Source organism: Geotrypetes seraphini, chromosome 14 (genome assembly GCF_902459505.1).
Source record: "Geotrypetes seraphini chromosome 14, aGeoSer1.1, whole genome shotgun sequence".
In the NCBI taxonomy this organism is placed as follows: domain Eukaryota; kingdom Metazoa; phylum Chordata; class Amphibia; order Gymnophiona; family Dermophiidae; genus Geotrypetes; species Geotrypetes seraphini.
In genome coordinates this window covers 56,015,098-56,140,021 of record NC_047097.1, presented here as the reverse complement: position 1 = coordinate 56,140,021, position 124,924 = coordinate 56,015,098, and the positions used below count along the sequence as shown (strand labels likewise).

The 124,924-nt window shown below is 41.9% G+C and overlaps 1 protein-coding gene across 2 annotated transcripts; it reads left to right on the top strand.

The window, feature by feature from the left end:
- The first annotated feature begins 8,131 nt into the window (after positions 1-8,131).
- CD276 (CD276 molecule) lies at positions 8,132-121,495 on the top strand. Of its 2 annotated transcripts, none has more exons than XM_033920310.1 (8): positions 8,132-8,328; positions 34,511-34,620; positions 45,150-45,497; positions 46,173-46,469; positions 67,106-67,243; positions 88,944-88,982; positions 101,995-102,030; positions 116,702-121,495. In XM_033920310.1, the coding sequence occupies exons 2-8, from the start codon at positions 34,575-34,577 to the stop codon at positions 116,722-116,724; spliced, it is 927 nt and encodes a 308-aa protein (XP_033776201.1). In that variant the 5' UTR covers positions 8,132-8,328; positions 34,511-34,574; the 3' UTR covers positions 116,725-121,495. The 2 variants fall into 2 exon arrangements, with proteins under 2 accessions (XP_033776201.1, XP_033776200.1); XM_033920309.1 differs by having other exon boundaries at positions 101,992-102,030.
- Positions 121,496-124,924: the final 3,429 nt, after the last annotated feature.

Below are 124,924 nucleotides of genomic sequence, written 5' to 3'. Positions count from 1 at the left end.
CTTTATCTGCTACCACAGAGTTAAATGATCAGATTATTGACTTTCTTCAAAACAGGTGACAAAATCTTGACAAGTTAATTAACAGTTGTTATTGTCTGCTATTCTAACAGATAAAGCTCTCTAGAATAATTAGTTGGTATACAACATGTATTACAGAATTGGAAATCTGCCTCTTTACTGGATTACACCTCCTGGTGGAACTCAATTTGTTTATACAAATGATATGAACAATGTGCTATTGAAAAACTATAGCCACTTTCAACCTATACGCAGCATCATATTTGGTTCCCCATTGACCGCTACTTAAAAGACACTCGTATAATTTTCTAATTATCTGCTGTGTTTAATGATAATAATATTAACCTGATTGATAAGATCTATATTTTCTCTTTGATGCCTTCCTGAATGTTTCATATTGATTGTTCATCTTTTTTGTTAATCTTTTGAAATCCAATTAAAAAAAAAGAAAAAGAAATAGTTATAAGAGTTAGTTGCTTTGCAGTGAACTTTCTTTGCCTCTCTTAGTGCTCCAATTTATTTTATATTCAAGTTGGGGCATTTGCTGTGTTAGTAAATGTAGATTGTTATTATACAAAGAGGTCCTCCTTAACCTTCTCCAAAACACAGTTTTAATGGTGCTCTTTTTAATTCAGAATTGATAATGACTTGAGCCTCTGTTGATTCGTTTAGTAAACGATGCACGAGGTCAGAGCGGAACTCTTTCCAGGTCTGAACCCACTGGCCTGTGGTCACACTCCAGTCAGACTGAACTAGTAATTTTGTACCTACTTGTGCTGACTGTAAGGATAATTTTATACCCTCACTTGGACTTTGGAATCACATATAACGTTTTCCTTATATTTTATTTATTTCATTAACATTTCCATAGACGTCATTCAAGTTTTAAGGAAACTCAGAATCCTGCAGCATGCCACCTGATTGCAAAGCCCTCTAACTTATGCTCCTGTTTGGTTCAGAGAGAGACTTCTTGCATGAAGACAACTCAGCTGCAGAACACAGTTGTTTCATCGCTAGTGAAGTATATGCAAACTCCAGAGAACATGTCAGGTCTCCTGTGTGTCCTAAAATCTTAATTTGCATTTGGAAAAAAAAAAATTGTATTAAAACATTTACATAAGAGCTAATGAACAGTGATTGCTGTAAACAAATGGTGTGGCTGCAGCAATACTGAACTTCCTTGAAGTTTAAGCTATAGAAACATAGAAACTGACGGCAGAAAAGGGCCAAGGCCCATCTAGTCTGCCCATACCAATGTCCCACCCCCTAACTCCCTCCCCAAAGAGATCCCACGTGCCAATCCCATTTTTTCTTAAAATCTGACACGCTGCTGGCCTCAATTACCTCCAGTGGAAGACTATTCCAGCGATCAACCACTCTTTCGGTGAAGAAATATTTTCTGGTGTCACCATGAAATTTCCCACCCCTGAGTTTCAACGGATGCCCTCTTGTTGCCATGGGACCTTTTAGAAAAAAGATATTTTCCTCCACCTGGATACGGCCCGTGACATATTTGAAAGTCTCGATCATGTCCCCCCCTCTCTCTGCGTTCCTCGAGTGAATATAGATGCAACTTATCCAGCCGTTCCCCATACGGGAGATCCTTGAGTCCCGAGACCATCCGGGTGGCCATTCTCTGAACCGACTCAACTCTTCACACATCTTTGTGGTAATGTGGCCTCCAGAATTGTACACAGTATTCCAGATGTGGAAACATTACTAAAAATCTATACAGGAAAAGAAAAAAATGCAAGGAAAGAATGTGCAGTTCCTAGGCTGAATGAGATTGGGGTTTTTTTTCTCTTGGTTGGTTTTGTTGTCGATGTTGGTTTTGGGTTGGTTTTTTTTGTAATCTTACAATGGGCCACCTAACTTGAATGAAGTTTTTCAGACAGAGGATGTGTCTTCCTGCCTCAATAATTGCTCATTGAGGAAGGTTTGTCTATGTGGGAGCGGAACTTTGATTGTACCCCTATTAGACACTGAGGTCTTTTTTCCAATTTTGGGGCATAATTTTTGCTTCATTATATTGATGTGTACAGTGCTGGGTGCTTTAACCACTGCTCCATACACTCCCCTGAAACATGTACCTTACGTTGATGCCTCTTGCAGGTAAGACTAAGCCATGGTTTCCCTGGAGTCCACAGTAGAGGTCTGCACAGGAACGGGGATCACGGGAATCCCCCCTAACTCACGGGACTCCCACGGGGACCTCCCTCTGGCCCACGGGACTCCCACGGGGACCCCCCTCTAGCCCACGGGACTCCCACGGGGATGAAAGGCTTTGGAAGCAGGGTTCGTCCATATAATATAATGGACACGTCAGCCTTAGTAAAAGAGGGGGTTTATAAGTTAATTACCTGAACAGAAAACAAAAAAAGGGTTCCACCAAAGAGATTCCACAAGGAAAACAGCAGCGCAAACACAAATGAAACTGTGGAATTGATGATCCTGTCAGAAGTAATTGCTACTTTTTATGGGGACGAGCGGGGATGGGGGTAATTCCTTGCGGGGATGGGTGGGGACGCAGAGGATCCTGGCGGGGACGGGCGGGGATGGGGGGGATTTCTGACCCCGCGCAACTCTCTAGTCCACAGCCAGTCATGAGATAAATTTCTGTACAGTGGGCAGAGTGCTTGTCCTGCTCTCCTGTGGTTGCACTGCGGGAATCTCTAACTCCAGGAAGTTGCTTAAAACTCCAGGATTCATAGCTTAAAGTGTGTCTCTGATGCCCTCATTTTCCAACGGTTTACTGGAAGCAGTATCATAAGAGGAAAACTGTGGGTGTAAAGGCAGCTCTTATTTCATAGCTTCCAGCATTAAAAAGAGTACTTCAGTTTCATCATTTGTGATGACATCACTCTTTGTCTCAGGATAATTATCATGTTTAACCAGAGCTGCCTCAACAGGAGAATGAATGCAGGCTAGTATACACTGCCTGCAAAGTCTTCATTCAGTAAGAGTCCTTCTCCTGTCTTCTTTACTCTTCCTACTTTGGACCATCCTACGAAGACTGAGACACCCAAAACAAAGGCCTGGTGCCTATACCCACCTGAACAGATTTCCTTTCCTCTGAGTAACCTGGGAGCATGAGCTGCAGACTAACTAGAACTGTTTAATTACTTCAGAGGGTCAAGATGCTTCACAAATCCATGTTATTACTCTAATCATCATCTTTATCCTCTGTAATGCTGGCGCTTGCAGCAACTCCAACCTGCTGTTTGCGCCGTCAGCTTTCTGCGCCTAGGAAATGACGTCATAGGGAAAGCTGATGCTGACAGCAAGTTGGTGATGCTGCTCACACTGGGAAAGTTAAAGAGGTATGGGGGAAGGGAAGGGGGCACACACACATGGCATGGGGGGCAGGGAAGGAGAAGGGGGGCAGAGATGAGGGGAGGAGTCCTCCACCCTGGTAGCCTGTCAGCCTCACCACACCACTGTTTGTAACCCATCTCATGCTTAGATCTGGAAAAGGCAGGTAATAAAATAAAAATAAACTCATATGGGTCAACATTTATATGGTGAAAAAAAGGGACCCTCACTGTTTTTCCCCAAAAAACTTCCTATTTTAGTAGAAATTTCTGTCTGAAATCCGAGACATATCAGAGTGCTTTATTTTTTGGACAGCACAGTTTTCAGTGGTATTACGAGGGTGAATCAAAAAATTTAAAGCAATTGTTAGGTTCCATGATAACAGGAACAGAGCTAGCTAGAATGTCATAATGCTCCTGTATCGCTCCATGGTGCGACCTCATCTGCAGTATTGCGTTCAATTCTGGTCTCCTTATCTCAAGAAAGATATAGTGGCGCTAGAAAAGGTTCAGAGAAGAGCAACCAAGATGGTAAAATGGTTAGGGCTCTTCAGCTTGGAAAAGAGACAGCTGAGGGGAGATATAACTGAAGTCTACAAAATCCTGAGTGGAGTAGAATGGGTACAAGTGGATCGATTTTTTCACTCTATTAAAAATTACAAAGACTAGGGAACACTCGATGAAGTTACGGGTAAATACTTTTAAAACCAATTGGAGGAATTTTTTTTTTTCACTTAGAGAATAGTTAAGCTCTGGAACGCATTGCCAGAGGATGTGGTAAGAGCAGATAGCGTAGCTGGTTTTAAGAAAGGTTTGGACAATTTCTTGGAGGAAAAGTCCATAGTCTGTTATTGAGAAAGACATGGGGGAAGCCACTGCTTGCCCTGGATCAGAAGCATGGAATATTGCTACTTCTTGGGTTTTGGCCAGGTACTAGTGACCTGGATTGGCCACCGCTTGATGGACCATTGTTCTGACCCAGTAAGGCTATTCTTATGTTCTAATGCAACATATGTACTCATACATTGCCAGTTGGATAGTTCATCCACACACAGTGCGGCACTCGACCTTTAGTTGTCTGGCAGCCACGAAGTCTGAAACATGGACACTCCATTGCAAGATTGCTTCATCGAAGAACAATGTGCAGTAGTGTGCTTTCTTCTGGCAGAGGGAGTGAAACCTGTGGATATTGACTCAGTATGGTCATAGCACCATGAATCAATGAAATGTTTATGAGTGGGTGAAAAGGTTTAATGCAGGAAGAACAGGTGTAATTGATGAAGGTCGTTCTGGTCACCCATCAACATTGCGCACACAAGAGCGGATGCCTTGATTAGAGAAGGTCGACGGATAATGGTCTCTCAAATTCTGTTAGATTTTCACCTATCTGCAGTGACACACTTTTCTCTCCATCCTCTGCCTAGTCTTTTTCTGCCATGCACAGGCTTCTAAAAGAGAGGGAGAAGGCAAGATTAACATATTACCTGTGGCTCACAAAACAAAAAAGTGGTACAAGTCAACAAAGGGCGTTTTTCACCTTTGTGTCACCTGTGAGAATGTCTTTATTTTCATATAACAAAGGACTCCAAAGGCCTTTAGGGAGCTTAATGCAGCACATCACTAAATCTAAAAGTGCTATAGCCTGCTCAATAGTCATGGAACTGAGAAACTATTGATGTGTGTGTATGTTGGGGGTGGGGTGGGGGAAGGAGAGAGAGCCAGAGAATGCATAGAAAAGAAGTGTGTAGGGAGAGAGGAATGTCATAGAAATGAAAAGAATCTGTGAACGAAAGAAGGAAACAGTTGAAAAAGACAAAATGCTAGCTAAGGCAAGAAAGAAGGAAAGAAAATAAAGAGATCATAATGAGAGAAACAGAAAATGAGAGGAATATATTGGATAAAAAGGCGAAAAGGACAAGAGACAGACTGAGGAGGAGAAAAAGAAATGAGAAACAAATTGAAGAAGTGCATCCTTAAATTGAAAGTCCTCTGGGGACAGGATAATACCTACTATTCCTCAATATAACTTGCCTTGAGCTATAACTAGAAAAGGCGTCAGCTACTTGTAAATCCAAAAATCCATTACCCTTTCTCCTTCCAATGATATAAGGAAGGCACATTTCCTAGTGTAGAGCCCCAAGTGGCTCTACCATTTATTGTATAACATGTTTTATGCAACCCAGTACTTTCCAGAATAAGGAGGTTCTCCTTACCAGTGACTTAATGGTAGGAGGAGACTAGGAAATGGAGGAAATAGTAAACTGGCGTTTACAAACCCCTTGCATGCATACATTTACAGAGTACTAGCACATACAATCGAGGCTAAATGTTTGCAGCCTCAACCATTTTCATTATTTATGACTGATATTTTAACAAATATTTGTACAAGCCCTGCTGAAGTCTTGCCCCTTCCATTAATTTTTGTGGTAACAGGAAACCCACGTGTGGGGCAGGATGTCTCAGGTCTGTGGCCACACATCAATGCTGAGGCTCAGATTTAGTAAATGCAGTGAAGCCCATAGGAATTGAATGGGTTTTGGGGTATTACAGGCAGGCAGGGGTAGAGAGAAAGAAAGGCAGAAATAAAGAGGGGGGGGGGAGCAGCAGGGGGAGAAAAACAGAAAGGCAGAAATAAATAAATATTGGCTTTACAGAAGAAGGAAGTGCAACCAGAGACTCATGAAATCAACAGACAAAAAGGTAGGAAAAATGATTTTATTTTCAATTTAGTGATCAAAATGTGTCCGTTTTGAGAATTTATATCTGCTGTCTATATTTTGCACTATGGCCCCCTTTTACTAAACCACAATAGTGTTTTTTAGCACAGGGAGCATATGAGCATCGAGAGCAGCGCAGGGCATTCAGCACAGCTTCCTGCACTAAAAACCGCTATCGCGGTTTAGTAAAAGGGGAGGGGTATATTTGTCTATTTTTGTATAGTTGTTACTGAGGTGACATTGCATATTTTAAAGTCATCTGCCTTGACTTCTGAAAAACCCCCCGAATACAAATGACAATTAACATTTTCTCTGCGTACAGTGTGTTTTGTGTTTTTAAAAATTTTATTGTTGGTAGATCATTTTGACTTGGTCATTTTAAAAGTAGCTCACAAGCCAAAAAAGTGTGGACACCCCTGCTTTACTGGATAGTACATAAATAATAGCTGTTGCTATATATATTGCTGCTATAGGGTGATTGAGTGAATGTAGTATGGTTGTGGGTTGTGAATAAGTATGTTAGCAGTGAGGTTCACAAGTTGAAAATATCTATAAAATCTGTAATATTTATGATATAATGATGATTTGAATTATTAGGATTGAAGTAGATTGATGATTTATTGAAAGAATTAAAAGTAATTATTTCCAGTAACAATAAATAGCTTATTGTTTAATTGACAAAACTGGTAGCTATTTAATTAAGTTGTAAATCCTGAAGCTTTGGATTTATGAATATTTGTTAAAGATATCCCGAAAACCTAACCTGTTTGTGGCAATCAGTCCCATGGGAGCCAACTTTTCAAAATTATTTGGAGCGCTAAATCCAATAGAAATAACCTCTCAAGGGAATTTTAAGAAGGTCGCACCTATCGCTAAGGCCTAGGTGCGACCTTCTTAAAATTCCCTTGTAAATGCCTTATTTCATTTGCAAGTGACAAATCTGTGTTTCTGGACCCAGCCCAGTTAGAAGATTTTCTTAGAGATAAACCTTTGCCAATAGTTTCTTAAAAATTATTATTCGTTTGCTGGAGAGGATAATTGATGATTTAAAGCAGTGGCTCCCAACTCTGTCCTGGAGGACCACCAGGCCAGTCGAGTTTTCAGGATAGCCCTATTGAATATGGATGGAGTAGATTTGCATGCCTGGAACCTCCATTATATGCAGATTTAAGAAGAACATAAGAAGTTGCCTCCGCTGGGTCAGACCAGGGGTTCATCACGCCCAGCAGTCCGCTCATGTGGCGGCCCATCAGGTCCATGACCTGTAAGTGATCCTTTGTCTAAAACCTTTCAATACTCTTTCATCATCCTATCTCTATCTATATCCCTCAATCTGCGTATCCTTCAGGAACTTGTCCAATTCCTCTTTGAATCCTCTTAATATATTCTGTCCTATTACATCCTCCGGAAGCGCATTCCAGGTGTCCACCACCCTCTGAGTGAAGAAACATTTCCTAGCATTGGTTCTAAATCTGTCCCCTATCAATTTTTCCGAGTGCCCCCTTGTTCTGGTAGTTCCCAATAGGTTGAAGAATCTGTCCCTTTCCACCTTCTCTATGCCCTTCATGATCTTGTAAGTCTCTATCATGTCTCCTCTGAGTCTCCGCTTTTCCAGGGTGAGGAACCCCAGCCTTTCTCTCATGCATATTCATTAAGGCTATCCTGAAAACCCGACTGGTCTGGTGGTCCTCCAAGACAGGGTTGGGAACCACTGATTTAAAGAATGTGTCACATCTCTTTGCCTGCCAGATGTTTGTTTGTTTTTTTTCTTTCTTTTAAAGTGCTGGCACTTTTGGCCACTTATAATGTGGACTAGATCATTGATAAATTACTGCCTTGGACCCTGATGAGCAGTTGTTTGCTATGTTTGAAGTTGATATTCTTGTATTTTTTTTTGTTTGTTATGTAATTGTAACAAATGAATAAAAAAGAAACGAGCTCTCACTGGAGAAAAACCAAGAAATGGGTTCCATTTGTGCCACCATCCCCCTCCTCCCTCCACGCCCGCCCGGGTTATCCGGAGCGGAACCGGAAGCGGTCCTCAGCAGCTTTCCCGGCACGCTCCCGCAGGCACGCAGCCGCCCAGCCGGCGCGCTTGCGCAGACCAGGTCTGCGCCCGCGCGCCCTCCTCCCTCTTCGCCCGGCGGCCGCGAGCGCTGGATGCGGAGCGCGAGAGGAGGCGCGGAGATTTATGCTGGGGACGGCGGCGCGATGCTGCTGACATCCCGCCCGTAACTTCCTCGAAGCCGTCCGGTCTGGGGGTTCGTTTGCAGCGGACTCGGGTGAGTGGAACCCGAATAGCCCTCTTCGGACACAACGGGCGTCTCCGTGGGGAGGAGAATACGCCGGGTAGCGGAGGAGCAGCGCAGCTTAGCAGGGACGTTTTTGCAACTTGGGACTCTGAGCGAGTGCGGTTGCTGGGACGGTTGAGAACTTTAGAGCTGCAGTAAAACTTTGCTACAATGAACTATTAGTTCGGGAAGCATTAAGAGATACTGTAGCTAGTAGCGCAAAATGTTTCTGGATGGTGGGGCCGCCCACACTTAACACAGAAAGCGGTTTCCTGGCCGGAGGGTCAATATTTGGAATATCACATGGCCTGACAGCAAAGGTGTCAGCCAGCTCTGTGGGTGCTGGAGTCCTCCATTACTCTGATGAGGGAGCTTTCGTTTATGGTGTGTGTAGCACCCCCCCCCCCCCCAGTCATTTTGAAAAGTTGACTCTTATGAGGGACAAAGAGACATTTGGTACATAATTTGAGGTTGAGGAGTGGTAGATTCAAGAGCAATGTTAGGAAATTCTACTTTAAGGAGAGGGTGGTGGATGCCTGGAATGAGCTCCCAAGAGAGGTGGTGGAGAGGAAAACGGTGATTGAGTTCAAAGAAGCGTGGGATGAACACAGAGGATCTAGAATCAGAAAATAATAGTAAATATTGAACTAAGGGCAGTACTGGGCAGGCTTGCACGGTCTGTCTCTGTATATGGCCGTTTGGGGGAGGATGGGCTGGAGAGGGCTTCAATGGCTGGGAGGGTTTAGATGGGCTGGAGTAGGGTTTAACGGAGATTTCGGCAGTTGGCACCCAAGCACTGTACCGGGTAGAGCTAGGAAGAAAAAATTAAAAAAATGTAAATTGAATCAGGTTGGGCAGACTGGATGGACCATTCGGGCTTTTATCTGCCGTCATCTACTATGTTACTACATTTGAGCAGATTGGTACCCATAGAAGAACAGCTTTAGAGTTCACAGGTTCGAAAACACTCCACTGCTGATTCCCAAGCAGAAAAGTCTTCATAAGAGGCCCTGTTAATTATGGCTGTTGATTCTTGTGCTATATCATCAAGGGCACTGGTTATCATTTTCTCTTAAATGCATAAACAGCTGGTGAATCGCGAGTGGGACATTTGTTAGCTGGTTGTTGATGTATTTAAAAGAAGTTCCAAGTTTATTAAAATTTTACTACCCTGTACCTTGGGAAAACGACCAGGGTGGCTTACAATGTAAAATACACTAATGTGCACACGTGAGATACAATAAAAGATGATGGCCAGTGCCCTGGATACAGCATAAAATGCGAAACAGGGCTATTTATACAAACTTGTTGTGGAAATGAATTAGTTTTTATTGAGATAGATAAAGGTAGTATATTAAGAAAAATAAGCCAAGTACAGCAAGGTGGTGTACAATAAAAACGGATCACGTTGAAGTCATACGCACGGATCCAAACATTGCATGGTGTTAGTGCACACCCATGCTAACAGTTATTCAAGACGCGCTAGCGACTTTTAGTCAAGCGCTAACCCCCGCGCTGGCCAAAAAACTACTGCCTGCTCAAGGCAGGAGTTAGCGGCTAGCGTGGCCGGCGGTTTAACGTGCGCTATTATGCGCGTTAAAACACTAGCGCGGCTTGATAAAAGGAGCCCTTGGGGTTGGATTCAATAAATGGTGCCCAAATTTAAAAACCAGGGATATGCAAGCTAAACTGTTATTCCATAAAGGGCAATCCGTGTCAAGTGTCCTTTATGGAATAATGCTTAGCGCCAATTCCCACACTTATATTTGGCCATTAGTTCTTATATCTGCTGAAACCTAGTATAAATCTTAGCGCGCAAGTTGGGCGTGCAACTCGGGAATTCTATAACACTGCGCTTTGGAATGCTCTGATCTGCTCATGTCCATCCCTTGCCAATGCCTCCTTTGGGTTGTGCTGAGACATTTTAGGCGTGCAATATTATAGTACATAGGTGCACGCCTAGTAAGTCCTCATTCCCAATTAATGCCAATAATTGATTGACTCGTTAACATCAGTTTGGGCATGATCCCAAGATCTGTATGCAAATGCAAGCAGTGTCTCACTTCTGGCTCACCACACCATTGTTTCCCACATACTCACCTTTATAGGACCCCCAGGGACCCCTGAAGAAGACTTTTTGTCGAAACGCAGACCGTGTTGGGTCCTGTATCTCTAGCGGACTAGGTCCTTTAAGGCTTTTATGTGGATGATTTATTTTTATGTGGATGGAATTATTTTATGTGGATGATTTATTTTTATGTGGATGGAATTATTTTATGTGGATGATTTATTTTTATGTGGATGGAATTATTTTATGTGGATGATTTCAATGTACCTTTGGAACTTTGACACTTTCAAATAAAGTCCATTTAGGAACATCATCACTCCACAGAGTTTTTTTGGTTTTAACTGTTACCTCAGTAGGTAGTGTTAGGTGCCTGCGCACTCTGTTTTGCGGTTAACGTGCGGTAAGTGTATTATCTCTGCACGAACTCTATTGGAAGACGCTGGGTTATTCCCCCAACAGTTAACATAAAGGCTTTGCAGTTACTGCATGTTAATTTTGGCTGTTAAAAATTTGCAGGTATTGCACACTAACACACACTTAAGTAAAAGGGGCCTTTTCGGTTTCTTTTCTTTATAATTTTGTTGGTTTGTAAAATAACTGTTTTTGGTTTTCACATTTTAATATATAAATTATAATCATCCTCTGATTTATTTATTTTTTTTGTAAATTTTTTTATTAACCATATATTTATGCACCTATTAACTTGTTTTGGTATATTTTTCCATGACTCTATTCAGCATTTTATGGTTTCAAGTTTCAAGTTTCAAGTTTATTTACATTTGATGTATCGCTTATTACAAATTTCTAAGCGATGTACAATTAAAAACCAGCAGATTGTGGTAATACATAAAATTTTACTAAGTTAGACAATTAACAAGACAAATTGGACAAACATGATTAAAAAGGAAGGAAGGGGAAAGTTACAATGGCATTATTTGTTAAAATTTACATGGAGGGGAGAATACAATAGGTATAATTCGAAAAAAACAGGAAAAGAGAATCTTAAAAACATATGAGATTATAATAAAAGATCATTTCATAAGTCAAATGCATCTTGAAACAAGTAAGTTTTTAACAATTTTTTAAAAGAGATAAGATCTTTTTCATTTTTAATAAAGTTTGGGAGAGAATTCCACAATGAGGGGGCCACCACTGAAAACATATCTTTACGTCTAGTACCAATTATTCTTAATGAAGGGACTGAAAGCTGGTTAGATAAAGATGATCTTAAGGATCGCGGAGAATTATATGGGACTATCATTTTTGATATGAAGAGGGGTTCGTTTGAAATTAAAGTTTTATAAACTAGGAATAAAGTTTTAAAAGTGATTCGGTGAGAGATTGTTTAATTTGAAGATGAATGATTAATGTTCCTGTGTTTTGTAGACTGGATGTTTGTGTTGTGAATTCCCTCTTACTTTACAGTAGCAGCTCTGTATGAGCCTGACCACAGAGCTGGTTTCCATTTATGTACTGAAAAATGTTTAAGGCAGTAATAACTATTTGTGAAGGAGAACCTAACTTCCTAGCATCAGTAAGTTAGAGCAAGAGTGTCAAATTATGGCCTGCGGGCACATTTAATTCTGCCCATTTTGTCTGCTCCAGTGCTGCCTTTGTTCTGGTCTTACTGTTGATGCGCTCTACATTCCTTTGAAGATGTCATCGGTGAAGGTCCAAAATATCCATATTATGTATTGAAATTCATTCATCATCAAATGTGGGTATTTGGGAGCTTAGAAGATGGATGTAGCTAGGGGTAGCTGAGGTAAAGAGCTGCCGCTGTGGCCAAAAGAGGACTCCAGCATCATGTTAGTAAAGCCAGGAAGCCGCCTATCTCAGCCCTCCCTGCTGCCATTGAGTATTAAGGAAGAAGGGAAAGTAATCTGTTGCTAACTGAGCAGGTAGTTTGGCTTTGCTAGACTGGGGCTGGGGACAGGAAGAGAGGATGCTGGAATCTGGGTAACAACCACTCACGACTCTCATTACAGGCTGGACCTGATTTAAGTAGAGGAATGACTTCTGAGGACCTCTAACAACCCCAAATAACTTTTTCCATCAATTTACTTATTATTAATTAGATTTTTACCGGTGCTTTGTGATAACCTACCTGATTAGCTCTTGATTTCCCTGTGGCACCAAATGATTTATAAGAAGTTTTGTTTCTTTTGTATTTATCCTTATTATTCTTCTTTCATGGGTTCTATTGGATAAAGGAATCTAGCTAGGAACAGTGGGGTTAGGGAAAGTGGGTTGCCCCATTGCTCCTCAGACCTTTGCTGGGGTGCTCGAACTACCTACCACCAGCCCTCTACCCTAGTCATAACCTCTATTGCAGGGGTCTCAAAGTCCCTCCTTGAGGGCCGCAATCCAGTCGGGTTTTCAGGATTTCCCCAATGAATATGCATGAGATCTATGTGCATGCACTGCTTTCAATGCATATTCATTGGGGAAATCCTGAAAACCCGACTGGATTGCGGCCCTCAAGGAGGGACTTTGAGATCCCTGCTCTAGTGTGATTCTTGGGCTAAAATGAGTTAGAGGAATTGATGAATCGTGATGCATTAGAACATGCTCATAACATATTCTGGGACAAGAGTGTACACTAACCAATCAGCCGAGTCTCCATTTATTAGAATGTGATTGAGAATTTGTTTTTCGGCTTCATTTGAAATACTGTTTTTTAAAAAATAGATTCTTTTGCTATCAGACATCTTGTTGGCCTTTCATATAATATTTATGAGCTGCTTTGGAAGCAATTTGTTGCCCTAAGGATTAAGTATGTAATGCTGTTTGTTTTGATTTTTTTTGAGGGGGGGAAGGTGTAAAAGGTGGTGGTAGATCCCTGGGAATTGAAGTGGGGTGTTCCCCAAAGGTTCATTTTATTACCTGCATTGTTTAATATCTGTGAGAGAGCTAGGAAGTATTAGTAGGGAAACAGGTTTCACCTGTTATCTTTATGTGAACAATATCCAGATTCTATGCCCCATTCGTTATAGGGGTCAAGAAGATGTGAGATTGTTGATCGTCTGCTTGCAAAAAGTGTCAAAGTGGTTGTGTGGCTTAATGTGGTTAAATAAGATATGCTGTGACAAGACAGATGAGCACTCCACCTGTAGGGGAAAAGGCGGTTCCTCATCTGATGGTGTCATCGAGTAGAGAATTTGGGAATCTTGTTTTGACAATGCTGTTTGGAAGGGAAAATAGCAGCCTTGATGAAGACCTCTTACTGGAAGATGGTATTGATGTGACATTTGCAGTCTGTAGGAAATCTGAGGATTATTACTCAAGCACTGTTGGGTTTCTCGACTAGACTACTGCAATGTGACATATCTGGACTTGCCCCAGAGGAAATTGGTTGCAGTTATCGTCTACAACATGGCAGTCAAATTTGTTTTTCATTCCTTTCCTTAAATTCAATGTCGTTATCTTGGTTGTTGCAGTTGTCCGGGTCTTGCCACGTCTGGGTAGGCAGAATCAACATTTCAGCCATCACTCAGCATGAAAAAAGCCGCAGCACGATGGTTGAAACGTTGGCTCTACCTACCCAGATGCGACACGACCCAGACAAATGCAACAATCACGACACCAGCCACGGAAGCCCGAGTGAACAAATGTTATCGTGTCTTTTCAAATATTGCATTAGGTGCCCTTACATTTAGTGTGTGGTACCAAATGCTGCTAATAACATTTTAAGGAGGATTGCATCTGGTTTATTTACAAAAAAAAGATGCATTAGTGTCTCTCAGGTAGGACTTTCCAGAAATAAAATCAGAGATTATTAGCGGTATCGGGAGTTTGGGAAGCCTGTTTAGAAATGACATAACAGTGTCGCAATAGCTGCACCGTGAACTGAAGATCTTTGTGCTTTTACAGATTTATTGGATTTTTGCTGTCGATTGAAGACCTGGCGGTTTTTTTTGTTGTTTTTTTAACGAGCATTTTCTGAGCTTTAGAGGAGGGATGGGTGATGCCCTGTTGGGCTTATTTTGGAGTATTAGGCTTATTGTGGTATCTGCATGTATTTTTTATTTTGTATGTGCTTCATGTTGCATCTAATAAGTCACAATAAATAAATACATTTTCAGATAGCTTCTAAAATAGCAAAAGTTACCTCCTTGCATAACCTCATGACTCCCAACGATAAACTAATCTCTCTAATGGTCTCTAGAGAGATCTTGGGATGAATTCAGAAATTTGGTGCTTGGTTTTGGTTACTCGTATAAAATAAGTTTATATGTAAGCAATGAAACAGTACAAATGGAGAGTAAATTAGACTGAGAATGCTGTCTTGATTCTTTCAAGCCTGTGTATATCACATAGATCAACTAACCAATTTTGTGTTTGTACAAAATTGAAATAGTTAGCTAGCAAAGTTGGACTATGCTCCATAAGGTAATACTATGCATATCACTCTCCTATTGAATTACATGGTTACAGGGACTTTTGATTTACACCAAATACTTGTCTTGAATGCTTTCATCAGGAACACGTAATGTTCACTGTTCTCAATCTTAATGACTTTTTTGGAAAGCTAGTTTGACTTTTGTTTGTCTTTCTCCTGTTGATTTTGTAAAACAGTGGAATCCCACTGTTGAATAGTACATCTGTGGTCTTAATTCCCTGAATTTACCATGTAAATTTCCAGCTAATCTGTGGGCTCCCGCAGGAACCTCTACAGCAGTGGTCTCAAACTCAAATCCTTTGCGGGGGCCACATTTTGGATTTGTAGGTACTTGGAGGGCCGCAGAAAAAATAGTTAAGCCTTATTACAGAAATGACAATTTTGCATGAGGTAAAACTCTTTATAGTTTATAAAACTTTCCTTTAACAGTTAAAAGGAAAGATATATAAACTATAAAGAGTTTTACCTTATGCAAAATTGTCATTTCTTTAATAAGACATTAACTATTTTTTCTGCGGCCCTTCAAGTACTCTATTTTTTCTGCAGCCCTCACATTTAAAGTTTAATATCTTTTCTTTCTCAAAACTGACACATTTCAATCACTATATTGAAAATAAAATAATTTTCCCTACATTTGTTGTCTGGTGACTTTATTTTTCTGTGCTTTCAACTATGTTTCCAGGGCCTTCTTGTCCTTTGACTGTTTTTCTCTCCATCTTCACTTTCTGCCTTGCATCCATCTTTGGCATTAACTTAATGTTCAATTTTTCTGCTTTCTTTTCAAAATCTACGTTTCCATGTCTTCCCTTCCCTTCCTAGCTCTCTCTTCTTCAGTCCTATTTCCATGGTCTGGCATCTTTTTCCTTCCTTTTTCTCCCTCCCTCCTTCCTTCCTTTCCCCTTGTCTGGCATCTGTCTCCTTCCCTTCCCCCAAGCCCTGGCATCTCCCCCTCCCCCTCCATGGTCTGATATCTCCTTTCCTTCCCTCCCTCCCATGAACTTGGCTTCTCTTGTTCCTCTCCTCTCCCTTGTCTTCCTTCTCCTTTCTTCCCTCTCTTTCCCCAGTTGGGTCCAGCAGCAACAGAAGCAGCATTTCTCTTCCCCTTTCCCTCCCTCTCCCTTTACCTGTACAGCAGCAGCAGCATTTCCCTAAGGTCCCCCTTTCCTATGCAGCAGAAGCATTTCTCTTCCCCCTTTCCTTCCTTTTGGAGCAGCAGCGTGTCTAGCCGGCTCAGTTGATCGTTCCGTTCAAAGCCGCGAGTGGCGGCTCCTTGCGAGATCCACGCCTGTGTCTGAAGCCTCTCTGGTGTGACGTCAGAGAGGCTTCCAATGCAGGAGTGGATAGCGCGAGGAGCCGCCAACCCGCAGCTTTGAACGGAACGATCGACTGAGCCGGCCAGACACGCTGCTGCTCCAAAAGGAAGGGAAGGGGGAAGAGAAATGCTGTTTTGATCGCGTCCAGACTGCGGGTCGCAAAATAGCACCTGGAGAGCCGCATGTGGCCCGTGGGCCGCATGTATGAGACCGCTGCTCTATAGTCTTAATGGAATTAATAGCAGATTGCCTCCAACTACCCATGATAGGGCTGTGGATTCCTATGACATGCAATTATGGTTCAGTACATAAGAACATAAGAATAGCTTTACTGGGTCAGACCAATGGTTCACCATGCTCAGTAGCCCATTCTCACGGTGGCCAATCCAGGTCACTAGTACCTGGCCAAAACCCAAGGTGTAGCAATATTCCATGCTACTGATACAGGGCAAGCAGTAGCATCCCCCATGTCTTTCTCAATAACAAACTGTGGACTTTTCCTCCAGGAACTTGTCCAAACCTTTCTTAAAACCAGCTACGCTATCCGCTCTTACTATTTCCTCTGGCAACGCGATCCAGAGCTTAACTATTCTCTGAGTAAAAAGTTTCCTCCTTTTGGTTTTAAAAGTATTTCCGTGTAACTTCGAGTGTCCCCTAGTCTTTGTAATTTTTCACGGAGCAAAAAATCAATCCACTTGTACCCGTTCCACTCCACTCAGGATTTTGTAGACTTCAATCATATCTCCCCTCAGCTGTCTCTTTTAGTAAAAAATGCTATGGACGTGTCTTATTGCATTCAGTATGTGTAATCTGGTGAGTACTGTAGACTGTGTGTACTAGTGTATAATTTGGCATAAGGGATGAAATAATTCCATGCACTCCAAATATATATAATTTTATTCTTGCATGCTTCTTAAATTGAAAGACACCTCATTTGTGGGATTTATCTGCCGGGAAGCCTGAGCATCTAAAACAAAAAAGAGAATTTTGCAATTACAGTATATTAAATACTTCAAATTGTTGAGTGCACTTGGATATTTACTTATATGAACATGTAATTGGGTAAAGCTAGTTTATAGTACCTTTTGAGCAGGTATATAATTTGCCATATTTAAAGACCGATTTTGCATAGGTCATCTTAGTAGGAAAATGGATTTATAGGTCTGAATGTTCCATTTTCAGAGGCTTTTATAAAATATATACTGTATAGGAACTCAGGAGAAACACATTTTTGGTAGTGGCTGTTTTTCTAAAGAAACATATAAAATAATAATTATTAAAGCGTGGCATTACTCAAGGCTCTGCACATATGAGTGCTGATGCTGAAATATTTAAAATGAGGATTGTACTAAATTGTATGTTATGGGAAGCCAATTGAAGAGCCAAGCTCCAAAACCCCCAATTTTTTTTTTTTTTTTTTTGTGGAGCTTAAATGCCAGCGAGGTAATTACACTTGCCACCTTGATTGCGTCTCCAAATATAAGGTCCATATGCATGCTTAGGAATAGGTATAAATGTCAATATACGAGGTCTGACAATTTAAGTTTGCAAACTTGTTTCCGTGCACTTATATTGGCACCACCGTACAAAGAACTCGGAAAGGTTTCGTAACCTTGGTATATTGGTGTCTTGCAGCTCTTTATCAATATGTGAGCTGTTCATTATTGGTGTGTGTTTGTGGGCTGTCGCAAGAATGCCGGAACTTAAATTAATACAAATCTATTATAACCAGCTCCTATATTTAGAAACCTCTCCAAATAGTTTATCAAAAATATCTTCTCATATAGAGAGGTTTATAGTAGTTCAACCCACAGACCTCAGAAATGCCAAGGAGTATGTTCAATTATCTTTAGAGAACATACGACCCTAAACGGCACCCATAGTCGTCATAGGTCTTTATTTTAATGTTTTTGCATTTATTTAGTAACTTATATATTTTTTAGATAGTTATATCAAAAGGTACTCATCTTAGCTTTCATCTATGCGGGTGGGGGTAGGCACTCCGACATAGGCTATGTTTCGCCCCAACGGGCTGTATCAAGGAATCCCCCTTATATCCAGCGACTCATGCTTCCCGCTATAGAATTTTAAATCGGAACTTAAATTAAAGCAGTGAACAAACATTAAATTTCTTGTTAAACTTGGCAAAGGGTAGAAGTGAAATCAGGGACATGTCAGTTCAAGTTTATGGGAATAATGCCATGAAGAAAATGGCAGTGTATGAATAGATTAAATGTTTTCCTGAGGGGACAGAAAGCGTCACTGATGAAGAGAGGTCAGGGCGGCCAGTAATGAGCAGAACTGATGAAAACATTGCAATAATTCATTGAATTGTCCGTCAAAATCGTCGACTGACTGTGAGAAGCATAGCAGATCAAGTAAACATCGATAGAGAAACGGGAAAATCTTAATTGAAAATCTTGGCATGGGAAAGGTGTGTGCAAAATGGTCCCGAAGGAACTCGCCAATGAACAAAAGCAAAGGAGAATCAAAGTCTGCCAAGAGACAAGACAATGTTTTGGGCTGTGTTATCACTGGTGATGAAACCAATACAACGATGAAAACAAAAACTGTGGATACAGATGTTCTGGAGATAATTTATTAAACACTGACTTGGACTGAAGGGCCACTACTCGGAGTAGGGTCACGAGTGGTGCTCCGCAGAGGTCGGTGCTTGGACCGCTGCTATTAAATGTATTTATAAATGATTTAGAAACAGGGACGAAGTGCGAAGTAATAAAATTCGCAGACGACACCAAACTATTTAATGGGGCTAGGACTATAGAAGACTGCGAAGATTTACAAAGGGACCTGAACAAACTAGGGGAGTGGGCAACGAGATGGCAGATGAAGCTTAATGTTGAGAAATGTAAAGTCTTGCACGTAGGAAACAGAAACCCGAAGTACAGCTACACAATGGGAGGGCTGTCATTGAGTGAGTACCCAAGAAAGGGACTTGGGGGTAATAGTGGACAAGACAATGAAGCCGTCGACACAGTGCGCAGCGGCCGCTAAGAAAGCGAATAGAATGCTAGGTATAATCAAGGAGGGTATTACAACCAGAACGAAATAAGTTATCCTGCCGTTGTATCGGGCAATGATGCGCCCGCATCTGGAATACTGCATCCAATATTGGTCACTGTACCTAAAGAAGGATATGGCGATACTTGAGAGAGTTCAGAAGAGAGCGACACGCTTGATAAAGGGTATGGAAAACCTTTCATACGCTGAAAGATTTGAGAAACTGGGGCTCTTTACCCTGGAGAAGCGGAGACTTAGAGGGGACATGATAGAGACTTACAAGATCATGAAGGGCATAGAGAAAGTGGAGAGGGACAGATTCGTCAAACTTTCGAAGACTACAAGAATGAGAGGGCATTTGGAAAAATTAAAAGGGGACAGATTCAAAACCAATGCTAGGAAGTTCTTCACCCAGAGGGTGGTGGACACCTGGAATGCGCTTCCAGAGGGTGTGATAGGACAGAGTACGGTTTTGGGGTTCAAAAAGGGATTGGATGATTTCCTGAAGGAAAAGGGGATAGAAGGGTATAGATAGAGGATTACTATACAGGTCCTGGACCTGATGGGCCGCCGTGTGAGCGGACTGCTGGGCATGGCCACTAGGATGGTTGCTGGACTCAAGGGTCTCTCATACGAAGAAAGACTGGGCAAACTGCAGCTCTATGCCCTAGAGGAGCGCAGGGAAAGGGGTGACATGATTGAGACATTCAAGTACGTCACAGGTCATGTAGAGGTGGAAAACGATATATTCTTTCCCAAGGGACCCTCGGTCACAAGGGGGCACCCGCTCAAACTCAGAGGAGGGAAATTTAGTGGTGACATCAGGAAGTATTTCTTCACAGAAAGGGTGATAGATCACTGGAACAAACTTCCGGTGCAGGTGATCAGGGCCACCAGTGTGCTAGACTTTAAGAATAAATGGGACATCCACGTGGGATCCCTACGACGGTCGAGTTAAGGAACTAAGTCATTAGCACTCAGACTTAATAGGGTGGGTAAATGGAGTGGGCAGACTTGATGGGCTGTAGCCCTTTTCTGCCGTCATCTTTCTATGTTTCTATGATGGACCTCTGGTCTAACCCAGCAGAGGCATTACTTATGTTCTTATATAAAGCCATGAAAATTCAATTAAAAAAGTACAATGATAAAAAATACTGTGATAAAAATCCAACCGGACCCTACACAGTCCGTGTTTCGGTGAACACACCTTCCTTAGGGGTCTAATGGTTTGCAAACTCACATATAAAGAATTGGACTGAAAACAGTCTATTGTCTTTAAACATGTGAGCAAAGAACACCGCAGACAAGCTGAAGTAGCAAAAAAAAAAAAATGCTACTTGTCTGCAGGCAGGAGGGAATCAATATCCCTCAATTTAAAGTTAGGAGGGGTTGGGGGGCTGTGGCAGAAGGGAGTGGGCAGAAACTTTGATCTGCTGAATGAAGAAAGACAACGAGGGGGAACTTCTGTAAATGGTTTCTAAAAAGATAGGCACCTATGATATAGGTGCCTGTCTCTTTTCAATCGCACTTAGAATTGCACCTAACTTAAAACTGTAATGTAGGCCAGAGTTTTAAAGGCCTACATTATAAGTGCCTAAGGGTTAGATTCACTAAGCAAACCGATCGTGTACTGATCGGTTTGTGACCCCTTTGCGACCCGATTTCTCTCCGACCCGATTCACTAACCTCTGTCCCGATCATCCTCCGATGTCCGCATGCAAATGAGGGGGAACGGCATTAAAAGTAGGCGATTCACTAACCAAAAATTGCAACATCGACTGGGCTGGCCGATCAGCAAACGAACGACTGCTGGGGACCAGTCATTCACTGCTTTCTGACTGCATCTCCTGTTTTCTAGCCCGACTTTCCAGCTCTCTCTGCCCTGAGCACTGCCCCGTTTCTGCCCGGACCTTCCCCCGCAGTGCGAGCCCGTTGTTTTAACCTGCGGGTTTAAAGCGGGCTCGCTGGGCTTGCTAAAAAGTTAAAAAAGTTAAGAGTAAAAAACCTTGCAATAGGCGCCTTTCTCTCGCTCTCTTATAGAATTGCGCCTGCCAAGATAGGTGCTTTATCACCCAATTAAATTTTTTCAATTATGAGCTTGCTAACTCATAATTGATGCTAATTTGTTAAATAAGATAGGCACCTATTTATTAGGTGCCTATCTTTGGGTGTCTTTTTATAGAATTTTCCTCATAATGACAGAGCTAAGCCTCTAGGGAGGGAAGAAGAAACTGCATTGGGAAGGATGTGGGGTGAGGAGAAAGGAAAAAAAAAAAGATGGCAAAGCAGGGTAGAAGGAAACACCAATGCTTTTTTCAAGCTCATTACCTTGGTGACTAATATCCTGCCAGCTCTATTATGTGGCTTTTCTTTTCTATGTTTAGATATTTTTGTTCACTTCTGGTGAAACTGGAATTTAGTTCCTCACATCCTGTCTCCAGTGCAAAATTGTGCACTGGCTCCTGGACCTCTCTCCACCCAAGTCATGGCTAGGCCTGCTAGTGTCGTGTCAAATGACACCTAAGCCAGTCAATTCCTATTTCTGTCCTCATGTCTCAATTACAGAATGATACTTGGTGTTACAGGGCATTGTGTCCCACAGAGCATTAAGTAAAATTTACAATGTAAAAGCACAACATTAAATCTTTCACATAGAATTGTGAAGACACAAGGATACCTAGGTAGATTTACACAAGGGATATCCGTCATATTCTGTGTATGTATGCACATATGGCTTGTCTAGTCTGCCCATCCATATCAGCTTTACTATGCTATGCTTCGGTCTTACAATATAACACACCAAATTCTCCTAAAGTAGAGTTGTAGGCTTGTTACAAATGACTTTGCGTATAGATACAATAGCCATCAGATATATTTTCTCGTAAAGCAGTATGTTTCCCTGGCTGTGTTCAGTTTTATCGGCCGCATCTCTCATTGAGGTATATAGTCAATTAATTCCCTTAGACGTCATCTTGTACAATACAGGGCTGAATTTAAAACTCTGCCTGATTTTCAAGACCCATAATGGAAATGGGCCAGAGTACCTGAACAGGATCTCCCTCTACACATCTCCAAGGTCGCTAAGGTCCTCCTAAGATGTCTTCTTAAGCACCCCCTCTTCAAAGGACCTCACTGGATATGACATCCACCAACAAGCCACCTCTGTACTCCGGAGCACACTCTCAGAAATATTTCACCTAACTCAAGACTCAAGACCAGAAGAACCAGGTGAAATCCTGGTGGCCCTTTTAAGCCTTTAATGGGTGAGACAACTAACAAGTTAGTCACAAAGATAAGGATTAACATATACATTATTGAATCTGCTTACCATTCTAGGAGAAATAGTTACATACATGTTTTTTGATTCCATATACAAGCTTTCCTCACCCTTATCTTCTGTCTAAGCTCCTATCTTCTCTTTATCTGCTTTGCAATCTATTAAGGTGTTTTATTGTGTGTTTTGTAGATATTGTAAATAGGAAACTATGCTATTAGTATACTGTTAATTGAACATTTTATTGTTGTAATTTTTTATCACCTGTGTTATGTTAGCTGCACACTGCTTTGGGTGAATTTCCTAAAAAAAAAGGTGGTTAATAAAAAAAAAAAATTAAAAGAAATCTTACTGAGGTGCGGTAGCCGATTTAGCGCGTGCTAAACGCTAACGCGCCCATAGAATATAATAGGCACGTTAGCGTTTAAATCAGCTAGAACGCCTTAGTAAAAGGACCCCTTAGTGATCATCTGCATGATTCAACAGTTGCCTCTGGTATGGAAACATTGCTCTCTCTCAGCTGGCTGTCAAGGAGGCCCCAACTCAAATTGAAGAAAATAGAAATTTGTTCAAACAAATAACAGTTGTACAAGCCAGAGAACAAATTACTATCAAGTCAAATTAGATTTACCAGACCTCAAATACCCAAGGCACTACTAAACTAATTTTCGTGCCCTTACTGGGGTAGTAAATTCATCACTGGTCTTGGTAAAGTGACATGTGCTTTAAATGTCTATTATGAACTTAAATTTAATAGATTTCGATAATTATAAAGTGCTTTGAGGGCATAAGGTGCATAAGGATGCTTGTTGCATAAGGTGCCTTCCTTTCGTATGCACCTTATGCCCTCAAAGCACTTTATAATTATTGAAATCAAAGAGTTCCGTCAAAGGCGCCAGATAGGTGTTAAACAATGTTGCTGGTAATGATGATCCTTGAGGCCACCCCCCTTTTAACCAAAAATTCAGGTGAAATAATAATAATAATAATAATAATAATATTTTATTTTGTATACCGCCATACCCAGGGAGTTCAAGGCGGTTCACAACAGATAGATGAATTACATACAGTGCGATTAGAAAAAGAGGAAACATAACAAAGCAATCGTAGGGTCAAACTCGTTTACAATAACAATTTAGGTGAGGGAAGGGCCAAATACGGGTACATACAGAGTGTGCTGTAGTAGGATACAATTAAGTTTAAGAGAGGGGGGAACCAAGCATATTAGCTGGGAAAAAAAGGGGGGGGGGCGGAAAAAAGAGGAAGAGGAGAGGGGGGGGGGGTGAGATGGGGGAAGGGGGCGTTAAGGGATAGGTCTGTTGCAAAGAGGGGATTGATCTGTTTTCTAAGGTGGAGACCGCCAAAGCCAAAGTAGTTCGAGGCGGTTTACAATAAAGAAGAGCTGGACATTCAGCGAAAAAACAATGAAGTCTTTGAGTACATGAATATTTGTACAGAGTAAGGTTACAATAAGAAGGGCTGGTCATACAGTGTGGGATAAGCAGTGAAGACTTTAGGGATTCTTGGTCACAAATCGGTTGAACAGGTTGGTTTCAACTAGTTTTCTGAAGTTGAGGTAGGATGAGGAGTGCTTGATGATGCTGCTTAGCCAGTCGTTCTGTAGACTTGCTTGGAAGGCAAGCGTTCTGTCAAGGAATCTTTTGTATCGGCAGGTTTTTATTGTAGGGTGGCTAAACATACGTATTCTGCGTGTAGGCCTGGTGGAGCAGTCTAGTTTAAAGTAGGAGACCAGGTATAGAGGGGCCAAACCGAGAATGGATTTGAAACAGAGGTAGACTTTCACAGAACTAAATAGGAGTCGGATGACAGCGGCAGCCCCGGGAGACCCTTGAGACAGTACGTTTTTAGTGCGAAACATGTCGGGTCTGACTCCCAGGTTTGGCTGAGATAAGTAAATATTTATATTTTTATAAAATCGAAGATATATATTATAAAAGTTTTGAAGAAATATTTTGAGCACTTTTGAAGCACGTTATAAAATCAAATAAAATATACAGCCAATGATGAGGCACCACATAATTCTTCCCGCAGTAGCAAATCATTACAGCGGTGGAGTGGTGGGGCTGAGGTGTCCTTAAAAAAACATATATTGAATTGAAACTATCATTTAATCCAGGTGATATATATTGGGAAGTGTTATAATTTTTTAAAGCAGCTGATCTGATTCTTCTTGCATATCCTAGGAAATTAAGAAGTTTTCATTTAAAACAGATAAAACTAGGAAATGTGAGTCATGCTACTCTTGTACTGCCAGGGCGCCAGAGAGAAAAAGGAACACAGAAAACCCTCAATGAGCCCAGCAAGTGGAATCATTTTTACCCTGTCTGAGCCTAACATGTGCATGACATTGACTCGGAGGTAGTGAGAAATGCTGCCTGGGAAATGCTAAGGAAGGACCTGGAGAAACCCAATGTAAGATTCTGAAAGCAATGTTCATTTGCACAAAAGCACAAAGTAACAGATACAAGAAGATATGCATGATATAAGACTTATATTTATACTTCTAATTCAGTGTGTCTAGTGGTCCTGAACCGTAGGGTTTTGCATCTGAACCCTGCAAGTAGCTTGCAGAAAACTGTCAATCATGTTTTCAACTCCATCTCCTGCTCCCTCAAGTTGTTTTCTGCAAGCCAGTTGCTCAGAAGTGTTTCTAATCTCTGCAGTTTTACCCATCTGTTCGATATTTAATCTCCTGCATCCTCTCCTCTTTTCCTCCCCTTCCCCTCCCACCTCCATTCACCAGATAAAGGGTCAGGCTGTCAGCCTTCTGGTTGGTCTGTGCTCAGATTGGCACAAATTGTTCAGTCTTGGAAGTTTGGTTACAAAATTGAATTTGGTGCCCCCCTTCCAGACCACTCTGGATTCTCTGGCTGGCTGACCAGCGAGAGCCCTCGAAATCAGGGCAATGGTGCAAAGGCTACTAGACTTTGATGCTGTAGAGCTGGTCCCGGATGCTGAGTCAGGGTTGGACAGACACGCCATATACCTTATTGTGCCAAAGAAAAACTCGAAGACTGGAGACCAGCTCCTAGACATCAAGTCTAGCAATGTGACTCTGAAGGTGCCACACCTCTGCATGGAGACTGTTCAGTTGATCATAGTGGCAGTGGACACCAGGGGAATTCTTCGCTTCCCTCGACTTTATGGAAGCTTATCTCCACATTCTCATTTTTCCAGCCTACAGGAGATACTAGCGATTCCTTGTTCTGGACCATCATTTCTAGTTCTTGGCCCCTCCCCTTTGGCTTAGCAACTGCACCTCATACCTTTATCAGGGTGATTGTGGTGGTGGCAGCGCACCTCCACAAGGCTAGGATCCAAGTGCATCCAAACTTGGACAATTGGCTCATCAGCACTTTGTCCAAGGAGGAAAGTAAATGAGCAGTTTTGAATAGTACAACTTCTCCAAGACTTGGGATTGATTGTCACCTTCAAGAAGAGCCAACTGGAGCTGACTCAGCATCTGGAGTTCCTGGGAGTCTTGTTTGACACAGCTTTGGGCAAGGTCTTTCTTCCAGAGCCTCACAGACTGAAGCTCCAGAAGCATATTTCAGATCTGCTTCAGAGACCATCTCCCACTGTGTGGCACTAGTTGCAGGTCTTGAGGTCGATGGTGGCAGCCGTAGAGGTGGTCCCTTGGGCGAGAGCACACATGAGACCCCCTTGAGGACTCACTGGTCACATTATCTGAGAAGACTCTTGACTGCTTTGCCTTCCAGAGACTGCTCTAGTGCCTGAAGTGCTAGTTGAGTTCCAGGTGATTTATGGACCATTTATGTTGAGCCAGTGTCCAATAACCCCACACTAGGTGATAGTTGCAATAATCCTCCAGCCATAAAGGCTGGCATTGATCGTTAATGTCTGCCAGGAGAAAATACGAAGAGGCATGCCCCTGGAAATGGCAGCTGTCTGCAGCCACCACTGCATGCTACTTTTCGTTACTGGCAACCATGGAAGCCATTGCTGAAGCAAATCTAATCTTCTATTTGTGAGTCACACAAACCTATACAAGCTCTAGGCAACTGAAGAGTAAACAGGGAGGGAGGGGGGAGAAGAAGGGGGAAGGGGACATATAGGAGGAAAGGAGAAAAGGCAGATATTAATTAGTTGGCAAAGAGGTAAGTCTTCAGTTTTTTCGGAAGGAGTAGTTGGCTTCCTTTCTGATAGTTTCTGGGAGATCGTTCCAGGTTTTTACTCCCAGATAGGTTGGCACGGAGTTAAAAATTCACTTGTATTGAAGGTTCCTTATGGGTGGTAGGTTCACTTGAATTCTGTTAAGTATTCTTCTGGATGTAGACCAGGTCGCTGAGAATATCTGTATAAGGGGAGCAGCCAAGTTTCCATGCAATATGTTGTGTAGGATACATGATATTTTGAAGTTTATCTGGGATGATATCGGAAGCCAGTGTAGTTGTTTGAGGAAGATCGAGATCGAATCATATTTCTTTAGCTTGAAAATCAGTCTTACTGCTGTGTTCTGGATGAGTTGGTGAATTAGTGTGGTGTTGATGCCCGAGTAGACGGAATTGGCAATAGTCCAGTTGAGGCAGGACCATCATCTGGAGTGACGATCAGTGCAATGTGCGATCAGTGCAATGTGCGATCAGTGCAATGTGCAATCAGTGTGGATGAAAGTATGGCCTAGTGCAGGGGTGTCAAACTCAATCACATAAGGGGCCGAAATCTAAAACACAGGCTAAGTCGAGGGCTGAATTTTCTATTAAGATACTTAGTCTTAGTAGAAGTATAGATCCTTCCTCGCCCTGAGACACCTGTGGCGCAGTCAGGCACTTCTATGGAACGCCCTGCTCCAACCTAGCTTTTACACTGGGACTGGGTCTTTCTGCCTACAAATGGGTACTGAGGCAGCATGGTGAGGAGCTTGGTGCACCTCTGGGACCGGGGCTGCACAGTCAGGCACTTAGATGTGACACAGTCACTGAGGGCCACATAAAAAGGCCAGGTGGGCCAGATTTATCCCCCGGGCCTTGTGTTTGACATGTGTGGCCTAGTGAGTCGTCATCTCCTCATTGTGTACCGTATTTTCGCGGATATAACGCGCACCATTGTAAAACGCGCACAGGGGTATAGCGCGCAGAAATCACGATGATATGTACAAAAACTTTTCTATACCGCGCTCAGGCATATAACGCGCATGCTGCCCGACTCTCCTTTCGCCCGCCCTGACTTTCCGTGCGCTGTCCCGACTCTCCGTTCACCCCCCCTGACTTCCGTGCACTGTCCTCCCTTGAAGTCCTGTCCCCCCTTGAAGGTCTGTCCCCATCCTGAAAGCCTGATGCCCCCCCCGACGTCCGATACATCCCCCCCCCCCGGCAGGACCACTCGCACCCTCACCCCGAAGGACCGCCGACTCCCCAACAATATCGGGCCAGGAGGGAGCCCAAACCCTCCTGGCCACGGCGACCCCCTAACCCCACCCCGCACTACATTACGGGCAGGAGGGATCCCAGGCCCTCCTGCCCTCGACACAAACCCCCTCCCCCCAACGACCGCCCCCCCCCCCAAGAACCTCCGCCCGTCCCCCAGCCGACCCGCGACCCCCCTGGCCGACCCCCACGACACCCCCACCCGCCTTCCCCGTACCTTTGTGTAGTTGGGCCAGAAGGGAGCCCAAACCCTCCTGGCCACGGCGACCCCCTAACCCCACCCCGCACTACATTACGGGCAGGAGGGATCCCAGGCCCTCCTGCCCTCGACGCAAACCCCCCTCCCCCCCAGCCGACCCGCGACCCCCCTGGCCGACCCCCATGACCCCCCCACCCCCCTTCCCCGTACCTTTGGAAGTTGGCCGGACAGACGGGAGCCAAACCCGCCTGTCCGGCAGGCAGCCAACGAAGGAATGAGGCCGGATTGGCCCATCCGTCCTAAAGCTCCGCCTACTGGTGGGGCCTAAGGCGCGTGGGCCAATCAGAATAGGCCCTGGAGCCTTAGGTCCCACCTGGGGGCGCGGCCTGAGACACATGGTCGGGTTTGGCCCATGTGCCTCAGGCCGCGCCCCCAGGTGGGACCTAAGGCTCCAGGGCCTATTCTGATTGGCCCACGCGCCTTAGGCCCCACCAGTAGGCGGAGCTTTAGGACGGATGGGCCAATCCGGCCTCATTCCTTCGTTGGCTGCCTGCCGGACAGGCGGGTTTGGCTCCCGTCTGTCCGGCCAACTTCCAAAGGTACGGGGAAGGGGGGTGGGGGGGTCGTGGGGGTCGGCCAGGGGGGTCGCGGGTCGGCTGGGGGGAAGAGGGGTTTGCGTCGAGGGCAGGAGGGCCTGGGATCCCTCCTGCCCGTAATGTAGTGCGGGGTGGGGTTAGGGGGTCGCTGTGGCCAGGAGGGTTTGGGCTCCCTTCTGGCCCAACTACACAAAGGTACGGGGAAGGCGGGTGGGGGTGTCGTGGGGGTCGGCCAGGGGGGTCGCGGGTCGGCTGGGGGACGGGCGGAGGTTCTTGGGGGGGGGCGGTCGTTGGAGGGAGGGGGGTTTGCGTCGAGGGCAGGAGGGCCTGGGATCCCTCCTGCCCGTAATGTAGTGCGGGGTGGGGTTAGGGGGTCGCCGTGGCCAGGAGGGTTTGGGCTCCCTCCTGGCCCGATATTGTTGGGGAGTCGGCGGTCCTTCGGGGTGAGGGTGCGAGTGGTCCTGCCGGGGGGGGGGGGGGGGATGTATCGGACGTCGGGGAGTCGGCCGGGCAAGAGGGCTTGGGCTCCCTCTTGCTCCGATCGTGGATGCGGGTGCGGGTGGAAGCGCGTGCGAGCGGTCGTTCGGGGTGGGGGTGCGAGCGGTCCTGCTGGGGGGGTGAATCGGGCGTCGGGCGGGGTGGGAACTATGTTTAAAAACTTTTGTATACCGCGCTCAGGCATATAACGCGAGGGGTATGCGCGGTACGTAAAATCACGTATAACGCGTGCGTTATATCCGCGAAAATACGGTAGATGGTCTTTTTCCAAATCCATCTGTGGAGACCAGTGAGAGAAGAGAGAGTCCTCGAGGAAGGAGGGATTACCTTTGAAAGCTAATCATAAACCACATTGTTAGTCCAGTGAAAAAGGTATTATTATTTTTGTTTGTTTTATTTCTACATATTACCTTGAAGTGTGGACTGACACGGCCACAGCACTACTTTTCAAGGTAAAAATATTGTTTTACAACTATATGTTGCACTATGCAATCAATAGATTTTGCTCTGGTTAAAAATGAATTTGTTACAAAACAAAATTGAGAATCTAAAGTGTATTTCTAGAAAAAAAAAATTCTTCATTTAGCTTATTTCTCTAGTTGAGATGTTCATGAAATATACAAAGGTTAACATTTTCTCCTGAGGCAATACTGTCCACCTCCAGAGTATATTACTTTCTCTCTTTCAAGTTGAGGAATGAGGTGGCAGGAACCCCAGAATGGCCTTTCAATAGATCGTTTATTTATCGCTGCTGTCTTGGATGCAAGATAGTTAAGAGTTTGCTTCTGGTGATCTTTGTTCTAGAATCTAACAGGTATTGGGGGAAGTCATTTTTCTGCTATCTGCTTTTTCTTTTCCAAAATGGAGCTTTTTGTTCTGATCACGGTTTAAAGCAAACAACACCCCCCCTCCCTCAGAATAAACACAAGTCTCTTCTTGTGGGCAGATCTTTTTTTCTAAAATGTTCTGTAAGTGTATAGTCAAATATGTACCCTTCAGAAACTGCACTCTCTTGCTTTGACCTCTTAATTTTTGCTTGTGGAATCATTATAGCAGATTGCTCGGTTTCTTTAAGAGTCAGACGACTAAGGGGACTGTGTGTGTGTGTGTGTCTGGATTTTTTTTTTAATGTTTTGTATCTAATGCCAAGCCACGGGGATGGATTCTGCTGAGATTGGCACTTCTCCAGCTGCTCTGGTTTCTTCCCTTTATAGTTGAACATCACCTTCCAGGCACTGTTCTCTTGTGTTTTAATGTCTGTGAGCCTGCTATTTTGGGGGGAAGTTCCTGTAAATAAATGTCTGGACAGGCTGTGTCAGCTTTCTGTGTAACAATAGAATTAAAACAAGTAGTAAATTACAATTAGAAATTCAATCAGTTTCCTTATCGAAAATTTGCTTAAAAATATTTCTCGTTACAATTTTTGATACAGGAATTTGAGTTCTTAATTATAATTTGGTTGTTACACTGTAAAATGAAGGCAGGTAAAAAAGGGCCTCTACAGTTCATCCAGTCTTCCCAACAAGGTGGCTAGAGCTGCCCCTGCCACTCTGCAAGCCCCAGTCTCCATGCTTAAATTCCGGGTCAAGTCCTCACAACCAACAAGAAAGGGACACCCAATGGGTTGCAACACACAACATACACCAAAAACAGCACAGTTGGCCTTAAGAATGGAAATATGAGGTGCTTTATTTAAGTTGACCCAACATGGTCCGAATTGCAATGTATCTCTTACTACTAACCCACCTCTCAAAGACAACAAAATCTCTTAAGAAAAACTGCTTATTCACTATGCACTCACATGGAACAGTGTTAAAATGCAAGTGCACAATGTCTTCTACTGAATCATATTCTCGTTCTTAAGGCTAGTTGTGTTGTAGGTCATCAAGCCTCAACCATGCCAACTATAATGAGGAACCCTTGATAAAATTTGGACTATATTATAGTCCTGCCTGCCTGCTGCTTCCTTGTGACAGATAAATGGGTATTCTTAGAAAATGTCCTTATACCATAATGTTCAGGCTTAAGTAGAGGAACTTCTTATATATGGTTATGAAACCCATTTTATTGGGCTTATATTCTGCTTTCTACTCTGCTTTGCTGCTGCGTCTCCATTTTTTTATTTTAATTCTAAGCATCTGTTTTTGTTGTTGTATTTGAAAATGGAGAGATTTTGTGGCAGTGTCTGCTGTTGTGTTTTGTTGCACTGTGCAAAAGTCCAAAAAGGGTAATTTAAAGTGTCCGTGGAACCAGCACCGGCTCTCCTTAACCCTTTCAGGACCAAGGGACATATTTGTCCCATAACTTTAAAATCCTATCAATTTTGATTGGGATAGTCTACAGTTCTAAATTTGATATGTACGGATTCCATATGATACTGCCTTTATGTAAACAAACTGGTTCCGACATTCATTCATTAGCGTCGTTGCCAGATTGACGAGAAGATTCACTTGCCACACTGTCCATAAGCCAGAAGTTTGATTTTTAAAAAAAAAAAAAAATGATATTTCACAAAAAAAAATCAATTTTTTGGCATCTGCAAGCCCTTTTTACCATAAAAATGTCGTCAAAACCACAAAAATTGGCCTACGATCCTTATGGTCCTGAAAGGGTTAAAGTGATAAAGTGCAGTTTAGGTTTCTCAAAGTATCAAGATTCATTCTGTTCACGTGTTACTTTCTCTTTGGATCTTTATTGCTAGTATTTTTCTTATAGTTCTCCATCTCCTTTCCCTCCGCCTGTTCTTCAGTTGTTCTGAATTCAAATTTTACATGTTTTATCAGTCTGCTTGCCTGAGGTTTCTTCTTGGAATCAATGAAGCCGCTCTGCAACACGTATAATAGATTCATAGTGAGGTGAATGGAGAAGCTGGAGGACGTTTCCCGAACTTTAAAAAAACTTAAAAAATAGACAAAAATCATTAAGATCCACCTTTCTATGGTTTGATTTACATATTTTTAAAAAAGATGCCAATGCTTAAAATGCTGCTTCTGATGAACTGTTGAGCTGAGCCACACAGTGTGAAGCTAGTTTAATTTAGGTGACTTTTTACTAAAGCTTAGTACGTGCCAAATGCTGCATATCCTTTTTTTTATACCTGTGAGCCAAGTGGCACACTAATGTTCATTCTGCTAAGATATCAAAGACCATTAGACCTAAAATTCCATCTTACTCAAATACAGAAAAATGTATGTGTGGGTAACACGATGTTTATATGAAAACTTTATGTATAAGAATTTTGCAAATTCCTTGAAAGTGCTAAAAAAAAAAAAAAATATTTGCTACTACCTTAGTTCCATTTCATATCAATTTGAACAGAATTTATTAAACAAACATCAGTGATCAATTAAATAAAGTTTCCATCTGAATTTATTATGCAAATCTTACTTATAAACGGAGGTGAACATATAGCTTGTTTGGATGGTCAGATCATAGGACCTCCTATGATCTGTATATCCAGGTCCACATCCTGAATTTGATGTTGTAATCATTTATGCTCCAACCCTCCTCCCTACCATTTCAATCGATTATCCACAAGTGCTAAAAAAAAATGTGTCAATTAATCATACAAAAACCCTTCTTCCTATATTTCATATGCAAAAAAAACCTTTTTATTATATAGAAAAGCGACACTTATCTTAGGTGGAACCAGCCACCACCAGCGCTGATGTGTCAATGCAAACTCCCGACGCCTATTGGTGAGAGGCGTTTCGATCCAACACGGATCTTCCTCGGGGGATTTGAAAAGAGTGACTGCCTTTTCATCAAAATTAATCAAAAGCAAATTCAGGACGTGGATCTATATATAGTCCCAAGTTTGGCCCTTTTTTTTCCTCCAAGGTCAAAGAGACTTGTCGTAATTCCAAAGATGCAGAATTTCAAAGACTTGGGCGCTAATGTTCAGATCGATTTTTAAGCAGGTCATAGAGGCTCTAGCCTGCTTAAATTGCTTGTTTGTGGCCAACTGCCAATATTCAGTGGCACTAAGCAAGGCAGTGTCACTGAATATTAGCTCTGACCGGCCCCCCCAAAAAGGGTCGGTCAGGGGTGGTGCTTGAGAGGAGCCAGGGTTTATGCAGGAGCCGGCGATATTTAACCAGGGCCCGCATAGGATAAGCTGTCCTTTAATTCACCCACTTAACCTGATGTGTGCTCTGGCTGAATATTAGGCCAGGATACGCATAAGTAGGCTTTTAAAAAGAAACAATCTGGGGCTGGGGAGGGAGAAAATATCTTCAAAAGCTGCCGGGTTTGCTGCTTCTGCCTCTGCCTCCCTTTTCCTATGCAGAATTCTAAGAGGAAGGCATCCCTCCTGCTGTTTCCGCTACTGCGGGGGTGGGGGGTTGGGTGCTGGTTCGTCTTAAGGGGGCTATGTCGGGGAGGGCCATCATTGGTGGGGGTGCTTTTTTTCTTTCTTTTTTTTTAGTGGGGCAGATATTGTGCATGTGTAACATGTGCCCATTAAAAAAAAAAAAAAGAAGGGCTAAAGTATGGTTAGACGGGTCTTGACCAGTTGCTTTTTTTTGGATCGCTAAGAATGATCGCTTTATTAGTGCATTGGGAAGCCATGTTAGAGCATCAATCGCTCTACTAGTTTACATGACATTTCAATATTAATGATCTTATTTGCATGGTCGGATCGGAGAATGAGCGATTGTGCAGAAAACCACGCGATGAGCCATTTCTTTTTGCATCGGGTCGGTAAAGCTGATAAAATAGGTTTAGCGACAATTGCTGGCTATATTGCATCTGGGCCTGAGTGTTGAATATGTAATGGTTTGGCGGTATATAAGAATAAATTATTATTATTAACCTGGATGCCAGCATTCTACACCAGGTTTCAGCAAAACTAGGCATAGGAGCCAGCACTAAGGCCCGGATTCTCTATGCGGCGCCGATATCGGTGGCCGCCGATCACGTGTCAATCATGCGACTGTGCTGTATAGAGAATTGCGCCTCTGGGAAAGACAGGTGCCGGAAATGTAGGCCAGGGTTTTCCATATTTACATTTCCGTCGCCTATCTTTGTCATGAATGACGCCTACATAGGTGCTGTAGGACGCCTAATGCCTCTCCCAGCATTAGCCACGCCCACAGTGGCACTAAGTGGCCTAAAGTGCCTATGGAGGTGCAATTCTAGCACTGTTTTTTGGGGGGGTTTTAGACGCCAGTAGGCACTTTGAAACTCAGTTAAAAATGTTGTTTGAACGGTGATTTTACTGAGCGTGGGTGCCTAAAAAAATCGGTGCCAGTTAGAGAATCCAAGGCCTAATTGTGATTCTGTAAAGAGTGCACAGTAGACAGATGAGGGGACATTTGTGGCTTGAGCATCTTCCAGGGGTATGTAATGTATGAAGGTGAGATCCTTGAACCATATATTTCTGCTTCTGTCCAGATCATCAAGGCAGACTGCCTGGGATCCCTCCAGTCCGTATCCTGCTGCATGACTGGTGCTAAAAATGTTTTTTCGATCTGTAATCTTCAGTCTCCTGCTCTTTTTAATAGGTAAGGTCAATTTGCTTTTATTTTGAACAGTGCTATACCTTCTACGTGCTGTGCAGTATTTCAACAACACGTGACAAGCAGTAATCTCAGCCCTGTATAAATTACGAATTTCACTTAGTCAGTTTCTCCTGGATTCTGTGAAGGGCACCTATAATTGGGTATCTAAATTCACATTCATTTGGGAACTGTGCATGCAACTACACTTCCCCCTCCATATTTGTGGGGGTTAGGGGCAGAGCCGGCCCGCAAATATTGAAAAAAACACGAATAACTTTTAGGATCGACTCTGACCCACCCCTGCCTCCCGGACCTCGCCACACCTTTACCTGGTGGTCTAGCGGTGAAGCAGGGCAGGAGCGATCGTCCTACGCTCCAGCCCCGTGAAGAGCCGTCAAAAATGGCTGCCGTGAATTCTCACTGTAGTCTCAGACCACGGGAACTCACAGCAGTCATTTTTGTGGATGGGTCTGCAAGGGGCAGGAGCATAGGACGATCGCTCTTGCTCCGCTTCACCGCTAGACCACCAGGTAAAGGTGTGGAGAGGTCCGCAGGCAGGAGGGAGGCGGGGGTGGTTCCCGGTTTAAAAATTCACAAATAACTGAAGTCGTGAGTCCTAAACCCGCAAATCGGGAGGGAGAAGTGTAAATTAGTTAATGAGCCATTAACAACCATATAATTGATGACGCTGGAGGACCTTATCGGTCTAGCACAAAACCGATTTCTTTTTAGATCTGTAACTCATCAAGTCACTAGGATTCGAGCACGAGTTGATGTCGCCTAAAGAAGAAAGAAGCATTTGTTGGCATGCATTGGCACTAATCTGTAGTTGTGCGCACAGCCATCTATGCGCTATTTTATAAAGAACCTTGCCTACATCTTCTCGCTAGCAACTTAAAAAGGGGTGTGGCTATGAGAGAGAAATGGGCAAGGTCAGAGGCATTCCCTATACAGTGGTACCTCGGTTTACGAGTGCACCGGTTTGCGAGTGTTTTGCAAGACGAGCAAAACATTCGCAAACTTGGTGTCTCGTAAACCGAGCTTGCCTCGCTGTACGAGCGCCCCCCCGCGAACCGGCACCTTCCCCCCCGTGATCCAGCACCCCCCCCCCCCCCCGCCGCCATCGGGCACCCCCCCGCCGCAACCTGAGATCCCCCAACCCACCTGAACCCTCTTCTTACTTCCAGTGTAGCCTCCGCATCAGCATCGGCACCGGCACCAGCATGTCCTGTGCCCGAAAATCTGCTTCCTGTGCCGGGCCTTGAGCATGTGCGCATGCTCAAGGCCCGGCACAGGAAGCAGATTTTCGGGCACAGGACATGCTGGTGCTGGTGCCGATGCGGAGGCTACACTGGAAGTAAGAAGAGGGTTCGGGTGGGTTGGGGGATCTCAGGTCATGGCGGGGGGGGGGTGCCCGATGGCGGCGGGGGGGGGGGGGGGTGCCGGTTCGCGAGGGGGGCCTTCGGGGGGAGCAATGCCGGTTCTCGTGGGGGGGGGGAGAGCAGCGCTGCTGGCCTCGGGGAGGGGGAGAAGGTGGGGGCTGGGAGCATATCAAAGCAAGTTTCCCTTACTTCCTATGGGGAAACTTGCTTTGATATACGAGCATTTTGGATTACGAGCATGCTCCTGGAACGGATTATGCTCGTAATCCAAGGTACCACTGTAGTTGGGCGCACTGTTATAGAATCATGCCAATCCATGCCTAAGTTTGGTGCCAGAATTACACCAGGTTTTATTTGGCACCCAGAGTTAGGGCATGGAAGTTGGTGTAGAGAACTATTCACTGAATTTATTGAATACTGTTTAGCACTGATTTTTTTTTTCCAGTGTTTAACTTTGGGTCTGATTTACTGATTCTGGTCCTTTGTGTTTATTTTTTAAACCATTCTCTGGCAGTTCCTGTGTGTTCCTGCTGTGTTTGCAAAAGCATTATGAATGATGATAGATTTAGTGGTGACTGGTTCATTGTTAGTGTGTATCAGTGATGGTCTTTTGTCTATGGTAATCAGTGTTTTAAGGACTAACTGAATGATTTTCCAAATTAAAGCCGTGGCATTCAGCCTGGGATAATTTCTGCTGTACCCCAGAAATCTTAACAGTGATAAAGATTTCACCCAGCCTCTTCTTGGAAGTCTCTTAAACTGTTAAAAACCATCCCCCCCAAAAAAAAAAACCATTGAAATTGGTGACTTGAAAAAAATTGTTCATTTTATATTGAGAAATCAGGTACTCTTATACCTTTGAGTTTTAAATATGACAGTGTTTCGTGATTTGACTGCATAGAGATTTTTTATCCCCTTTTTCTTTTTCTATTAACTGTAAAATGTTTACATATACAGTGGAACCTTGGTTTACGAGCATAATTCGTTCCAGAAGCATGCTCGTAAACCAAATTGCTCGTATATCAAAGCAAGTTTCCCCATAGGAAGTAAGGGAAACTGCTTTGATTGGTTCCTCCTCCTCCCCCCCCCCCCCCCGAGGCTACCGGCACTGCTCCATTCTCCCCCCCCTTGAGGAATCCGATGCTGTTCCAAACCCCCCCCCCGCGATCCGACATCCCCCCCAGCGATCCGGCATCCCCCCCCCGCTCGCGTTGCCCCCCCTCCACCGCAATCCTACTCCCCCCCCCCCCCCCCCCGATCAGTCAATGACACCCTTTACCCGACTTGGCACCAGTGCCGGTGCCCGAAGATCCTCCTTCTTCTGGTCTGGGCTGGGCTGGACTGGCTTTGAGCATTTGCGCATGCTCAAAGCCTTCTGGTCTCGCTCTCAATCTTGGAGAGAGCGAGACCAGAAGACTTTGAGCATGCACAAATGCTCAAAGCCAGTCCAGCCCAGCCCAGACCAGAAGAAGGAGGATCTCCAATGCACCGCCCAGCCCAGGCCGCGCCAGAAGAGGGAGGATATTCGGGCACTGGCACTGGTGCCAAGTTGGGTAAAGGGTGTCATTGACTGCTCGGGGGGGGAGGGAAGTAGGATCGCGGTGGAGGGGGGCAACGCGAGCGGAGGGGGATGCCGGATCGCGGGGTGGGGGCGCTCGTACAGCGAGGCAAGCTCGGTTTACGAGGCACCAAGTTTGCGAATGTTTTGCTCATCTTGCAAAACACTCGCAAACTGGTGCACTCGTAAACCGAGGTACCACTGTAACTGAAGGGTGGTTGGGGGATGATCAGGATATCAGTGTGCTTATTTGTGATAAGGAGGAAGGGTTTAAGAAGGTTGGGTGTGGTGGAGTGCCTTCCCACAGGGTTTAATGTTTACATGTGTTCTAATATATAACATCTCTTTGGAACAGGTACCGGTGGTATTGATCATCATTTGTATAGTGCTACGAGGCTTGACTGGCACATATGATAGACTCTGTGTCCTTAAAATGTAGGTCCCTCCACAAATAGGACAGTATGCACTATTATCTGTGCACCGACTTAGATGTACTATAATTTGCTTCTGTCATTTCTCTGTTTACATATCTGTATAACACATAGCAGCTAACATCCTCAGATATTTGTTCACTGTGCACACAATGGCTGTAGTGCATGGCACACTTATTTACCTTAACGCTAAGTATCAGTATGTAGGTGCCACAGCAATTGACACTTTTAGCTAAGCACTTGTGCTGATCATTTCACCTTCATGGCTATAGCTCTTAGTAAAACAGAAAATGCAAATGTTCTCTCTTCCCAGCATTTAGATTTGTTTATTTGTATTTGATACACTGCTTAAATTGCTGCACAGACCAAAGCAGCATGCAATCCAAATAAAAAGGGGAGTGGGAGGGAAGAAAAGAACACCAAATGATGACGGGAAAGGTTTCCATACTCAGCAAAACATTGGAGAACTGTTCTCTTTAGTATTCCCATTCTAGTATTTGTAGAAATTGAGTGTGAACCCCTGCATTAGAGCTATTACTGTAAATCAAATGGGAAGGAATGGGAAAAGAAATACTTGAGTTCATTTGAATACCCTGATCGAGAAGTATTTTCTGTTCTCTCTCTCATTTCTGTTTAAGGCATTTAAGTGTAGCCCAAGTATAATGTTATGATTGTAAGAGTACTATAATGGCTGGATTTTCTTATATTTCTGTTAAAATCCAAAGTGTCACTGTAGCAGCTACAAATCTTAACGATTCAAAAAAGACAAGCCATTCTCAACCGTGCATGCGGAGGTTCGCAGAAGGTCGCCAAATTCACATGAGATCAGTCGCCGGTGATAGCAATCAGCACATGCGCAGAAAGAGGCGTGGGTGGATAGGAAGGGCGGAGAACTATCGGCAAACGTTAACATCATTATGTCAATCATAGGTGTGCCAACATTATTGGATGGAGGGGAGGTGCAATATAGTGATGTGGAAAAAAAATTCTCACAAGCATGCATCTCAAGCATTTGCACTAAAGGTGTATATTAAAGGCGTGTCTTATGCACACTTGTTGAAAGCTGCCTTTATACATGTGCTCAAGATGCGTGCTTCTGAGATTTTCTTCTCATCCCTATATTACTATAATTTATGTGAATGGTGTGTTTTCTGTAATTTTTATCATGAGCCACAGCCAGAAGCACGTGCCCGAGATGCGTTTTTCACAGTATCGGCACTTCTTGACCAGCCGGTAATTTTTGGCTGTTTAAAAGCTGGATGCTTCATTAGGAGAATCACCCGGCGATGATAGAGAATCGCCCAGAGTGCTCGTTTAATGAGCATATTTTACTACCATTTTAATAGTAATGACCTCGTCGTACTACATTTGCATGGCAGAGTTGGAGTCTGCTAGGAAGCTCGGAAAAGACCACGGTGAGCCGTTCTGATAATCAGCCGGTAAAATGCCGGCATGCTAAAATTGCTGGAACTGTAAGTTTTGAGAATTCGGCCCTAAGTGTATATAAAAGCCTGAGATGTTGATACATCAGAACTCTCTTGACTGGAGCCAGATTTCCAAGAAAAATCATTTCTTATTGCAGATACCAACCCCCCCACCCAAAACAAAAGCATTTCACGGGTTCCTTTCAATCAGTGGTTTTCAAGGGAAGGCATCTCCAGCTGCGCACTGTGCCGTCGGCTTCATTGTCACGGGGGTAATGGTGGACATGACAATGAAGCCGACGGCACAGTGCGCAGCGGCCGCTAAGAAGGCAAACAGAATGCAAGGCATAATCAAGAAGGGCATTGCAACCAGAACGAAAGACGTTATCCTGCCATTGTATCGGGCGATGGTGCGTCCGCATCTGGAGTACTGCGTCCAGTATTGGTCGCTGTACCTTAAGAAGGACATGGCGTTACTCGAGAGGGTTCAGAGGAGAGCGACGCGTCTGATAAAGGGGATGGAAAACCTTTCATACGCTGAGAGATTGGAGAAACTGGGACTCTTTTCCCTGGAGAAGAGGAGACTTAGAGGGGATATGATAGAGACTTATAAGATCATGAAGGGCATAGAGAGAGTAGAGAGGGAGAGAAAGGGAGACAGAGAGAAATAGAGAGAGAGAGATAGAAAGAAAGAGAGAGAGAAAGGGAGAGAGACAGAAATAGAGATAGATAGATAGAGAAAGATTGGAGAAACTGGGACTCTTTTCCCTGGAGAAGAGGAGACTTAGAGGGGATATGATAGAGACTTACAAGATCATGAAGGGCATAGAGAGAGTAGAGAGGGAGAGAAAGGGAGACAGAGAGAAATAGAGAGAGAGAGAGAGAGATAGAAAGAAAGAGAGAGAGAAAGGGAGAGAGACAGAAATAGAGATAGATAGATAGAGAAAGATTGGAGAAACTGGGACTCTTTTCCCTGGAGAAGAGAAGACTTAGAGGGGATATGATAGAGACTTAAAAAATCATGAAGGACATAGAGAGAGTAGAGAGGGACAGAAAGAGAGAGAGAAAGGGTGACAGAGAGAAATAAAGGGAGAGAGACAGAAATAGAGAGAGAGAGAGAAAAAGGGAGAGATAGAGAAAGATTGGAGAAACTGGGTCTCTCTTCCCTGGAGAAGAGAAGACTTAGAGGGGATATGATAGAGACTTACAAGATCATGAAGGGCACAGAGAGAGTAGAGAGGGACAGATTCTTCAAACTTTTGAAAAATAAGAGAACAAGAGGGCATTCGGAAAAGTTGAAAGGGGACAGATTCAAAACGAATGCTAGGAAGTTCTTCTTTACCCAACGTGTGGTGGACACCTGGAATGCGCTTCCAGAGAGCGTAATAGGGAAGAGTACAGTACTGGGGTTCAAGAAAGGATTGGACAATTTCCTGCTGGAAAAGGGGATAGAGAGGTATAGATAGAGGATTACTGCACAGGTCCTGGACCTGTTGGGCCGTTGCGTGAGCGGACTGCTGGGCACGATGGACCTCAGCAGAGGCATTGCTTATGTCCTTATGTTCATCTTTCTAAACCTGCTACCTTCAGCATGAGTGTTTCCATGTATTCTAGGAAGGTTCTGGCCTTTAATTTGCTTGAGGTTTGATGCCATCTAGAGTCTAATGCTGGAAAGGCAAAAGGCTGCCACTGCTGTTTCTAACTGCTGAGAATAGCTTGTTAAAATTAGCAGCAGTGCCTCTACACCTAGATTGTGAAATCAGTTCAAAACCCTTAGTGAGGCTTCCCTCTCTTTTTTTTTTTGCGGTGAGGGGCAGTATTCCTTTCTGAAATGGTTTCTTCACTGTATGTACATAAATTTACATGTTTAAAGTTTGATATACAGTATACACTTCTCCCTCCGTATTCGCTGTGATAGGGAATTAACAGAACCGCAAATACAGAAAAACCGCAAATAACTTTTTCATATGTTATTCGCTGTTTTTTATTAAAAACCATCGTGAATATAGTGAAACCGCAAATAACATGGTGGGAGACCTGTTCCTGAAGGAGAGGCAAAACACGGTGAACAAAGTGCTGGGAATCAGTGATTTTTCTCTATGCAAGCTGATATAATTTGGGGGGAGGATCCAGCAAGCTAAAAACTGTGAATAATTGAAACCGTGAATGCTGAAAAACCACGAATATGGAGGGAGAAGTGTAAATCTCGTTACAATGGACGTCAAGGGACCTGGAGAAACGGTCCGTTATATCCAGAGTCCATTATATCCAGAGTTGCATTTTTAAAAAAAACTTTATTTAGGTCAACTTGCAACGACATTCAATCAAAGAACAACAGTCACTGCACAACCATATCAGCAACATCAAGAATAAAACTCAGCAAAACATTGTTATGGCACGAAATGATTGCAAAACCAGATCACTAAAAGATGTTCTAATCTAAAGCATTATGTCGCACTGTACTGGAAAGAAAAATACTCTTGTTATTTTCTTCTGGGCTGCATTTTGATACTATATCACCGGCATGTCACGCGCCTTGTAGGCGGAGCCTGCATGTCCATTATAGCCAAGGAAAATTACAGCTAAAAGTGGCTCTCGGGACCAAAATAGTTGTCCGTTATATGCGAGTCCGCTAAATACGATGATTTTCTGTATGTTTATAATGGCGCTCGGCCGGGACCAGCGTACCTCGTCCGCTATAGGTGAGGTTCCGTTATAAGCGAGTCCGTTATAAAGAGATTATACTGTACCATATCTTGTTTGGCCACAACAAAGTGTTTTACAAATAAGGCAGGGGTGTCAAGTCCTTCCTCGAGGGCTGCAATCCAGTCGGGTTTTCAGGATTTCCCCAATGAATATGCATGAGAGCTCTATTAGCATACAGTGAAAGCAGTGCATGCAAATAGATCTCATGCATATTCATTGGGGAAATCCTGAAAACCCGACTGGATTGCGTCCCTCAAGGAGGGACTTTGACACCCCTGAAATAAGGACACAGACAGTCATAAATGTAAGATAAAAGGGAGCAAGAACAACCACCACTGTTGCCAGCAACTTGAGCTAGTTTGTAGTCTTCCCAAATGTCCAGTTTGATAACCTGGATATGCCAGTGACAGAAATAAGACTATTTTAAGAACATAAGAATAGGCTTACTGGGTCAGACCAATAGTCCATCAAGCCCAGTAGCTCGTTCTCACGGTGGTTAATCCAGATCACTAGTACCTGGTCAGAACAGTGGCTTCCCCAGTGTCTTTCTCAATAACAGATTATGGACTTTTCCTCCAAGAACTTGTCCAAACCTTTCTTAAAAGCAGCTATGTATTTTACAAAGGCTCTGCATTTTACAAGCTTTTGTTAGAAATTGGGATGCTTGCCAAAAATTAATCTAGATGCCCTATTTAAAAGTGAGTTTTTGTGTATGTTGCTTTGCATGGGTTACTGTTCATTTTTCCTGAAAACGCTTTGGAATTTGGTGGAAGATGCAGCAAAGTTATAAGCTGCGCTCCACGTAAATGCTCAAAACAGCTTATTAATATCCGAGGTCCCTTTTACTAAACTGTTAAAATGCTGATGCATGTTTAACTCAGGCAATATGCATTATGCATTAGTTTTGCTATTTGTGTGCACTTACTGCGTGGTATATATATTTTTGAAGGGGAGATGTTGGAGCAGAAGATGGGCATGAAAGCGCTGTTTAGCTAGCATGCTGACAGTAGCATGCTAATTGCATAACACGTACTTGGGAATTCTTAAAACATAAGAATAACCTTACTGGGTCAAACCAATAGTCCAGTAGCCCATTCTCATGGTGGCCAATCCAGGTCCCTAGTACCTGGCCAAAACCCAAGGAGTAGCAATATTCCATGCTACTGATCCAGGGCAAGCAGTGGCTTCCCCCATGTTTTTCTCATTAACAGACTATGGACTTTTCCTCCCGGAAATTGTCCAAACCTTTCTTAAAACCAACAGTCTCTCCTGATATAGGAGGTGATAAAGGGCTCCCACATTAATATTTTTTTCCAGGGGGCTGTGTGCACTGTTGCCAACATTAGCGCACTGCCAAGAAATGAAATAACTGAAAAAGGGCAAATTTCTGGCTGCGCTAGAAATGGGTTTAGAGAGCAGGGAAAGCCCTGTGAAAAGAACTTTGCTGTACCGCCCTTCCAGAAAAATATCAAAGTTGTATACAAAGCATGCTAGAATAAATAAATCATATTATAGCAAATAAAGAAAGGAAGACACAAAATCAAGTAAAGAGGAGGTCTACAGCAACCTTCAATTAAGCAACCACTTTCCCTGGTGGCCCCCACCTCTGCTACTCACTAAAAGTTAATTGAAAAAAGTACCACTCCTTTATAAAACCGCACTAGCGTTTTTTTGTGCCGTCTGTGGCAGTAACGGCTCCAATGCTCAATAAAAAAATGCTAGTGTGGTTTTGTAAAAGTGTAAGTAAAGCAGTAAGATTTTAATCTTGTTTTAAATTTTCTAAAAGCAGCCTACTACTATTAATTTTTTCTATAGCGCTACCAGACGCACGCAGCACTACACAGAGTCACAAAGAATAAGAAGACAGTCCCTGCTCGAAAGAGCTTACAATCTAAACAGCCATGACAGACAAACAGGATATCATGGATACAGTTAAGGGGAACGGTTACTCTGATGGCTGGGTTGGGGGGCAGAGGGGAGTACAGGACAATCAAGCCATTGTGACATCACTGATGAGGTTGGCTCTTATTGGTGGAATGAGGCATTATGACATCACAAGCTCAGCTCAGCTTCCCAAAGACTGAAACAGGACGTCATGGATACAGTTAAGGGGAACGGTTAATCTGCGGGCTGGGTTGGAGGGCTGAGGAGTAGGGTTGAGGATTGAAAGCTATATCAGTCTCAGCTCAGATAGTAAGAAAATGAAAGAATGAGGTGATAAAAGGAGAGCCCTAAGCTCTCCTATGCCTCCCCCTCCCAAAAAAAAATAAAAATGTTTATGATCACATCTCAAGGATACAAACTGTTATAGAAGTCGTCAAGATCCCCACCTCAAAGAACACAGCCACGCAGATTGTCATTTGCTGCAGACTGATTATGGGCTCACCCTTTCCTATGTACATTTGTGTGAGATACAGTACATATCTGCGGGAGGTTAATTAAAATGAGATTGGTTTACTTATTGCTTTGGCTACTGCAAATTCTTGCCACTTGAGTCCCAAAACTGCCTGCCTAATCTAATCTAAGCCGTAGATTTATTTACCATGTCATCTCCTGAAGTAGGGGCTCGACTCGGTTTATATAAGACTTCAATAAACAGGGAAATCGGTTTGACTAACATGAATTACCAAACAAAAGACAAATTAACACTCCATAGTACCATTTCCCCCCCCAATAGCATATCCAGGTTGAAATAGCATCGATTTACGAAAAATCTGGAGAGAGAAAAGAGTTCTAATATAACTAGGAATTTAATTCCAAATCACTGTAAACCTATACGAAAAGGAGCGAGAGAGATTACCAACAAGCTTTCACTGAATTCCTTGAAACAACAGACCGAGGAGAATTCCATGTTAGAGGTACTATAAACAAAAATAGACCATGGATAATTTTGAATATCATACAAGTGCATTTAAATCGAATTCTAAGATGAACAGAAGTGCAAGGTAGCAATTAAGAACATAGAGAGATGGATTTGAAATCTCTAGTTAGAGGCTCTTTTTTTATTTTTTTATTTTTTTTCCCCCCACAGGAGCTGTTGAAATCCAGGTCCCTGAGCTGCCTGTGGTAGCTATGTTTGGGGAGGATGCCAGCCTAGACTGTTCTTTCACCCCCGATGCCAACTTCAGCTTGACAGACCTCAGCGTCATTTGGCAGCTGGGGACACAGAGGATAGTGCACAGTTTTTCACAGGGCCAGGATCAGCTGAAAGACCAGGACAGCGGATATGTGAACCGCACAGCGCTTTTCTATGACCAGCTACCCAGGGGAAATATATCGTTGCTACTGCGTCGAGTACAAGTCTCGGATGAAGGAAGCTTCACCTGCTTCGTGCAAGTCAAAGATAACAAGAAGGCTGCTGTTATGCTTCAGGTGGCTGGTGAGCAAAGGTGGAGTGGATTATAGGTGGGGAAGAGAAGGGAAACTTTTGAGTTTTTTTTAGCTTGCCTTCCTGAGTAATGCGGAAAGAGGGTTACAGTATTATGAACATAAGAATAGCCTTACTGGATCAGACCAATGGTCAGTCTAGCCCAGTATCCTGTCTTCACGGTGACCAATCCAGATCACAAGTACCTGGCAAAAACCCAAATAGTAGCAGCATTCCATGCCATTGGGCCAGGGCAAGCAGTGGCCTCTCTCAAGGTTGTGATATATACTAGAATACAGTTTGCTTTGGGCAACTAGGGATCAAATTTGATATATAAGCAATTAAACTCCTAATTGTGTCAGGTTCTAGTGACCTGGATTGGCCACCATGAGGATGGGCTAGATCAGGGGTAGGTAACTCCGGTCCTCGAGAGCCGTATTCCAATTGGGTTTTCAGGATTTCCCCCAATGAATATGCATTGAAAACAGTGCATGCAAATAGATCTCATGCATATTCATTGGGGGAAATCCTGAAAACCCGACTGGAATACGGCTCTTGAGGACCGGAGTTCCCTACCCCTGGGCTAGATGGACCCTTGATCTGATCCAGTAAGGCTGTCCTTTTGTACGTTCTTATAAGCTTTATTATAAATGATTATTCTTATTATTTTTACTCTCTCCTTTTTAGCCCCATACTCAAAACCAAACTTATACCTAGATCCTAACAAAGATCTGAAGCCTGGAGACCTTGTAACGGTCACATGCCACACATTCCAGGGTTACCCCGAAGCCATGGTCACGTGGTACGATAGGAGGGGAAGTAACATCACCGAGAATGTTACCACCTCGCAGGTAGCCGACGAAGAAGGGCTCTTCGAAGTCCAAAGCATCCTGAGGGTAGTCCTGGAGCCCAGTAGTACCTACAGCTGCCTGGTGAAGAACCCTGTGTTGCAGGAGGAGACACACGCCACAGTCACTATCACAGGTTAGTACTGGAATGGGTGATTCATATGAGACACCTCCTCCTCTCCTGACTTGGTTACTGTCTCGGATGGAATTTTTAAACTTTAGTTATTTTTTGGGTTTTTTTCAATCTGACCCTGGGCAGGGTATTTTAACATTTCATTGCCTGAGGTCAGAACTTGAGTGTAAGCTTTTTTGAGCCGGGGACTACATCTGTGTAACACCTTTTGAGTTTTGGAAAGGTGAGCAATCAAGTTCAAGCCTTGTATATTTTCCTTAAAAATATGAACTTACTGAGTTTGTTTTAAGTTTATTCAGTAGCTGATATGCCACCAATTGTGAAATACATCTGAGCAATTTAATGATTAAAAATGATCTCTAGGAGAATAATTCCTGTTAATCAGAAAAGGAAGAAAACGCAATTAAATAATCCAGTGAGAGAGGTTGAAAAGATATAAAAACATCTATTGCCATATTGCCACATATAGGTCTAAGAAATACACTTCTTCCGTATTCGCGATGATAGGGGTTTAATAGACCTGTGAAAACAGAAAAACCACGAATAACTTTTTCATACGTTGTTCACGGTTTTCTGTTAAAAACCCTCAAATATGATAACATTTGAGAAAGTTATTCGCTTCCTCCTCCTGCCTTGCCGGGTCTCTCCTTAACCCTGGCCCCATCTACTTAGCAGGGGAGAGAGAGAAGCACACGCCAACTCCCATCGCTCCAACCCCTCCCACCCCACCAAGCCGCTGCTCTTACCTCCGAGGGTCCCGGATGGATGATGTAATTTGGGGGGGAGGAGCCAGCACGCTAAAAATCGTGAATAGTTGAAGTTGCGATTGCTGAAACCATGAATATGGAGGGAGAAGTGTAATCTTACACATCAAAAAAATTAATGCTTAACCTTGTCTTTAAACTTTGGAAGAGATATATTTAATCTTTGGTGTGTAGGAAGTAACTAATGGGACAAAAAAAAATCAGTTCTAATCTAATCTAATCTTCTATTTCTGCATTGCACATACCTAAGCAGGCTCAAGGCGACTTACAAAGAGAAGAGAGGGGAGTGGAGAGAGTAGGGAAGGAGAAAAGGGGAAACATGGGGCAAGGGAAGATCTGAGAAGTTTAAGTATCGAAGAGGCTGGTTTTCATTTTTTTCCGGAATGTGGAGTAGTTGGGTTCTGTTCTGATTGTTTCAGCGAGCTTATTCCAGGTTTTCACTCCAAGGAAGGTGAGCATGGAGTGAAAGATTCGCTGTATTGGAGATTCTTTGTTCTGAATATTGTATATTAGCATTAAGGAGGGAAGTTATGAATGTGGGCTGCTGTTAATTGCATAAAATGAGACCCTGTGCAAAAATAGTATAAATTGTGATTAAAATAACCCACATTGATAACTTCTCTCTCTCCCAAGAATCTTAAGTGATGATCTAGACAGCCAATGTACTGCTTTTAGGTGAAGGGTGACATGATCGCATCTCTTTGCGCTTTTATGGCGTTTGGTCACATTTTGAATTTTTTTTGCAGGCCTTGGAATAGAGCATTACAATAATCCTTAGTGATTAAGCAGTAAAGGGTTGACTACTGCAACTCCCTGCTCAAAGGAGTCTGCCAAAAAGACATTTGACGATTACAATTAATCCAAAACACTACCATAAAAATTATTACAAACAAAAAAAAATTTGATCAAGTTACTCCCCTGTTAAAAAGTGCTCACTGGTTACCTATCCATCACCGTATCACTTACAAAATTACTTTAATCTCTTACAAAACAATGAAAACCAAGGAACCCACTTTTATCCATAAATACCTGATTCCACATGATCCTCCGAGAACCTTAAGATCTGCATCACAGCATCTTCTTCATGTCCCATCCCTAAAAAATCATTAGTACCCATAGGGCTTCTTCTTTCGCAACGATTGCTCCAACAATATGGAATTTGTTACCATTATATTTAAGGTCCGAACAGAATTTAGATAAATTCAAGGGTGGCCTCAAAAGCTTCTTATTTAAAGACGCATATGTCTGTTAATCGATCTATGGGACTCTCCAAGCTTATTTTCTATACTAAAATTGATTTTTCCCTTTCCCCATGTTATTATCCATAATTGTTCTTTCTTTCAAATTGGATTTTCTCCCCATTATCCTATTGTCTCATGTAAGTAAAGTTATGTCATTAATAATTTAACCGGACCCCTTTTTAAATTTTTTACTGTAAAATGCTTAGAATTTATGATTAACATTTTATCAAATTTTTTATAAACTTGAAACTTAAGACGATTGCAATTGATTTTCTTATGAAAAAGGTTTAGATGGAGCAAATCATTCTTAAGACAAAAAAAAAACTTAAGAGATGTGGTTGAAAACTCAGACCATCTATGGTGACGCTTAAAATGTTATTAGAGTTGATGATAGGAATTTGGTAGTCTGCCATATAGAAAGGGCAGTGGAAAATACCAGTTTTTCTTTTCTTAAGAACGTAAGTGCCTTAGTTTTTTCTGGGTCAGTTTGAGTTTTTTTAGATCGCAGCCGCTGTGATACCATAGAATGCTTTTGACTAATTCGTAGAATGTCTTGAAGATGTGACTCGGCAGCAGTAGAAATGAGGAAACGTGCATTGCAGTGTTAACAGAAATGGAAGACACTAGTCTTGTATGTGTCTGCAACTCAGTAGTAAGCATGGCATTCTAGCGTTTAGCTATTGTTTCTTTGTTTTCTTGTTTTCTATTTGACGCTAGTAAAGGAATTTGAAATAAAGTGCTGACTAGGAGTTTCTCTGCCTATTTTGAAATATCATGTGACCATAATTAATAGCAGATACCGTTCATCTGTGAACAAAGGACACTGGAGCAATAGATAGCAGACAGTGGCTGAAAAAATGATATTTTTAATTTCTAGGAACCCCCCCCCCCCCTCCCAACAACTTTGGGCCCCTTTTACAAAGTCACGGTAGCGATGGTCCTGTAGCAATGCACCAAAAGCCCATTCGTTTCCGATAAGCTTCGGTACATTTTGCAGTGGGAAAATCGCTACAGCGATTTTGCGAAAGGGAGGGGGGCCCTTTATGAAAACATTTTAAAAAGAAAAAAAATAAAAGAACAGATTTTTGAAATAGTGGATGTTGCTTCCCCTTAGTATAGGATGGACTATATGTGACACACATGTCCCTGGAAGGAAATAAAGTGGTATATTCTCCAGCTGCTCGTTCTCTCATCAGCAATCTATGTAGCAGTTAGTAGCCTCCTGTGACAAATTTCCCTGTCTAGAGAAATAATGAGGCTCTTGTCAGAAGAAAAGCAATTGATAGCTAGCCTCTGCCCTTCTCCCTTCTAACATAAGGGGACAGAGGGCAGTAGTAGGGAGACTTTATGCATTTGCTTCCCAATTTCAATTCAACAGGATATCGTAGTCCTTTTGGGTAGGAATAATGAATGGAAAGAGATGACCTTTTTTTTTTTTCACGTGTGAATCCGTTAGTCAAATATAAATTCCTGCAGTGGCTTACCAGAACTCTTCAACTATCATTGTCATATCCTGAGGTCAACTCTCAAGTTTCAAGTTTATTAAAATCTGATGAAACGCTAATCATAAATGTTAAGCGTTTAACAATAAAAAAAAATAAAAATGGGGAACAATTAACATACTTGTTAATGACAAGACGTAACTTACATGAAAATAAAAGGATAGTAGGGGGAAATGCAATTTTAAAAAGAAAAGAGTACAATTAAGGTTAAAAACAAGAGGGCAATGGGAAAAATCATATGTAAGATGTTTTATGATTAAAATAACATTTTTAAACACTGTTTATTTGGCAGTTTTTTTGATGGACGACAGACTGAAAGACTTAAAACCAAATACATTGTAGTATAGGTAGTCATTTCAGTGTTCGACCGCCAGTGCGCCTGAACTGCCTGGCAGTAGCTGCGTATATTTCAGGACTAAATCCTAACGCAGAACCGTGCCAGTGCACCTTGCATCATTCTCTGCTATTTTCAATAGCGAGATCCACACAAACACCCCAAGTCTTTGAGTGTGGTGGAGCCGGTTTGGTCTTTCGTGAACATGTTTAGTGTCACCTACTCTGAGTATTCTGATGGCAGGGGAAGAGCTGGAACCCCAGCAACTGGGTTGATGAGAGAAGATACTGGGTAAGCTATTGCTCAGTGGAGCCTCACTGGGTGAGGAAGAAGATGAACGATGGATGCTTAGTCTTTTACCATCTTGAACGTGGAAATGGATTTTTGAAGGTCATGATATTTACCTTATGGTATAATGTGAGCCCAGAACGAAGAGTTGAAGAGTGCCTATCATGTCAAATCCAAAAATGAAAATGTTTGACTTTAAAATGTGATAAAAGCAGCGATAGCAGTGCTATACTGAGCAAAGTATGTGCAAGCCCAGCTGAGTTCATGCAAAGGCCTGGTGGGGTCAGGCTGTGAATAGAAGGGAGGGATGGAGAAAGAACGAGTGGAGACGGGCTTGATGTTGAGAGTTGGGGGGGGGGGGGGTCTATGGACAATAGTGAGGATGTATCATTATTGAGAATTTTTCACAGTCTCCTACAAAATCTTCTGCTGATCACATTAGAATTCTTTTGGTGGGTGATTTTTGTCAGCCTTTTTTCCCTCAAGTTCTTTTCCTAGACCTATCTGCTCCAGAGAAACTCAGGCTGGCATCATTCCAGCGCCTGAACCCTGCCAAATAATATCTGATGGTTGGGTTTTTCTCAGACTCGGAAAAGCTGACATCTCTCAAACATCCTAATATTTGGGGATCTTTTAATAATAAAATTTACTCTAGGGCAGTGTTTCTCAACTCGGTCCTGGAGTACCCCTTTGCCAGTCAGGTTTTCAGGATATCCATAATGAATATGCATAAACTTGATTTGCATGCATTGCCTCCCATTATATGCAAATTTCTTTCATGCATATTCATTATGGATATCCTGAAAACCTGACCGAGTTGAGAAACACTGCTCTAGGACAAACGTTTAGTCTGCTTTTTTTTCCCAGCTTCCTTTCTTGATCCCTTCCATCAAAGTAGAAGGATCTTAATCTGAGTTCCCATGGTTAATAACCCATCAGAAGGCTTTATGTCAGTAGAACTGAAAGAAATTGACTTTTTCTAATCCTCAAGAGAATTTATTTATTTAAAAAATTTATCAACTGCCTATTCCTAAGCGGCATTACAAAAGTAACATACATAAAGTAAAAGAAACACGACTTATACACATGTCTTAAAGTACAAGTGAATAGTTACATCTTAAAACTAAGATTTCATAAATCCTCACAGAATGCCAGATCTTTCCTGCTTAGTGAGTTATAGACTGGTCTTGAATCTTTCTTTCCTTGCAAAACTGATTGAAAGGGTGGTGTGCTTTTTTCTTTCTTTCTCAATTTAGAACTTTTAATGGAAATATTCAATAAATTTAATTCTCGGAAGTACATGTTCTGAGAAAACCAGCGTAGACAACTTTGTTTGCCCTTGATCGAAGCAAGAGAATGATCCGTTTCATTAGATATTTCATGTTTTGACTCATCAGTCAGCTGCTTCTCTGGTCTTTTTGACTTAAGTGCAAGGGGGAGAATTCTTCAGTGGCTTTGGTCTTCCCTTGAAGAATGCAGAATTCAGACACCTTTAAAAACTTTAAGCTAGAATGTGTTGTACTTAAAGGGCTTGTGTTGGCCACTGGTTCAAGCAGTGGGACTTTAGCTATTTTAAGCCACTCTTGTTCAATCACGAGTTATCATCGGATTCTTCTACTACTGCTAATCATTTCTATAGCGTTGCTAGATGTATGTAGTGCTGTACATTAAGACATATAAGAGACAGTCCCTGCTCAGTGGAGCTTACAATCTAATTAACAGATGAACAGGATGAGTAGGGGGTTTCTTAGGCATGGGTTCTTTTTCGCTGATGACATTTAACTGATGTGTGATGTAGATGCCACATCAGATTTGTTGGGTCTTAACTGCCTTTCTGTGGTTGCAGAATGGATACAATCTAATGTTCTCAAACTTAATGTGAATAAAACCCAAAATGTGTGGGTCATGGGCCATGCTTCTGTACTAAACTGTTATCCTATGATCTTGGATTAATCTGTTCTTTATGGTTAGCTATTCTCAGATTACGGAACCCTGCAAGATTGGTACTGTGACTTCTCCCTGGAAGTGGAAGAATTGAGAGCGTCCTAGGGAGAGGAAGGACCAAAGTTTGAAATCAAAATTGCTGGATCCATAACCACTAGGAGGCGATCAAGTAGTCAAAACTTCAATACGTCAAATAGTTTATGATTCCACACACACATCAATTTTTTCCTTAACTGCCCCTTCATTATGGAATTCATTGCCATCGCTACTCCGTGATGAATCCTCTTTAGATAAATTTAAATCTAATCTAAAAACTTTTATTTATGCATTTGACACATAAACATTCATTAATTTTCCACTACATATGACAAACTTGATCCCTTTCTATTGTATTTACCCTTTTTGTATTTCCCCCACCTAACCAATTGTACGACAGTTTACATCTGTCTGTTTTTTTTGTATTTGACACCCCATTTTTATTCATAATTTTACTTTTTTGCATGCTGCTTAGATATCTGATAAGCAGGATATCAAATTTGAAATAAACTTGAAACTTGGTGTTTAGCGATTCCCTTCTGAGGGGTACAGAAGCGTCCATTTGTAGATTAGACATGATGTCCCGGGAGGTATGCTGCCTACCTAATTGCCCTTATAAGGGCTAAACAGATGCCAACAGCAGAAGGCATCATCTTTCCCTTCCCTGCCGTTTTCTCCCTAATTGTACTCTTTTTCTCAAAATATTGTAGTTCCTACCCTTTTTTCCATTTGTTCCCATTTGTCTTTGTCCGAGTATGTTACGTATATTTTAATTGTTAAATGCAAACCCTATCTTTGTCACAAACTGTATTTTTATTGTACACTGCTCAGAAGTCTGATTGAGTGGTATAAAATTTTTTTAAATAAACTTGAAACTTAAACTTGATGTTACGGAGAGATTGCCAAGACTCATCAAGCCTGACTATTATCCAATGCTGCTCATCCATGTTGGACTAATGATACTGCCAGGTACCCATGTGAACGTATCAAAAGTGACTTTGTGGCTCTGGGAGAGAAGGTTAAGCAGTCAGGTGCACAGGTAGTATTCTCATCCATCCTCCCTGTCGAGGGTAAGGGCCAGGTCAGAGAAGCATACATCCTGGAGATGAATGCTTGGCTATGTGGATGGTGTCATTGAGAGCGTTTTGGCTTGCTGGACCATGGGATGATTTGCCAAGGGCTGCTAAGCAGGGATAGTATACATCTATCAAAGAAGGGAAGACATGTCTTCAGGGGCAGGCTGGCTAATCTACTGAAGAGGGCTTTAAACTAGAAGTGATGGGGCAGGGTGAGCAAAGCCCCTGGGTTAGTAATAAGGTAAGTAAATCACTGAATACTTCTACATGGCTGGAAAAGGGGGCAATGTATGGAAAGCAGTATATACTAGTGCTCGAAGTATGGGAAACAAGATTCTGGATCTAGAAGCTATGATGGAAGAAAATGAGTTGGATATAGTGGCGTTCACGGAGAAAGAAAAGGAGGGGGCGTAGCGCTATATGTTATAGATCATATTAAAGCCACAAAATTGCAGGATCTACAGGGCAAGCAAGAGGCAGTGTGGATCAATTTGGAAAGAGGGAATGGTAAATATATTTACATTGGTGTGATATACAGACCTCCTTCGCAGACGGAAGAATTGGACAGAGATTTAATAACAGACATTCGGAATATATCTAAAAAAAGGAGAAGTTTTATTAATAGATGATTTTAATATGCCGGATGTTGCTTGGGGTATCCCTATTGCAGGACCTTCTAGAAGTAGGGAGATCCTAGATTCTCTACAACGAAAACTGTTCCAGCAGTTGGTAATGGAACCCATGCGGGTTGGGGTTAGACTGGACTTAGTGCTTACAAATGGGGAACGTGTTTCTGGGTGATCATCTGGTATCCAGTGATCACTGCATGGTACGGTTTAATATTAAGATAGGTATAGAGATAGCTCATTCAAAAGTAAAGGTTCTAGATTTTTAAAAAATCTAACTTTGTTCGGATGGGGGATTACGTCAAGGAATTGCTTGGATGGGAACATCTGGAAGGAGTAAAAATGCAATGGGCAAAACTGAAAGGAGTTATTGTAAGGGTGGCAAATCTTTTTGTGAGGCAATTAAGTAAAAGTAAGAGGAAAAGAAGGTGGCTTTGGTTCTCAAAAGTAGTAGCTGAGAAGGTAAGGAATAAGAGGTTATCTTTCATAAGATAGCAGAAAGAAGAAGACAGGCAAAAATATCTGGGTTAAGAGAGGCTGGTCGAGAAGTCAGGAAAGCAAAGATAGAAATGGAAGAAAAAAATAGCTGACATGGTAAAATGGGGAGACAAAACATTTTTTAGATATTAGTGATAGGAAGAAGTGAAAAAGTGGCATTATGAGACTCAAAAAGGAAGGGGAGAAATATGTAGAAGTTGATAAAGAAAAGGCTTAATTGCTTAACAAATATTTCTATTCTGTGCTCAAACTGAAGATCTGGGAGCGGAACCGCAGAAGACAAATGCAAATAGGGATGGTGGAGTGGTAGACTCTGATTGATTTTCAGAGGGTTGTGTTTGTAAGGTCTTGGATTTTGCCGCTTTGAAAGGTTAGCAGTTTCAGGCCATCTGTGAACCTTTTTGGTCCACTTCAACACCCTTAGCTCACAGCAGACTTTTGAACTTCTAAGTTAGGCTAGGATATAGATGTGAACTAGTGGAATATGCAATCTTCCAGCATTGACAGGGAGGTAGTAGCGTTTTTTGGGGGAAAAGGGGGGAGGGAATGAGGGACATGGAAGGTAAATAAATACTTGTTGAATCTTCCCTGTTTTGAAAATATGATGCATTGAGTTATCTGTTCAACAATAAAAAGATTTAAACATAAAGATCATGTGGTCTGTAAAGTGTGCCCATCCACATCATCTGCTCAGAGCTACCATTTCTTTCTTAATTGACTGATTATATACTCCTCAGGCCTGAGACTCCCTGATACTCCAGTACTGGGCCTTCATATGTCCAATTATACCACTGTACCTTAGTCCCAGACAGGTCCAGTGTTGAGATTTTCTCCAACCTTTCCACTAGTTATGGGGATGGACATCTCTGGTGAGGAGGTGTGAAAGTGGTGGCTATAGCATGGAGCATTTTTCACCTGTTTTCCCTGCCCTTACTTAAGGCCCTGAAAACTGAGACCCTCGCATCGCTTTGCTAATGCCCCTCAGTTTGACTTGGGGCACCCCAACTATTTGTCCGACGTGGACATTTCTTGTTTGCTTGATGTTTGATATGGCCAAGTTTGAAGTAGCTCATTAAGACGTGTTACTATTCTTCTTCTGTATGTTCTTGTGGAAACCATAAAATTAAAAGGGTGTGTAGGTTTTTTTTTCCTAAGTGGTCTACCATTTCACCCTTTTATTATTAATTCACTGGGTTGAGTAACCCTTTTATTGTTAATGCATGGCGATAAGATAAAGAACAAGGTGACAAATGGTTTCCATTTGCAAAACATTTATTGGTGGCCTAGAGCTATTTCTAACCTTTTATACTCCCAAGTAACATTAATTAGCTTTTTAATGATCCTTTGCATGGCAATTACTGGGTAGTGAGAAGGGTCCCTCATGTGCCATAAACATTTCTAGTGGCTGCATGGTGTTCCAAGGAGACTGAGCATTACCATGGAAAACTTAACTACTGTAGCTTCTTTGGGAGATGTGAAAGGTTAATATGTGCCGATGAGGCAACACAGCCAGCTACTTCCTGAAACTAGAAGGGTGTGGATTTTAAGCTCCATCCATCTAAAACTAGGAGAGCATAGCATCTGAGCTTCATGCATATGTCTGTATCTTGTTGCCCTAGAATGAATTGTTTGTGCCTACCCCTAGAACAAAGAATGGATTTGCCTGCCTGCTTGGATGAACTGTGTTGGAGAACAGCCAGAGCTAGATTTTAATACTCTTTTCTACCCTGGAGCATCCACAGCAGCTTTCATAAACTTCACTGGAGTCTCTTTCTGGAGGTTAACTATAACTGAATCAATAATGTTGCCTTCTACCTGCACAGCATTCAACCCCCCCCCCCCCATGGCATTATGCACTTTGTTCTTAGGTTTAGTCAGTGGGGGTAAAGGTTGTGGAGGATAGCTTTGGTAGAGAGGGTGGAGACGAGCTGGAAGATTCCAGGGGCGTGTAACAGGACCACGAATAGTTCATATGCTACAACAGTCAACCTTCCCCTTCTTAACAAATATTACTGTTCCTGTTATGGTCATATGAAACCTAAATAGTATAAACGAAAATAAAAATAGACATATCACAATGTGATGATAGACTGTTTTTAAAGGGATGTGATAAAAAAGATCTTAGTTTTCCTTAGAAATAAACTTAAGTAAGATATTTTTAAGGATGGTGTGGAAATATGGTTAACTCTTTTTTTACAGATGAGGGATGATCATTCTGAATGAAGGGTTGACAGCTGATGGGGCTTGGAATAGAGGAACAAAGAAAGGATTCTTCTAAAATAACAGTCTTGCCTCTTGTCCACCACGTGGAGTGGAGGAGGAGCCTGCAGTTAGTGCAGCAGCCTAAGAATTTGGGGAACTGGGTTTAATCCCCACTGCAGATTTGGATTGTTGAGTTGCATTGTCCATCTGTGCTAAAGTTGTAGCTGTTTTCAGAAGGACAGGAAGCCAAAGATTTTTATTTATTCAAAAAATTCCGCCCTGTCTTCCAATTTAGGCGGATTACAAATGAAGCATTCATAAAATTACTAACAAGCAAAGTCCTAACTGACAAGCAAAACAGGGAGCCCAGACATTCATAAGGCTATTAATACCACAAATACAAATACGAGAGCAAACCAGATCTTATATCCCAAAAGCTTTCTGAAATAAAAATGCCATTGAGTTCTTTTTAAAATCGTCCAGTCTTTTAATTCCACCTATATAGAATGACAATATAAAAAATGGACAACTTATATTCTTCCAGAAACACAGTTCGAAATGAAGGCACATCCAATAAATTCCTGAGCCTCAGATCTAAGCGATCGAACTGGCTGATGCAATGTTGAAGTTATCGGAACAGAAATAGTTGCAACCTAAAAAACAACCCCCACACGCCTTTTTATCAAGCTGCACTAGAGGTTTTTAGCCCGGGCCAGCATGGTAAATGCTCTGACGCTCAAAGGATTCCTATGAGCATTGCAGTACTCACCTCACTGGCCCGTGCTAAAAACTTGTAGTGCAGTTTGATTTTGAAAAGTAATTGGTAAACCAATGCAATTGCATGAGAACAAGTGAAATATGATCAAATCTAGACAATCCATATGTAACACATGCAGTTGCATTTTGAGCAATTTGTAGGCTCTGCTCAAAAATAGAAACCACAATACCTTGCACTACTAGCCTGAAATTCTGATCTTCTAGAGAATTTTTTAAACCTCTCAATAGTTTCAGCTTCATGAAAACATTGCCCACCATTTTCTGAACCTGATTTTTCATAGTTACGGTAATGCTGAATCGAGCACAATTCCTAAAGATCATATCATTTTGGATAATTCTATCGTATCTCCATCAAATGACAAAGAAGTTGGAACATCAGCAGGAAGATGTGCATCAAGAAATATAGCCTGTCTTTTTAACATTTAATTGCAGTTGATTTGCTCAAAGCCAGTAAATAATTGTTATAAGTACAACAAATCAAAATTCTTACTGACTGAAGTTTCCACCTTAAAGGAAAATTAAATCTCATCTGCATGCAGTAGATCTGATACTGGAATCCTAACCCATTCAGTAACTTGCATGAAGGTTTCATAAAGATATTAAATAGGGTCATAGATAATGCAGACCCTTGTGGTATCACAGTCCAAACAATCAGACTTCATATTTCTGTCAATAACACAAAATTTCCTACCAGATAAAAAATGATCGGAGCCACTTAAGAACCATTTCACCAATCCCAGAAGCTAGAAGCCTATTCAGTAAGATCTGATGATTCACAGACTCAAATGCTGCAGATATATTTAAGCTCACTAGAATGAAATGATTCCCCTAATTAAGTCTAGCCTGAAGATTGAAATTGGATAAATTTGTGCAAGAATCAGTATGAACTTAAGCCACTGGATGGCACTCTGACTATAATATTGGGCTGAAATGATACCATGATTATTTCAAGATAAAATGCTTAATAGTACTGGTGTATAACTTTGTTGGAATGAAGTACATGAAGTTTATAGTCTATTTCAAAGCAATAAATTCAAGGTTGTGGTAGTTGAATTAGTAAGAAACCCACCTATGTATAACAGACCTTCATGACAACAAAGTAAATTCTGTACCACGTTAGTTTCTGAAGTTTTATTCCTACAGACTTCCTTTATAACAAATTCCTTTGATCAATTTAAAACCATGTGCCTAGGAATCAAGCCTTACACAATCTTCATAATCTGTGTGTGTCTTGTCTGACTCTCCCCCACAGCTTTTGAACCATTTATCCAATTCATTTGCATTTCTGTGTGCAGATGATCTGCAGTTTTATTTGCCCTTGAAAAGTACTCAAGATGTTACCCCTTCAGATGTTGTCCTTCAGTTTAACCATTAAGAACTAGTGAGGTGTTATGTGCTACACTTTAATATAGACAAAACCGAGGTAGTTTGGTTAGGAAGAATTCCCACAGAGATGGTGCCTGCACAGCTGTTCAACAAGTCTGAATTGATCATTAAACAATAGTTTGGAGTATGTTTTAAAACGTGCTTTCTTTGTGCCAGCTCCACTGTTCTGAATAAATGGGTGTTATCCCTTCCTACCAGTAGGTGGAGTTAGAGAAAAAAATTGGAAATCTTCCATGAGACACCACCAGTAATGTAACTGACATAATTCAGTCTATTCTCTACCTTCAGCAGTGTCCCTGGCTTAGCTACCTGTTTTGCTGGCTATGGCGTGCTTGGTAAATTTAAGTTGGCTTTCTTTTGAGTTACCCAGTTGGATTCAGTTAAAAAAAAACTTATGTTAAATATGTAAATTCTTTTTGTCGATTAGATCCTTGTTCCCCAAATATTATGATGATGTCTAATCCAACTTTTTAGAGAGACCTTTATAGTTGGTTGATTTACATGTTGAATAAGGGAGAATTTCCAAAAGAAAAGGCTCTTATAATAATTATACCTCTTGTCAAAAATCCCAAACACTCAGTTGCTGAGGTTAATAATTATAGACCTTTAGCTTCCATATCTTTGTTTGTAAAGATAATGGAGGGCTTAATCTGCCAACAACTGGTTGACTATTTCAATAAATTTCCTTTCCTACATCCTTCTCAATCAGGTTTTCGTACTAACTTCAGCACAGAAACATTAATAATTTTATTAGTGAATTACTTGTACACATTGTTCAGTAGAGGAACAGGAGCATTGTTACTCCAGTTTGTTCTTAGCAGTGCCTTCGACTTGGTTGATCATAACATTCTTCTCGACTGCCTCAACGCTATGGGTATTTCAGGAAAGATTCTACAGTGATTCCAGGATTTTTTTAAAATTTCATACATATCAAGTATTTCTCAAGGACGCGCTATTTAATATTTGGAGTAATCATTGCGGGGTATCACATGGTGCAGAGACGAGCAACGAAGCTAATAAAAGGTATGGAGAACTTGGAATACAAGGAACGACTTAAGAGACTGGGATTGTTCTCCCTTGAGAAAAGGAGACTGCGAGGGGATATGATCGAGACTTTCAAAATTCTGAAAGGAATCAACAAAATAGAGCAGGAAAAAAAAATTATTTACAATGTCCAATGGGACATGGACTGAAGCTAAGGGGGACAAGTCCAGGACAAATATCAGGAAGTTCTGCTTCACGCAACGAGTGGTGGACACCTGGAATGCTCTCCCAGAGGAGGTTATTGCTGAATCCACTGTTCTAGGATTTAAAAGCAAATTAGATGCACATCTCCTTACGAGAGGCATAGAGGGATATGGGTGACTAAAATTACGCCAGGTGTACACCTGGCTGGGCCTCCGCATGTGCGGATCGCTGGACTTGATGGACTGAAGGTCTTATCCGGAAATGGCAGTTCTTATGTTCTCCACACTCTCCCTGGTACTTTTTAATGTCTATCTGGCATCACTGGGTGAGAAACTTGCAGTTTTTAATTTGAAAATCTTTAGCTATGAAGATGATATAACGATACCCATTCCAACGAATTTGACTGCATCGTTAAACACAATTCAAGAGATTGTGTCCATCATGAATACCTGGATGAAAGATTACAAACTGAAGTTAAATTCAGATAAAAATAGGTTCTTTTTAGCCTCTCCCTCGAACAAGATGGTAGTTAGAGAGCTTATGTTATGCAGAACCACTTATCCCATTGAGTCTGAAATTAAAATCCTGGGAGTATACTTAGACAGAAATTTTAACTATGAAAGCATTCATCTCGGTGTTGGTGAAAAAATACTTCTTCATCCTGTGAAAGTTGCGTACCATAATATCTTATTTTGAACCTATGGCATTTAGACTCCTTGTCCAATCCCTGAAATTTAGCACTTTAGATTACTGTAATTCAATTCATATTGTGGAACATCAAGCAAATATACTTAGACTTAAAAGAGTTCAAAATGTCGCAGAACGCTTGATCTTTGACTTGAAAAAAATCAGATCATATTACATTTTACTACAGAGAACTTACTTGGCTTCCGTTTGAGGCTCGCGTATTATTTAAACTGGGCGCACTCTACTATAAAGTCTTACACCGCCAGGCGCCGGAGTATTTACTAGAATTATTTACTTTGTTTACACCAAACCGTTCTTTACGCAACTCTTCTTTGTTTCCCCCCCCCCCCAGCTCAAGGTTGTACTCAAAAGAGATTCCAGCAGCGTCTGCTTACTTATCAGGCAGAGAGCTGGGACAGGGAATTACGCTCTTTATTCACAAAGTCTTGTTCCTACTTACATTTTAGAAAACCACTAAAATCAATATTGGCAAAATTTCTAGAGCGCTAATATGATCTTATGACAAGTTTTGTAGATTACTGGGAATGTCCAGTTTTTATCTTTTTGTGAACCGCATCGATCCGTAAGGTTTTGCGGTCTACAAATGTAAATGTAATGTAGATGTGGTTGCACAGTACGGTTGAGCCTAAGGGCCACTCTCAGGCTTACGGTTTTGTTCTGTGCCTGGTTGAGTGCGGAATTTGGCTCCACAGACCTTCTCAGTGCTACTATTGTGGCTTTGACTTGGTCCCACAGGACTTTGCCTGGAGGTGATGGTCCCCATCCCCCTACGCCAGCCTTGCCTGGTCATTTCATTTGTAATACTTAAAGCATTACAAGCACTAGTGCTTGTTCATTTAGGCTTTTAAATGGTCTGCCTACAAAGTGTCTACAGTTGGAGCGATCTTCCAATAATTCTTTTATCAAATAGTAATAGACTTATAATGAGTCCATGCTAAAATATCAATGCGCTAAACTGAGTTAGTGAGCTCATTGTTCCCAGTACAGCATTTAAAGCATTTCTTATAAATTCATTTAATTGTGAATTAAAGTAAGTTGATTTTCCACTATTTCATGATAGAATTTTCACAATTTCATTTTAGAATAATTTTAGAATAAATAAGTTCATAACTTAGCTTTGTAATAGATGATTCCCCGTCCTGACATGTTTCGCTTGACTTTATCGCGGCTGCTCTGAATGGGAGAAGCTTAGCTTTAGTTTTAAGTTCCCCCGACCTTGATAAAGTCAAGCTTCAAGTTTATTTAAAATTTGTTGAATCGCCCTATCATATATTCAGGGCGATGCACACACAACTGCAGTCTTTGTGTAGCTCCAACCAAAGCAGGTTGAATCATCTTGTGCCACAAGGTTTGGGTTGCCTGCAGTATAGACTGCTCTGGTCTTCTGAGGTTGCAGCTACACCAGCTGAAATCTTTTTTTTGCAGGGGTTTCAGTTCCCTGAGGTGCACACATTACTGTATTATTCTTGCAACCACACTCTCTTCTAGACTCCAGTGTCTTCCCAGAGGCAGTGCAATCTCTCCAGCTTACTGCTGTGTCCTGGTCTACATTAGGCATAGGATTTTTTTGCACATGTGCAAACAATGTGTACAGATGGATGGACAGACAGATTTACCCTCTCCAGTAGGTGCTGTCACTCAGTAGTATGCTTTATGGTTCAGAGAATGAACACAAAAGAAAAAACAAAAGATCTCCACTACAAATAGAAACTTACAAGATAAAGTCTCAATAATATTTCAAAAGCACTCTGGGTCTGATTCTGTATAGGACACTGGTTTCTCAGTGGGAGTACTCTTAAGACTCCAGTTGGCTCAGGTGCCTAAGGCTGCAGGGATAATCGAAAGTTTTATGAGACCGCTTAGACGGAACATATACATTGTAACTTAGGTGATCTAAAAACAGGTCTAAGTGCCCAAAAGGAATCCAAAGTGACACCCCCCCCCACCCCCCGTGTTCATTGACTCCCTTACATCGCCATAAAAATCAGAATAAAAACGTACATACCTACCTCCAGAACATCAGCACCTGGCATAGGAAAGCCTAGTAGAGCTGCACAGAGGTGGCTTAAGTAGTCTGGGGGGGTGGGCTGCTGGACCATAGAGAAGAGGATCCAGGCCTATAAGTCACTCTAACCACTACATAAATGGTGAGGCCACCAAAAAAAACCCCAAACGCTACTGTACTGCCATTTAGGTGCCACCTCCAGCCATAAGGGCTATTGGGGTTGTAGACAAGTGGGTCTAGTCGGTTAAATTACAAGGGGGTTATGAAGAGATATACATGAGAAGTTCACAGTAGTGCCCGGTAAGGTGGCTCACTCCTCTCTTGTTATGTCTGCGCTGTGGAAATAATTAATAGTAGTAGTAGTAGTCAGTCTATCACTTTGCTGGCCCCTCCCATGTTCAAAAGGTCTTGCTTTAGACGTTTCTGACTTGGACGTATGTTTGGTTGAGAATATGGTATAAAGATAGACGTAGTGGCGGTCTGGACGATCGGAAGCCTAGGATGTAAAGGCGGATGATTTTTGAAAAAACATATACATTAGATGTATTTTTTGAGAATGGACATTTATGCCCCGCCTACTTTAGAAGACTAGCGCCTTACATCCAAATCGGTCTTAGACCTTTCTTTCGATTATGCCCCTCTTATGTGTTTTTTTTTTACCCATACTAGTTCTCATTATAAATAGATGAAATGTAAAATTCATTTATTTATGAACTTGAGCTGTGAAAACTGCAGGGCTATTCTTTAAATGCATCCTAAGGGATACCTTTCACATGGAGATTGATACTCAAAACTAACATAACATTTTTAACTGCTCTTGTACGAGGATACTGTTCTACTTTTGCCATCCTTAAATTCTCTCCCACAGAGTCCACATGCAATCTCCACATACTGTAGGGCGTGGAGCCGAAAGAAAGATGTCAAATCAATGAATGAGATGCAGAGCATAAGCTAGCAGAGGAAAATATTTGTAGAGCTTGAAAAAAATTGTACATTCTTGAGCTTGTTTTATCCATGATGACTCCGAGAATTCTTATTTTATGACGGACTGAATTGGAAAGTTATTAATGCAAATTGGTGGTGGATTCTTGAGTCCCTCTTTCCATAGGAAAAAAACCACGATTTTAGTTTTTTCTAGATTTAAAGACCTTGAGTATTTCATTCTGTTCTGGTCTCCTTTTCTGAAAAAAGATATAGTAGCACTAGAACAGGCTCAAAGAAGAGATAACAAGATGATAAAGGGGATGGAACTCCTCTTGTATGAGGAAAGATTATAGAGGTTAGGGCTCTTCAGCTTGGAAAAGAGATGGCTGAGGGGAACCATGTGATTGAAGTCTACAAAATCCTGAGTGGTGTAGAACTGTTACAAGTAGATTGATTTTTTTACTGGATCAAGATTTACAAAGACTATGGGACACTTGAAGTTACAGAGTAATACTTTTAAAACCAATAAGAGGAAATATTTTTTCACTCAGAGAATAGTTAAGCTCTGGAACATATTGCCATAGGATGTGGTAAGAGTGGTTAATGTAGTTGGTTTTTAAAAAGTTTTGGGCAAGTTCCTGGAGGAAAAGTCCATAGTCTGTTGTTGAGACAGTCATTGGGGGGGGGGGGGGGGAATTCCATGCCCTGGATCAGTGGCATGGAATGCCACTACTATTTGTTTTTTGCCAGGTATTTGTAACTTGGATTGGCCTCTGTGAAGACAGGATACTGGGCTAAATGGACCATGGTCTGACCCAGTAAGGCTGCTGTTATGTTCACTCATTATTTTGGTGTTTTTATGCCTACTTAGTTTTGTGCTAATTGATACGTTAACTTTTTATTTATACATTTATTTTTAACACTGCTTTTATAATGTATTATGATGATTGATTTTTATTGTAAAATGCTGAAAGATTTTGTATGTTAGCTAAAAATGATCTGCACAATTTTGTCACTAGTTTCATAAAAATGCCCTTCAGATCCTAGTATGCTCCTTGGTTATGAATAGTCTTGAGTATTGCAATGAATTATTCTAAGGCCCTCAGAACAGCAGGCATCAGGTGCTTAAAGTTTATTTAAAACATGAAAATCAAATTCTGCAGAATCAAAGACATTCGACTATATGACCCTACTATTCAAATAGGAGTATTCACCACCTCTCTCACATGGTTACTTCTAAAATCCCAATTCTTGACCACAAAATTCATTGCTCAGGCTTTCCATTCAACGCACTCATGATTCCCTCATTCAGGCAAATCAAGCTATAGGCAGTCCTTGGTTTAAGTACGCCCGACTTGAATCAAATTTGTACTTACGAACCAGGGTCCTGCCTCTCCCTTCCTGTGCCAACATGCCCCTTCTTCCTCCCTTCCTGTCCGAACGTGACCCTCCTCCTCCTCCCTTCCATATACCAATGCGCCCTTTGTTATCTTTCCCTCCAATCTGCGTCCTAAATTCATGCCTCTGACGTGAAGGAAGGCTTCCAGGTCAGCTGCGAGCCGTGTGCAGGAACCAGTGGTTGCAACTTTGTGAAGAGAAGTGCAACTTGGAGGAGATAGCCAGCCAAAGGAGGCATGAATCTGGGATGCAGGTTAGAGAGAAAGATGACGAGGGGCACGTTGGGTCATGGAAGGGAGGAGGAGGGGCTCATTGACACAGGAAGGGAGAGGCTGGGTTGCGTTGGGACACAGAAGGAAGGGAGGGAGCACAAACTTGGGACACGGGATGGAAGAATGGAGGGAGTGAGGGAAAGAGATGCTGAGGTAGGTAGGGAGAGAATAGAAAGGGAGAATTATTGGGCAGGGGTGTCTTGAGTGGGAGGGAAAGAGATGGTGCATATGGGGAAATGAAAGAGGTGAATTGTTGGGCATAGGAGGGAGAGAGAAATATTGGACATGGTGGTAGGAGAGGTGTGTGGTACAGGTGCATGGGGAAGAGAGAGATGAGAGGGAGAATGTTGGATATGGTAGAGAAGAGGGAGCAGTGGGATGGATGAAGAACAAAAGTAAGTGTAAACCTCTTATCTTTTATTTGTATTTAAACTACAGTACTTTGTTTTGAAGACTGTTTCTTTAATTTTTAATGTTTTTGTAGATTGTGTGCTGTACAGGATCCGAGTTGCATACAAATTCAACTTAAAAATGGTTTTAAAAGAACAAACAAACACGGAACTCGTTCTTAACCCGGGGACTGCCTATGGTTACTATTTACAGCACCATATTTAACCTTTTTGGCCCCACACTTTGAAATGTTCTTCTGTACTTATCAGTAGAGATCACTTCATAAGTTTAAAATGGGACTAAAAACTTGCCTCTTTCAAGATGTATTAGAATGTGAGGCTCACCTAGTCTAATTTTAACCCTATCGGACATGTCAACTAGCTAACAGATTGGCCCAGGAATACTATTGGCTTAATCTGGATCACATTCTGCCCTATTATCAATTTGTAACTTTCCTATCTACTCATCTCTGTCTGCTATTAATCTATTATATTTTAATATAGTCTAAACCAGGGATCTCAAAGTCCCTCCTTGAGGGCCGCAATCCAGTCGGATTTTCAGGATTTCCCCAATGAATATGCATTGAAAGCAGTGCATGCACATAGATCTCATGCATATTCATTGGGGAAATCCTGAAAACCCGACTGGATTGCGGCCCTCAAGGAGGGACTTTGAGACCCCTGGTCTAAACCATTTAGGCAACTGTGTCCTTGGCAGTATATCAAATACCCATAGGTTCTCTGTCCTGTTGGACTTTTTGGTGTTTACTCGGTATATCAAATGCAAAATAAATAATCCAGTTGGAGGGAGGGTTCTCAAGTGGGCAGACTTGTTGGGCCATTGGCCCTTTTCTGCCATCATATTCTATGTTTCTAATGAGATCTAGTTAAGGGGTTTACATTTAGGAATAGTGAAATACAAATTCTGTATCAAGCTGAAGTGTAGCATTCTGAGAAAAAGAGAGGGAAGATTGCAAGGGTAGTGACCGAGTAATTGGAATGGGAGTGTTTAATGGGAACAGTGTTCTGTAGCTTGCTGGAGCCTATAATAAGTCTAATGGTGATGCTATCTTCTTGGTAGGTCAGCCCCTTGCCTTCCCTGCAGTGGCTTTGTGGGTGATCGTTGCACTTTCTGTTTGCGTTCTGGTGCTCCTAGGGGCTTTGGCATATATCTGCCGAAAGAAGATTCGTCAGACTTGTGAGGAGGAAGAGGATACAGGTAAGGAAATAAAATCTTACATATAGTCAATCATTTGTTAGAATACTGTGTACCAGGGTGTGGAGTCATTTAGAAGCAATTTTGGGCGGAATTGATGAAATAATACCAATTCAGACTCCAGCTTCAAAATAAAAACTTACAACATAATATATGGTAAATTTATAATTTTGTACTATATTTATTCTAGATCTAAAACACTGGTAAATATAAGTTATATGTACCGGTACTTTAGAAAAAAAATGTAAAGCCTACTATCAGTAGGGCATTGGAGTTGAAGGTTTAGTGTACCAACTCCATTACCCTGCTATTTACTCTACATTGATCTGAGGTATGCTGACACTGGAGTATCCAAAAGTTGCATGAATGTTTCTGGCATCCCTTAATGAGGTCACTTTCCTGCTATCAACTTCACTTCATCATACATAATTCTAAGTTTATTTATAATTTGGTATACCGACCATCACAGATATCTGGCCAGTTTACAATATTAAAAATTTACAAAACATAAAAATAAAAAATAAAATAAGGCAGGTTATAGCATAGACAGGGACAAAGTTTGGACATGTTGGATACAAGAGGAGCGGGGGGGGGGGGGGTGAGGGAGATTTTAAATTTACATCAAAAATAAAAATAAGAGGGAGGGAGAGTACAGGAGGAAAGGGAGTTCGTTTCTTAAAAGCAGTTCTCTTTTTCCCCTCCCCTTGGAAAGGATTCTTAACTGCAGTTTTGGTATACATCTTTGAACAGAAATGTTTTGAGATTAGTATTAAATTTGGTTAGAGAGTTTTCACGGCGGAGATGTGGTGGCATTGCATTCCAGAGGGAAGGGGCTATGGCAGAAAAGATGGTGTTTCTGGTATAATAGAGGTCTTTAGTCGAGGGGACCGTCAGTAAATTCTGATCGGCAGATCTGAGGGCCCTAGAAGGAGTATATGAGATAAGATATTTATCTAAGAAGGTAGGTGAGTGGGAGAGCTTAATTTTGAAAACAAGTAGGAGTATTTTGTAGATTGTTCTATGTGAGACTGGCAACCAATATGATTCTCGGAGAAGTGGGGTGACATGGTCGTATTTTTTGGCTTTTGTAGATGAGTTTGATCGCGGTATTTTGAATCAGTCGACAAATTTCCTTTTGAGTTATTCTATGGTATAGAGAATTGCAGTAGTCTATATGTGAGATAATCAGCGAATGAATTAAAGTTTGAATAGAGGCAGGTTCTAGAATAGAGGTTATAGAACGGATTAGATGGAGTTTATAGAAGTAGTTTTTGGTCAATGAGCTGATTTGATCGTGGTAAGTGAGATCTTTGTCAAAAATGATTCCTAGTAGTTTTAATTTGGATTCTATTTGAAGTGGACAAGAGGTGATACATATTTGTCCAGTTAAAGTATCATTTTTTTGATTTGGAATAGGATTTCTCGAGATTTGGTTATGTTAAGGGAAAGTCTGTTGGTTCGTAGCCATAAGCTGATTTTATCCAGTTTGATATTGATTTCTTCGATATCGTTTATGTTTGCGGGGTTAATGGGGTGAAGAAGTTGAATGTCATCTGCGTAGGCAAAGGTGGTAAATCCAATAGATTGAGCTAGAGTCAAGAGAGGTGATTAAAAGATGTTGAGGGTTGAGAGAATAGAACCTTGTGGAACACAATAAATTTGAAAAATTGGGTAGAAGATGTTCCTTTGAAATTCTGATCAGCGAAGTAAGAGGAAAACCAGAGGAGAGCGGAGTCTGTTATACCACTGTTTTTAATATGGTTGAGAAGTAGATCGTGATCAATCATTTCAAAAGCAGCCGATAGAACAAGGGATATCAGGAGACCTAATTTTCGGTGATCATGGAAATAGTAGATGGTGGTGGTGAAACCGAGCAGAGACAGTTCAGTTGAGTAGTTTATGCGGAAACTGGATTGGTTTGGATGAAGGGTGTTTGTTTTTTTTGAAGAATTCAGAGAGTTGACGAAAACAGTTTTTTCGGTGAGTTTGGCAATGAAGGGTAAATTGGCAATAGGACAGAAATTGGAGCATTGCGTTTCATCTAAGCTTTGGATTTTTAGTTTGGTGAGAACTAGGGCTGATTTCCAGGATTTCAGAACATTGGTTGAGAGACTTTGGGTGATCATTTCTAGGAGGAAAGGACCAAATAATGAAAATAATTTTTTTAGAATGGAAGGTGGGATATTCTCTGTGGGATTATTAGAGGTATTCATAGATTGAATAGCTTTCAGCAAATCTGCTAGAGAGGGGGGGTTTGAATTTTGAGAGAGTGCAATTCCAGTCCTTGAGAGCCGGAGCCAGGTCAGGTTTTCATGATCTCTACCATGAATATGTATGAGATGGATTTGCATGCACTGCCTGCTTGAGATGCACATCTATCTTGTGCATAATTATTGTGGTTATCCTCAAAACCTGACCTGGCTCCGGCTCTTGAGGACCGGAATTGCCCACCCCTGGTATAGATGCACAGATGTAAAGATCTAAACATGCGTACGTTGGAAGAAAGGTGTGAGAGGGGAGATATGATAAGAGAAATTTAAAACATGCTCTGAATGAAAGAGTTAAAGAATGAAGAGGAACGGGGATAGATTAGTACTGTGTCTAAGAAAATTTTTTATGAAAAGTTTGCCGGATGCATGAAATAGTCTCCCGGTCGAGGTGGAGGAAGTGAGGGCAGTATTTAAACTCAAGAAAGCAGAGGATAAGGACAGAAGATCTCTGATGGAGAGGAAGGGTTTTTCAAGTTTAATAGTTGGTGTGCTTGTTCAGATATGGTCTTCTGATGCCATAATTTTTCATTATTAACGCAGATTCCACTGTTAGTAAATCTCACCATTATAGATCTCTCTGTAATTTAGTCATTGAATGCACCCCCTCCTAGCAATTGCTTCTTACTGGAAAAATGCATCCCTCACCAAAAACGATGTAGAAAATAGCTTGTTATTGAAGCAGATCTATTTTTAAATGAATATTTTATTACAAATGCCAAACTGCTCTCCAATTATGCCCTTGAACTTTATAGGCAAAAACATTTCTCAAACCAATATCAATAATGAATTTAAGTTAATGCCATAAAATTTGTACTAAAGCAATGCAATATCTTTTATTACTACTTTGTCTGTTTTGAACAAGATTGGAAAGGTGTACTGCAAGAAGTCCACTATTGATTGATTGGGATTTATGAAGATGCTCTTTACATTAAGCACTAACTTTCAAAATGTGTTTGGGTCTTTTTCCAAATGATGTACATCTCTCCGAGTCACGAAGCTGATTTCAGCTTATTCTACACAACTCTCAAAGTTAGGCACCGAAATAGAAAGAGAGAGGTCTAAGTTTCTGTGTATATGGAATATTAAAAACACAATTGGTTAGGTACACAAGGTATCGGAGACACCTAAAAAGAAAATAATAATGGTCCGCTCCAAGTGTGGTATGGAAACAATTGTACAGAAGTATGATCAAATTCCTAATTGTCATTTAATAAGATTGAATTAACTGTTTGAGAAATATAGAAACAAGAGGTGTGGACTGAAGGTAAAAGAGAGAGAGAGCTGTTAGAACTTGGAATTAAATGAACAGGAGAGAAGGAAATAAATTTAAAATACACTTCTCCCTCCGTATTCGTGGTTTCAGCAATTGCGGTTTCGATTATTCACGGTTTTTAGCTTGCTGGCTCCTCCCCCCCCCAAAAAAAAATTACTTCAGCTTGCATAGAGAAATGGCACTTTCTTCACTGTGTTTTTCCTCTCCTCCAGGAGCAGGCCAGGTCTCCCACCATGTTATTCACGGTTTCACCATATTCGTGATGATTTTTAATAGAAAACAGCGAATAACATATGAAAAAGTTATTTGCGGTTTTTCTGTATTCTCAAGTCTGTTAATCCCCTATCACAGCGAATATGGAGGGAGAAGTGTAGAACCTTTAGGGCAAAGAGAAAAAGCAAGCCCGAAAAACCTAAGTTAAAGAAGAAGAGACGATAGGACAAGCCAAGATGGCAGCTGGACTTTGACGGTGCTTTAGTGCTCCAGCTTGAGTTTTTTACTGTAGAAGTTGCTCTGGGAGTTTTTTCTGGCATAGTTTCCCCTTTTGCTTTGATATCGCATACTAAATGAAAAGGGACAATTAAGGCTGTTCCACTGCCAGCCGCAGCATCGTCCCTGTTATATAGCCTATGATTCTACAGGTGCTGTTATTGCATTGTCGCCAACTCCCAAACTGAAGTGGGGTGAGGGTCTTGCTGTAGAGCCAAATGGAAGAACATTTAACTTCCTGGAACATGATGTCACCTTATCCCTCCTGCTGGCTAACACCCCTCCATGCCCAGCTGAATTGAGGGGATTGGCACCAAGCCCTGGGAGATTTGAAGTTAGACCAGGACTTGGCATCAGTAGAGCCTTACCCTCGAGGGAGCTGTTTAAAATTGGGAATATCAAAGAAGCTGGGAATGCAGCTTTTGAAGAGGTGGTGATCACGCTGGAAATGCTTTTGATGGCGATATAAAAAATGGATGGGACTGCAGGAAAGACTGTGCAGGATATGACTGCACTCGTAAGTAGAGTGGATTTAATCTCTCAGAATGTGGATAAAGTACATTAAGATTGCTTGGATAAGATTTCTCAAATACAAAGTGAGACGATCAGTTTCAAAGAGGCTTTTTTCAGCAGTAACTAAACCCATGGCTAGCCCAAATGATCCTTGAGGCCCCCACCTACCTCAGGTTTAGAAAATCACTCAAAACTCACCTATTCCATGGACAAGACCCCTAACGCCCCTCTTCAATGAACCATATCCTCCTCCTTCTCCCTCCACCACACTACCCAGCCTACTCACCACAACCCTCTCCCCCCTGACCTACTCGTCCCTTCTCTTGCTAACCTCAACTACTTCGTTGCTTCCAACTTTGTTCAATTGTTGTGAACCACTTGTAATTTTTTGATAAACAAATGTGAACCACCTAGAACTCCCTGGGTATGGCGGTATATAAAAATAAAGTTATTATTATTATTTATTATTTATATATACGATAAAGCACTCCTAGATCCTTTAATATTTTACCCAAAGGTGCAATGTAGATATTGAACAGTAATGCTGGGAGAAGCAGATCCCTGAGGGTCTCTAAACTAAACTAAACCTTAAGTTTATATACCGCATCATCTCCACGGATGTTGTGGAGCTCGGCACGGTTTATAGGAAGAGAAGGAAAAAAATTAAAAGGTTTACATGAACTTATATATAGAAGAGAAGAGTAAGGGGGGATAGAATTACATTTTAGTGAAAAGCCAGATTTTCAGTTGCTTGCGGAATAATTGGAGGGAGCCCAAGTTCCGCAGCGGGGGTAGTAAGGTCGTTCCAAAGACCAGTGATTCTGAAAAGAAGGGATTTTCCCAGTTTGCCTGCATAACGAATATTGTGTAGAGACTCTCTTATTAAGTCCCTTTACAGCCAAGGTTCTACTTCCATTCTTCACCACAAACCTCTGGTTATGTAAAAATGATCGAAACCATCCCAAAACTGTCCCTCGTAATTCCCCTACCTCCAATCTATGAAGTAACAAATCGTATCAACAGTGAAACGCAGCCAAGGATACCACACAAAATGCCTAACCCTTGTCCAATCCCTGCCAGAGTATATCTGATGTTGACAGCATTAAAATTATGACTTCATGTTCTTTTCTGAACCCATATTGATGTTTATCCAACCAATTCTTCCCACAAAATCCTCCAAGCCATATAGCACTATACATTCAATAATTATCAAAACCATTGGTAATATTGATATTGGTTTATAGTATTCAGATTTTCAGAATCCAGATTCTTACATTTCAATAAAGGTTTCACAGTCGCAGTCTTAATGATTCAACGGAACATTTCCTATCAGCAAAGACTTATTAACTATCTTGGTCAATGTGAGTCTCCAACATCTGCTATAGATTTTACTAATGATGTTGCACAAGGTTCAAATAAAGATCTAGTTGGAGAAAGTGTACCAATTACTTTCTTTGCAGTATCTTCTGACACTTTATCAAAATATACCCATTTTTCCCCATCATCCAGCACTTCTCCATGTACTGAATTGTTCATAACACCTTCAGTATTCATAAATTTTAATGCCAAGTGAGTTATACTCCTCTGGATCTAACTCGTCTACTTTTCTTCAGTCATCATGTCCATTAACTAAAACCTGAACAGTATGGAACAATTCTTTCGAATTGCTCATTGCCAATTTCACTTTATTCTTATAATACTTATTTATCTCTTCATCACATATACAAATATATTCCTTCAATTTGATTTGATGACCACCTAGATTATCTACATCTCCTGTTTTCCACCATTTCCTCTCACTTTGTCTCAATTCTTGTCTTATCTGTTTAAGTGGACTACTCATCTATAGTCTAGCTTTATAGCTCGGTCTAATATTAGCAATTCTTTCCAGAGCGACCACATCTAAAGATGTCTGTATCGCTGTGTTCCAATTTAATACCATCTCATCCAAAGATTGAGAATCATCAAACCTTAAATGAGTAATCAATTCTTTCCTAAAATCCTTAATTTCAAATTGTGATCTGATTTTCATCTGGTTTTTCCTTGCACATTTACCCCTTCCTTTACTAACACGGGTTTTAGCGCCAGCAGCGGCGGTAACTGCTCCGACGCTCATAGTTAGTAAAGGAGGGGGTGGGGGGTTAGTGTTTCATCTCTATTTTCCTGCAAAATAAAACTTATCAACACATGATCTGACCAGGCTACAAGTTTCCAGGTCGGCAATTATGTCAATCTGCTTTGCATTTTACATTCTAAAAATACTAAATCTAAAATAAGAACATAAGAATAGCCTTACTGGGTCAAACCAATGGTCCATCAAGCCCAGTAGCCCGTTCTCACGGTGGCCAATCCAGGTCATTAGTACCTGGCCAAAACCCAAGGTGTAGCAATATTCCATGCTACCGATACAGGGCAAGCAGTGGCTTCGCCCATAGTTTTTATAACACACATACAGGCTTCCAGTGCCTGATACACCCCATGTTCTTTACCTTCCATAATTTGTGGTAAAACATTAAAATCCCCTAAAATACGAGTACATAACTCTTCCAAATCAATGGACAAATTTAAAATAAATTCTAACAGAGAAGAACCATCTTTTTCTAAATGTCCACTGGACTATACACTAGACATATGCTTAATTTCTGACCAGCCAGTACTAGTACCTCACCAAAGTCCTTAGTAGCACTACTAACCAATTTAAATTGAGTTGAATCCCTGAATATTATTATCACCACCCCTCCTATTAGACCTGCAAACCCATTCCAATCTATATCCATTAGGACAGCATTGTTTAGTTATGATTACATCTGACTCGTAACAGGCATGATTCTGTGTTACATAAAATATCACACTTTTCATCCTCTATCAAGTTTATTACCGGTAGGTTTTTTATATACCGCCTATCAAGATTATCTAAACGGTTTTTACAATCGGGTACTCAAGCATTTTCCCTATCTGTCCTGGTGGGCTCACAATCTTATCTAACCTACCTGGGGCTATGGAGGACTGAGTGACTTGCCCATGGTCACAAGGAGCAGTACAGGGTTTGAACCCACAACCCCAGGGTGCTGAGGCTGAACCTTCAACCACTGTACCACACACTCTCTCATATCATTGTTATCGTCGTCTTATTTCTAATAGATCTTACGTTAAACCTATTTTAAAAATCTTTCCAGTCTTTCCCAATCTACCAAAGGAACCTGTAATAAACATTTATTATCCTTTAATATAGGTTTATTACTTGCCTTTAAAAGCTGCAATGAACCATTTCATCCTCTTCCAATTCATACTGGAATTGGGTTCATACTTAGATCATATAATAATTTCCCTCTCTTTTACTAATGCGTAGCGCGGGTTTTAGCGCTGGCAGCGGCGCGAACTGCTCCAACGCTCATAGGAATTCTGTGAGCACCGGAGCAGTTACCGCAGTTTTCGGTGCTAAAACCCACACTATGCATTAGCAAAAGAGGGGGGTATATTTGGTCTTTTTACTACTGTCATGCTGCTAACAAAGTGGTAGGTTTTATGGTGAATTATACCTACTGTACACTGCCTTGGGTGAATCTCTTCATAAAGGTGGTTATTAAATCCCAATAAATAAATAATTTAGAAAGGCAGATTAACATAAATCAAAATCCAGTCACTTTACCCTGTCAGAGTTAGGAGGTGCTCTAATTGGGCTTGCAAATTCAGTGGTAATTTAAATTATAGCCATCGTAAGACTTGATTCCTGTTCTAGTGGTCTTATTTGCATCCCTTTGTGCTCTGGTTCATCCTATATCACGGTAGCGAAGTGCTACTCGGAACAAAACCAGAAAGTCAGGGCATGTTACAAGAGGTTTTAGGACTCAGAAAAAGCAGCACATTCCTTAGTCTTGGCAATCGGAGAAGCCTATCTTAGTCTCGCCTGTAGGAGGATAATGAAATCATATCTCATAAGGAATAAAAAAAAAAATAAAATCTGTAAATTCTTTGCCTTAGGCATCCCTTTATGTATTTAGAAACCTCTCATGTTTCAATGACACCAAGCTGCCTCTCCCTGCACTCAAATTCTGGCTTCAGCTTTTGTTCTAACCTTGAACTGGCACGCTCTGGTAAATATTAGAATTGGATGCACACACTAAGCTAGACTCCCTACTATGCTGTAATAGTCTGTGCTCCGTGGAGCTGCTTCCCAGGCAGGGTAGATACTGCTCCTGGGATGTTGACAGCTATTGATGGGGCGGGGCGGGTTGGGACCTTCCAGGGATTCATGCAGAATGTCTTCCTCCCAGCAGAACTGCATACAGTAAAACCTTGGATTGCAAGTAACCTGGTTTGCAAGCATTTTGCAAGACAAGCAAAACATTTTATTATATTTTAACTTGATATACAAGCAATGTCTTGCAATACAAGTACATACAGTATACACGCATGACATCATCACAACTGAGCCGACAGTTCTTCTCTCTCTGATGCTGCAAGAGTGTAGTGACTTACAGTCTACGGTAGAGAGTTGCGCGGGGACAGAAATCCCACTCATCCCCGCTAGGATCTTCTCCATTCCCACCCATCCCCGTCAGGATCCTCTCTGTCCCCACCCATCCCCGCAAGGAATTACCTCCATCCCCGTCCATCCCCATAAAAAGCAGCAATTACTTCTGACAGGATCATCAATTCCACAGTTTCTTTTGTGTTTGTGCTGCTGTTTTCCTTGTGGAATCTCTTTGGTGGAACCCTTTTTTTGTTTCAGGTAATTAACTTATAAACCCCCTCTTTCACTAAGACTGATGTGTCCATTATATTATATGGATGAACCCTGCTTCCAAAGCCTTCCATCCTCATGGGAGTCCCGTTGGCCAGAGGGGGGTCCCTGTGGGAGTCTCGTGGGTTGGGGGGGGGATTCCCGCGATCCCCGTTCCCTTGCAGACCTCTAGTCTACGGCCCAGAAATATCAAAGAAGAGACATGTTAATCTAATCATATTTTTTTTATGAGTATAACTTATGAGCAGACTGGATGGACCGTTCAGATCTTTATCTGCTGTCATTTACTATGTTACTATGACTGTTCTAATCAAGCAAAGTCTTGCAATACAAGTACGTATAGTATTTTGTATTAAAATTTTTGGGTTGTGGAACGAATCGTCTGAGTTTCCATTATTTCCTATGGGGAAATTCGCTTTGATATACGAGTGCTTTGGATTACAAGCATGCTTCTGGAATGAATTATGCTCGCAAACTGAGGTTTTACTGTATTTGCCGGGCAGCTATTCTCCGCAAAGAAGCAGGAGTGGGAACTGTTAGGCCATGGAGTTTTCTGGAAAAGGAGATTCCTGGACCCAGAAACACAATTCAAAACTGCTCCCTGTGCTAGGATATTATGAGTTGAAATCTGGAATCCCACATTACAGGAATGTAAGCTAACAAAATCATCAGGAGAACAATAATGCCATGAGGCCAGGAGGGGTCTGAAACTACAACTGATGTATCCATCTCTATACTGGAGGCAAAGTACCATGAGAGGGGAGAAATTAGGTATTAGTTGGGGTACCAAAACTACAGCCGATGCTTCTATTCCTGTCTCTGCCTCTGATTCTTTTTTTTTATTTTTATAATCTTTATTAAATTTTCCAACTACAATTGTGCATACAAATAATTCATGTACATATAATATTACAAGAAAAGCACAATAAACTTACAGATATAAATAAGCAATTATTTCCCCCACCCAAGTAATCAAGAGAAAAAATACCCACAAGAAACTAAAAATTCCCCAAAACAATTCCAGTATAAACCCCCTCCCCCCCCCCCCCCCCCCCGATTCTGTGGCAGCTTTCACTTCCCGTTGCTCTGTTTCTCCAGGCTTAACCTTTTCCTATCGTAATACATTTTACGGTTCCAATCGTAATTATTTTAGCAAAGTTTTGTATTATTCACAGTTATCATTTATGGCTATTGTAAACATAATGTAAATAAATCATAAGTCTGTACATTCAAATATTTTGTGTTCTTCGTTTATGTATGTACGATGATAATAGATAAGTTTTTCAAGTGATCTATATGATTCAATTGCTATATTATTGTACACTTGTGAGATGTAAAAATGAATAAAGATTTGGAAAAACAAACAAACAAAAAAAAAACAAATATTTTGTGTTCCTGGCTCTTTATTAGTATGGGGCATAAGATGGCAACGATATTTTTGGAATGTCCCGATAGGAAAAGGTTAACTGAAAACTGTCAGATGTAATATGATCCTTTTTTAGTATATTTATTTTGTGTTGGATTGTGGTTTTTTATGTATTGCATCTTTTTATGATTGCCTATAAACTGCTGAGAGCAAAGGTTTTAGATCAATGGAACATTACGGTGTCAAAATGCAGCATATATATGTCCAGTTATAAGAGGATTGCTGTCATCCCTGAAGTGTTAGTAGAGTGTAACGTTTATATGTTGTTGTAGTGGGTACTGTACTTTGTTGCTGCTTAATTGGACAGTTTTTCCACCCAAGAGGTGGCAGATGCACGTAACAGACTCCCAGTGGAGCTGGAAGAGGTAGAAGCAGTAACTGAATTCAAGCAAGCCTGAAATAAGCATGGAGGATCCTTGGTGGAGAAGAAGTGACCGTAAAACTGGAGCTCCGCCAACCCAGTGGAAAACACTGGGTTGGAACAGAGTTTTATTTTTCCAGCGATGCTCAGCTCAAATAGCATGCAAAATATATGCATGCTATTTTATTTATTTATTTATTCAATTTTCTATACCGTTCTTCCAAGGGAGCTCCCAATGGTTTACAATACATGAATTTATTCAAGTACACAAGCATTTTCCCCTGTCTGTCCCAGCGGGCTCACAATCTACCTAATGTACCTGGGGCAATGGAGGGATTAAGTAACTTGCCCAGGGACGCAAGGAGCAGCGTGGATTTGAACCCACAACCTCAGCGATGCTGAGGCCGGAAGATGTAATAAATCAGATCGATAAACTCGAGAGTAATGAATCGCCAGCACTGGTTAGTGTTCACTCCACAAAGTTCTGAAAGAAAAGAAATGTAGTAGGTTATGGGTTGCTAGCAACAGTCTGTAACAATCGGTGTCAGGTCAAAAGTGCGCCGGGACAAAGGCGCGCCCAGACAATTGAGCGCAGCGCGGAGGCGCGCACCGCTAAAAAAAATTACTGTTTTTAGGGCTCCAACGGGGGGGCGTGGAGGGGAACCCCCCCACTTTACTTAATAGACATCGCGCCACGTTGTGGGGGCGGTGTGGGGGGTTGTAACCCCCCACATTTTACTGAAAACTTAACTTTTTCCCTGTTTTTAGGGAAAAAGTTAAGTTTACAGTAAAATGTGGAGGGTTACAATCCCCCATAACGCCGGCGCTATGTCTATTAAGTAAAGTGGGGGGGTTCCCCAACAAAACCCCCCGTCGGAGCCCTTAAAAACTGTAATTTTCTTCGGCACGCGCCTCCGTCTTGCGCTCAGTTGTCGGTGCGTGCCTTTGTCTTTCGCGCCGTTGTCTATGAACCGTAACAATCATTAGAATGGCCGTGGTACCTGAGAACTGGAAGTTGATGGATTGTCCGTTTTGGAAAAAGGGCTCCAGGGGTGATCCAGGAAACTGTAGATGGTGAACTTAACGTTAGCGCAGGATAAATATGGTATGCATCTGTGCAGGCTTATTCTCTTTTTAATTTCTGACCTGGTCATATCAGTATACTGTCCCTAATCATGTTTCTTGCATTGTATGATTCCAGCTCCATAATTATTTTATGTTGAATGCCTTGAGTGAGGAACTGCAGGATCCTGAGATAGTCACTGGCAAAGCATTGAATAAGTAGAGCATTATTAGCACAGAATTTAAATCCCACTTCTAGAAGAAACCCTGTTTTGCAAAGAAAATTCCAGACTGCCTTGAGATGCAGTTTGAAAGAGTCTTAACAGACTTGAGATTCGCAAGCCAAATTAGGGGAATTAATTAGCTTGGGGTTTTTTGTTTTTTTTACAGAATATCTGTGTTGGCTTCGCCATGAAACAAATTAGGAGCTGCTGCAGTCAAAACAAAACAATAGATTCAGATAGCTAATAGAGTACTCCAATCTCAAAATCAACATCTTCTAGTTCAGCCATCACCACAGCAGATAATACATGACACCATATGTTTATCCATATTCTCCACTACAGCCCCCCCCCCCCCCCCAGTTGTGGAACTCGATGCCTAATCACTGTCGGGAAGAATCAAATCTACCGTATTTCCCCCATATATAGGCCGCGGCCTATACAAGGGTTTTATAAACCCATGTATGGGGCGTGGCCTAGTTATATGGGGTGGCCTATATAAAACTTTTAAATCATCCCCCCCCACCCCGGTACATTTTTAAGAATCCCCCCTCACTGGTTCGTGGCTTGGGTCTCCAGTGGTGCAGGGCAGCTGCGATCTCTTCGGCATCTGGCCTGCCCCCGCACCCACCGCTTGCTGAGTGGCTGAGGTCAGTTCTCACGAATCTCAAGTCCTGCTGGAGAACCCGAGCCATGCACCAGCAAGGGGGCTTCTTAAAAATGTAAAGGGGTGGGGGGGATGATTTAAAAGTTTGGGGGGGGATGAACCGGGAGGTACCGGAAGATAAGCTGCAGCTAATACCATGGGGTGGCTTATCTTCCGTTTTTTAAACATAGACTGCCCTTTTCTGCGGCCTATACATGGGTGCGGCCTATGCAGAGGGGTGGCCTATATACGGGAAAATACGGTAAAGTCTTTTCCATTCAAAGATGCATTTGATCTATAACATCAGATAATTCGCTTCCATCCTCTACCACAGATGCTAATTCCCCCTCCTATTTGTATTGCCTTTCCACGTCTTCCTATCCTATTCAAAATTGTATTTCTCCCCTCCTACCTCCTGTAATCATGTCAGTCCGTAGTGTCCATGTAAATACATATATTGTTTTACATAATGACAAATGTTTGTATATCCTCCCCATTTTAATTTTTTTTTTTTTTTTTTTGGTAAAACCGCTTAGAAATCTGATAAGCGGGCTAACAAATTTAAATAAAACTTGGAAACTTGGATAGCACACACACTCTAGAACCACCAGTGTATACTTTCTACCCACAGGAAGGGGTGTGGGTTTTCAAACAGCCCATTTCCCTGGGTAAATTGTTTTTGGACATTATTGGTTGTATGTGTGGGTGTATGCACACACGCTCAAAGCAGGTTTCATGTCCAAATACGTAGGATTAGAAGACTATTCTGGGACAGCTGGTTTGATCATGATTGAGTTATCAAAATGTTAGGATCAGGTCTAGAGCTGAAGGTTAATTGAGGGAAGAGAAGGCTGAAGGTTTACGTAGGACTCCTTATATCTTTGCACCTGCCCTGCACCTTCTATTATAAGAGCATGAAGAACTGTTCTGCAGAGAGTAATAGTGTCTCTAGATCAGGGTCTTCGAGAGCCACAGGCAGGTCAGGTTTTCAAGATATCCAGAATGAATATGTATGAGATGGATTTGCATGCACTGCCTCCTTGAGATGCAAATCTTATCTCATGCATATTTATTGTTGATATCCTGAAAACCTGACCTGCCTGTGGCTCTCGAGGACCGGAATTGCCTACCCCTGGTCTAGATCATTATTAATTATGGAGTCCATCCTTTAAATACAATTACAAAACTATAGCCCTGTGAAAATAAGATAGAATGGGAAAAATTGTTGGGGGTTGTGTAGAGGTTTTCAAGTTCGTTTGATTTGGCCGCAGTGTTTGATATTGATCGTGATGTCCTGTTAAATTTGTTAGAAGAAAATGACATGGAACCAGCCTTGAACTGGTTTAGGGGGTTTCTTATCCTTAGAAGCTAACAGTGTGAAAATGAATAATAATTTTTCTCCATCATGGATTTCTAAGTGTGGAGTACCCCAGGGATCCCATTTGCCACCCATTTTGTTCAATATTGTGATATTTGGGGGGAAGAAGCTGAAAAAATATGCAGTAAAACATTTTATTTATTCAGGTGATATACTGATGGTACCCATAAAAGATGTGCCGGTTGATATCATTTTCAAGGTTAAATTAATATTATATGCATTAATATACTGGAAAAGGTGGGTAGCTGCATATAAGTTACAATTGAATTTAGATAAAACTAAATTTGTTTCGTCATTTAATTCGAAACCGATAGTTTTTTTTTTTGGTCAAACTTTGATAAATAATGCATCTAGCTTTCCTGTGGAGACAGATTTAATAATTTTGAGATTGCTGTTAGATAGTAATCTTTCGAGAAATATGTTGCTCTGCTTTTTTTTTTCTCCATTTAAGACAATGAAGGAGAAGTAGGCATTGTTTTGAGCTTGTCTAATTAAACTGATTGTGCAAGCTTTGATACTAAGTCAATTGGACTATTGTAATTTGTTGTTTGTGAGAAGTACTGACACACTTGTTAACATTGCAAAATGTGGCAGCTACAGTAGGTTGGTTTACTCTGCTTGCAAATTTGACAGAGTAGCACCACTAATAATAATAATAACAGCTTATATACCGCAATACCGTAAAGTTCTATGCGGTTTACAAAGATTAAGCAAAGGTACAAATTGATTGACTTTAAGAGGGGAGGAAGAAAGAGGGTGAATAGGACAGGAAATCCATTTTTGAGGAGAGAGTGATCAATAGAACAAGTTAATCGCTATAGAGGGGAGAGAGAAGAGAGGATCAGTTGTCTAGATACTTTAGGAACAGGTGTGTTTTCAGACGTTTCCTAAATTCCTCATAAGTAGTGGGCGAAAGCAATTGTTCTAGGTCTTTACCCCATGATGCTGCTTGGTGCGAGAGAAGATGTTCATGGTGTTTTTTCAGTTTACAACCTCTCACTGGGGGGGAAACAAAGTTGGAATGTGAGCTTCTCTTGTGTCTGTTGGCTGAGAAGACGAAAAGGTCAGTTATATATTTAGGGGCAAATTTAAACTTTACGCGCGCCTCCATTGGCAGCCAATGCAGCTGCCGGTAGTAGGGTGTCACGTGGTCAAACTTCCTCAGCCCAAGGATCAGTTTGACCGCTGCATTTTGCATCAATTGTAAACGCTGCATGTTCTTTTGGGAAATTGCTAAATAGGCGATGTTACAGTAGTCAAGTAGACTCAGTACGAGGGATTGGACTAGGGTTCTGAATGCCGCTGTATCGAAATAAGCTTTAATGGATCTGAGTTTCCAGAGAGTGAAAAATCCCTTTCTGATCAACACCACTACTGATTAAGGCCAGAAATTATTTTAAAGCTTTTGTTACTATTTTCAAGATATTACATTGTGTGGCTCCTCATTATATGATTCCACTGGTTATTTTTTCAACCCATGATAATGTTATAAGGTTGAGAGGTTTTCTGACTTTGCATTTACCATCATTTTAAATAGATCTTTTAATAGGTATATTTTGTTTCAGAGAGTTTTTTAAAAGCTTGGTGTTGGGAAGATAATTGCTTCAGTAAGTCAGGTTATACTGAAATGTTTTTATGCGTCTTTGTATTATGAAAAGGTCAAATGTGTATTTTCCCAGGTATTCCTGGCTGCCTCTTATGTGATCCACATAGAACTTACAAGGTATTTTCAGAATAAAAACATTGTACTGTATTAGATTAGATTAAGGGTGGGATAAGCAAGTAGTATTCAAATAGGAGAAGGTGCTGGAAAACAGGAGTACATGAACTGGCAGAGCAATATTGGAATTGGTGAAGGGTGCAGTCTTTAGTGCCAGGATACCAGGAAGCACTGAAAACAGGACTGAGGTGCATTAAGAACATAAGAATAGCCTTACTAGGTCAGACCAAAGATCCATCAAGCCCAGTAGCCCGTTCTCACGGTGGCCAATCCAGGTCCCTAGTACCTGGCCAAAACCCAAGGAGTAGCAACATTCCATGCTACCGATCCAGGGCAAGCAGTGGCTTCCTCCATGTATTTCTCAATAACAGACTACGGACTTTTCCTCCAGGAACTTGTCCAAACCTTTCTTAAAACCAGCTACGCTATCCGCAGAGCTATTATATTTAGGGCTCAGTAATAAAATGGTAGAAGTCAAGAATAGGGTCTTGACTGAGAAAAATGACACAACCCAAGGTAGTGTCTCTCAAACTGTGCCACGGCACAGTGGTGTGTCCCAAAGAGATTCCAGGTGTGCCACGAGAGATTCCAGAATTTTACTTTATTTTAAAAAATTCCCTTCATAAGTAAACATTAGAATAGATGACATGTGCATCACGTACTCAAGAGTCTGTCAATGTTATGATCTTCTATGTGCATAAGGATACAACCACCCAGACGAGCATCATTCGTTGACATGATTGGTCCTTGAAAACCAGTGGCAAATAATTTTAGTTTTATTTTTTTGTGCATTAGTTATCCTAACTTGAGCAGCAAAGCGGTCCAGGTTTTGTTACTGTTTGGATCTTCTTACCTTTGTGAACTTGGATTTTCAGCTCTGACAGAAATTAAATAAAAAAAGAGAACGACTGCAGATGGTAGATGATGAAATGAGTGTTTGCTTGTCGACGATCATGCCGCATTTTGAGTTAATTTGCACTTGAAAACAAGTACATCCATCACATTCATTAGCGGTTCTATTTTAAATACTTTAGTTTCACCACTGTTACAATTACCCATACGTAGCTTAAAGAATTTGAAACAAACTCTCAAATTTAATTTTTTGTTGGTTTTGCAATTTTATAATTTCCATTATGTGCCGCAAAAACTATTTGCTCCGTTTAGTGTGCCAGAGCTACAAAAGTTTGAGAGACACTGACCTAGGGAAATAAGTGTTTGATTGAGTAAAGTCTCTGTATACTTTTCTCTGGTAGCCAAAAGTCATTAACTGAACCCAGATGTCATATTAAAGGCTAAATGGGGTGATAAGCATACAGTTGACTCAAGATTGGGTAGGCATAGAAAAAAGAAAGGGGATGCTGAATGTAGAAGATAAGGAGTAGAAAGGGGAATGCTGGCCACGTGGGGGACATGGTACATTTGTTAGACCACCTATTTTATAACTATATCAGAACAGTTTACAGAGAAGACTTCAATAACCAGAACATTATCACAACGCAAGAAAAATCTCTACCAAATGTAAGACATATACATGACAAGAGGTGGGGGGCAGCTGATGGTACAACAGTAGTAACTGAAGACGTTGATAGCCATAGTCTATAAATGGAATCCTATTTAGGCACCGTTAGATGCACTAATTGCGGCCGCCTAGCGATGCTTGTTTGGGATCTACGCTGAACTTAAATTTTTTTAATTGGCTTAGTCGGTATGGTAATTGACTGTACAAGTTTCAGCCAATCAAAAATTAAGTAAATAAGAGTTTGGTGCTAAACTTTTAGGGACTTCTAGCAATGTCTAAGCAGAGGCACCATCCGATGCTTATGTTAAAAAGTAAGCATGCTTACGGGTGGAGAATAGGTGTGGTTGATTTAGGCATCTGACATAGGTGTCAACAAATTAGGCAAGTTAACCTAATGGAACGGCGCCTATGCGTAGGACGCCTAGCGGCGTTGCTAGGCTTGGTTCTATAAACTGTGCCATTTTTTTTTTTGATTGACAACTGTGCCAAGTGGCGCAGAATGTGATCCCGAGTGTGTACCCAGGACCCAGAAGAAGTTTAGTAGACTGTGAGTAAGGAGTCCAGTCACCCAAAAAACAGCGACAATGAGCGAAAATCAAGAATAGGTTTCCCTAAATAACTAGGTCTCGAGAGCTGCCTTAAACCTGAAAAGTAGGTTTCATAATGTAGGAGCCACTCAGCTGAAAGTTGTTGGGAGTGCAGTTGAGCCACAGCACAGCATGGTGACTGAGGGAACAAGAGGGGTTGGCATTGGAGAAAGGAAGACGCATAGAGGGTAAATAAAAAGAGTCTGTGGTCTTCACCATAAAGTATATGCAGACAGACCTAAAAGGTTTACCCGTGGTAAGCCTAATGTGCGGTAAGAAAGAAGAAAGATTGCTATTTTCAAGTTTGCACTCCAGGTTATTTCTATTTAATCATTTGAATGATATAAGTTTTTTTCTAACAGAGAAATTAAAACTGTGCAAAAGGTATTTAGCGCTAGCCAGCGTGCTGAATGTTCTGCGCTTCTCCGACACTCATAGGAACAAAAGAACATAAGATTTGCTGCTGCTGGGTCAGACCAGTGGTCCATCGTGCCCAGCAGTCTGCTCACGCGGCGGCCCTAATGGTCAAAGACCAGTGCCCTAACTTAGACTAGCCTTACCTGTTTACGTTCTGGTTCAGCAGGAATTTGTCTAACTTTGTCTTGAATCCCTGGAGGATGTTTTCCCCTATAACAGCCTCTGGAAGAGCGTTCCAGATTTCTACTACTCTCTGGGTGAAGAAGAACTTCCTTAAGTTTGTACGGAATCTATCCCCATTTAACTTTAGAGAGTGCCCTCTCGTTCTCTCTACCTTGGAGAGGATGAACAATCTCTCTTTCTCTACTAAGTCTATTCCCTTCAATATCTTGAATGTTTCGATCATGTCCCCTCTTTTCAATGGAGAAGAGGCCCAGTTTCTCTAGCCTCTCATTGTACGGCAGAGCAGTGCAGAGCATTCAGCACGCCGGCGCTGAAAATCTCTTGTATGGTTTTGTGAAGGGGGGATTAATTAGGTAAATAATGGACATCAATGAGAGAGCTTGGCTTGTTCTAAACCAGGGTAGACGTTTCAGACTATTTATTTGTATTTTATTTGGACTAGAGTGGAATTAGAAGTGCTCCTGTTCCGGGGCTAGTTATACACTTGTTGCTGCCACCTCTGCTTCATTGTTTGTCATTTCTGTCATTCTTTCCCTTATCTAATGCCTTTTGCCTCTGTGGGTTGACTGCCATCTCACTGCTAGTGTCCTCATGGGGCCTCCTTCATGCTGCTTTGTTTATTTCAGTAAAACTATGTAGCCATGCTAGTTTGCCATCTCTGTTTCTTAAAAAATATACTAAAATAACAGACAAGTTTCAAGTTTATTTCTGCTTTTGATAAATCGCCTAATTCAATTTCTAGGCGATGTACATATTATAATAAAATATGTACACAACATTACGGAACCTAAAGACCTCTGTGTTATCTTAGGGCATCATCATTTTTTGTTTATCCTGATGACTCAATAAGAAATTGTAGAAATATATTAAAAGAACTGAAAAATAGAACATCTATGGTTGCTGAGTGCCAGACCCTTTGTGGATCAAGGTGACCTTTCTTTCTCTCTCAATAAAGGATTCCTTTAAGAAAGAGCCTACACTTCTCCCTCCGTATTCGCGGTTTCAGCTATTCGCGGTTTTTAGCTTGCTGGCTCCTCCCCCCAAATTACATCAGCTTGCATAGATAAATCGCTGATTCCAAGCGTTTACAGAGAAAATCGCCGATTCCCAGCACTTTCTTTACCGTGTTTTGCCTATCCTTCAGGAACAGGTCAGGTCTCCCACCATGTTATTCGGGGTTTCACCATATTCACGATGGTTTTGAATAGAAAACAGCGAATAACATATGAAAAAGTTATTCGTGGTTTTTCTGTATTTGCGAATACAGAGGGAGAAGTGTATATGAATTTTGAATAATTTTTGTGTTGATCCAATAAGGAATGGATCATAATTCACAACAAATTCAGGGACTCTTGGCTCACTACCTATAGCTATTGAGTGGCTGATGGAGAAGAGTTAAAATCAGATTGGGTTGGTCATTGTTCTGTACTTTAACTTATATCCCTGGAGAATCATCTGGCATATATGATTAGATCTAAAAACTGAATATCATCAAAAATAATTCTCTCAAAAATGATATTTTGTGGACCATCAGACACTAGATAATAAATGAAATCCATTCCTTTATAATCACCTTCATTCCTCATTTGTCCCTTTTTAAATTTATTTTTTATTTTTTTTTCCAAAGAATCATTTTTATTTTTCAAAATAAATATAGAAAGTATACAAATTATTATAAATATACAAAAGATAACTCAAACATGAAACAGACTAGTTGTACATATCATAGTTAATAAGCAGGGAGATAGTATTGATTATAAGCCAATACAACCAGTGCCTCATGTCAAACAAATCCAGCAGGGCCAGCTCATGGAAGAGAGTTCCCAATGGGCATCACAAATGATTTAATTAAATGTCAACGGTCTAAATAACAATAAAGTGAACAGATCTCCATATTCTAAGAAATGAGCTAATAGAATTTCAATTGTGTTTTTTTTATTTAGTGATGATATTCATATCAGGCCATTTTTAAAATATTATTAACAAATAACTCTTTCAAAATATCTTTCTTTATCGCAAATATGATAAGTATCAACTGGTACTTAACCTTATGAAGCGCTGCTGAGTACCAGGTCCAACCAAGCCTGGTTTCGGGAGCACAAAATCCCTTCTTCAGGAACCCATGATTGTAAACAAATCACTGATGATAAAACGAGCTGGCTGGAGGGAATCATGGGTTCCTGAAGAAGGGATTTTGTGCTCCCGAAACCAGGCTTGGTTGGACCTGGTACTCAGCGGCGCTTCATTGCGGGTCGTCGCTGTTTTGACAACTTTACAAGAATATCTAAAGCTAAGTCGGTTTTCGATTCTTGTTGTGGGAGCTAGTTGGGGAGGTTCTCAGAGTGGCTTCTTAATTGACCTCACTCGTGTTCACTTGTTGGTGGTGATTTATTTTTCACAGTTTTGATTTATTACACACAAGGAGGTACCCTATGATGGTGTGTGGGCAGGGGCTTGTTGGTCCCTGTCTCGTTATGTGAAGCGCTGGAGTATATCTCCCCTTGCTGCCTTATCACACTGAGAGTACTCCATTTAAATTAAATTAAATTATATTTATATTATCTACGTTATTTAGCGTTGTGTTCACAGTTCTTTGGTCATTTAGTCGCCACTCTTAGAACCTTGTGATCTATTCTGCCTCTTGGTGGGTTTCTGGCTAAATATGGCAGCAGTGTCTGACGTCAGTTTAAGAACATTCACTCAAAGTACAGATTAACCAATAGGATTAAACTAGTGACATCCAATCAAATTCTTCAGTTATTTTTTATAGTATAGCATTTTGATAGCTCTCTTGCTTTGACTACATGGAATAGTTACCTCTAACACCTGATGCATGAGTGACTCAATAGACTTGGTTAAACAGAAATCTTAACAAATGTATTCCTTCCTTCCAGGGACAGAGGATCAGACTGACGGAGAAGAGCTAAAATCAGGTAGGGTTGGTCATTGTTCCATACTTTTACTTATATCCCTGGAGAATCATTATATGGCATGTATGATTAGATCTATGATTTACTGCCTTATCAAGCAGGCAACCAAGGTAACGGTTTACAGTAAATACCACACAGTGGGGCCAGGTAAATCTTTGATACAGGGGGCTATATTGGGAGCCATGAATGGATTGGAAGGGTGAGGGGGGAGGGCATTCTACAGCTAAAGTAGTTAAAATTTTAAATGTTCACAATTGAAGATGTAATGCATGTGTATATAGAAACATGATGACAGATAAAGGCCAAATGGCCCATCCAGTCTGCCCATCCACAGCATCCACTATTTCCTCTCCATAAGTGATCTCGCATGCCTGTCCCATGCTTTCTTGAATTCAGACACCGTCTTTGTATCCACTACTCCTACTGGGAGACTATTCCATGCATCTATTACACTTTCTATAAAAAATAAAATAAGTATTTCCTAAATTACTCTTGAGCCTAATCTTTGTGATCTTCTTTGTCCTGCTGTTACTGGGACGTGGGGAACTGAGGAGGGTGGCTTTTGGCTGGAGGACCTTTCTGGACTAGCACAAAACCGATTTCTTTTTAGATCTGCAATTCGTCAAGTTGTTAGGACTCGAACATGAGTCGATGGCACCTATCAACAAGATCATCATCATTGGAAGAGAGTAGACTTTGACTGTTTTATTATGCTAAAAAAACAAAAACACCAATGTGTCTGGGTTTGGTTCATGATCACCCTTCCTATATAGAGGCTCACCACTAGAGCAACAGGGTGTGCTGCAGGATAGAATTTTTGTACCTTGAGAAAGTAATGCGTCTACAACACTTTTGGAACCAGCTGGGGTGCAGTAGATCTTGAATTTATAGTAGATGCATTACAGTATAATCTTGTTATAATGGAATATCGTCTATAGCGGATAAGGTCCGCTGGTCCCGGCTATGTGCCTTTACGAACATGCAGAAAAGCACCACATATAGCGGACTTGCATCTAATGGAATTTTGCATATAATGGACAAACAATTTGGTCCCCAGAGCCGTTTTTAGCTGTAGTTTTGTTCGGCTATAACGGGCATGCAGGCTCCACCTACAAGGCGTGTGGCATGCCGGTGATACAGTATCAAAATGCATACATCAAATGCAGGCCAGAAGAAAATGACAGATTATTTTTCTTTCAAGTACAGTGCGACATAATGCTTTAGAACAGGGGTGTCAAAGTCCCTCCTCGAGGGCTGCAATCCAGTCGGGTTTTCAGGATTTCCTAAATGAATATGCATGATATCTATTAGCATACAATGTAAGCAGTGCATGCAAATAGATCTCATGCATATTCATTGAGGAAATCCTGAAAACCCGACTGGATTGCGGCCCTCGAAGAGGGACTTTGACACCCCTGCTTTAGAACATCTTTTAGTGTTCTGGTTTTGCAGTCATTTCGTGCCATACCAATGTTTTGCTGAGTTTTGTTATTGATGTTGCTGATATGTTTGTGCAGTGACTGTTGTTCATTGATTGTACGTTGTTTCAAGTTGACCTAAATAACATTTTTTTAAAATGCAACTCTAGATATAGCGGACTGTTTTGCCAGGTCCCTTGAAGTCCGTTATAACGAGATTATATATTGTACTGGGTAGCTGCTGAGAATCAGTGTTGGTATAGCAGGGTTACTGAAGGTCAGAATTGTCCATGTTGTGTGAGCAAGCTTGCATAGCAACTACCTCCACTGTACAAGATGCCAGACAGTTCCTTAAACACCAGAAATGGGGATTCACAAGGAACAGAGGATATTGTGAGCAATTATTTGTTCTTAAGGCAATTTTTTTTGTTATTGTTAGTATGATGGTATAGCAAGTTCAGAAGTGAAATGGTGCCATAAGACACTATGGAGGTAATTCTGTAAAGTGGGTGCTAATATTTACATATGTATGTATACATGTAAACGGCAGAAATTTGCTTAAGTGCTATTCTATATGTAAAGATGCACCTAATAGAAATATAGTCTATAAAGGAAAGTAAATGCCTTCTTCCCTTTATAGCAGGGGTAGGGAACTCCGGACATTGAGAGCCATATTCCAGTCGGGTTTTCAGGATTTCCCCAATGAATATGCATGAGATCTATTTGCATGCACTGCTTTCAATGCATATACATTGGGGAAATCCTGAAAACCCAACTGGAATATGGCTCTCGAGGACCGGAGTTCCCTACCCCTGCTTTATAGTATATCAACATAACAGGTATATGCACAAAAAGCTGGTGGATTTGTACATAGATTCTGGAGCTATGCACCTAACAATATTAAGTTACATGCTTAAGTTTAAGTCACACCCAGATGCCACCCCGTGCATATCTTATATAGGGTATTTTGGGCAGATAGTTGTACGTGTGAGTGGAGTCTGGACATGGCTTAAACTCCCCCCCAGCATGCTGTAGGAATGCCTCATCCTTAGGCACTTAAAAAGTAGGAGTGGTATTCGATATCTTATTAACTGGAAGTGGAATCGTCATATATCATGGGTACGAATGGAGCAACATATACAGTATTAGGTAGGGCTCCACTATGGGTAATGCTCTGGCTGCCATTGTCACTCTTGAAGGATATCTCCCATACAGGGAACCCCATTCTACTGCATATCCTGACCCTTTGGATTCGGGTTCATGCTCGCTTTTTGGGCGAGAAAATGTATTTTTCAGGGACAGCTATTCCCTATGTGCCCAACTTTACTCCCGGGGAATTGAACGCAGTATTTCAAGGCTGGGCCAAGAAGGGCCCGCTGAGTTTGGGTCAACTTTTTGAGGCTGGAGAGTTACGTTTTGAGGCTTTGTGGATGAATATGGATTGTGTTCCCAAGATCTTTTTCTATATAGACAACTAGAAAATTTTATTAAAAGAAGAGCCCACCGGGATTTGAGAGCTACGGATACGGAGCCATCATCTATGGAGATGGCTCTGATTGGAGGAAGTGGCCGGGGAAGCATCACCAAATAATGTGCCATTAATCTATCTCCCAGTACATTCAAAATATAAATAATGGGAGGTGCTCCTTGGTAAATGTTGCTCAGCGAAGGAATGGGGTTCGGTTCTTCAATCACTTCTTAAAGTTTCTATTGCTGTTTGCTTACTAGGAAAATAGAAAATTTGGAGAATGCAAACAGAAGTTTGAATCTGAGACTTTTAAATTTTCCTGTCTCTAAATTTCAAACACCAAGAGACTTATTTCATTCCTTCTTAAACTCAGTTCTGAAATTTCCTGAAAATAATATGCCACCGTTACAAAAGTTATACTATTTGAACATTCCTAAAGAGGATAAAGAAAAATGAGGATTACCGGGAGATTTGGATCTCACTGGTTATGTTGGAGACATCTCAACAAGAAGAAATAGTTACTAGAGCTACTTTATTGGTAACTTTTTGTTTTTCTTCAAGATAAAGAGGCAATTTTTTTTTTTGAAATGAAAGCTTTTTATTCGTTTAAACAGGTAAAAATGTCATTTACAACAAAAAAAGCTCATAATGACAAAAAGGAAGTACCAGAGGCACTACCAATAGAACAGACAAGAACAAGGCTCCCCAACTGCACAGGTTCAAGCAACAAAATCTCCCACACATGAAACAGCCAAGAGGAAGTACCCTGGCTACTACCAGCAGAATAAACAATGGCAAAATCTCCCACTAACGAACCACCCACCTCTCAGCAAAACCCTCCCCCCCCACAGGGACGAAACACAAAGCACAACCCACTAGAAAGGATAAAAGGTCTCCAAACACCACCCCCAAGAAAGGAATAGGTATAGGATCACCCAAATGCAAAGCCCCCCCAGGACCCATACTCAACTCCCAACTCCCGCCCCACTAATCGACCCTCACAGAGTAGACTCCCGAAAACGGCGCCAAATACGAGCATAGCCATGCTGTTTACCTTGCTGCATAGCTGTCAGCTGATAAAGAAGCTGCCATGTGAGCAAGCGGTGCTCCACCATGCGCCACGTGGGGGGTTGTACCTGATTCCAACAGGAGGCCAAGGCCAACCGGGCCGCCGTGAAAGCTAACTTACAAAACAGGGAATCACCCCAAGCCAGATCCAATTGGTGCCAATACAAAAGGGCATGCTGCCAATAGAACCGAAAAGAGGCCATTCTTTGTCTATTTTATAAGACTGATAATGTGGAATTTCATGGATTCAAAATTTCAATATTCCCTGATGTATCAAAATGGACGTAAGCCAGGTGGAAGAAATTCCTGGCTCATTATCGGTCAGTTTTGAGTATGGGAGCAACTTTTCAGTTATGTTTTCCTTGTAAATGCTGCATTACCTATCAGAGTACTAGATGTATATTTTATGAACCTGGTCAGTTGAACTTTTTTCTTGAGGGTAAGGCAGCTGGAAGAACTTCAGAGGCTTCCATGGAGTCTCCCAACCAGGCCGTTAGTTAATTGAATCCAACTGCACTCTGTAATGTGATTAGGCATCTTGAATTATTCCTGAAAACCAACTTCCCTTGGAGGTGATGGATTCTCCCTCCCTAGACTGTGGACTCTGAAATTAGTCACTAATGTAAAATCTCTATAATAAAACCTTAAACGGCGCATGCGCACTTCTACTTGCGTATTCCGTATGTCCATGGAGGAAGGAGTGCGCATGCGCGCCTACAACTGCCCCACACTGCCAGTGACTGTTCTGCTTTCTGGATTTTGCCGGACATCTCAGGGCCGGGCTGGAGGCTGCAGCAGCTACTGCTCTGCAATTCTGTGCGCCGCAATGCACAGCTAGCCACAGCTCGCCCAGGTCTCGCTCGCTGAGTGATGGAGCCGTGGCCCTGCCCGAATTCTGGCTGCAGCCCGGGTCACAGTGCCACCCCGCGGCCGCCAGTGGGAGCGCCGCAGCTCCACGCGCACACAGAGCAACGTGCTCCTAAATGCAACGGACGCACGTTGCTCTATGATACTGACATGCGCTCCCTAAGAGACACAGACCTCTCTACACTGCTACGTGGGCATCACATCCACCTTTCTAAAGCCCATTCATATAGGGAAGTAGGGTGGGGAGAAATGCTGCTCTGGGACATGGGGAGGGGGAGGGAATGCTGCTGTGGCTGCTGCACAGGGAAGTGGGGGGGGGGGAAGAAAGACAGACAGCGGGAGGAAGGCAGACAGAAAGAAAAGAAGAAAGACACAGGGGCAGGGAGAGACACAGAAAGACAGACAGACAAAGGGGGCCAGGGAGAGAGACAGACAGAAACAAAGACAGCGGGAGGGAGAAAGAGACAGAAATAAAGACAGACATATATTCTAGCACCCATTAATGTAACGGGCTAAAATACTAGTTATTTTATAATTTGTTCTTTTGTTTCTTATTTCAATTAATTTCCATTAAATTGTTGTTTAACAATTTGTAAAAGAATATAAATAATAATTTAAAAAAAAGTTTCTGTTGCTAGCAATATGGTAGAAAATGGTTACAAATCGTACTATCATTGATATTATTCTCCAGTCTGTCTTAAAACTATGTTTGGACATGGCTCTGACCTGTGTTGGAGAGATTGTGGGGCTGTGGATACCTGTGAACATATCTGGTGGTATTGCTCCAAGGCTCAACAATATTGGGACCGGGTCTTGCAATTTATCTCTGATGTGCTGAGACAATTTGTTTCTAAATCTATGAAATGTTGGTCCTTTAGTCTTGCTAATACAGAGGAGGAAACGGGTCCATTTAGTTCTCACCGCTGGTTGTCTATTGTTGGCATCCCTTTGGAAGAAGCAGGAAATGCCTACCTTTTCTGCTGTGCTGGCAAAAGTGAATTACATTCAACAAATGTCTAAGCCAGACAGGGGCAACCCCGATCCTTGAGGGCCGGAATCCAGTCTGGTTTTTCAGAATATCCCCAATGAATATGCATTGAAAGCAGTGCATGCAAATAGATTTCATACATATTCATTGAGGAAATCCTGAAAACCCAATTGGATTCCAGCCCTCGAGGACTGGAGTTGCCCATGTCTGGTCCAAGCTAACTGGAGGAATCATAAGGTTCTGTGCTCAGAGCTAGTGCTGTGTACATGTCTGAGCAGAAACACACATCTGTACGTTGCAGTGCCAATATCAGGATAAAGAAAAACAAGCATTAAATTCTCATAGACACTACAGCAGTAAATTCAGAGGGGGGTGGGATCGAGACCGGCAGAACCTATAGAGACTTGGCAAAAGGGAAGGCCACCACAGCGTCTGGCTTCATTATTGCCAGACAGTTTAGTGGGACTGGGACCGAAGGCAGGGCTGCTCGCAATCCAGATGTGTTGCTGACTCCTCACTCTCTCCTCCTCCCGGCGGCTGGCAAACAACATGGAGGACCGCTGTGGTCACCACCGGGAGGAATCAGCTGCCTGCCTGCATGTCAGACCTGTTCCTGACTCGGGGCTCCATTCCCCAGAGCCCTAGATAAGTAGTGTTGGAAGAAGCAAATGATAAAAAGTGATGGGGAGAGATTTTGTATGGAGATGGAGGGATAGAGAGAGATGAGGTGTTGGAGGAAAGAGGGGAGAGGATATGCTGGATGGAGGGATAAGACAGTAAATACTGGTTAGAAGAGAAAATAAAGGGGGAAAGAGAAGATACTGGAAGGGGGACAGGGAAGAATTAGCAAAAAGAGCTGGAGAATGAAAGGATGAGGAAGATGAAAATCTGTAGATAGAATCACATAGAGATGCAGAAAAATGAATGGAGGAAAACTGGAAGAAAAAGGTTAAAGTCAGAGATGGATGTAAGAGAGGAAGTGAAGACAGGAAGGAGAGACGAGGCAGATAGACTGCAGACCCTGGAAAGAAAAGCAAGGAAAGACAGAAGAAAGCGGAAACTGGGATAAACATGAATAAAATGGCCAGGCAACAAAAGTAGAGAAAAATAATTTTATTTTTAATTTTATGAACAGAAAATGCAGTTTTACTGTAAATTTGCAACGCCTTTTATATTATAAAGTGCAGTGATATTTCTCTTTCTCTGGTGTTGAACTGCATATCTTACTAATCTTGAGGTTTAAGTTTGTTTTTTGCCTACATTTATTTAAGTTTGTGGTTGCTCGTAGTTGTGCTTTCCTCTGCAGGGGCCTTCTTGTGAGATATGCATCACAGATGATTGTATGGGGAGGGAGGGTGAACAGTCTTTATAGATTGGCTCACCATGATAAACCAAATTTCTAACCTCGGTTTATATTTGAATCAACCTTCCTCCCCCCCCCCCCCCTTTTTGGAGGGAAGAAAAGGATACCTCTGTTTATATTAGGATGAGTTTATATTTGAGTATATACGGTACTTTTGCCCCAACTGTCCTTCTTGCTTGTTTGTTCTTGCTGTTGTAACTCTATTTCTTCTCTATCTTCTCTTTTATTGACCCATGTCTGCATTATTGGCATCTCTGCCTGCCTTGGATAAAGTGTTGCTATCCTTTAATAAACCCTGATAGCATTGCACCACTGCAGCCAATGAGTTAATTATTTGCTTGTCCCATTCCTTTTATCTCTTCCCAAGCACACCAATTACCACATTGTATGGGAAGGGCTACAACAAATCTCTCTTCACAAGCCTGTGGTGAGCCATCTCCCTGCAATATCTTAGTGTCTTTTATTTATTTTAAATTTGTGCTAGGAATCTGTGTGTTTAACTACTGTAGGAATATCATTAAAAGCTATAATTCTTAGAGGCAAGCATAGTTTTGAGGGTTTTTTTTTTTTTCATTGCTACACTTGAAGGCAAAAGAGAAGAAAAAGACTGACCAAGATTGGCTTTGAATATAACTGATATAATCTACTAATTAATTTCTTGAGCCTATTAGAGATGAAACATAAGGCAGACATAACCTGAAAGGCTTCATCTTTTTAATTTGTAGTATTTGCCTTTATTTCAATTACAGATGATATTCTTGCTCTAGAGCTGATGCAGAAAGTTTGCATTTGATCCATGGCATTTGCTTATTGCACAATTTCTGTTCACTGGATACATGCGCACAAGCAGGGCTGGTTTAAAGGACTTGCACCCCCCCAACCACAATCTGATATCTTTTTCTCTCCCTCTCCTCCTCCCATGATCTGGTATCTTCCTCTCTCATATCTCCCCCTCCTGCTTGATCAGGTGAGGTACTGGCTAATTACCGCAGCCTGCAGAGAGGATTTCTGGTGATGTATCGTTCCTTTCAGGCTGCCATCATCCTCAGCAGCATGTTCCCACCTCTCCTCTGACATCAGGGGCAGGATCGCGGCAGAGGAAACGTCCTGCTGAGGACGACGGCAGCCTGCAAGGATCGCTACAGCACCAGCAATCCTCTCTGCAGGCTGCGGTAATTATCTGAAGGTAAGAGCGGGAGGCCAGGGGGGAAGCTGGAGGACGCTGCAAAGAGCAGGCAGCACTAGTACAGACCGTGGGCTGCAAAATAGTACTTGGCGGGCCGCAAGTTTGAGACCACTTCTCTAGATGCTTGAAGGTAGACTGGATTGAGATGTTGGCGCCCGTAATCATAGGTCAGGGGTAGGCAATTCCGGTCCTCGAGAGCCGGAGCCAGGTCAGATTTTCAGGATATCCACAATGAATATGTATGAGATGGATTTGCATGCACTGCCTCCTTGAGATGCAAATCTATCTCGTGCATATTTATTGTGGATATCCTGAAAATCTGACCTGGCTCCGGCTCTCGAGGACCGGAATTGCCTACCCCTGTCCTAAGTAGAGCTGGCCCTGCACACAAGGTTCTGTGCTCAGGGCTAGTGCCGTGTGCATGTCTGAACAGAAACACACATCTGTGCACCTCTGCACATTGCAGTGCCAATATCAGGATAAAAGAAAAGCAAGCATTAAAGTCTCATGGACACTATGGTAGAAGAATGAGCTAAACTTTCTATGCTTCCTCAGATGTGATGTTAAAGCTTGCGCAGTTCTCTGCAATGGAACAGAATATCTAATAGCTTCGTTACCTTTTACTTTTTAATATGCTGTGTAAATCTTTGCACAGGGCTAGCTTCCACACAGAACTTCATTTAAAATCTGAAGAAGCTTTCTGTGTCGGCCCCTCCATATGAAGCAACTTTAGTTTCAGCACAAATCGTCTTCCACAGTAAATCCTGAAACTTTGGACATTATTTGTTATACTGAGTTGTCACCTTCTGTCATAACACACTACCCTTAATGCAAATGAACAGTAGAACTCATAACTAATTTTTATTATTAGTTGCACTGTATTTTTAGCTGTACATGCAAACAGCCCAAAAGCCTCTAAGTAACAATTTTATAAAACCCTTTCTTTCGATATGTATGTTTTCAGCTTGTGTAGTTTTCAAAGGAATGTGTTTTGGAATTGGTTTGGGTGGACCTGAGACATATGTATGTTTTTCCTGTTTTACAAACACACTTCAAAAAAATCTAGACCTCAACATTTATACCTGCTCCAAGGCACATGTGTCAGTTAAATACTCCTTTTCCAACCTCTCTGGCATTAAAATTTTTGCACTCATCGTTGTTCCATACTTAAGCCTTACATTTCTGATGCTCAAAACCAACCTACTGACTAATAAAATTCCGAATGTCATTGACCTTTGTGCTTCAGTGACTTGTAATAAGAAAGAAGCTTCACAGTGGTATAAATTCATTAGAATGAAAAAAACTAAGAGGCTGACAGAACTTTTAAAATAGATGGAAAGTGGAATTGGGTGTGGATATTCCGGAAGACTCGTGGTGCACCCTTTGGTTGAGACCTAAGATATGTCATTCTGCTACTTATTTACAAATGGAGCTCTTCCTACTACATAGAGCCTATTGGACGCCTCAACGTTTATCTAAACTTAATCCTGGGAATACAGATAACTGCTGGTCCTGTGGAAGATCGGGAGGCTCTCTACGTCATATGTTTTTCGACTGTCCCTTATTTCACAGCTGTTGGAATAGAATATGGACGGATATCTGTGCTATGTTTCATATAGAACAACCCCTATCTTTCAATATTATTATCTTTGGGGCAGATATTGATCATCTTAATCTAACTAGAGATGAAAATGACTTATTACACTTGCTTACTATGGTTGCTCTCAAAATAATTTTATTGAATTGGAAAAATTTGACAGCGGCAGTGTATGGAACCTGGTGGAATAGGATTTGCCTTTTGGCCAAATCTGAGCGTATCGCTGCCGATAGATCACATAATATGTGTAGATTTGAGAAACCATGGGCTCCACTGTTGGAATATTCCATCTCTCCTTATTCTCCGTCTAAATAACTACTGCGTCTGAATTACCGCATCTCCCCTATTAGACACTTTTAAATACATCAGGCTGAACTGCTTGTTATCCTACATATATTCTTTCGAATAGAGTGCATGCTTATTCAGGTTAGACTACCTACGCTACTATTTTCATTCATGGTTATGTATATGAAACCAATTACAATTATGTTTTACAGTTTACCATGTTACTAACTAAGCTAGGTTTCTGCTTTTCCTTTTGTATTTTACTATACTTAGTTATTTAATTTTGTCTGATTTTCTCCATTTGTTGTACTTTTGCATATCTTTTATGGTATATCGTATGCTTTGTGATTAATATTATTTCCTAGCTTAATTCTTTTATGTACCCCTGGATGCTTTTTTGTACCATTTCCCCATTAGATTGCGATTATTAACTAGTCTCTCAATCTGGATATTGTTCTGACCTTTATTTCTGCATCCTGTGTACATCCCTTTTGTTCTGTTTCTCGTTTTTTGAATACCAATAAAAATTTCATGAACTTAAAAAAAAAAAAGCGCCTTACAGTTCTACACGGATAACAAGAACAGAAGCTGGTCATAACCGGGAATCATAACATTCTTAAAAGTACATTATAACATCAATTCCATTAAAAATGCATACATACAAATAGTTATAAACTCCAGTAAAAGCTGAGTGTAGTGCCTTAATTTTTCCTACACTCAGTACTACACTCAGCTTTTACTGGAGTTTATAACTATCTGTTTGTATGCATTATGTGCTCCAGCTTCTCCTAAGAATTTAAAGTTTGTGATTAAAAATACTACCGCATGAGTATCCTTATATTTTTTTTAATGGGTGAGCAGAGTGAAGAGTGGTAGAAGAAACATAGAAGATGACGGCAGAAAAGGGCTACAGCCCATCAAGTCTGCCCACTCTACTTACCCACCCCCTGTCTATGCCCTAATGACCCAATTTCCTTATCTTGACCCTCGTAGGGATCCCACATGGGTATCCCATTTATTCTTAAAGTCTGGTACATGGCACATGTTCTGTATCTCAAAAACTAAAGCTGATAGGAGAAAAACAGTGCCATTTTTGGAATCAGCAGGTTAAATATACCTAGAAACAGATCTAACATTTGAGGCACCAAAATGAGTGTTGGCCAATGTTATCTTTATAGGGGCAAAGAATACAGCTATTTCCCAATATGGCTTGTGCCACTTGAGAAAGCCATAGAATGTTTGCTGTATACCAGGAAGCTTTGGCTTGGAGTGCTACATTTCTTCGATATCCTTGTAAATGTGTACTTAAGTTCTTGGTGGGGGGGGGGGAGGATTAGATACTTTTTCATTGCTCCAGAGCAACTTTGATCCTTTGTATATTTGAAAAAGTTGATAGTGCATCTTTTCCCCTTCCTTCTAATTCAAGCAGGGTGGAAGTTGACAATTTGTTTATTCCAGGATGGAATTACCCATTTTGCTTCTTTTTTTCCCCCCTCATTATGTTTGTCTTTTCTGATTGTTGAATTTCCACTATTTCTCTGTCCTTCATAGATTATAACCTAAAGAAAGTAAGGATTGCTTATTTGTGCTTTTTTAAATGGTGGATATGTTGGGGATATTTTTCTGAATCCTCTGTTTGAATTATTTGTTGCATGTGAATACTTGTATTCTATTACTAAAATCGATTTAAAAACAAACAAACCATGAAGCTGTCCATGAATGAATCTTACAGTCCATTATCACAGAGAAGGCCATAATTATCCTAGCAGACACAGGAAAGAATAAATTTAGCAAACAAGCGATTTAGCTGAAACATGGGCACAAGGCCTACTGTATATTTTCTATTTTCGTCATCTGCCCACATTACCCAAATAATATCAAAATTCATCTAAATGGGCACAACTAAACCTTTGGTAATGTTCATGGCCCTTTACTAGTCATACACAATTTTGTTTCCAGTTAGGAATGTGCATTTTTGGACCCTTTTTTTTTTTCTATCAAGCTCCTCTGGCTTCCAAATTGAGTTTGACAGCCTGAAAACTAAAAGAAAGATGTTAAAAAGTGGTGGTAATTTCTGATAGAGATAGCTGCTAAAAAAAAAATCCCAGTTCATTGAAAGCTAAAGGTTTTCAAAAATGTGTAAACAAAGAGATTGCATCCTCGGTCAACTCTGAAGAGTGGCAGATTCTTTTCTGAAAGGGGACCATGCAAAAGCATTGAGAGTGCATTCTGCTACCATTGCAAGAGGAGGAGGATATAGACCAGGGCTGCCCAAGTTCGGTCCTGGAGATCTACTGGCAGGCCAGGTTTTCATGATATCCACAATGAATATGCATGGGAGAGATTTGCCTGAACTGCCTTCTTGGTATGCAAATCTCTCTCATGCGTGTTCATTGTGGATATCCTGAAAACCTGGCCTGCCAGTAGATCTCGAGGACCGGATTTGGGCAGCCCTAATATAGACCTTATAAACATTACATCATCCAAGACTAGAATGCCATGCAATCAAAGCTAGTATTTAGGTACTCTCTGTGGATGTGTTATTCTTTTGCTATCCTTCCTCTCCTCCCCTCCTAAAAATGCTTGAGGAAAAAAGATTTGAGTCGGGTGTTCTGATGACATGGAATCAAGTTGCATATTTTGGGTGTATGTATATTGTAAAACTGTTTGAGAATCAGTAATGGTCATATTATTGGTATTGCTTTGGATTTTGTGGGAGGTGGTTTTCTTTTGCCTACCTGGATTTCTTAATTTCTTTTTCTTCTTCCCCAGCAGCCACGCAGCCTCTAAAAAGTTCAGAAACTAAAGAAGGTAAAGTCTGGCTTTTTCTTCCATTTCTCTGATATATGGAATGTGATCATGCATGGTTTGTAGGGTGGAGAAGAAATATGTTTCAGGATCCCTGGGTTTAGTTCCAGAACATTGATTCAATGCTACAAGCACATACTTGAGTAACCCCTTTGCATAGCATCTTCCTTGTAATTTTGTCTGTACAGGGTCATTGATAATTCAAACTCCAAATGAACATGCTCAAAACCAAGACGATAGTGTGTGTGTGTATATATATAGATATATAGATATAGATATATAGATATACAAATCAAAAATTAAAGGCAATTGTTAAATTATGCAATAACTGGAACAGAGCTAGCAGAATGCAACATATGTACTCGTACATTGCTTGTTGGATAGTTTCTCCACACACAGTAGAGCGCTCAGCTTTTAGTCTTCTGGCAGGCACAAGGTCAGAAATATGGACAGCAGCCATGACAATGAATGTCCTTAAACAGCAGCAGCAACTGAAGAGACAGTGCAACAGCTTGGATTCCAACGTCTTCCACATCCTCCTTACAGCCAGGATCTGGTGCCTGGCGATTATCACATATTCGGTACACTGAAGGAGATTCACCTCTGAAGATGATGAAAAGGAAGTGGTGCTCACCTGGCTTCGGGAGCAGCTGAAAAACTTGGGAGTTATGATCGACAAGTCGATGAAGCCGTCCATGCAATGTGTGGCGGTGGCGAAAAGGGCGAACAGAATGATAAAGAACGGGATCGCGAACAGATTGGAGAAGGTTATCATGCCACTGTACCAGGTCATGGTGCGCCCTCACCTGGAGTACTGTGTCCAGCACTGGTCGCCGTACATGAAGAAGGACACAGTACTACTCGAAAGGGTCCAGAGAAGAGCGACTAAGATGGTTAAGGGGTTGGAGGAGTTGCCGTACAGCAGAAGATTAGAGAAACTGGGCCTTTTCTCCCTCGAACAGAGGAGATTGAGAGGGGACATGATCGAAACATTCAAGGTACTGAAGGGAATAGACTTAGTAGATAAGGACAGGTTGTTCACCCTCTCCAAGGTAAGGAGAACGAGAGGTCACTCTCTAAAATTGAAAGGGGATAGATTCCGAACGAATGTAAGGAAGTTCTTCTTCACTCAGAGAGTGGTAGAAAACTGGAACGCTCTTCCAGAGTCTGTCGTAGGGGAAAACACCCTTCAGGGATTCAAGACAAAGTTAGACAAGTTCCTGCTGAACCAGAACGTACGCAGGTAGGGCTAGTCTCAGTTAGGGTGCTGGTCTTTGACCAAAGAGCCGCCACGTGAGCGGACTGCTTGGCACGATGGACCACTGGTCTGACCCAATACCAGCAATCCTTATGTTCTAGTTGAACGATACAACAAATGCATTGACTTGCATGGAGACTATGTGGAAAAGCGATATGTTCAAGTCCTCACAGTTCTGTTAAAGCCGTTAAATGTATTTTGCCTTTACTTTTTGATTTACCCATCTCTACTACAAAATACGAGATGAATTAACAGTAGGTTCAACAAGAAAGGTGGATAGCGCACTTGGAAGAAGATACATAATATTAGGCACACTTTTTTCAGTCGATTTCTATGCGACTATGGGGTGTATGCATTAAAACTGGTTTTAGAGTATAACTCGTACGTATTTTTATGAGCACATTAAAATAAATTTTACCAAGGGAATTCTAAAATTTATTGGCAAAAGCATAGCCACACTAGTACCATGGGCATTAAAACAAATGTGTAGTATCAAAAGAAGGAAAGTGCTATGACATTCTACATGCTAACTGTTCTAAAATGAAAGGGTTAATTAGGAGAGGAAGACTTAATTTCCCTCTCCCAGTCTATATGGATAGGAATGGAGTAGATATTGCATCATTCACAGTAGAAGGTGTTTATGAACAACCTGAGAAACTGAAAGTGGACAAAATCATAGGACTGGTTGAGATATCTCATGATTTTGAGGGAGTTCAGAGAGATTCTACCAGGTTCTATACTATACAAGCCCGCCTAATCCCCGTCGTAGTAAGTTCAAGGTGGATAACAGCTATTGCAAACCCTAAAAGCCATCATTCTACAGCATCATAGAATTGCTTGAACAGATAGTGTTTCAATAACATTGGAAAAGTATAATCCTTAGAGATAGGAGAGGTTCTGTGGGTCTGGAGAAGAGCAGTTATCCCAGGACAAGCAGGCAGCATATTCTTAACGCATGGGTGACGTCACCGACGGAGCCCTCGGTACGGACCTTTTTAACTAGAAGTTTCTAGTTGGCCGCACCGCGCGTGCGCGAGTGCCTTCCCGCCCGACGGAGGAGTGCGTGGTCCCCAGTTTCTTCGTTTCCGCGGAGCGAAGAAGACGCGTGTGTTTTTCAACGACCGTTGAACTCACTTTTTTTTGCCTTCCCGCTCGCGAATTTTTTCTTATTTTCTCTGTATTCACCTTCGGGTTTCTTTTCTTTTAGTTTGCAAAAAAAAAAAAAAAAAAACTTTGATTTTTTCTATCTTTTTTCGTTTTGCCCCGGCGGGGCCTGTTGCCATTATCCAGGCCTCGGGATTCGATTTTGCGGAGGCTGTTTTCCCCTTCATGCCCCCGCAGGTCGGTTTCAAGAAGTGCCAGCGGTGTGCACGCCCGATCTCCCTCACTGACCCACACAATTGGTGTTTACAGTGTTTGGGGCCAGAGCATCGGGCGGACTCCTGCACCCGCTGTGCCACTCTTAAAAAGCGGACGCTTAAAAACCGAAAAATCCAACAAGATCTGTTGTTCGGCACCGGGTCGACCATGGAATCCTCGACTTCGACAGCGGTACCACAGAAATCGGCACCGTCGGCTTCGACGACGCCCGACCCCACATCGGCGCCGCTGGCGCAAGGTAAGCCGGCTAAGAAGCCTACCCCTTCCCTCGAGCGCCCACCAGCCACAGTGGCGACACCGACCCTGCCGGCCTCGAGCCGAGCCCGAAAGCGCTCCGTCCCGATTTCGGTGAGTGCCTCATCATCGGCCTCCTCATCGCCGGGACGTAGAGCGGCACCTAAGGAACCGAAGAAAAAGAAAGCGGTTCCGGTGCCTCCCCTGGATGACCGAATTGCGGCCATCCTCCAGGGTCAACTGCAAGACCAGCTGAAACGTCAGCTCGAGCAACTGTTGCCTACTATCCTGGCACCGCTTCTTCCGGTACCAGACCGGCCCGAGCCCCGTACCGAGCCACCGGTGTCCACCCCATCGGTACCTATTAATACCTCCATGCCGATTCTCTCGGCCCAACATGCCACTGCGGATCCTCCTCGGGACCGAGCGGAGCACCATTCTTCCCGGGACCGGGACCGACGCCGGTCCTCCTCCCCCGGTACCGTTTCGGTACGCTCTGGGAAATCTTTGTCCAAGACTCACCATACCGACCCTTCCACCCCGGTGTCGCGTCATGCACACCCGGAGGTCCGGGACCCAGACTTGTGGGAAGAGTCTCCCCCCGGTACCGAGGAAGATCTCTCCTCCTCTGATGAGGATCCCTCAGCTCCTGATGCCACCTCCAGGCCTGAGCAATCCTCCTTCTCAAAGTTTCTCAGGGAGATGTCTGCCGCCCTATCCCTCCCTCTGGAATCAGACTCCAAGAAATCCCAAGCCTTTCTAGAGGCTCTGGATTTTGAGCAACCTCCCAAGGAGTTTCTTAAACTACCCGTGCATGACATCCTACGGGAGACTTTCTATAAAAATTGGGAAAACCCCCTTACAGTACCTGGGGCCCCACGCAAGTTAGATAACCTTTATAGGGTTATCCCTATTCCAGGATTCGATAAGTCACAACTTCCCCATGAGTCCCTCCTGGTTGAATCCACCTTAAAGAAGACTCAGGGCTCCAGTGTCTATGCCTCCACCCCCCCTGGCAGAGAGGGTAAAACCATGGACAAGTTTGGCAAGAGGCTCTATCAGAATGCCATGTTGGCCAACAGGGCGAACAACTATTCCTTCCATTTTTCATTCTACATGAAACACTTGGTCCAGCAGTTGTCAGCCCTCCAGAAGTATCTCCCAGAGAGGAAGATCCCACTTTTTCAGCAACAAATCTCTGGTCTCCTCCAATTGAGAAAATTTCTGGTCCGCTCGATATATGATTCCTTCGAGCTTACCTCCCGTGCCTCTGCCATGGCTGTAGCCATGCGCCGCCTGGCCTGGCTGAGAGTCTCAGACTTGGACATTAATCACCAAGATCGTCTAGCCAACGCCCCTTGTCTTGGGGATGAACTGTTTGGAGAGTCCCTGGATTCCACCACCCAAAAACTCTCTGCGCATGAAACTAGGTGGGACACCCTGATTAAACCAAAAAAGAAGGCTCCGCCTACACGTCCTTACAGGCCTCAAACCTCATACCAGCGCAGATTCTCAGCCAGACCACTCAACCCGCCTTCCCAACAGTCTCGGCGGCCACGGCAGCAACATCACCAGGCGCAGGCACGTTCTCAATCCACTCAACCTAACAAGCCTCTGCCTTCTGCTAAGCCGTCTCAGCCCTTTTGACTCTTCTCTCCAGGGCATAGCCAGTCTTCCACCTTCGCTACCTCTTCCACAACCAATCGGAGGTCGTCTCACCATTTTCTCCAGCCGTTGGGAGGTCATCACATCGGACCAGTGGGTCCTCAACATCATCCACCACGGCTACTCTCTCAACTTCCAGACTCTTCCACCGGACAACCCTCCCGTAGAGTCTGCTTCTCATTCATCTCAAATCCCCCTCCTCCTGAGGGAGGTTCAATCCCTCCTTCTTCTCAATGCCATCGAAGAGGTACCTCCAGACCAAAGGGGTCAGGGATTCTACTCCCGCTACTTCCTGGTACCCAAAAAGACGGGAGACCTCCGTCCCATTCTCGATCTCAGGAACCTCAACAAACACCTCGTCAAGGAGAAGTTCAGAATGCTTTCACTTGCCACGCTCTACCCTCTTCTCTCTCAACACGACTGGCTATGTTCCCTGGACCTCAAGGAGGCCTACACTCACATCTCCATCAATCAGACTTCTCGCCGCTACCTGCGTTTCCAGGTACACCACCTTCACTATCAGTACAAGGTGCTTCCCTTTGGCCTCGCCTCATCTCCCAGGGTATTCACCAAGTGCCTGATAGTGGTAGCGGCCTTCCTCAGATCTCACAACCTCCAAGTGTTCCCCTACTTGGACGATTGGTTGGTGAAAGCACCGTCGCCTCAACTTGTGCTACAGGCTACTCATCACACCATCACTCTCCTCCATCTCTTGGGGTTCGAGATCAACTACCCCAAGTCGCATCTGCTTCCCACCCAGCGACTTCAATTCATCGGAGCTGTTCTGGACACCACTCTAATGAGGGCTTTTCTTCCCTCCGATCGTCAGTGGACCCTGCTCCATCTCTGTCGTCAGGTCCTCATGCATCCCACCATTCCTGCCCGACAAATGATGGTCCTCCTGGGCCACATGGCATCGACAGTTCATGTCCTTCCTCTGGCACGCCTCCATCTCCGGACACCTCAATGGACTCTCGCCAACCAATGGTCACAAACGACGGATCTTCTTTCTCATCCCATCTCTGTGACATCATCTCTTCAGCAATCTCTCCAATGGTGGTTGAACTCCTCAAATCTTTCCAGGGGTCTACTCTTTCATCTGCCCCCTCACTCCATGACCATCACCACAGATGCCTCCCCCTATGCGTGGGGAGCCCATCTAGGGGATCTACGCACCCAGGGTCTTTGGACCCCACAAGAGCGTCAGCATCACATCAATTTCCTGGAACTCAGAGCCATGTTCTACGCTCTCAAAGCGTTCCAGCATCTTCTCTGCCCCCAGGTTCTTCTCCTGTGCACAGACAATCAAGTCGCCATGTACTACATAAACAAACAAGGCGGCACCGGATCTCGCCTCCTTTGCCTCGAGGCCCTACGCATCTGGACCTGGGCCACGGCCCGCAATCTTTTCCTCAAGGCGGTCTATATCCAGGGCGAACAGAACTCCCTGGCCGACAATCTCAGCCGCATACTTCAACCTCACGAGTGGACACTGGATCCTCCAACACTCCACTCCATCTTTGCTCGATGGGGCACTCCGCAGGTGGACCTCTTTGCAGCACCTCACAATCATCAGCTGCCCCAATTCTGTTCAAGACTCTTCTCTCCTCATCGTCTGGCACCAGATGCATTCCTGCTCGATTGGAAGGATCGGTTCCTGTATGCCTTCCCTCCACTTCCTCTGATGTTGCGGACCTTGTTCAAGCTCCGCAGGGACAGGGCCACCATGATTCTCATCGCCCCTCGGTGGCCACGACAACACTGGTTCTCCCTCCTGCTCCAACTCAGCTCCAGGGAGCCCATTCCTCTTCCTGTGTTTCCTACTCTACTTACACAGCAGCATCAATCTCTACTACATCCCAATCTGTCTTCGCTCCACCTGACAGCTTGGTTTCTCTCGGGCTGACCTCTCCAGAGAATCTATCTCAGCCTGTCCGTCTCATTTTGGACGCCTCCAGGAAACCGGCCACCCTCCAATGTTACCATCAGAAGTGGACCAGGTTCTCCTCCTGGTGTCTACGGCATCATCAGGATCCCACCTCTTTGGCGGTGGAATCTGTACTGGACTATTTGCTCTCTCTGTCCAATGCTGGTCTCAAATCTACCTCCATCAGAGTCCACCTCAGTGCCATCACTGCATTTCACGAGCCTATCCTCGGAAAACCTCTCACGGCTCATCCTCTGGTTTCCCGGTTCATGAGAGGTCTCTTCAATGTCAAACCGCCTCTGAAGCCTCCGCCTGTCGTCTGGGACCTGAATGTGGTTTTATCAGCTCTCATGAAACCTCCTTTTGAGCCTCTTGCCTCAACTTCGCTCAAATTCCTTACCTGGAAGGTGCTTTTCCTGATTGCCATCACCTCTGCCAGGAGGGTTAGTGAGCTGCATGCACTGGTCGCTGATCCACCTTTCACTGTTTTTCACCATGACAAGGTGGTCCTGCGCACCCATCCTAAATTTCTTCCTAAGGTGGTCTCAGCTTTTCACCTCAACCAGTCCATTGTGTTGCCTGTCTTTTTCCCTAAGCCCCATTCCCATCCTGGGGAACAGGCGCTGCACACGCTGGATTGTAAGCGTGCCCTAGCCTACTATCTTGACCGTGCCAGGGCTCACCGCTCCTCTCCTCAGCTTTTTTTGTCATTCGACCCTAACCGTATGGGTCATCCTGTCTCCAAACGAACGCTTTCCAATTGGCTTGCTGCCTGTATTGCGTTCTGCTATGCTCGGGCCGGTCTGTCACTGGAAGGTGCTGTCACGGCACACAGAGTCCGAGCTATGGCTGCTTCTGTGGCTTTCCTCCGCTCCACGCCCATCGAGGAAATCTGCAAGGCGGCCACTTGGTCCTCAGTTCACACGTTCACTACTCACTACTGTCTGGATGCCTTCTCCAGACGGGATGGACACTTCGGCCAATCTGTGTTACAAAATTTATTTTCCTAATGGCCAACCATCCCTCCTCCCTCTTTGTTAGCTTGGAGGTCACCCATGCGTTAAGAATATGCTGCCTGCTTGTCCTGGGATAAAGCACAGTTACTTACCGTAACAGGTGTTATCCAGGGACAGCAGGCAGATATTCTTACGTCCCACCCACCTCCCCGGGTTGGCTTCTTAGCTGGCTTATCCTAACTGGGGACCACGCACTCCTCCGTCGGGCGGGAAGGCACTCGCGCACGCGCGGTGCGGCCAACTAGAAACTTCTAGTTAAAAAGGTCCGTACCGAGGGCTCCGTCGGTGACGTCACCCATGCGTTAAGAATATCTGCCTGCTGTCCCTGGATAACACCTGTTACGGTAAGTAACTGTGCTATATGGTTTCCTTCACAAAAATGGTGACAGAGAAGTGTGGGGCACTTCACTATTTGGCCTCTGTTTGTAAGGAAAACAAATTGCTTGGGGTTAATTTTTTAAAATCTAATTTCCAATACCTTCAAAGAATTCTAATCAACTAGTAAGGCATAGCTTGACTTATCCATACTGAATTTCTCTTTTTTCATACATCTGGATGTGGTCTACTTGAATTTTAGCAAAGCCTTTGTTGTTGTTATCTATAGGAAGGTTATGAAAAAGCTCAGTAGCTTGAGATGAGTCTAGTTGTTTAAAATTTTTGTTTTGTTCTGAGTTGTCACTGGCCACAAAACATAAATAGACACATTTTTGTTGTATTTTATTTTACTGTAAAGTAAAGTTGAGTGCAAACATGCAGTATGAGGTTGGATCCCATAATTTTGCTATGTAAGGCAGTATTTCTCAACTCGGTCCTGGAGTCCCCCCTTGCCAGTCAGCTTCATCCAAGGCAAAGCAAATCATAGGTTGCATACGCAGGAGTTTCGTCTGCCGTAAGCCTGAAGTCATTATGCCATTGTATAGATCCATGGTGAGGCCCCACCTGGAATACTATGTGCAATTCTGGAGGCCACATTACCGTAAGGATATGCTGAGACTGGAGTCGGTCCAGAGAATGGCCACCCGGATGGTCTCGGGACTCAAGGATCTCCCATACGAGGAACGGCTGGATAAGTTGCAGCTGTACTCACTCGAGGAATGCAGAGAGAAGGGTGACATGATCGAGACATTCAAGTATCTCATGGGCCGCATCGAGGTGGAAGAAGATATCTTCTTTTTCAAGGGTCCCGTGGCAACAAGGGGGCATCCGTGGAAAATCAGGGGCGGGAAACTGCACGGGGACACCAGGAAATTCTTTCTCACTGAAAGGGTGGTTGATCACTGGAATAGTCTTCCACTTCAGGTTATTGAGGCCAGCATTATGCCTGATTTTAAGGCCAAATGGGATAGACACGTGGGATCTATTCACAGAGAAAGGTAGGGGAGGGTCATTGGGGTGGGCAGACTAGATGGGCCATGACCCTTATCTGCCGTCTATTTCTATGTTTCTATACCACAATGAATATGCATGAAAGATATTTGCATATAATGGATGTAGTGTATGCAAATAAAGTTTATGCAAATTCAGTGTGAATATCCTGAAAACCTGACTGGCAAGGGTGTACTCCAGGACCGAATTGAGAAACGCTGGTGTAAGGTCTTGCTTGGTTGTGTTAGGCTTTTCTTCAAATTCTATGGTGTGTTTTCTTTCATTTATGAGATTTTAATAGTAAACTTCTGTGGTCTGGAAAAGTTAAATGAGTTATTAAATGCTAATAAAACATAAACAGATATAGGGGTTGGGTTATGCTGGGAATTGGCATATATATACTAGATTAGGGATGGTTGTTATTAGTTGGATATTTGGGCAAATGAAGTGAGTTTAACTCCTTTGGGTTTTTTTATTATTATTTATTTATCATTTTATAATTATTTATCAAGTATAAACTTGTACAGAAAGTAAAATTTAAGTTGAGGATATATAATCATATACATCATATAAATCAAGAATATAAAAATAATACCTATCCCTATTTTCCAATTAGAATCAAGAACTGCATCAAATTACTTAAATTTTAAACTCAAGTCCACAATTAGAGGATCTAGATGTAACAAGGGCAATTTAATAACAAAAATATCTAGAAGAATGCTACAACTGATCTAAGCTGAACTCAAGGTTCCCCCCCAAAAAAAACATCTAATCTAGGGCTAGGTCTTATCTAAAAGATAAGGCCTAACTCCTTTGTTAGTGCATCTTGGTGCAGTAGCTTTAGCTCTGATATCCATTCAGGGTTACAGCTCTGCATGCTTGTGGTTGTTCTACAGAAATGATGATTGGTAGTAAGAGTTAATAGCTGACTTCCAGAGTGATTCTGTCCACCTACGATTCACCTCTATTTTTTTTTCCATTTCTAGTTGGCAATAGGTTGATAGTTATATTTTTAGAACATTTTCTCTTCCTGTTTTTTCTCTTGGAGTGCAAGGAAAGGTTAAGTAATTAGTTTGATTGAAATTTGACAAGGGAACTCTTCTCTGGTGTTAATTTCTGCCATGAGCTGATATGAACTTGAGATCAAAGGTGATCTATTATCCTCAACTGTGAAGAAAAATGCATAGGTGAAAAGTCGGAAGCAGACATGCGTAATCCTTGTATTAATACCCCGGCATGGCATTCAGAACCAAGCTAGAGGAGCAAATAGGGGTCAGAGCCTGGCCTATATGGCTGTGATTACCTTCATTCTTGTAAACCTGTGGGGTGGAGGGAGAGGTGGGGGGCTGTTTAAATAATGAGACATAAATGGGAGCTGGTTATAGACATGGATTAATAGGGTCTTTAACTAAAGTCCATGGAGAGAAAGGAAAATAATTTCTATAACAAGTCTCTAATTTTTGCAGATTGTTTTTTTTTATTGATTGTTTGTCTACCAGTATAGAAACAAAGACTGTTCTTCTTGGTTGGAACTTACTCCCCCACCCCCCCCCTTTTTTTTTTTTTTTTTACAAAACCGCGATAGCGTTAATTAACGCAGGCAAGTATGCTGAATGCTCTCTCTGCTTCTGACGCTCACAGGAATTCTATGAGTGTCGGAAGCAGCGCAGAGCATTCAACGCTGCTATAGCGGTTTTGTAAAAAAAAAAAAAGGGGGGGTTAGTGTAGACAAGAAAAATAAGAACATACTAAACTCAAAGGGTGAGAGAGAGAGAGAGCCCAGTTTTGCAAAAATTCAAACTATCCTTCCCCTCATTAAGAGGCATATCCCATGCAGGAAAAGTTGGGACATCCCTCTCCTTCAGAATCACAGAGCTCTGGAATAACCTTTCTACCCCACTTCGGAATCTGGGTGCCCTCCAACTTTTCCGAAAACATCTGAAAACTTGGCTATTCTCAAAAATGGGAGGAGGAGGGGGGGCGGCAAGGGCCGTGCCGGTCAGGGGGGTGGCAGGAGGGAGAGTTGCCATCCCTCCTCCATATTCGTGCGGGATGGGGGGGGGCAGCATCAGGAATGTATTTTGTTTTTGTTTTTGAATCGCCGATGGCAGGAGGGATTTGGCATCCCTCCTGCTTTTTTTCTTCGGGGGGGGGGGGGGGGAATGTTTGTGTGTGTGTGGGGCACATGTTTTTGACAGGCCTGCCTGTCTTTTACTCACTCTTTTTTGAAAAAAAATGAATAAAAAAGACAGGCAGGCCTGTCAAAATATCTGCAGACCTGTCGGTAACTGAGTTACCGACAGGTCTGCAGCAATTAGGATTGCCAATAGTAAAACCTGATTCGAAATAGCAAAACAATTGTTAGTGAATCTAAACTTTCTTTTTACTCTCCTTTAACCCTCATTGGAGTTCCTCCTCTATACCAATTCCTGTAAACCGTGCCGAGCTCTACGATTGTGGAGATGATGCGGTATACAAACTTAAGGTTTAGTTTAGGGAAAGGGGATGTCCAGACTAGCGGGTGCTCAAAATATTAATGTATTTTGCCAAGGGCTTGTTGAATGACAGGAGTCTTTACTTTACATACTATACATACTATAGTTCATAAAACACATATTCAAAGTCAGGTTCATTGGGATCAGCCATTTTACAAAAATGCTTGTTCAAAAAAAGGAGCAGCATTACTGGGAGTTAGATGTGACACTAATATGTGTAAGCAGTGGATTTGCAACCAATGTGTGTAAGTGCTGGATTCACAATTCAAATGGAGCCAATTTATTTTATTTTTAAAATATTTATATACTACTGTAGCCTAAGTGGTTTACATTCAGGTACTTAAGCATATTTCCCTGTCTGTCCCGGAAGGCTCACACTCTATCTAATGTACCTGGGACAATGGGGGATTAAGTGACTTGCCCATGGTCACAAGGAACAGTGTAGGATTTGAACCCACAACCTCAGGTTGTAGCTCTAACCACTGCACCACACACTTCCCTAAAAGCATAAACTTCCTACAAGGTGCATTATTAACATTTGTTTATTCTATTTTCTATATTGTTCCTCGAGGGGGGGGGCTCAGTATGGTTTACATGATTTTTCCCCTGTCTGTCCTGGTCAGGTGGCTGAGGCTGTAGCTTTAACCAAGGTAGAAAATTTTATGTTTTTTTGGTCTTTTTCTGGTTATTGATTACTGCTCCAAATCCTGGCACCAAAAAAAAAGCAGATAGCTAATACTCATGTGCCTTGGAGCAGGTGTAAATGCAAACATGTACATTTTTTTTAAGTGTATCTGTTGCTGCTGAAAAATAGGAAGTGCCCAAAACTTGCCCACTTTAAAACTGTACATTGTGTAGGCATACATATGTAGGCAGTTATGTTTTGTAAGATTGTTGTTTACATGTGTTTGGCCATTTTATATAAACAAACCAACTTTTTACACCATGTAAATGGCCTCCATGACTCAAGGTGGTAGATGAGATTTAATTGAGGGGAAGGGCCCACATGTATTTAGGGAAAGCTGCAACAAATGAGATTTTATGTTCCACCAATTGTATAAGAAAAGTGGGAGATGGGCTGGATAGGTGGGACTTTAGGTAGAACCGATGTATTCTTTTCTGTTCCAAATCTCAGGTACTATTAGTTAAGCATTCATCCTTAAAAGACTGCATGCATTTAATATGATTTTTTTTTTTAATCCTTTTCTTTCAAGTACTGGGACAGAGGTGTATTGGGATGAAATATTTGGATAAGGTTATCACATTTGGAATAATTTCTGGTTGATTAAATTTTGTTTCTCTGGCTGAGTAAAAGTTGCTTTATCTCTTTATAGTGGTTGTTTAAAACAACTAAAACCAAAATCAATTTGTCTTTGGGTAATTGTGGTCCATAACTGCTTTGTCTGATCCTTACCAATCACTCTTCAAATCCACCAAATTTTAGTTGATGTGTAGAATCTAGCTTTTTTTTTTTCCCGTCGGAGTAGTCAACTGTGGGGAGAAGCCCCATTATATTGGCCAGTCAGGGCCTTCAGCCCCTCCCACTACATCTCAAGGTGCACTGGGAAGGGGAAGCCCCATCATTTGCAGCACGATCGTCAGTCTGAGATAAGTTTAAAAGTTTTATCTTGCTTTGACTACATTGAGTTTCCATTACACTGCACAGAGCTTTCTATATCCCAAGGGAGATTTTTTTTTTATGCCAATGAGGTTTTTGCCTGAACACCTTGAGCCACTATTGTGGTGGTGGGAGGGTTAGTTTATGAGGCTTTTTCCTTCCATGGGTTTTATTTCTGGCTTGTGCTGTAGCTTTTCTCCTTTTTAGTGCACTGGTTATAGATGGTGACAGTCAGCCAAATGGGCTCTATTGAACTGAAAGAATTGCTTCATAAAAGGCTGGACTGTTTTTGCATAGTTAAAGGGACTAATTTTCAAACTCATTTGCATGTACTGTTAGTAATTAAAAGGGTCTGTGAAGTGGCTAAGAGACCCTAAACACTGGGGAGGGTCCCCCCTCCAAAAGGAAGCCTCCAAGAAAGACTACTGGGGACATAAGATATTCTCATCCCAAGATAAAACCAGACAGTGACAAAGACCTGTGGACTGAAAAAGCACCTTGTCAGAGTCCTGGGAAACTGGGACTCTCTGGGCAACCCTTGAGGGATGAATGCAGGCTGTGGCCTAGCCCTCAGTAAGCCCACAATGGAGAAAAATGATAATCACAACACAAGCTCATTTAAGAGTTCAGTCTTCCCTGAATATGCATGAAAGAAATTTTTTTTTAAATTATTATTATTAGGATTTTGTATACCGCCGATCAAGGTTATCTAAGCAGTTTTTACAATCAGGTACTCAAGCATTTTCCCTATCTGTCCCGGTGGGCTCACAATCTATCTAACATACCTGGGGCTATGGAGGACCAAGTGACTTGCCCAGGGTCACAAGGAGCAGCGCGGGGTCTGAACCCACAACCCCAATTTGCATATAATGGAGGTAGTGTATGCAAATCGACTTTATGCATATTCATTGTAGATATCTTGAAAACCTGACTGGCAAGGAGGTATTCCAGTGGCAGTACCTTGGCCTAGTGGTTAGAGCTGAGGTTGTAAGTTCAATCCTAGCTGCTTCTTGTGACTCTGGGCATGCCACTTAATCCTCCATTGCTCCAGGCAGTTAATAAATCCCACTAAATAAATACTTGGTAGAGTTCCCAGGTATGGTATATTTACTGTGGGGAGTCATGTATTCATATCTGTTGCATGGAAGTGACAAGAGTTGGTTTTTATAGCAAGAAACTTCCACTCCAGCTGGCTTGGGCAATTGGGAATGGAAATAGTCATTCAGGTATTCAGATGCCAGATAAATGTCAATACAAAATCATTTCCTGGAGTACATGGATACACGTGAGGCTGTTTATATATAATACATTTGTTATAGTATTCCTCTGTTTGCCATTTTGTACATATTTTGTTTTAAATGCACCGATTTACCGAATCCCTAATAACTGGTTAAGGTAACTCAGCCCTACTCTCTTCATCCCTCTCCTGCATCCTCACCATGACCTGTTTTCTCTGGTGCTGTGCACACCTTAACTCAGGGATCTCAAAGTCCCTCCTTGTGGCCGCAATCCAGTCGGGTTTTCAGGATTTCCCCAATGATTATGCATTGAAATCAGTGCATGCAAATAGATCTCGTGCATATTCACTGGGGAAATCCTGAAAACCCGATTGGATTGCGGCCCTCAAGGAGGGACTTTGAGACCCCTGCCTTAACTCATTTCATTCATCTGACACATTCTGTCTTTCTCTCACCTATTTTTGTTTTTCCCCTGCAGATGACAGAGAAGAAATCTGCTGACAGAAGAGAAGTCTGATTGCACACACACTGCCTGGCTCAACGGCCACTCTGTCTCATTAGCCCCTGCAGGATACAGGGGAACCCACACATTTTGTTGAGAAAGAAATTAGAAATCTGCCTTTAAACCCAGACATCCACATATCGGGAATGTTTTATCATCGTCGTGGGGTTTGCTGTCATTCACAATTATTTTTTTTTTATGTTCTAAAACGTTGAAAAGGGGCAGACGTAGGAGAGGACAGTGATGTGATTCAAAACAAAAAAACATTTTGCTTAATTTCACAAGGGAATCTGCGTGGAGGGAGCTTTGATTTCATCCTCAGTCTATTAGTATACAGGAAGATACCTTCCCATTGGTACAAGGGCTTTAGACTGTGTGTTTGAAGTTGTTCTCTTCCCCTCTATAGGAAGGAAAAACACTTTTGTGTTAGGAAAAAAAATAGTGTTTCTACCTCTGAATTTCAAAGTATGGTATTTTCATCTTTTTATCTCACTAAAACTTTCAGATTTGGCCTCATAGGCTAGTCAATGCACATAATATATTGACTATGCAGAGAGTGAGGAGGAGGCAGAAAGACAGATAGTTTGCCTTCCTCCTCCTGGCGTCTGGAATCTTAAAACTGATCGTCGGGGATCAGAGGGAACCTAATTATTGGAGCCAAATTTTATATTCTAGTTATGTATTTCTCAGATAGCTATAACGTCATCTTAGCTTGTAGTTTAACTAGTCTGGACACAGAGATATGGGTTATTTGGCAAAAAGTTTGAATTGATATATTTTCCCATGAATTATTTTCCTAATTTACATAAAATTTGCATATTTTTTCCCTCAGAAAATTTTACCACACAAATTTACCTTATGCCTTAAATTCTTTGTGCTCTGGCTTACATTTTGCAGAACCCTTGAATACCTGTCTTGTTTGGACATAACTAAGAGTTTATTATTATGAAAAAAAGACACATTCCTTACCTTCTTTCATTTGAGGAGAAGAGGAAAGACTTGTTCCAAGGACCTGCTCTTGCATATACTTTACATTAGTTCACTGCCTCCCTTTTTCTCTTCATTCACGCTTTTATGCACCCAAATGAAAGAGAGTTCATTCCAGATTTTGGTTGTGTATGCTTTATTTAGATATAGTCCTTACTGGGTATTTAGAAGCATAATAAAAAGCTGTTATCGCCACAGAAGGAACAGGCTTCTCTCTACCTCCAAAGATCTTTAGGTTCTTCTGTCGGGATCTTCCTTTTCTTTACTCCACTCTTACAGGCAGGAAACACTTCTGACCTGCAAATGTTTTGTTTCTTAGAGGCTAGATAGTAAAATTTCTGGATGCAAGACACTTTCAAATAACAAGAGATTTCTTCCATCTGGGCACCAGCTTCACCAGAGAGGAAGGCATCCCCTAATTTTTATTTTCCCTAAAATAATTTGGTATTTGAACCATTATGCAAGGTCCTGCAGTTTGGATTCTTCAGATTCCCCTGCCTGTCTTAAGATGCCAGGAATATGAGAACCTCTTTGAATTTTTCTGTGGTAAAATGGAGGGAAAACTCTACAGAATAGCATTTGGTCACTCTTCAATGAAGACTCTTGACAAAGTATTCAAAGGCAAGGAGGTAACAGTCCAAACAAAGATCGGACTTGTCCACGCACTCATTTTCTCAGTGGTCAGTTACGGAGTTTTCAAGTTTTTATTTAAAATTTAATTAATCACTTAATCTTCTAAGTGATGTACAAAAAATAAAAGGTTTAAAAACATACAGGGAGGTACAATATATGCAACATGGACTTAACATATAAGACTTGGTGCCAATGGGGAAGTGGTGTGTGAAATACAATAGGAAATAGGAAAGAAACGAATATGAGAGAAACATAAGGTAGGGATTTGAGAAAAGAAAAGGAGAAAAGGGTTATGAAATAAGAACATAAGCAGTGCCTCTGCTGGGTCAGACCAGAGGTCCATCATGCCCAGCAGTCCGCTCATGCGGCGGCCCATCAGGTCCAGGACCTGTACAGTTACCCCATGTCTTAAAATTGGCTTTAGCACATGGGAATGAGCTGCATAAGCACACGATAAGGTCACTTTTTGTTGCAGTCTAGTAAAAGGGCCTCTTAATAAGGAACGGGAAATGTCATAAATTTGAAAGGAAGCTCCGGCATGAGAGAATGTAGGATGAAGTTAAGAGGTGATAGGCTCAGGAGTAATCTAAGAAAATGCTTGTTTACAAAAAGGGTGGTAGATACGTGGAATAGTTTCCTGGTAAAGGTGGTAAAGACAAAGACTGAATTCAAGAAAGTGTGGGACAGGCACGTAAGATTGCTTAGAGTGGATGCTGCAGATAGAGATAAGATTAAAGAGCTTAAAGAGTCAGATATCGAAGGCATCCTTAAAAAAGAAACAAGAAAGAAAAAAGATTGACTCATTTGAGCTTTGGTGCTGGAGAAGGATTTTAGGTGTGCCGTGGACCACCAGAAGAACTAACAAATCAATTCTGGAAGAGATCAAACCGGCTATGTCATTCGAAGCCCAAAATGATGAAGTTACAACTGTTTTATTTTGGTCACATCATCAGAAGAGAGGGATCACTGGAGGACAGATTGAAGGAACCAGGCGAAGATGATGATGATGCTGGAGGACTTTTTCAGACTAGCACAAAACCAGTTTCTTTTTAGATCTGCAATTCATCAAGTCACTAGGACTCAAGCCTTAATTCCTGCAGTGGACAGATGCTCAATCAAGGCACCTTTTTTGTACACTGCACATGCGGAAGTGAAATTATTTGATCATGGGGAAAAATCAGTATCTGTATGTAATATGTGAGCTACTTTGGTTATACCACAGCAGGGTGTTACACAGAAAGAAACTGAAAGCTTGAAATCGCCAGACTTATCTAATGTTGCTTTGGGATTCATTCATTGAGATCCTCTGTTGTGCCTCTTCTTTCTGGTTCCCTTGTTCCACTGGCAGGCTCTCGTAAGTACTTGAGCATCAGTGACTGCCAGCTGATATTTGAAACCTGAGTATCCTCAGTGGTTAGGCCCTCTTTCCTTTAATCATCTCATAGATTGATTACTGCAGTTCTTCCTCCTCTGATCAGGATCTTCTGAACACCTGATTACTACAATTAGAATCCTTTATAACTCAACCAAGTTTGATAAAGCAACCCCTCTTTTATTTAATAATTGCTGGTTCCCTATTGCTTTTTGGGTAAGTTTTAAGGTCCTTCTATTAGTTCACAAGGATTTTAATACCAGTATCTCAAGTTATTTGTCGTCTTTGATCATTCTTCACTCTTCCTCTTGTTCTCAAAAAGACAGTTTCCTATGCATCCGTTCAGTCACTGAGACTAAGCTGGACTCCACTAGGCAGTGTTGTTCTATGTAGGGCCCTTTGGCATCCTTCACCTGCTCCTCTGTGGGAAGAGCCCCCTTAAAAGAAATTTAAGTCATGACTCAATGAAACATTTCCAGTTAACTTTCAGTCACTCTCCTGAGCTGGGTTTCTCTTGGTGCTATTAATTTGAGGGTATGGCGCTGTCATCGGCCACAGTTATACTGCTTTTACCCTTTGGTATCATTGCTTGTTTAATGGCATTCTTTTCTTTTGTCCTTGTTTACAAAAAAAGGTGGTATATCAAGAGACTGGATACAAAAGTAAATTTGGTTTAAACTTTTGAATATTGGCTTATAGTTTTAGGTAGTGTATTCCTCTTAAGATAAGGTGAAGATTGCTCCCATCACCTGGAGGTATCTTGCACTGAGCATTGCTAATTGATTTGTTTACAAAAGTGCTGTCCTCGTAACATTTTGGTGAAGTCAATGTACCATCCTCAAGCTTTCACCATAGAGTTCCTTCTTTCTCCACATGTGCCTTCTCTTTCATGTTTTTGGAAAATGGGCAGGGAAGAAAGCTAGTACATTTTGGTACTCCTTTGTAGAAGGTTCTGAAGTACCTTGTGACTGAACCTTCTCAATAGGCTTTTGGTTAAATGCTTGTGTTTTCTTGAATGTCGGTCATTTAACACGCAGCTTCTGATTTTTTTTGTACTTTTTAATGTTTTATCACTGTAGACCAATATCATACTCATGTTTGTTTCCTTAATCAGGAAAAAATAGATAGTTGCTCTATAAAGGGGGGCTATGTGGAATAATGCCTCTCCAGACTGTGCCTTCATATTTGTTAGAAGGTTGACTTATGTGAGAATTTTGTGCCATTGTCACCTTCCTGTGCCTACTTGTGAATAATGGAGTCTGCTGGACAGATCTCCCTAGACAGCAAAAAGTGGGATGTCAGGTGAGTGGACTCGAGGTGTTGTTGAAAGAGATGTGGAGAACCTGAGGCCAGAAATCTAATGACATCATTAGTGCAATTTGCAGTGAGTGGGAGTGATGATGGGGCAGTATCTCTGACATTAGTATAGATATTCAAATTGGGTCTCTACTTTAGCCTGTCCCCTTTGGTAATATGACGCTTGCAGCACAAGGTACCCAACCTTTCATATTAATTGGGCTCAGTCCATTGAAGAGTTTAATGTCAAACTAAATTTCTGTATAACTACTCAAGACACATTCAGTAATATAAAGTACTGATGCAGGAACTAAATACTATAATAAATGTTCATACCAATATAATGGAGAAGAGACCTCGGTGTTAATATCCAAAAGAGTGACCGGTCTTTAAAAAAAAAAAAAAATTGAAGCAGGAAACACATCCTTGGTCAGAAAAACTCCATTCATAGTTTCATAATTCAAACATCATGCAAACATTGTCCACAAAAACTTATCTGCAAGTATGTGGTCCACTTGACCATTGACACATAGCATTTCAGGAGTTCAAGGCTTGAATAATCTTGCAAATAACGACGTGGTCAAAACACCATCATTGTATTCAAATATTCAAGCTCCACGAGATAGAATTCCTTGAACTCCTAGAATACATATCCTGGTGATACAGGTCTTTTCTCCATCATACTGGGGGGAGAGTGTGGCGCAGTGGTTAAAGCTACAGCCTCAGCATTCTGAGGTTGTGGGTTCAAACCCACGCTGCTCCTTGTGACCCTGGGCAAGTCACTTAATCCCCCCATTGCCCCAGGTACATTAGATAGATTGTGAGCCCACAGGGACAAACAGGGAAGCATGCTAGCGCCTGAATATGGTCATGTAAACCGTTCTGAGCTCCCCTGGGAGAGTGGTATAGAAAATTGAATAAATTAAATAAATAAATATTGGTATGAGCATTTAGTCCCTGCATCGGTACTGTTTATTATTGTCTTGAATAGTTATTTTGGGCATTCAACTTGTGTGGACATTATCTTTTTCAAGAAACTGAATGGAGAACAAATTACTGTAGAACCTACCACTGTAATCCAGTGCCATTTTTCAGTACTATAAAAGCTGAACCTCATCTTTTAGATGTTAAGATTTATGCATATTAACCAGGATATTGGCCAAGTTTCACATCTGAGACAGACCCTTAAAACTGACAGCAAGGGTCTAGAATCAGAATAAATATAGAAAGACTGGTTGCGTTTAACCTTGAAGGAATTCGAATCTGCTACCTACTCATGCAATTACTTTTTTTATGATGAATTCTACAAGTGAGATTTGCTGGTGAAAGTTGCCAGCTTAAGTGGAAGCTAACAGCAAATACATTTGTGCCTATCAAACTCTACATGGACAGTGTCAGTACAGATGTCCCTTAAATTGCCTTAGGTGAGCCCCATTGTGAAAGGACAATTTCATTTGCTTCCAGTCATATCCTGACGAGATTACCAGTGTTGAATATAGTTAGTCGGTGGCCCTGGGAACAAGGATTTCATTTCATTCTTGAGCTCAAGAATGCCGACTGAGCTGCAGATCTGAGCCTACTGTACATCGAAGAACAGACTGAAACCTGAGTCCACGGCAATGCAAAGTACAGCACTACGGCCTGCGCTCCATCCAGTGCTTATTCCATCCCGCTGCTGCTTTCTTGGCTATTTCAGACAAAAACACAAAACGCCTGATCTGTGTCCTTGCTCTTTGCTTTCTATTTGTTTCATGAGTAGCCAGGTGGCAGAGATGTATTTGGTTGTTTTTTAATTTAAAAAAAAAAACCATTTCTGTTCAAACACAAAATTAAAATAAAGATTCTTTTTTCAAAAAATTCACAATGTATGTGATGATTTGGGTTACTGTATATTTGAAAAGTCTGAACAGTTGTAAAGGAATTTTTGTCAAATTTTTACTTTTATGGTATATAATTGAACAAAACAGTCACTACTCTGAACTGTCACTGTACACAACAACTTAATCAAAACAAGCCTCAGACACACTGACTGAATATATAATTACAAGTCAGATACTTTTAGCCAATAAGGCAGCATGTCCTTAATCATCGGCTCCTCTTACATGTCAGGTGGGAAATTCAGTAAAAAAAACTCAGACGTTTAGTCCGAGAAAAACCTGAACACCACCCAACTGTAGAGTGAGGTATTATAAAATACATAAAGTGGATTTCATGAGACTTGTCAAGATATTAGGAGATAGGAGTGGTTTGAACATTTTTGATTTGCTAGGAAGTAGATAGTAACGCCGGTGATGCTTGGGAGGATCTGTTTTTGTTATATGGGTTTTATGTGTTTTTTGAAGAGTAGGGTTTTTGTTTCTTTTTTGAAGGTTTCGAACACAGACTACAAAACCTCAAAAAAACCCCAAAAACCCTACTCTTCAAAAAACCCATATAACAAAAACAGATCCTCCCAAGCATCACCGGCGTTACCTATCTGCTCCTTAGCAAATCAAAAATGTTCAAACCACTCCTATCTCCTAATATCTTGACAAGTCTCATGGAATCCACTTTATGTATTTTGTAATATGACAATCGTATGTAATCTGCCTTGAACCGCAAGGTAATGGCGGTTTTGGGGTTTTTTTTGAAGGTTTTGTAGTCTGTGTTCGAAACCTTCAAAAAAGAAACAAAAACCCTACTCTTAAGTGACTTACCCAAGGTCACAAGGAGCAGGGTGCTGTGGCTTTAGCTTTAACCACTGCGCAACACACTCTTTTCACAGCAATTCTCCTTGGAGAGTTTAGTAGAGAAAGCGTTCACAGGGATATTTTCCTCTTTGAGGATTATTTAACCCCCCCAAAACAGATGAGTGTGGTTAGACCTACTCGGGTTATTATGACTCCTGATGCAGGCAGTTACACTAAAACATGGCACCGTGTTGAGTCCTTGTGAGCTTCCACTGGTTTTCGGAACTGTTCTTAGAAGACCTGATGGTACAGTTTTTATTATAATAAACTCTGCCTTTCCTGGACCCCCCCCCCTCCCCATTTTTTTAAAATTATTTTTTATTGGTCACCCCAACCCCTCCCCCTACTTTTTTGTCTGTATTTTTTCAAAGCCAATTTTCTCTCTCTTTTTGGTGTTTTGTTCTATTAAATTAAGGGGCTGGTTTTCAAAGCACTTAGACGCACAAAGTTCTATGGTACTTTGTGTGTCTAAGTGCTTTGAAAATGAGACCCTAAGTGACATAATAGAACATTTACTACTAGTAAGGAAGACAAGATCATGAAAGCTGTGCTCCATAAGTGGGCTTTAGTATAAGCATACTGAATATATGTCTGGGCTGATCTTTGATGCACTTTCCTCGACACTCGTATCAATGAGTTCCATCAACTCATTATTCCTAATCTGATGCAGAATTTTGCTATAGGCTGAAAATGAGATGCATACTTTGGAAATGCATTTTACACCTGTATATTACTTCTGAGCGAATACATAATACTGCAGAATTCTTTGGGGTAGAGACCATCACTCATCCTAGAGCAGACAAATCATTGAAGCATTTTCTCCGTCTCCTTTCACCTCCTGGTATTTTGTAGATTGCTGCTGCAAAGTGAGTCCAATCCATGTTGCTGCTTTGTGGCACTGACCCGTTAAAAATATGGGGGCAAAAAAGAGATTGGATTTCCGGGGACTTCTCAGCTGCAAGGTCAGCGGGGACTGGGGATGTATTTGCTTCTGCTCACGGCAGCTTCTCAAAAATCTAGATAAGAATGTTGGTACATTGAGCGAGAGCTGACCCACCAGCAGGAAAGAGCACTCCTGCCTTGGTAGCTATAAAGAGGCAGGAGACTTCAGTCTGAATCTGCTCTTTTCACATCTCTCAATATACACATGGCTGCATGATGGCACTTGGCACGCAAGGGGCT

Coding starts and splice junctions, on each gene's coding strand:
- CD276 (XM_033920309.1), top strand. CDS start 34,575: ATGTTTTTTCGATCTGTAATCTTCAGTCTCCTGCTCTTTTTAATAG. Junction 46,470..67,105: donor CGCCACAGTCACTATCACAG/GTTAGTACTGGA, acceptor TCTTCTTGGTAG/GTCAGCCCCTTGCCTTCCCT. Junction 67,244..88,943: donor TGAGGAGGAAGAGGATACAG/GTAAGGAAATAA, acceptor CCTTCCTTCCAG/GGACAGAGGATCAGACTGAC.